General features: G+C 58.9%; 5 protein-coding genes across 9 annotated transcripts; 4 read left to right on the top strand and 1 right to left on the bottom strand.

Moving 5' to 3' along the window:
- Positions 1-211: 211 nt before the first annotated feature.
- On the bottom strand, positions 212-6,626 carry LOC116507214 (zona pellucida sperm-binding protein 4-like). Its single transcript, XM_032215196.1, has 7 exons — positions 6,548-6,626; positions 4,699-4,820; positions 4,319-4,436; positions 1,634-1,821; positions 1,061-1,161; positions 548-675; positions 212-444 (listed from the first exon to the last, which is right to left on the bottom strand). The coding sequence occupies exons 1-7, from the start codon at positions 6,624-6,626 to the stop codon at positions 212-214; spliced, it is 969 nt and encodes a 322-aa protein (XP_032071087.1).
- A 161-nt stretch (positions 6,627-6,787) lies between these two features.
- On the top strand, positions 6,788-31,524 carry MAP1S (microtubule associated protein 1S). Its single transcript, XM_032208487.1, has 7 exons — positions 6,788-7,001; positions 19,998-20,099; positions 23,794-23,876; positions 24,475-24,615; positions 25,433-28,619; positions 29,035-29,249; positions 30,050-31,524. The coding sequence occupies exons 1-7, from the start codon at positions 6,803-6,805 to the stop codon at positions 30,203-30,205; spliced, it is 4,083 nt and encodes a 1,360-aa protein (XP_032064378.1). The 5' UTR covers positions 6,788-6,802; the 3' UTR covers positions 30,206-31,524.
- Positions 31,525-32,789: 1,265 nt separating this feature from the next.
- Positions 32,790-59,549, top strand: FCHO1 (FCH and mu domain containing endocytic adaptor 1). The gene is made up of 29 exons (XM_032208478.1): positions 32,790-32,851; positions 37,563-37,605; positions 38,216-38,283; positions 40,134-40,225; positions 43,190-43,264; positions 43,458-43,599; positions 43,819-43,971; positions 44,132-44,236; positions 44,594-44,692; positions 45,056-45,152; positions 45,479-45,526; positions 45,744-45,816; positions 45,903-45,927; positions 46,159-46,213; positions 46,455-46,639; positions 46,773-46,797; positions 47,106-47,180; positions 47,272-47,323; positions 47,789-47,880; positions 51,492-52,106; positions 52,557-52,669; positions 53,019-53,133; positions 53,259-53,370; positions 53,698-53,853; positions 54,024-54,156; positions 54,338-54,537; positions 55,233-55,297; positions 55,402-55,566; positions 59,220-59,549. The coding sequence occupies exons 3-29, from the start codon at positions 38,257-38,259 to the stop codon at positions 59,240-59,242; spliced, it is 3,117 nt and encodes a 1,038-aa protein (XP_032064369.1). The 5' UTR covers positions 32,790-32,851; positions 37,563-37,605; positions 38,216-38,256; the 3' UTR covers positions 59,243-59,549.
- A 1,020-nt stretch (positions 59,550-60,569) lies between these two features.
- On the top strand, positions 60,570-77,757 carry B3GNT3 (UDP-GlcNAc:betaGal beta-1,3-N-acetylglucosaminyltransferase 3). Of its 5 annotated transcripts, none has more exons than XM_032208457.1 (3): positions 60,570-60,856; positions 65,297-65,438; positions 74,840-77,757. In XM_032208457.1, the coding sequence occupies exons 2-3, from the start codon at positions 65,415-65,417 to the stop codon at positions 75,983-75,985; spliced, it is 1,170 nt and encodes a 389-aa protein (XP_032064348.1). In that variant the 5' UTR covers positions 60,570-60,856; positions 65,297-65,414; the 3' UTR covers positions 75,986-77,757. The 5 variants fall into 5 exon arrangements, with proteins under 5 accessions (XP_032064348.1, XP_032064356.1, XP_032064334.1 ...); XM_032208465.1 differs by lacking the exon at positions 60,570-60,856 and adding an exon at positions 65,164-65,185; XM_032208443.1 differs by lacking the exons at positions 60,570-60,856; positions 65,297-65,438 and adding an exon at positions 67,034-67,470.
- Positions 77,758-101,892: 24,135 nt separating this feature from the next.
- SLC5A5 (solute carrier family 5 member 5) lies at positions 101,893-119,927 on the top strand. The gene is made up of 15 exons (XM_032215185.1): positions 101,893-102,270; positions 108,773-108,838; positions 109,217-109,268; positions 109,857-109,924; positions 110,082-110,236; positions 110,884-111,024; positions 112,030-112,159; positions 112,793-112,881; positions 112,972-113,084; positions 114,171-114,241; positions 114,597-114,683; positions 115,134-115,339; positions 117,388-117,491; positions 117,930-118,000; positions 119,238-119,927. The coding sequence occupies exons 1-15, from the start codon at positions 101,893-101,895 to the stop codon at positions 119,433-119,435; spliced, it is 1,929 nt and encodes a 642-aa protein (XP_032071076.1). The 3' UTR covers positions 119,436-119,927.
- The last annotated feature ends 1,969 nt before the right edge of the window (positions 119,928-121,896 follow it).

Genomic DNA, 121,896 nt, shown 5'->3' with positions numbered 1-121,896 from the left:
AAACGGGGAGCTTCCACCCCCTCGGAAAGGTCGCTCTGATCGAGAGACAGCGCCCCCACCCCCGCCTAAAAAAAATAAGTTCAAAGAAATGAAGCGCTGGGCCCCACAGGATCATCGAGGGGGGCTGCACAGCGTTCCTCCTTGGTCAAGCTCTGGCCAGAGACTGGCGGAGGCAGCCAAGCCACCCCTGGGCACCAGGCAAACTTGCTGGTTAAGGCATGTCACCCCCCGCCCCCCAGGCCCAAGTCACAGACCCATTCTGCAGGAGGGGCCACTGTGGTGACCGGAGGGGGCTGGGGCTGGGGGAGGCCCAACACGCGTGGAGGAGCAGGAGCAGTGCCGGATCCCTCCTCCCGAGGAGCCGGACTTCCAGGGGGATGGGCTCTCGCAGCAGCTTCACCACCGGGTAGTCCAGAGGGCCGTAGTAGGAGGAGTAGGTCTCGTCTGCAGAGGGAGGAGGCCCCTGAGGTGGGGCTGCCCCAGAGGGACAGCAGCAGGCAGAGCCCCCCCCCTCCTGGGAGGGCTTGGGGGCTGAACCCCCACATACCTCCAGCGATCCGCATGTCCAGAGTGAGGGGTCCCTGCTGGGCAACGGTGGCCGGGGGAGGAAGAACGGCCACCAGGAGACTCACCGGGAGGGGCTCCTGGGCAGAGTAGCTGCAGCGGATGGTCAGCCTGCAAGAGAGCCGGGGGGGGGGGCTTGTGGCCACTGCTGCCGGGTCCCCTTGAGGGCACCGGTGAATCCGGGAGGAAGAAGGCACCCTTGAGGTCATGAAGGCCACCCCTGCTCAGGGCAGGAAGGGGCCTGGGGGGAATGCAGCAAGCAGAAGCAGCAGGAGGCCCAGAGCCACCAAGCCCCCTGGCTGAAGCCTGGCTCTGCCTTCCGGGGAGGGGGCTGAGAGCCAGCCCAGCTCAAGGCCTCTGGGGGCCGGAGGGCCAGGCAGGCAGGGGCTTCTTCCCCCTCTCTCTTGGGGGGATCTTCCCCCTCTCATCCCAGGGCTGGGATCCTGGCCTTGCTCCTCCCCACCCACAGCCTGCCCAGGGACCCCCCTGCGGCCACCTGAAGAAGTCGCTGTCCCGGGTGATGGAGCCCGAAGAGGCCCGGAGGGTCCGTCTCTCCGCCGAGAGCTGGTTCTCGTAAATCCGGTGGCCTCCGGCCTCCTGGCACAGAAAGCGCTGGCTGAGGGGACCCCTCCCTCCCTTCTTCAGCTCTTCCCTCCCTCCCTTTCTAGCAGGCTCTGCCCTCCCTCCCCGAGCCCCTCTGCTTTTGTCCCCCAATGGGGCCGCTTTCGTCCAGCCCAGAGAATCAGGCAGACGTTTGCAGGGGTGGAAGATGGCTCAGCATTTCTCTCCCACCGGAGCAAAGGGAATTGGGGGAGGGGGTTGCCAATGGAAGTCCTTTAAGCCCCCTCCCTCCTCTTCCCCCTTTGAGCCCGGCCATTTGAACCCTCGGAGAGAACGTGGGCCCCCCGAGGGAGAAGCTGTGGGACTCTGGGGCTCTGGCCCCTTTCGGCCCCTAGGGTGAACTTGGGGACCCCCAGCCAGCCAGCCAGCCAGCCTCTCCCAGCCCCCCCCCAACCTCACAGGGGCGTGGTGGTTGTTGTTGCTGTTGTGTGGCAGCCTCCTCGCTGACCTTGACAATGGTCCCACAGGCAGAAAGTGGGAAGTTGAAGACAACGAAGACTTTATTCCTGGAAAGGGGGCCACAGGGGCCCCCCCGAGGCCTCAGCAAGTGCAGGGAATCCAGGCTCAGGGCCGGCACAGCCGCGTCTCTAGAGACGGCCAGGGAGAAAGAGCCCTCCGGGGTGCAGCGGGCCGTCACTGTGAAGGGGATGAGAGTGGGGATGAGGGGGGGTCTGTTGGGTCAAAGGTCAGGTGCCCCTTTCCTCCCACCCCTGGCCCAGAAAGGCCTCGGGCAGGACAGGCTGCAAGCTCTCCCCCCCCTGCAAGACAGAAGGGGGGGGGGAGGATGGCTATGCAAGGGACCGTCCAGCCAGAGTGGAGGAGGGTCCCTTCCTCCGTTCCCTTCGGGCTCCTGATATGGGTCCTCCCCCCTCGTCCCCCCCTTTCTGCTTCCTGGCACGGCCTCTCTCTTCCCCCCACCCTTTTCCCCATCCCAGGCATTGGGGGGTGGGTGGTAGCAGAAGACGCCCCCCCAGGAGGGTAGCAGCATTCCCACCCCCCAGCCCTCCTCTACCTCCACAAGGACGGCCCCCCTCCTCTCTGCTTCCCCTTGGCCAGCCGCCCTTCCAGGCGTGGCTCAGGGGCCCAGGTAACCCCGGACAGAGGCCCCTTGTCTTGGACCAGCCCTTTGGGGCAGCTGAGCAGAAGGCTCAGCCTAAGTTGCCCAGAAGAGACCTGGGGGTCCCTAAAGGGACTTGGGGGCACAGAAGGGACCGGCTGCCGCTGCTGCCCCTCCAAGGGGGATGGGGGTCCCGGGACGTCCCAGGGGCCACAATGGTGCCCCCCTCCCTCGGCCCCCGCGGTCTGCCGCTGCACCTGTCTTGCCGTAGAAGCAGGGGGTCAGCCTGTCCTGGGGGTCAAAGCAGCAGCCCAGGTGGGAGCACCGTCCGTGGCTGAGCCGCTGGGAGCTGCAGGGCAGCCGGTCCGCCATCTGCACCGCTGAGCACCGCCTGGGGCTGGGGGGATCCAGCACTGGGGGCAGGAGAGAGGGCGGCCATGGGGCATCTCCCCTTCCCCTGCAGGAGCACCAGGAAGATTCCCTCTGCAGAGGCCCAGCTCAGGAGGGGCCCCTGGGGACCCCCCGTCTGGCTGCCTCTTGGCCCAGGAGGGCCGGGGGAGCCCAGAGCCCCCCCCCCCGGCACCCACAGCTGATGGTTGCCGGTGGGCCTTCTGTAGCCTCTGCTCCCCTTTAGGGAGGCTGTGCTGCTTGGGGGGCCCCTCCGAACTTCCCTGGGCAGCTGCAGGGGAAGGGCTCCCGGGGGGGATTCTGCCGGGGGCTCCCCACGTCCCTCCCTGCGAGGGGCTCCCGGGCCTAAAGCCAAAGAGGGACCCTGGTCAAACGGAACATAGAGGAACATGGGGGCTGAGAGGCCCCACAGTGCTGCTGCTCCAGGGACTCCGGGCCAGAAACAGCCACCGGGAGCCTCTTGGGAGCTGCCCCCTTTGGGCCAACTGCCCTCCCTGCAGGCACCCAGAGCCAGCACCCTCACTGCCCTTGGTGGGGGTGGATGTGGGGTTGGCCTGTGGGGCAGCCGTGGGATCTTGGGAGCGGCTGACCCCCCCCCCCGCACCTACCCCCGGGCAGTGCCACTGCTGCCGGCGGCTCCCACCCGGTCCCAGCAGGGGCCACCTTGGCAGTAGCAGCCATCAGAAGCGCCAGGAGTGCAGGGGAAGCCATGCCAGCTGGCATCTGCCTGGCAGGAGGCAGGCAGGGGTCTGGGCCTCCTCCAGTTGCCAGGGTGGGCTTCTCCCACATCAACAGCCCCGCTTTGTGACCTCACCTCCCCCTCCTGGCCTGCAGCAGCTTTGGGCACAAGGGCAGCAGGCAGAAGCCCCTCCCCAGGGCCTATCAGTGGGGGGGGAGGGGGGAAGCCTCTTGTGCCCTTCCACCCAAGAGACCAGGACGGCGCCCCCCTCCCTCCCTCCCTGGCTGCAGGCGGGCAGGTGTCTGGCAGGTATCAGGACAGCCTCAGCAGCCCTTCCCCTCCTCTCTCCCCGAGTGGGGCAGGGGGTCTGGGCACAGGAGGTGGGGTCTTCCTGCTTTGTACTTGGAGGGAAGGGCTGTAAGAGGGCCCCGCCTGGAAGCTGCACAGCCCCACCAGGAGCAGGGAGACCCCAGCCCAACTGTTGTCGCCCTCGAGCAGCCTGGGGGCCTGAAGGTCAGGAGCCCCCCCCCCCCCCCCAGGAAAGTCTGCTGCCTACCTAAATGTGGCCCTGGGCATCTCAGCTCCTTCTGGCAGGGGGCCGTCCGTCCACCTGGCCCAAGGCTTTCCATCTGCAGGATGGTCCGATAGCTCCCATCCTGGTGGGGGAGGAGGAGCCGCTGGTCCCTCCAGCCCAGCCTGCAAGCCCCCCCCCCCCCCAGCCCCATGGCCTTTGGGATCACAGCGCTGGCTGGGGGGAGCCACGGCTGCTTCCTGGGGCCTGCTGCCAATGGGGGGAGGGGGCCACTCTGCCCATCAAGGGTGTTCCAGAGTCCTTTCAGGTCCTGAAACCAATCCTTGGGGGGGGGGCATCTGCTAGGCCCCCCTGAGCATCTCAGACAGAGGGGAAAAGGCAGCCCAGCCCCCCCTGAGTGAGGGGCTCCTGGCTGCTCTCCTTTCCCCCAATTCCTCCCATCTTGAAGAAGCCGGACCTTCTGACCACTCAGGGCTGCCACGGAGGCTCTGAAGGGTCAACCTCTCCAGCCCCTTCCTCAGAGCCACTCTGGCCAGAAGGGAGGGGCTGCAGGACGGCCGGAGCAGAGCTCCTGACTGGGAAAGGGCACAGCCATTAACGGAGTAACAGAGCCAGAGGGAACCTGGAAGGTCTTCTAGGCCAACCCCCTGTTGAAGCAGGAGACCCGAGGCCAGGGGTCTTCAACCCCCAGGCTTCAGCCCCTACCTGGCCGTGAGCCATTCGGAAGCGAGCCATGGAATTGGTGGGCGAGTGTGCGTGCACGAGCAGTGAGCGTGCTCAGTTTGTGCAGCTAGGTGGCCAGGGGAAGCCCTCTCCCACCCCGTGCCCCCCTCTTACCTGCGCCTGGGTGTAGCATCCGCCAAAGGCCGTCTCGACAGCCACGGAGCCCCCTGGCAGAGAGGACACCAAGGTCCCACAGGCGGAGTCGTTCTTCAGCAGACGGGGGGTCCCTGCGGCATCTGCGGGGGGGGGGGGGAAGGGCAGCAGCGTGGCTGAATTGGGGGCCTTGACCCCTCCCATCAGCCCTGCAAGGTGGGCCAGTCCGGGACAGACACCCAGGCGGCGGGGGGGGGGGGGAGCAGCATCCGTTTCCCAACCCCGGGAAACCCTCCCCCTCCCCCCTGCTTAGAAGTGGGGAGAAGACCCCAGGCGTCCTCAGGCCGGCTGAAGGCTCCTCTCCTCTGCCAGGCAAGGCAGGGCCCACCCGGGGCACAAACCCCCTCTGGCCCCAAGAGAGGAGGCTCCGGGTGGCTCAGGGCGGAGCTCGGAGGGTCCCGGGGGGGGGGTGTCTCTCTCTCTCTCTCTCTGGCTGGGTGGCTTTCTTGCAGACGTTTCATTGCCCAAACTAGGTAAGGTCACCAGTCCTGGTGAGGGAGGGGTTTCTTTTCTTCGTTTAGGTAAAGACCCTCCTTACTGGCACGGAAGCTCCCTAGTTTGAGTGATGCAAGAAAACTTCACTTGCTCAGAGAGCCCCAGACCCCCCCTCCCCTCCCCCCTCCCCCCTGCTGTGTGTGTGTGTGTGGGGGGGGCATCTTCATGCAAAACCAAACTTTTAAAAATATCAGCAGAAAAGTTTCAGAATCGGCCAAAGCTGCCAGTTAAGTAGAACATTTAAATTGAGGCCTATTAGCATATTTTTCACCTGTAAAAGAGTCGCATAGAAGGCTTGCGTGGCCGGCCGCTTGGCCAATTGCCTTGAAGGAGCAAAGGGTCCCATTAATGGGGGGGGGGTCACCAGGGTGAGCAGAGTTCCTGGGCAGATGAAACCCGCCTCTCTCCTCCAGCTCTTCCCCTGGAGCCAGGCCCCTCCCCTCCCTGCAGCTGGGAGACGGCTCCCCCACGCTCAGCCCCTCCCCTCATTCCTTGGGCCCCAGTCCGGCCTCGAGGCTCAGCGCCACTGACCAAGAAGCCGGATGACCGAGGAAGCCGCTCTGGGCCTGGGCGTCAGCAGGATCCGCATGCAACCCCCCTGGCAGCTCTGCAAAGCAGCCCCCCAGCAGGCTTCTCCATTGCACAGGCCCACCTGCAGGGCCCAGCCGAAGAGGCCCAGGCCGAAGGCTGCAAGAGCCATCCTAATCATTCAGGGACTGGCAAGTGGCTAGTCCTCAAAGAGGCTTCATAGCCCTGGGCTGGGGGAGGGAGGGCTGGGCTGCAAATCAAGGCTGCAGCCCCCTTGCAGGCAGATGGGGAGGGGCAAGGGGCACCTCCCTTCCCTCCAAGGAGAAGACGGGGAGGGGGGAGCCAGCCTCTTGGGGGGGGGGTAGTTTATCCACCGAAATGGACACAGGGGGTGTGTTTCCTTTCCCATATAAGCCCGGGAAAAAAGCTCTCCGCATCGGCCCTCCTGGGGTTTCTCCCCTGCCTTTGCTCAGGACGGACACTCTGCACATGGCCAGGAACCCCCTTTCTGGGTCTCCAGAGGGCCCTTCCTTTCTAAAACCCCTCCGCTGTTCGGGGGGGGGGCGCTCTGCGCATGCTCAGAGGGAAGGGGCTCCCCAGCCGGGCGGAGGGGGAGAGGCGGGGGTCTCTCCCTGGGGCCACAACCAAACTTTCGCCCAGGGGAGCCAAGGCGGGGCGATCTATTAACCCTCCTGCAGGCCCCACGGGGAAACTCTGCACATGCACAGAGGGCGCCCTTCCCATCCCTCCCCGGGAGGCCGCTGCTGCTCCAGCCTGGAGGAAGTACCGCAGATGCGCGCAGGAAACGGCCAACGCTTCTGCTCTTTTGCGCGGTATCCTCCGGCCCTGCTGGGTCTGGCCGGCATCGGCGCGCTCTCCCTCCCCGGCGCTCCCAGCGGCGGCCTCCCGTGGCCACGCCCAGCCGCGCCTCTCGCCCTCGTTGATTGGCGGTCGGCGGCGCAGGGGGCGGGGCCGGCGCGAGGGCGCTGGCGGGGCCGGCGGGTGGGCGGGGCCAACGGACGCCTCGGAGGCGCCAACCAAGATGGCGGCGGCTGTGGCGGCCGGAGGAGGAGGCGGCTGCGGCGGCGGCGTCCGGGGCAGCCTCTCCATGGGCCCCGTCGCGGCTGCTGCCCCCGCCCCGCCGGCGCCGCCCCCGGAGCGCTTCTCGCTGGTGGTGGTCTTCGGCGCCGGGGGTGGCCGTCCGGGGCTGCGCAGGGCGGTGCTGGCGGCCGTCAGAGCCGGTGAGGGGGCGCCGGAAGTGGGGGGAGGGGCGAGGGGAGGCTTCGGAGTCGGGGCGCCCTTCCTTCCGCCGCCGCCGCCCCCCAAACTCCCCGCGGCGGGAGGGAGGGAGGGGGCAGCAGCGGGACCCCCGGCCTCCTTCCAGGGGAGGGGGCAGAGCGGGTGAGGGGCTCGTGGGGCGGGAGAGGGGGGGGCCCCGGCGGAGAAAGGGCCGAGCGTGGCGCGGGGGGGGGAGGAGGCGGAAGCCCCCCACCTCCCTCCCTCCCGCCCTGGGGGCTGCTTCGCTTGCGGGGGGCTCCGCAGAGGGTCTCTGGGAGAAGGGCGGGCGGGGGTCTTCCTCGCCAGAGCTGCGGAGGGGGGGAAGGGAGGGGGGCTCCGGCGGGGTCACCCGAGGTCACTCCTTCTGCCCCCCCCCCTCCCAGGCGTAGCCCCCAGGAGGGGCCGGAGCTGCAGCGGCGTCTTCGGGGGCAACGGAGGCTGGGAAATGCGGCTTTCCTGGCTCTTTCTCCGCCCAGCTGCTCCGTTTCCTTGGAAGCCTCTTGCGGTCCCCTCGGAGGCCCTGAGGATTGGGGGCCTTCGCGGGTTCAAGTAATAACCAGCAAAGGGCGTCGATTTCCTGAACTTCCCGCCGGGATTTGGGGTCCTTCTTCTCCCTGGTCCTCCCCCCCCGTGGTTTGGCTGGAGGCAGAGACCAGCCGGCCTCTCCGGGGTGGAAGGAGCCCTTTTGAGGGCGCAGAGGAGGGGCCCGGCCGGGGCTTCCTGCTAGGAAGCCAGCTGGAGGCAGAGAATAAAGAGCAGTTGGAGCCGGAGGAAGTTGAGGTCAGAGCCGCCTTTGCCATTCCTGGCCGCACCGCCTGACCTCATTTCTGTGTGACCCGTGGATGTCACAATGCCCGGGTGCCCTGCAGGGGCGGAAGGGAAAGGCTGGAGCTCCCTGGGGGCCTCCAACCATCCCCCTTTCCTACCGGGAGGCCGCAGGGGGTTCTTGGCCACTTGGGGGGCTGGGAAAGCCCTTGCTGCCTCTGTTTTTAAAAAAAAGAAGAGTATGTTTTGGGTGGGAAAAGGCCGGGTGTTGCTCAGGACTTCCGAGCCAGAAGCTCCTCTGGGGAATACAGGGCTGCCCCCCCCCTCCAACTCCAAGCTCTTCTTCGTGTTGGGGGGGGGGGCTGCTTCAGCCCGTGGGGCTCTCCTGGCCATTGGCTGGCTTTCCCCGTTTGGGACAGCCCCACCGGTCCTCCTGCAGTAGCGTTTGGGGAAGAGGGCAGCGCCAGGGCCTCGGCTCTGGTTGGCATGGTGACTTGTCCTTGAAGCGGTGGGTCTGCTTGGACCTTCTCCTGGCCTCCTGCTGGGGCCGCACACGGAAGCCCTTTCCGCCGGGACTCCCAGCCCAGCAGCAGAAAGAGGGTGCCAGCCAAGCAAAAGTAGCGGCGGGTGGTTCTTGGAGGAGGGCCTGGCAACACCTTTCCTTCTGGGATTGTTTTCAAGGCAGCAAATTGCTCCTGATTGCTGCTTTCCTGCCCCGAGGAGAGGGAGGCTCCCCCCCCCCCCAGCTGGGAGGCTGCTTTTGTTTTCCCTCTGCACCTGAGTCACCTTGGCAGGGCTCGAGCAGGCCGGGAGCCAGGGCCGGGTGCGCACCTGTTGGGAACGCGCCTCTTCTGCGGAGGGCATGGGAGCCTTGCTCTCGCCTCTTGCCAGGGAGATGCCGGCGGTTGTGGCTTCGGGTTCTCCTTGGCACTTGGAGGGGCTTTTCCTCTGCTGGAGACACGGGGGAGGGGGGCTTTCTCTCAGCGGAGGAAGAGGAGCGGAAGGCGGGGGACCTCTTTGCTCAGGCTGGACGTTGTGCAAGGCCCTTGCAACCATTGTTCCGAAGGAGAGAAGAGCTGCCGAGGGCAGACAGGGCGGGTGAAGGTGGGTGCATGAAATGGAGGGCTGGGCCAGCGGAAGCCCCCTGTGAAAGGGAAGAATCCGTGGCTGAGGAGCCTGGCATTCCTCTCCCTTGAAAGGCATCGGGAGCCGGGGTGGCTAGAAGGCTGTCGATTTGGGTTCCGGTCCTCAACAGCTGCTCTTTGATCTCCGTCAGGGGCAGCTGCTCAGGCTGCCTTGGCGGCTGGGCCTCTCGCTCTGCCCCTAACCCCAAAGGCCCATCTCTGTCCGGCTGGTCTTAGGCTGGCATCAATCTCTGCGGGAATAAAAAGTGCCTGCTGAAGTGCCTGCTGGATGCCCCAGGGGAGCCCCCTCTCTTTTCCTTCTCTTAAGGCCCTGATCAAGCTCCCTCTAGCTGAGCCAGGGCAGCTTATGGAAGGGAGGGGAGGGCCCCACAGCTGCTGGGACAGGGAGGTCCTCCTAAAGGACTCCTCGGGGGGGGGGGGGCTGCATTGCCCTCCCAAAAGCGGCGGACACGGGGCTCCTTGTGGGAAACGGGCAGCCTTGTTGATGGCAGTTGGAGGCTGACGTTGGGTGGGTGTCTCAGCCACCTCTTGGCCTGTTGTTCTGAATACCTTTGGGCTCACCACCTCCCTGCCCTGGAGCACCACTGTGGGACTGGCCCCGTAGTGGAGGAGCAGGCCCGGAGCCTCTGGACCTCCAGGCACGGGACCCTCTTTGGGCCCGGGAAAGGCCATTGTGGTTTGTGCCCGGGTGCCAGCAGCTGGATCCCTCCGCAGGCTGCCAGGAGCTCAGCAAGAAGAGGGTTCTGCAAGGGAGCATGGGCCATATTCAGCCATCCTTGCCGGAGGAAACAAGGAAGGTGGGACTGCCTTGAAACTCAGGCTAGGAAACAGGAGACGGTGAGTTCTAGTCCCACCTGAGGCACAAGGCTGGCTGGGTGACCTTGGGCCAGATAGTCTCTCTCAGCCCCAGGAAGGAAGCAATGGCAGGGCCCTCCCAAAGTCTTACCAAGAATCCTGCCGGGACTAATTCAGGCAGTTGCCAGGAGACGAGGTGGACTGGAAAGGCCAAAAGGCCCAAGGAGACAAGGACCCACCGTGACAGTCCCAGGGAAGGGAAGGATTCAGGGCCTGGGCCGGTGAAGGTCGATGTGTCCCAGGGCAGCCGGGAGGTCCTCGGATGCTTCTCTCTCCCAGTTTCTGGAGCTCCCGGTGGGTTCCCTGTTCAGCTGGAGAAAGGAGCCTAACCCTGGGCCAGCTCTCCTAAGCCGGGAGAGGCCTTGAGCGGGCATGGTGCCACTTGGAGATACAGAGCTAAGCTGCTCTATTCCTTCTCCTCGGGCTTCTCTTAGGGATTTTCCTCCAAGCCTTTTTCTTTTAGAGCTCCTGATTTGGGTTTATTGCTGAAATCTTCTCACCGTTTCCTTAAAGGAGGTGAAAAGCCGTCCGTCCTCTGGGTCCTTGGGCAACCGTTGCTTCTATCTATTTTCAAGCCTTTTTCCACCTGTTTCCTATACATTCATGCATAACCTGATCAAGAGAAGTAGCAATAGCAATTGCAGTTAGACTTCTATACCGCTTCATAGGGCTTTCAGCCCTCTCTAAGCGGTTTACAGATTTTTAGCATATTGAGTCAGCAAATTGCCCCCACATTCTGGGTCCTCATTTCACCCACCTCGGAAGGATGGAAGGCTGAGTCAACCTTGAGCCGGTGAGATTAGAACAGCTGAACTGCAGATAGCAGTCAGCTGAAGTGGCCTGCAGTGCTGCACCCTAACCACTGCGCCACCTGGGCTCTTGTCAACCTAGCCAGGAAGGGTCAGGTGACAGTGGCGGGTGAAAAGCAGTGGGCCCATCCTCCCCAGCTCCTGTGGGTGGCCCCAAATACACCAGCACAGCAGGCCTCATCATCAAAGAGCTGGGTGGTGCAGTGGTTAGAGTGCAGTACTGCAAGCTACTTCTGTTGACTGCCGGCTGTCTGCACTTTCGTCAGTTCAAATCCCACCAGGCACAAGGTTGACTCGGCCTTCCATCCTTCCGAGGTGGGTGAAATGAGGACCCGGATTGTTGTTGGGGGCAAATATGCTGACTCTGTCAAGCGCTCAGAGAGGGCTGGAAAACACTCTGAAGCGGGATATAAGCGCTATTGCTATCATTCAATTGAAAGGGGACCCCAATATACAACATAGAGAAAGAAGTTGCAAAAACAGCCTGGACCTCCCAGGGGGGGTGGGGGGGTTATTCTCTCAAACCCCCCCCCCCTGTAATCCCTCCAGAGAACAAAAGGCGTAAAAATGGAAGAAGATGAAATGAGGGCTTCATTCGATGTCCCAGCACTCTTTACGTCTCTTGATCCAGACGTAGTGAAAGATGCCACAGCCGCACAACCACACAACAGCCCCCAAGGGCAGCAAGTGCATTGAGGCCGAAGTAATGGCCCCCATGGGCCTCCCGTCCTCTACGTTTCCTGGACAAACGCACCCACAAATCCCAGGGACGGCCCTGTGGTCACCACTCTTGGGAGTCACAGCTGTGACTGCAATGCACCCTCTGGAAACCATAGTGCTCCCTGGCGCACAACCAAAAGCGTGGGGCTGGTGTGTAGACCACACCTTCGTCCTAACAAGAAGGAAGCTAGGAAAGAGCCAGGAAACCGTCAACAAAGGAATAAAATTGACAGGAGGAGAAGGAAGTGAGACGCAGCCTTCCTGGATAGCCTCACCTGTAGAGGGAATAGCGGCACACGAGAAACCCAAGTTTATTAAAAATCAACCATTGTCAAAGTAACAACCAAACTTCCCAGAGCCCAAATGCACCACAGCAACCCGCAACACCACAAAGAGGAAACCGACTGCCTTTGTGACAACACAATGGATACCTACGCAACTGTCTCAGAAAGTGCCTGGCTCCTCTTGTGTAGTCTATTATCAGGCCTCTAGAAAAGGCCTTCATTGTGTCCCAAAGGTTCTGCATGGATGTGTCTTCCTTTTTATTTCCTTTGAAGAAGAAAGCCAATTCTTTTTCCATTTTCTGTACAAAGTCTTTCTCTTTCTATATCGTATTGTTTAATGTCCGTCTAGATCTTGTTCTTTGACCTCTCCGTTTGATTATAATTGAGTTATGATCCACCCAAGTACTTGATTCAATTTCCACTTCTTGTACATCACCAAATAAATCCATTGAGGCCCAAATCATATCTATTCTAGAGAATGAGAAGTTTGTGTTTGAATAGAAAGTATATTGTTTTTTTTGTAGGATTTCTTTCTCTCCAAACATCTTTTAAGTTTATTTCATCCATCATCCCGGAGAAGGACTTCGGGAGTGTTTTTCTATTTGGTTTTATTGTTTTATGTGTTTTATAATCCATGTTCTGATTTGTAATGCCATTAAAATCTCCCATCATACAGATGTTGACATAGTCTAGGTCGCAAATTTTCTTGTGGAGTTTTTTTATAAAATTCATCTTGTTTTTCATTAGGTGCGTAAATTGCAATTAAAAGTATTTTCCTAGTATTATCCATAATTTCCACCATCAAGATTCTTCCGTCTTCATCTGCATAAATTTTTTTTCCACTGGAATTTTGTCTTTAATATAAAAGATCCCTCCTCTTTTCTTGCAGTCCGCCAAAGAGGTAAAAATTTTCCCCCAAGTTTTGGTTGTACTAATACGTGGCCGTATCTTTGTTGAATATGTACTTCTTGTAAGCAAATTATGTCTAATTTTAACTTTTCTAATTTGTGAAATATTTTCCTTCTTTTGATTTTCCATTTATATTAATTGTGAGCAATTTTTTCTCCTTCCATCGTTATGCTTTATATATAGGATTTATGGCTCTAGTTGATCTTGGTGCCCGTCGTTCTCTAATATCTACACCCCCCCATGGCACCTTCTTCAATATCGATCCCACCTACGGCGCCCTCCGTCTTCTCAGTTTCAGTCATGGGTGTATCTAACAGTTGCACCATTAGTAGTTCTTCTCCAGTCTTCTCGGCCTTCCCTCTCAGATGTTCTGTATAGAAGGCTTCTGCTTTTCCAGTTGCATCAATTCTGTACCTTTGTCCTTTCCATAGAAAGATTAAACCTTCCGGTATCAGCCATCTATGGTTAACTCCTATCTTAAGTAAAATTGTAGTCAGGAATTGGTATTTTCTTCTCTCTCACTCTTCTTGGAATTTGCTTTAAGACGACAATCTCCTTGCCTTTGTATTCCAGTTTTCTGTCTCTTGTTTTCTGCAATATTTGTAATTTCAGTGCTTTTTTAGTAAATCTTACATAGACTTCCCTTGGAAGAGCATTTCTCGTTGCATATCTTATATTTACCCGAAATGTCTCGTCTATGCCATCCATCATCTTCTCTCGGGGTATCTCTAACACATCTATCAGGATTTCAGATATTATTTGTGGCAGATTCTCTCCCTTTTCCTCTATTATACTGAGAAGTTTTTTCCCCCCTTTGATGTAGAGGCCACACCAATTTCCCCTTATTTGAAGGCCTTTTCTAGAGGCCTGATAATAGACTACACAAGAATGAGAAAGTTAAAGAAAAGACAAACAGGTGAAGATTTAGAAAACTGGCTGCCTATGTGACAACACAATGGATACCTACGCAACTCAATCAAAAAGCCCCTGGCTACTCAACTCACCCACCCCGCACATTGAACACGAGTGATGCGAAGGATAAGATGGCCATGTGTCGGAAACGGCCAACAGGCAGCTACAACCACATGGCCTCACTGCCACACACACACCAAGCAGCTGAAGGCCCCCCCCCCCAAAGGGCTTCCTCCTGAAGGGAACCAGAAGACCCAGCAGCCCCGGGAGGAAATACAGGAGCCCCACACAGCGTAAAGACTGTAACGGTCACTGCGTGGGACCAATGGGAGGGGTGCGTCCATGGGCACCAGCTGTTTAATCTGGCAACACGTGGACAGACTCGGTCACAGTTTCCACTGGGAAACTCTGAGCGTCTCTAGACCGGGTCTAGGGAGGGACGGCTGGGGCCCCTCACTGCAGGGCAAGAGTTACATTAACCCCAAAGGAACGGTGGAAGAGGAGCATCCAAGAAAGGACGCCAAAGGAGGGACACAATGAAATGGGAATGGCAAGAGTTAAAAAGAATTTTTATTCATTTTAAATAATTAAACAGAATCGTTAAATTATCCTGTAGCAAGTCCTGCGGCAAGTTGTCCTATTCTCTCCAGGACCAGCTAAATAAAAAAAAAAAAAAACGGCCTGGAATTTCTGGAAGCTTGGCATTCAGACAAATCAGAGATAAGTCACGTTTGCAGACCTTTGACAAGAGAAAGTAAAAAAGCTAAGAAGGGAACAAAAAGAGGAGAGCCTGTCCCCTCCCACCTTCAGAGAAGCAGGGATTCCCACCAGGGAAACGATCAAGCAGAAAGCAAGGCCGTAATCCAGGAGCTGTGATTCGCAGGGAGCCAGGTTCTTTCCAAAAGACTGGAACTCCCTTTCCCCTCGGATGGGGAAAGAGGTTTTCCAGGCGCCCGCCTGCCTCTTGCACTTGAGGCTTAAGAGGCAGAAGCTGGGGATGAGAATGGCTGCTGCTTTATACGCTGCCCTGGTTCTCCAGGCGGTTCTTTTGCCTCGGGTTAAGCGCAGAGGACGGGAGAAGCTAAGCGATGAAGGGGCTTGTTTCCCACAATGGATCCCGACAGCCGTGGGGAGAGGCGGGAGGCCGTGTGGTGCAGCAACATCATCATCTTCCTGTTGCTTGCTGCAGCTTTTCAAATGCGCTCTGTGACCTCAATGCAGGCGTCCTTTCCTTCGCTTCCTGGACTAGGAGTTCGGCTTTGGGAGGGTGACGTTACGTTAGCACTCAGACGCCTGGCTCTTCTTTAGCCTCCCCCACGGCCGGGTCCCAGTCATTGGGGACTGGACTGAGCTTAAGCCCAGTCTCCTCTGGGGCCCCCTTTTGCTTGCTGCCTAGGCAGCCCCCCCCCCCCCAGATCCTTGGTAGGCCCCACTTTCTGGGTAGGTGGCTGCTTGGCGGAGATGGGCAGAATTGCAGGCCCTCCTCCTCAGCCCTCCCCCCTCTTTCTGGGAAAGGGCTGCCTGGCGCCCCCAGACTCGGCTGAGCGACCGGGATGTTCTTCTGGGCTTCCGGCTGGGGGCCACGCGGGCTCTTCCTTTGTCCGCCTCCACTGCGTTTGGCCATCCCAGGTCGGTCCCCTGCCGGGATTTGGCCCTGAAGGTGCCACTCGGAGTGGATTCATCCCACCTCCAGTCCGGCAGAGGGCGCTCGGGGGGAGCAGTCCTGTCCGGAAGCAGCCTTGACGGGACTAATACATTTAGAGGCTGCCTGGGGTTGAGGCCTGAAGGGCTGATTCAAGGGCCCATCCTGGGGGAGGAATCGGGTCCTCGGGCCTCCTCACCCCCAAGGCTTGGGGTGCTCAAGGAAGGAGAAAGAGCCTCAGGCACACCAGAGCCCAGTTTTTATTTTTTATCTGATGAATTCACACCCCATCCTTTCATTCTGGCAAGTCCCAGAGGCAGCTGGCCCTCCCAGTGTCCCCGAAACAGCGCTAAGGACGCAGGGAGGGGGGGGCAGCCAGTGGTCATCCTGGCAACCTCCAGGCTCTCCCCCAGGCTTGGCTCGCCTCCGAGGTAGGATCCGCCCCTTCGTCCTGTTCCGCTGGAATGGCCTGGCTGGCCTTGGGGGCTTCTGCTCCGATGGACCCTTGGGGCAGCCCCGTCGGTGTTTCCAGCCGCTGCAGTGCAGAATCGGGTCACGGGTTCTGCAGCACTAAGATTAGTTCCTCCACTGCACACACACACACACACACACACACACCATCAGGCCCCCTGCCTTCCTCCCAGGCCTCCTCAGGCGGGCGGAGGAAGATGCGTGGCCCTGAACGGGCGCCTGTAGAGCTTTGCCTTCCCGATGGCTCTGGATGCCGGGCAGCTTGGCTCTCTCTGGAGCAGCCGCGTCTTACGCTGTGTTACGTGATCAAGTCACACAGGCAGTGGAGGGGCCTGGGGAAACTCCCATCCACCTCCTGGGCCTTTCCATTGCGAAGGAGCCCGCAGCCAGTGGCTCCAGAAAGGGCTGGGGGCTTCCCAGGGTCTGCATTGCAACTGGGGGACGTCGGCTGCCTTTTCTGCTGAGCTCCGGCTTTGGGAGGAGCTGACGGGCGGAGCAGAGCGGCTGGCCCTCCCCCCACTTGCCCCGAGCGTTCGGAGGAGCCTTTGCGGACAGGGTGCGCAGGGTGAGGGGGGGGGGTTTCTTGGGGGCCTAAGCAAGCACTGAGTCCACACGCCCCGCCTGACCTTGCCAGAAATGTTCAAAGACCAGGCGCATGGTTGAAAAGACTCCCTTTGAATTGGAAAATGTAAGTTTAAAAGGCTTTAAAGGGATGTGGAATTCCCCCATTGGAATTAGGAAAAAACATCTGGTTCTCCTTTTTTCTCGCTGTTTTTTTCAAATTGTGAGGGGTGATACTTTTTCTGTTGGGCTGCAGCCCCCCCCCCCCCCCGAAAGACTTTCTGGCCCTTTGCAACGCCTCACAGAGGCAGCAAAGGAACCGAAGACGGGGAGAGGCTGCTGTGTTGGAGCAGGCCTTCTCCCCCGGACGGATGGACGGGAGAAACGCTTCCCTTTTTCTGCTCTGCTTCCTCCGGCCAGGAAGCCCCGGCCAGAAACCAGTTCCTTTTCCTTTGAGAGCCCCCCCTGCCCCCCTCCTCCGTGGTCCATCCGGGCTTTCCTGTCCCCATCTGAGGCTGCTCTGAGAACAGAGCTTGGAACCCGAAATTCTCTGGAATTTTGCCTCTGCACTTCCTCCGTTCAAAAGAGGCCTCAAAAGAGGCAAAAGTGGCAGCCTCAGCAGTATTGCAGGTAGCTACAGCCGAGGGAGATCACAGGCAGCATGGCCCCCCCACTGCCCCCCCCCAGCTTTTAAATCAAGCCCCCCAGCCAGGAGGTGAGGAGCCCCCTTGCTGGGCAGCTGGAGGGATGTCTATGTATGTGGGGATGTGTGTTATTGCTCCTTTGGGTTGAGGGATTTCTGTTTCCTTTATTTACTGAGTGGTTCTTGAGTTGTATTCGGTGGGGGTGGGGTTGGGGGGTGGGGGGCTGCACCAAGGGAGGCTCATTCAGATTCATCGTACACATATCGTGCATTATAAAGGTTTGATTTGATTTCTCTGCTCGTCTTAGAAACCCTGTGCTTTTCATTGCAAGCGACACGGAACAATATCGAGATGGTTTCATCTGGAAGGGACCCCAGAGGCCTTCTAGTCCAACCCAAGGCAGGAGCCTTAGGCCAACGCAGTCGAATGGTTGTCCGCTCCGAGGGCTTCTTGGCACTCTCTGAGCTCGTTTTCTTGCAGACGCTTCATTACCCAAACTAGGTTAACGTCATTGGTTGTCCGGTTGTTTTTGAAAGCCTCCCGGGAGCCCAGGCTGCATTCGCTTCAGTGTGGGGCCTCAGCTCTTGGGTTTGTTCCAGAGCAGCAGATGTCCACATTTGCCCCAAAGTGTGGCTCTAGGGAAGCCCCCAAGGACGCCCTTGTGCAGCAGCTGCCAAGGCCCTTAATTCTGGAGGTCGGAATTTTTCTCCATAGTGAGGGGGGAGGGGTATCCAGAATGGGTTGACCTTGTCCTCTCACGGTTGGATGAGTCAGATAAGCCCTTTGGGCAACGCCCCCTGGCCAGCAGGCCCTCCCAGATTTGACTCATCCCACTCAATGGAAAGGATGCACCACTCTGGACCTCCAGTAATTTACAAAGGACTAAGGAAAATAAACTTGGACCCGGCAAATCCTGCCTCCCTACATCGCACACAGCCTCCTCCTGCAAGGACTGGACTGCCACAAGCCCCCTGGCCACTGAGTGAGACGGAGTCACTCGGGGAGGACCCTTGCCGGGCAGGCAGGAGGAGAGGGCATGCATGCTTCCCAGAGGCAGCCCTTGATGCAGAGGCTTCTCAGGAGCAGAAGGGCTCCTCTGCTCCCACAGGCCCTCCTGCTGCTCCCACCCCTTTCCCTGCTGCCCCCTTTCTCTGTCTTGACGTGCCCAGAGGCCAAGCCAAGAGGGAGCCAAGGCTGGACCCCGGGACCAACCGCAGGGGATGAGAGAAGCTCCCGGGTTTTTTGTGATTCTAAAATGCGGGAAAAGGTCCTCAACTTACAGCCGTTCACCTAGCGACTGTTCTAAGTCACAGCGGCACTGAAGAAATGGACGCTGCTTTTATTAAATTTTATAAAATACTTTATAAAATTGCTCATCCTCTCGTTCTCTAATTTCAAATGTAAGCTTACTCATTTCGGCACATTCCATTATTTTCCGAATAGTTTCCTCCTGTGATGGCACTTTCTCGTTTTTCCAATTTTTGGCCAATACAATTCTAGCAGCTGTTAAAACATTTATGATCAGGTACTTCAAGTCCTTATTGTATGTTTCTGGTATTATTCCCAATATAAAAAGTTCTGGTTTTAAGTCTAGGTGTTTATGTATCATTTTCTCCAACCACATGTGGATTTTAGTCCAATATCGTTTAGCTTCAGTACAAGTCCACCACATGTGGTAGTATGTGCCCGGCGTCTGATGACGTTTCCAACATTTTTCGGATTTGTTCTTAGACATTCTTGAAATTCTTGTTGGGGATAAGTGCCACCTGTAAATCATCTTATACAAGTTCTTTTTATATGCAGTTGACATTGTCATTTTATAGTTTTGAGTCCACAATTTTTGCCATTTCTCAAGGTCAATCCCATGCCCAAAATTCCGCCCCCAAGCTAACATAGTTTCTTTGACTTGTTCTTTCTGGAGTTTCACCTCTAATAGGTAGCCAGAGAGTTTTTAAATTACTTTTTCATCAGTACCTGTTAAGATTTTATCTAACTCAGTCATTTTATCATAAAAACCCTCCTTTTTTCGATCTTCATTGTATCTAGAATGTATTTGCACATATGAATACCAATTAACTTCAATACCTTCCTGTTTCAAATCTTGTATGGATTTGAGTTCTCCCTCTGTATTTAATAATTCAGCATATCTAACTGTTTGTTCCTTTTTGTATATTATTGAATATGAAAAAGCTTCAATGGTTGATATCCAGACTGGAGTTTTTAAATAGTGTAGCCTCTTAACCGTCTCCCAGTTTAATAACAAAGCCTCTCTTATGTGGTGCCTCCTAAAATAACCGTGCGCTTTAGTTCCCTCATACCATAAGAAAGCATCCCACCCCAACAGCAAGTCCTGACCCTCTAAATTGAAAAGCCCTACCATTTCTTAACATTATCCATTCCTTGATCCACGTCAGACTGGCTGCCTGGTAGTATAGCTCCCAGTCAGGTAATCCGAACCCTCCTCTGGATTTAGCATCTTGCAGCTGGCTGCCTTCGTTCGGCCTGAGCAGCCCAGGGCATCTGAGAACCTGCTCTGGTGGCCTTCAGCTGGAGCCTTTGCCGTGTGGTGTCTGGGCCTGGGTTGCACCCAGGTGGGCCTGGATGGGAGCAGCCCCCCGCCCCCCCCCCCTGCTTCAGGGCAGAGCGAATGCCTGGGTGTGGCCTGGAGGTCTCGTAGGGTAGGGGGCGGATTCAGCCTACCATTGGTCTTTACATGGCACGAAGGGCCCAGGGGCTCCCTGAGTTCACGGAGGTCTTTGGGTCCAGAACCTGGGAGAGAGAAGCGGCTGGGCTGGCAGCTGGTTAGGAAACGGGTGTCCAGAAGGCCCAGGGAGAGGCAGCCCAGCAGGAAAGCTTGGAGGGGGAAGAAGGGGCTGGAGGTTGTCGTGGCCCAGAAACACGGCCTGCTCCTTGCTCTGATGTGCTGGGCTTAGAATCCTGCCTGCCTTTGGGCTTCCTCTGATCCCTTCAGCTCACCTCACTTCCCTGGAATTGGGGATGGGGTGGGGGTGGGAAGCCCTCTGCCCACCCAGGCCCCACTGGCCTCCGCCCTCATTTCAGGGGGAACTTTGTGGGGAAGGGGGGCACAGTCTCAGCCAGAGGGGCCCGGGGGGGGCTGCCTTAGGGCTGCAACAATCTCCACCCACCCCCCCTTGGTCCCCAGGTTGGAGCCTCGGGTGGGGAATGATGCTTTATGTGCCGCAGAGGGATTCTTAGGGATCTCTCTGATCTCCCTCCGGCAGGGATCCGTTCTTGGGATATCGACCTGACCGCCTGCAACCTTGACCAGCAGCTCAAGCTCTTCGTCTCCCGCCACTCTGCGACTTTTTCGGCTCTAGTGAAAGGTAAGGAAACGGCTGAGCAGCTTCCTGCCAAGCGGCCTCCGAGATTGCCCTGCCAGAGATGGCCCTGACCAGGGGGTTGAGAACAGGAGAGTTGGAAGGGGCCTTGGAGGTCTTCTAGTCCAACCCCCTGCTCTGGCAGGAGTCCTTACTCCATCCCAGACAAATGACTGCACCGTCGCTTCTTAAAACGTATGAAAAACGGGTATGTCTAATCTGATGAAAAGAAGGACTGGGGGGGGGGGGGATACACTATATTGCCAAAAGTATTTGCTCCCCAACCACATACTCAGACTCAGTTGTGAGCGAATACTCTTATAGCGTATGATAGCAGTGCTCCGATATCTCAAGGGCTGCCCCAAAGAAGAGGAAGTCAAGCTAAGGGAAACTGAAGGCAAAGGAGAAACGGTATTATTTAATATGGGACTTATGGTACAATTGGTTAGATAATAGATGCAAAGATTAGAAAATTAAGGATGAAAAACAGTCAACAAGCCAGAAATAAATACAGGTATAAAGCTACAGTATATGGGAGTCAAGCTATTCTGCAAAGCACCAGAGGGTAGAAGAAGAAGCAATGGGTGGAAACTAATCAAGGAGAGAAGCAACTTAGAACTGAGGAGGAAATTTCCTGACAGTTAGAACAATTAATCAGTGGAACAGAAGTTGCCTCCAGAAGTTGTGAATGCTCCAACACTGGAAGTCTTTAAGAAGATGTTGGATAGCCGTTTGTCTGAAGTGGTTTTCCTGCCTTGCCAGGGGTTGGACTAGAAGCTCTTAAAGGGTCCCTTCCAACTGTGTTATTCTAAGAGCCTCCAGTGATGGGGCACCCACAACTTCTGGAGGGAAGCCATTCCACCAGTTAATGGTTCTCAGTGTCAGGAAACTTCTCCTTAGTTTTAGGCTGATTCTTTCCTTGGTTGGTTCCCATCTGTTGTTTCTTGCCCTGCCCTCTTCTGCCTTGATACTGGCATGGGCAGATGGGGGGAGTGGCACTGGTGCAAGCCGGCTACGGGGCAGGGCTTGAAAACCTGCATTTCTTAAATCCTTTCTTTGTTTTTTCTCTCCCTTTGCTTCTGTTTCTTAAAGTTAGGGTCAACTTTACTTTTGTTCGAGAGCAGAGGGAAACTCCCCAGGGGGCTTTTCAGATCTCTAATATCCTCCATATAGTTAAATAGGGGAATTCCATGAGGAAGCGTGGTTAGTGACCTCGGGCTCCTTTAAAAGACTCGGCCACAACTGGGAGCATGAAGATTCCCTTCATTTCTCCGTCTTCAGATCTGTGGGAAAGCACCGTCTGCTGCCTCCTTGGGAGGAGCTGCCTTTGGGCACATAAGTGGTCGACCCCCTGTCCCCTCGTCACCCAGAGAGGTCCTGCAGGACAGGGCGACTCTCTGGCGGCTCTCTGGCCCTTCGGCGCTTGCTGCGGGCGTCTCCACGCGACTGAAGACGGGTCAGTTGGCCATTCTGCCCCCGGAAGCAACCGATGTCTTTGTAGGGCTGTGCCAGGAACACCCAGGGTGCCTGCCTGCGCTTGTGGCATCTTTCAGCTGGTTCCCCTTGCCTGCCTCTCTCCTGCCCTCCCTCCCTCCCTTCTAGGGGGCAAAGATCCAGTTCCGCCTGGGCCCAACCTGCCCCTCGAGGGGGCTGCGGAGGGGAGGGAGATGGCAAGGGACGGGCTCCCTTCCTCCTCCTGCCCGGGTGTCCTGTGCTGGGGGGGGGGGTCCCATGGGGCAAAGGAAGAACAGCATTCGGTGTTGTGTGCCTCCTGTGCCGCTGTGGCTTGGATGGCGTTGCCTGCTCCTCTTGCGCACCGATTCTTTTTGTGGGTTCTTGTTTATCAAGTTAGCTTTTTGCATTGTTGCTCTGTACCTCTCCCCCCCCCCCCCAAGTTCCGCCTAGGGTGGCCCCCTCTCCCCATCAGCCGATCTCTGAGCACAGGGAGGAGGGCTTCCCACATCAGCTGCCTTCGTTCAGCCCCCCACGTCACCTGGGGGGAGCCCCGGCTCCTCTGCCCTGGGACTGCTTCCTCCCCGGCAGGGGCAACCAATCAGCAGAAAGGGGCCGGGGGGGGGGGGGTCCCATCTGTTCTCCAGACCCTCTTTATTTTGGACAGGAAAGCGGGGTGGGTGGGTGGCGGAAGGGCCCGTGGGCTCTTCTGCCTTGTCTGACCTGGGCCACTTCCTCCCGGAGGCCCAGCACGCTCCCCAGAGACCGGGACCTGGGCAGGGGCAAGCGGGCGGGGGGGGGGGCGACCAGTGTCCCTGGCGTTTTGTCCCTGCCGTTGGCCCCTGGGTTAGTCCCATATGGGGTGACCTTTGGGGCCTCCGGAGGGCCTTCCTTCAGACGCCCCCCCCTCCTCCCGCCCCCCCCCCCATCTCAGATCTCCTCTCTCTGGAGGAGCAGCTGCCTGCCTGGGAGGGAGGGAGGGAGGGAACCTGGGCTACAGCAGAAGGCCCTGGCGGCCCCCGAACGGTTGGGGGGCTCCGGTCCTTGGCTGTAGGGCCGGCAGCTTCTGCTTTCTGTGAATGGTCCCCGGGGGTCAGGCTCCTTTGCCCCTCTTGTGCCAGCAGCAGCCCTTCTCTCTGGCCCACCGTAGCCTGGGCAGAGGGCACAGACTGCAGAACCCTCGGCCCCAGTGATGCCCCCTCGGCTGGGGGGCTGCTTCTCCCTTCAGGCCTCTTGAGACCCTGGCGTTGTCTGGCTTTGGCCTGAAGAAGGGCTTCCTTAACCTCAGCCCCTCCCCACCCCCTCACACCCCCCCAGGCCATGGCTGGCCTTTGCCCCAGAAAGCAAACTTTTCTTTAAGGGAGAACCAAAATGGCTCTGTGGGGGCTTTCGGTCGCTCTCGGGTCAGCTGCTTACATAGAATAGCCACCTGTTCTTCCTGGGACCTCCCTCCCCCTCCCTTCCCCCCCCTCTCCCCCTCCCTCCCTCCCTCCCTCCTTATAATACTCTCTTCTGAGTCTTTTGCTGATCAGCCTCACTGGATAGGCTTGAATTCAAGTAGTGGGAGAATGCTTCACTTTGATAGACGTTTAGCATGTCCTTCTGGGGAACCAATCTGAGTTTTCAGTCTTCCCCTCCTCGGAAAATGCTCTGGATATCAGCCAGAGGCCAAGTGGGGTGTGATGAGCCAAGCAGCCGGAATTGAACTTTTGAAGGAGGCCCTCCCGGCCGTCCCAGAAGGGTTGGGGGCTCAGGGCTGGTTGGGGTTTTGAGCTCCACAGACTCTCAGAGGGACCGGAACCGTGGGGCCCCCAACGTTCAAGGGTTGCATCAGAGGCATCTCCTCCTCCCCTTCTGTGGGGCCGGCCTGCCTAGTGGACACAGCCTGTCCGCCAACCGGCTCCTCTGGCTCACGGGATCCTCTCGGCAGGTCACCCCACCTGAAGTGAGGCTCTCGGCTGCTGGGGTTCAGCGCCTGGGGAGGGAGATTCGGGGGAAGGGCTCGCTTGGGGCAGGTATGAAAGAGCTGGCCTCCTTTCGGGAATTGCAGCTGAGATTTTCCCAGGCCTTCTGGGGTCCTTCCTCACCAGCTGCCCAGGCGGCCTCGCTCCCTCCCAGGAGGGCTCACCCAGCCAAGGACAAATATGCTTTGTGCTGTGGGGAGACTCTCCTGGGCGGGCCGGGCTTCTGCCTGGGGGTCCTCCCCTCCTTTCAAGGCTCATCTCCTCCTCCTCCTCCTCCTCCGCAGGTCAGCGTGCCCTCCACCATCGTGGGGAAGTGCTGGAGACCTTAGTGCTGCTGAACCCTTCGGACAAATCCATCTGTGACGAGGTGAGTCTCCCTGGGGCAGAGCTCAGGCCGGGGGGGGAGGGGGGCGGGAACACCGGACCCACAGCTGCCGCCCCTCTGCGGGGCTCTCTGCCTTGGCAGAGGGTTTGGGACGGAGGCCTGGAAGGAGGCCTGAGCAGTCCAGGAGGGCTCTGTGGCTGCCAAAGGGGAAGCGGGGAAGCTCCCCAGAAGGAGCATTGGGGAGGACCAGCCGCATGGCCTCCCCCCCCCCCTCTCTCGCCTGGCAGAGGGGGAATCATGAGGACGGGGCCCACCCTCCCCCCAGCCCCTCTGGGTGTGAGGAGGAGCCTGGCAACTCCACCCCCCTCCCGGCAAGGCTGGTGACGTTCCCCCCACCACTACGGACAGAGCACTTGCTCACCCCCCTCCCCCCAAATCAGCCCAGACCACAGAATGGGCCGGTGGATGAAGTGGGCAAAGCCAAACCCTGCCGAGGACTCCTGGGGCCTCTTTTGGGTGAGCAGCTGCCAGGAGGAGCCGGGCTGCTGCTGCTGCTCCGGTTGAGGCCTGGTGCTTCAGGGCTATGGGGGGAGGGGGCTTCTCCGCGTGCCCCATTTCCCCTCTTTCTCTCCCTCCGCAGCTCCGCAACCTGATCACCGACCCTTCGCGCCACAAGCTGCTGATCTTTGCGGGGCCCTGCATTGAGGAGACCGGGGAGCTGGTGCTGCAGCTGGGCTCCTTCTCCCTGAGGGACTTCATCCAGGTCTTTGCGGATAAAGAGGTGCGGCCCCGGCCTCACCCGGGCACCGGGCGGGGCAGCCAGCAGGACGAGGAGGGGGGAGGCTGGCTGGTTCCGGAGCAGGATGCCAGGAAGTGGGGCTGGTGGCGGGGCAGGCTCTCCGCTGCTCAGCACCCCTCGGGTGAAAGTGCCAGAGCAAAGCGAAGGGCAGCCGGCCGATGGCACCGGGGGTCCCTGGGGCTGCTAGGGGGCAGAGTCTGAAGCGAGGGCGGGGCTTAGTGGACGTCCCAAAACTCCCAGAAGGATGGGCGTGAGCAACAGCCAAGAGAGCAGAAGTCCCATCCGGAAGTTCAGGTCCCAGCCCTTGTGGAAAGGCTGGGCAGTGCCTGCTGACTGGCTCCCAGAGACTCCCCAGCAGCACAAGGGCAGCTTCCGAACGACCGGGGAAGGGAGGCGTCCAGCTGACCACCCTTAAGGGTCGCCCACTCCCACCTTTGAAAGAACTTGTGGACAAGCTGGGGAGCCATTAGAAACGGGCAAGAGAGAAAACGGGCAAGACTGCTTTAGCCTCGGGAAGGGAAAAGGTGGGTGTATCGGCTCCGCCCTCTTCTCTCCCCAGGCGGCCTGGTGCCGCAAGGTCCCCAAGTGCCTGCCCCAGACCACCGCCCTGTGTCCCAAAGCAGCAGGAGAGAGCCCCCCCCCAAAGTGAATGTAGGGTTGAAGGGGGGAGAACCAGGCTCCATGGGCCCCCTCCCTTTCCCTCCCGTCACCCCTTGTGTGAGGAAGAGGCGCCCCACGGAGTAGGCGGGGGTTTCAACCCCCCTGACTCCCCCCCCCCCTCCTCCTTCTCGTCTTCCAGGTTGGGGAGCTGCTCAGCTCGGCCGACCCCTCGGCCAAGGCCAGCCTGACCGTGATCTGCCCGGACTTTGGGGAGTGGAAGGACCCCCGGCTCAGCCAGCACAACCTCCTGGACTTCATCGACCTGCACTTCAACCCTGGCTGCGTCCTGCCCCCGATGGAGGGCTTGCAGGAGTTCACAGAGTACCTCTCGGAGTCCCTGGAGCCCCCCTCCCCCTTCGACCTCCTGGAGCCCCCCAGCACGGTGGGCTTCCTGAAGCTCTCCAAGCCCTGCTGCTACATCTTCCCTGGGGGGCGAGGCGACTCGGCCTTCTTCGCGGTCAACGGCTTCAACCTCCTGGTGAACGGGGGCTCCAACCCTCGCTCCTCCTTCTGGAAACTGGTGCGCCACCTGGACCGCATCGACTCCGTCCTGGTGACCCACGTGGGGACCGATAGCCTGCCCGGCGTGAACAGCCTGCTCCAGCGGAAGCTGGCCGAGATGGAGGAGGACCCTTCCTCCCGGGGCCCCCAGGGGGACGACTGGGGGAAGAACCTCATCTCCCCAGAGCTGGGGGTGGTCTTCCTCAACGCCTCGGAGAAGCTGAGGGAGATTGAGGGGGATTCCGGCCTCTTGAAGAGCTGCGACGAGGCCAGCCTGACCCTGCGGTACCTGCACAAACTGGGCATCCGGCCCAAGGCGCTTGCCAGGGAAGCCGCCCCCAGGACGGAGCCCACCATCCTCTTCCAGAAGATGGGCGTGGGGCGCCTGGAGATGTACGTGCTGCACCCGGTGAAGGGCAGCCGGGAGCTGGACTTCCTGATGCAGCATTGGAGCGGGAACGGCGCCCCCAAAGGGCTGGAGCTGCCCCTGCAGTGCCTGACCTCCATCTGCGCCCTCCTCGTCTGGCACCCGGTCAGCCCCACGGAGAAGATCGTCCGGGTCTTGTTCCCCGGCTGCACCCCCCAGGCCAGGATCTTGGAGGGGCTGGAGAAGGTCAAGCACTTGGAGTTCCTCAAGCACCCGGTGGTCACCCAGAAGGACGTGGACTCCCCCTCCCCCTCCCAAGCCAAGCACAAGGGGGCCGGGAGTCAGGAGAGCCTCAAGTCCGGCTCTCGGCTCAGCCTGACCGAATCCAAGGAGAAGGAGCCGAAGCCGGCCAGGGACCGGCCCAGGGCGCCCAGCGAGGCCTCCAAGGGCAGCCTGGAGGAGGAGAAGGCCAGGGGGGCCCAGCCGAAGACGGAGCCCTCGGCGGAGAAGAGCAGGCAGGACGCCAGGCCCAAGCAGCCGAAGGAGAAGCCCCCGGGGGCCAGGAAAGAGGGGGGAAAGAAGGTGCTGCCGAAGGAAGAGGCTCCTCGGGAGAAGGAGGGGGCCCGGAAAGAGGGGAGGCTGCCCAGGAGGGAGTCGGCCAAGAGGGAGGAGGCCAGGAAGGAGGGGAAGCCGGAGGAGAAGGCAGCCAAGCCGCCCACCAGAGAGCTGCGGAGGATGCCAAGCGCAGAGATGAAGAGGCCGCCCACCAAAGCGGGCACTTCCAAAAAGACAGTCCCTGCTCCCAGGAAGGAGCCGGAGAGGCCAAGGAGCAAGTTGCTGAAGGAAGCCCCACCCGGGAAGCCCCCCAGCGGCACCAGAGGCGGGGGGCCCTTGGAGGTCTCTAAGCCCCCCTCCTCATCCTCAGAGAAGGACACGCAGGAGAAGCTGCGCGGGGGCCCCCGCCAGGTGGGAATGGCAGGGCAGGGGCCGGGTCAGCCTGTCGCCCCGGCCGAGAGCCAGCTGAGGCCTCCCCCGCTGGGCAGTGTGGACCGCCAAGGGAACGACCCTCGGCCCGCCCAGAACGGCTTGAGCACAGAGGGGGCCCCAGAGAGCCCTCAGACTTTCCGGCATCTGGAAGCTGGCTCGCCTTTGAAGTGGATCGGGCCCCCCTCCCCACTGGTCAAGACTCCCAAGGGGGACCAGAGCATCCACCTGGAACTCTCACCGAGTGACCTTCAGCCCCGGCTCAACCACTGCCCAGACGCGGAGGACGCCGGCGGCAGCTCCGACGAAAAGACCCTGGAGATGATGTCCCCAGCCAGCACGGGGCGCACGCCTTCCCACCACTCCCCCATGGAGGACGTGGCCATGGAGGAGGAGCCCGTGGCCCTCGGCAATCCCTGGAGGCCCGATGGCACCGTCCCTGGCCCCCGAGCCTCGCACGACAACTCCAGCTCTTCCCAAGAGAAGCCCCCCAGCTGCCTCTCCCCGAGCCTCTACCGGGACGACCTCCACGACATCTCCCCCACGCTCACCACCCCCTCGCTGCCCGCCGAAGTGGGCTCCCCCCACTCCACCGAGGTGGACGAGTCGCTCTCGATCTCCTTCGAGCAGCTCCTTCCCCCCGTGAGCGAGTTCCCCCAGGAGGAAGGAGAGGGCATGCAGGCTGGAGGGCTCACCCCAGACCCCGAGCCCGCCTTAGGGAAGAGCGGCATGTCCCTGCCCATCCTCTCCTGCCACCCCCAGCGCCTGGATGGCCGCGTCCTGCCCAGATCCGGCCAGCGGTCGGATTCCCCGCACGACGTGGATGTCTGCCTGGTGTCCCCTTGTGAGTTTGAGCACCCCAAGTCGGACAGGTCGCCATCAGCCAACTTCAGCCCCCGGGACATGTCCAACAGCAGCGACTTCTCCCAGGAGCTGGCCAAGCCCCCCTCGCACAGGAAGGGCCCCCGAGCCCGCCGGCCCCACCCTCTGCTGGAAGAGACCCCGCCGACGTCCTTCAGTGAATCGCTACCCACCCTCTCCGACTCAGATGCCCCGCCTGCCATGGAGGAGTGCCCTTCCCTCACGGCCGATGGCGGGCTGGACTCGGACGATGACCCGGAGAGCCTAGCCCAGGCCCGCGACCCACTCCCGGCCGTCCTGAAAGACCCCTGCCCGCTCCCTGCCCAGCCTGGCATCTGCATGGTGGACCCCGAGAGAGAAGGGGCCACCAAAGCCAAGCGGGCCCCGTCGCGGGGGGCTTCGGCCCCTCCCAAAGCAGATGCACTCAAAGCCGCCGCTTCCAACGCCCGGGTGAAGCCTTCCTCAGCCAGCCTGGGGGAGAGGACCCGGCTGCCGGCCCCCGGCAGAAGCGACCCCCCAAACTCTCGTGCCAGCGGGGACAACCGGCTGGCCTTTGCCCAACGGAATCCAAATGCCCGGCTTCTCCCGGGGGGAGGAAGATCAACCCCGGCAGGTAAGCCTCGCCCCTCCCCACCCAGGCAGGCCCTCCCTGGGTCCGGGCCACGGAGGGCTCGGAGGGCTTCTCTGCCCGGAGCCCCTCTGACAGCCGAGTGGAGCCCTGCCTGAGCTGGCCTCCCCGGCCTTAGGCTCACTCCTGGCTTTGGGCCTGGAGTGGACCCAGCCGCCTTTGGTCCTCCCCACCGGTCAGCTGAGGCCGGCCAGGGCTGGCTGAAGGCGGCTTTGAGGGTCCTCCCGTAGGGGTCCTCCCGTAGGGTCCTCCCTACAGCTGCTCAGAGGGGAGGGGGGGAGGAGGAAGCCAGTGCCGAAGGTCAGGGGGTCCCGGGTGGGGGGTGGGGTCTGTGGCTCAGCCGGGGGCTCTCTGGGGCCTGGACCTTTGCTCCCCCTCCACCTCTCTCCTTCCTCTGCAGGGGCCCGTCCCGGCCTGCCCCGCTGCCCAGTGTACCTGGAGCTGGCCTACCTGCCGGGCTCGGCCAGCGCCCAGAAGGTGGACGAGGATTTCTTCCGCTGCGTCCGCTCCCAGTGCTACGTCATCAGCGGGGAGGACCACCTGAAGGAGAGCGTCCTGCGCGGCATCCTGGACGCCCTGCTCTCGGGGAAGCAGCACTGGGACCACGACACCCAGGTGGGCCCCGGAGGGAGCTCCTCTGCCGCCGGGGGGTGGGGAGGGCCGCCGGCTGAGGGAATCTGTCTAACCACGAGGGTCTGCATCCCTGGTGAGTGCCCCCCCCCGTTTCCCCCAGGGTCCAGCAGGTCCGGTCAGTCCTGGCCGTTTCCCCCTCCTTTGACTCCTTCTGGTGCAAGAGGAAGGAGGCAGCCCTCTCCGTCCCCTGTGGGGCAGTCCTCCGGATACCCTCCCTCTCGATATCCCCAGGCCCTCCACCCCAGTGGCTGTCCTTGGCACCTGCCCCTCCCCCCGCCCCTCTTCCCTCCGACGGGGGCCCTTGGAACAAGCCCGAACTGGCTCCTCCCCTTAAGGGACCTTTGGGGTCCATCTGCTGGTCACCCAAGAGACCCAGGTCCCTCCCCACGTCCAAAGCCAGAGCTCCAGGTTTCCCCCTGTGGGGGAGACTCCAGTGTTTGATCATTGGGATTTAGAAGACAACCCCCCCCCTCAAAACTCCAGGAGACCCTGGTCCCCCAGAAGACCAGGGCATCACCTCCCTTCTCCTGGTCAGAGGGCAGAGAGGAGGGCTGGGGGAGGGGTGAAGTGACCGCCTGGTTCTGAGGCTGATTAGGAGGCAGCCGACCACTTTTCTGCCCAAGCGGAGGAGGAGGAGGAGCAGCCTTGGGAAAGGGGCCGGAGGAGGGGAGGGGGCCCTGCGGGGGGCCCTCGCGGGGGCTCCCGAGCACCCTAAAGGGGAAGGGGGGGCGCAGGGCGAGTGGGGCTGGATTCGAGGCTCTTCCCGTCTGCCCTCTGCACAGGTGACCCTCATCCCGACCTTCGACTCGCTGGTCATGCACGAGTGGTACGCGGAGACGCTGGAGCGCCAGCAGGAGCTGGGCGTGACCGTCCTGGGCAGCAACAGCACCGTGGCCATGCAGGACGAGACCTTCCCCGCCTGCAAAGTGGAGTTCTGAGCAGGACACACACACCCCTCCCCGGACTGGGGCTTCTCGGGGGTGGGGGGGAGGAGGGGGTCCTGGGTGGGCCGGCTCCTTCCAAAGCTCTGCTTCATGCCAAAAGAGCCCCCCCGCCTTCCGGGGGCTTTGGGGGGGGGCACCAGAGGGGCTTTGTGTCTCCCTTTGAAAATTGCAACACTCCCCCCCCCCCCGTTTGTCTGTTTTGTTTGCATGTTGACCACCACAGCTTCTCCCCAGCCCAGGGAGGGAGGTGGGGGGCCAGGAGAGGCCCGGTTGTAGTCGTCCCCCCCCCTCCCCATGGCATGGCTGGGGGGCTGCTTCTCCCCCCCCCCCCCTTGATGTGGGACAAGGAGTCTCCCTGCCTGGAGCAGCCCTTCCTTTGTCTCTGGGAAGAGTCCAGTTGTTCGGGCGGCCGGACAGCACAGGGTCCAGTCAGGGTATCTTGTCCTGGCCCCTCCTGCCCCCCCCCCGCTGCCTCTGCCCCCCCCCCCAGAGACCGGTGGGGTGGCAGGTGATCCTTTCGCCCCCCTCGGGGGAGACACGAGTGCAATTTTAGGGGGCTCCGGCCCTCCTGAAGGGTCTTTGGGTCTGGCTTTTTCCTGGGGGGGGCTGGGAGGGTGTCAAACATTCCCAGCTGACCCCCCCTCCCCCTCCAGACTTCTACCTCTTTATGTTCAAAACCTTGGAGGGTTGGGCAGTTTTCCTGGAGGCTTCAGCCCCTGGCGCCTCCTCTGGGAAGACCCCCCCTCCTTTTAACGTTTGAAGGAAAGTCGGGGGGGGGGGAGCCCCTTGCAATGTGACACTAAATCTTTCGTTTTCTAAGGAAGGAAATGTGGTTTTTTTAATGCGTTTTATATTTTTTTTCTAAAAAATACCCCCCCCCCCTCGAACTGTTACCAAATGGAAGGTTTATAATTTATGGGATGGGCTCCTGTGTGGGAGGGGGGGTGGGCCTCCCCCTTTGATTGTCCCCCCCCTCCATATTCCCTCCTGCCTCCGGGGTCAGCCCTGCCTTTTGTATCCGCATGATGTGTGCCTAGAAGTATTTTGGGGAGGGGGACTGTTTTCACCCCCTTCGTATGGGAGCCTGGCAGAGGAGGGGGGGAAGGGGAGGGCTGGCTGGCTGGCCACTCGGGGGTCCCCCTTCCCCTGGCCTCAGCCGACCTCCTCTCCCAGCTGTGGGGGGCGGGGGGAAGGATGTGGTTGTTGTAGCCATTACAGTTAACCCCGTGATACACAAACGTTACGTGTGTACACACACAAATGCACACTTGTGTTGGACTCTATTAAACCATTAAAAGAAGTATGTAGCTCAACGCCTCTCTCTCTCTCTCTCTCTCTCTCTCTCTCTTGTGCATCTCCATGCCCCGCCAGGGGCTGCCTGGCCCCCTGGAGGGGAGGGAGGTCTGGGCTTGTGGCTCCTGTGTTTGGGGGGGGGGCAGCACCTGCACACAGACCCTCAGCCCCCACTTTGGACCCAGCAAGTGGCTGGGAAATGGTTTTCAATGCGGCCCCCTCACTGAAGGCCTGGCTGGCCGGTTGACGCTGTGGGCCTTTGGGATCCTGCCCGGGGGGGGGGGGGAATCTGGGGAAGGGGCTCCCTGGCCACACTGGGCTCACAGAGCCCCCGGAGATGGAGGGAGGCTGGGGGCCACCTGGGGGAGGGGAACTGGGGGCCTGGCAAGCAGGGAACCCTTGAGGCAGATAAGAGGGGGGGGGCTCCCCTTGAGGAGGAACCCCCCTTTGGGACCTGCAGCTGAGACTGGCCTCTTCCAGGGCTGGGGGGGGGTCACCTCCTCATTCTGACTGGAGGGCTAGTCCTTGCTGGAGACGCTGCCTGGTCCCCGCCTGCGCCCCCTCCCCAAATCAGCTGGCTCCGTTGCCATTGGTTGCACAACGGGGAGGATGGAGGAGACGTGTTGTCATGGCAACTGTCTGGAAAAGATACGGTTTGGGAAGCATCTCTGGTGCGCCGAAGCCGGTGGGACCCCCGGGGGAGGGGGAGGACTAGGAGGTTCCGGAAGGTGAGGGAGCAGCGGGAACGGCGCCCCGGGGGAGGGAGGCGGGCTCAGGGGTGCCCCCCCCTCCACGAACCCCCGACTGCCGCTCTCCCGGGACCCGCCGCCCGGCATCCCGCGGGTGGGGCCATCCAGGGCGGTTGCTGGCGGCAGGCGGCCCTTTCCGTGCAGGGTCTCGGCGGAGGGGGCGGACGCGATGCTCCCGGAGGCCGGAGCAGCCTCGGAAGGGGGTTTCTGGAGGTCCGCCCCGACAGACCCGCCTCGGGGCTTTCCGGAGCCGCGTCCTGAGGGGAAGCCCCGGGCCGGGCAGGCTCCCGGGGGGCGGCGCCCCTTCCCTCCTCTGGGGAGGAGCCGCCGCGAGGGGCGCCCCGTCCGTGCCGGCTCGGCGCCCGCCCCGTCCGCCCTGCGCAGAGGCCGCCCGGGGAAACGCCGGCGCTGCCGCTTTAAACATGCAAATGAGGAGCCGGAGCTCGGCGGCGCCGGCGGCAGCCAATCGGGGCCGAGCCTCCCTTCCGTCCTGTCCCGCGCAAGCCCCGCCCCGCGCCCGCCCCTCCTCGGCGGGGGGGGGGCTCCTCGGGCGGCGGAGGCGGGCGAGGCAGGTGCGCGATGCGAAGGAGCGCGGAAGGTCAGTGCGGCCCCCCCGCGCCCGGCCTCTCCCGGACAGAGCGGGAGGGGGACCCTGCGACCCCCGGCGGTGGGTGGGGGGGGGAAGCAAGGAGGGGGACCCACGCGCGGCGCCTCCCGCCCGCCCGCCTGTTTATTGCGGCGCCAATGCGGGGAGCGGCGGGAGGGGCCGCCAGTCCCGGGGAGGCTGTTTCCAGCGGGGGGGGGGGGGCTCCGCTCTCGGGTTCCTTCCCTGCGCTGCGGAGGGGGTGGATTTGGCGCCCCCGGAGCCTTGGGGGGGGCTGTCACTTTCCCCCCCCGGCGCCGCTTTTCTGCCGGGGGCGCCCGGGACCCCCTGGCCGCCAACCAGCCTCGCCCTGCGGGGGGCGGGGGAGACATCGCGGCCCCCATTCCCGGAGCGGGCGGGGGGGGGCGCGGTGGGCCCGAGCGGCGGGGCTGCGGGGGCTGCAGGTGCCTGGGCGGGCGTTGGGGCGGGGGTGCTCGGCGGGGCGTCCCGGCCCCCTGCGGGAGGCGCCCTTCGGCCTCTGGGGGGGGAGGGGGCTGCCGCGTGTCCAGCCAAAGGTCCGGCCCGAGAGATAAGAGGGGACTTTCGACGCCGGCTCGGCCTGCGGAGGCGCCTGGGGGCCGGGCGGGCAGGGGATCGAGGGGGGCTTGGCTCCTCGGAGGGGCCGGCACGGCGCTTGGCACCCTCAGCTTTGGGGGGCGCTCGGCTTCCTCCCCAGCCCTCAGCCCGGGTTTGGGGCTCGGGCTGTGCGGAGGGTCCCGGGGCTGCCGGCCGGCGGGTCGGGCAGAGAAGGGACCTTCCGGGCTGGCTGGGAGAGGCCGGTGAGAAGCCCCGAGGCCGCCTTGCAGGGGTTTCGTGGGGGGATCTGGGGAAACGGAGGCTTCTTGCGCTGGAAACGGAGTTGTGTGTTGTGGGTGCGTAACGCGCCACATGTTGGAAACAGGCGGGAGGCGGGCAGGCAGGAAGGGCGGGAGCCCCAGGCCGGCCCCACAGGCCCCGCCAGCCGCAGCCCTTCGGCCCCCCCAGGACCCTCAGCAAGAGGGCCGAGAGCAGAGCCTCCGGGTGCTCGGAGACGCTTCCCCACAAAAGCCCTTCCTTTCCTGAAGTCGCCCCCCCTCCCTCCCTCCCTCCTCTGGGGAGCTTTGGGCTGGGCAGGTGGGGGGGGGAGTCTCCACCCCCTCCCATCTGAGAGGAGCACTGCCCCCGCCCCCTCCCTGAATTGCCCCCCCCCCGGGGTCCTGCCTGCCACATTCCTGGAGGGAGGGGCAGGGCAACTCCTGCTTGGCCCCCTGGAGGGAGGGAGGGGGAGGGGGCAGTCCTAGCTTCTGCTTTGGGGCTTTGCTTTCTCCCCGCTGTGTGGAGACTCTGCCCTTCCCCATTGCTGGGGGTGGGGGGGTGGGGTGGAGGGCTGTGCAGGTTGCAAGTGCTGGGCCAGGCCCTTCTCTCCCCCCCCCCCACCCCAGCAGCGAGTCCCAAGCCTCCCTGGAAGGAGCTGCTGCTCAGGGAGTCTGGGGCAGTGGGGGGGGGGAGGGTCCGGCTGCACCCAAGAGCCTCCCTTCAGCTTCCTTCGCCCCCCTCTGCCCACCCCGGCCTCTGCCTGGTGGCAGGAAGAGGTTCCCGCTGCAGCCCCTGAGCTCCCGTGGACAAGGCCCGGCTCAGTCTAGGGAGCATCCAGGTAGGCTGGCCTTCCAGGTTTCCTGGCCCTCCACGGCTGAGGATCCTGAGGCACGGAAGGAGGCCGGGATGCCCCCTTGTTCTGAGCGGGCCCTGGGGCCCCTGAAAGCCCCTCCAGGCCATGGAGATGCAAAACGGCAGCTTTTCAAGTGGGGCCCCCACCCCTTTGAGGTCCTCCGTTTGTCCCGGGAACGGATGGGCCCCTCCTTCCTTCGGCATTCCTGGTGGCCTGAAGTCCGCCCCCCCCCCACCTCCCCTCCAAGGTCTCTGCTGGCAGGAGAGCCGTCCCAGGGGAGAATGAGGATGCCCCAGTGCCAGGCTGTGTCTGGTGCCAGCCCAGAAGGCTGCAGCATTGCCCCGGGGGGGGGAGGGTGACCCAAAGGCCACAGCCGGACCCTCCACCCAATTGGGGGGAGGGGTGTCCGCTTCTTCTTTGTTTGAAGCAGAAAACCCACCAAATCTGGGGAGGAAAGAAAATAATTCCCTTCCAGGTTTAACTCATTAACACTTGTCAGCCTGAAGGCTGCACCCCCTCCCCTCAAGACCCCCCAGGGAAGGGAACCGTCGTCCTTCAACTGCCCCCCTCCCACATGTGATTTCAGGCCACCCATTCGGGGGTCTTGCAGGGATAAAGTCCTGGAGAATCCAAGCCTCCCCCGGAGACCCTGGAGGGGAGGGGGCTGAAGCCCTCTGCCCAAGAGCTACCCCTCCCCCAGAGGTTTCCTCCAGCCTTCCACTGAGCCCCCCAGGACCAAACCCCAGGCGCTGGGCCCTCCCCTCCAGAAGGAGAGAAAGGGGGCTGTGCCCCTGTGGGCATCCAGAGAGCCTGGCATGGCCTCTAGGCCACCATGGGCCTTCTCTGGGCCTTTAGCAGCCTCCTGGAATGAAGGCCTGGAGGGTGTCCTGGAGATCATCTAGTCCACCCCTGTTCAGTGCCCGTCTCTCTGGATTCCTCCTGAGTTCCCAGAAGGTAGGCCTTGGGGCTTGGCAATGCCATCCCGGGTCCCTTTTCTGCCCCCCTCCCTGCCCTATTCCTGAAGCAACGGATGGAGACTCACCCAGGAGAGGAGCCCCCTAGAATTAGGGAGGAAATTGCTGACCCTGAGCGCCATCAGCCAGTGGAAGGCTTCCCCCCTCCCCATCCCCAGGTTGTGGGGCTCCATCCCTGGAGGCTTGGAAGGAGAGGAAGGGGGGATGTTTGTCCGGAATGGCACAGGGCCCCCTTCCCCCTCTCCCGCTCTCTTTTCATGCTTCAGGCGTTGGGCCGGGGGGGGGGGGGAGTTGGGTGCCCAGGAAGAGGGCCTAGGTGTCCCTCGACTTGGCCTCCATCCTCCCCAGAGGGGACTTCTGTGGGGCTGCTGCTCCCAAAGGGCCCTGGGTGCTGCCTGCCTGCCTGCCTGAAAGCAGGAGGGGGGAGGGCTGCTACTGCCTGGACCGCCCCCTCCCTCCCCCCCCCCAGCAGGTCCTGCTTTCGCCTTTGGGAATTTGTGGCGGGGGGGGGCTGCAGTGCAAGGGGGGGGGCTCTCCTGCTTCCTGACCAAAGGAGTCGGGCTCTGGAGCGTCACCCAGCAGCTGCCATGGAAAGCCCCCCCCCCCTGAACTGTCTATCCTCTACATTGATGGGGGAGGGGGGTTTCCGGTGCCAGCGGACCAGCAGCCTCTGCATTGACATTCTTACAAGGGGGCCCTGAACCACCTTTCTGCCCCCCCCCCAGCATCCAATGGGGAGGGGGGTTGAAGCCCAGAGGGGGAGTTTTTAAAAACCAAGGAGTGTAAAAACCAGGAAGCCCAGAGGGGGGGGGGAGCCTGTGGAGTAGAGGCTGAGGATGGATCGATGCAACGGATCCTCTTCCCCGCCCCCCAGGCTTTCCCCCGCTCCCCCTTCCTCAGTCCTGGCATTTGCCCGGTTGCTGTTCATGGCCTCCTGGCCTTTGAGGAAGCTGCCGGCCACCAGCCCTCCGCTGCCATGCCCCCCCACCCCCAGTTGTCCCGGCTAGAGCCAGAGAATGAGCCCCTCCCTGTGGGAGACCTGGGGAGAAAGGGAGGGCTTGGCCCCCAACCCAGAGGGGCCAAAAGGCTGGCCATCCTGTGGCCATCGGGTGCCGCCTGGTGTCCCTTGTGCCCGGCGGTTGTGCCAATCCAGCCCGGGTGAAGTGCCACGTTTGCTCAGGCCGATGGGCAGAGACCCAGCCCAGCATCCGCTCTGATTGACAGATCGATTGGAGGGCTTCTGTGCCCCCCTCCCCCTCCTGGGTGGGGAGGAAAGGAATAGGAGCAGCGAAGGAGAAGCCCCCCAGACGAACAGTGCAGCGACCCCCTCTTGGTGGGGCCCCTGGGTCTCTCTCGGCCAGGGGCCCAAACGGATCCGGCCACTTTGCACCCAGGAAGAAACAGCTGCCAACCCACGCAAAGCCCAAATGCCCCCCCCTTCATCACCAGGGCAGCGGCCAGGAGGGGGGAGGAGGGAGGCGAGGGGGCACCGCTGAGAGGGCAGGGCCCAAGCACAGCTCCCTCTTGGGTCCGATGGAGCCTCTTCTGGGCATGGGGGGGTTCAGGCAGTAGGCCCCCTCCACCATCGCAGAGCAGAGGGGTGGGGGGGCTGCCTGGAAGAGCACCACAATGCCCATGCACCACTACCTCCGGCTTCCAGCTGCTGCTGGAGGGCAGCCCCTCCTGGGAGTTCTAGTTCCGCTTTAGGCATGAAAGTTAGGCCCCTCAATTTTAGTCTACCTCGCAGGGTTGTTGTGAGGAGGAGGCGAAGGAAGGGCTGTTAGAGGTGTCGGCTGCTTTGAGTTATTCATAAACCTTATGAAGATGGGATAAAAAGATCTCAAATAATAATAAAAGTTTTTGAAAGAAAGCAAAGCCCCACCCCTTCCCCACCCAGGGGCTCAGGCGCAGATGGGGGGGGGGTAACCGTGGGGGGGGGGGCATCGGGGCAGCTGCAAAGCCAAAGGAGGAAACTCCTGTCTCAGGAAGTGGCTTTTCAGTCCCTGCCTGCCCCCCCCTTCAAACCTTCCTTCTCCCCTGGCAGGGTCCGGTCAGTTTCCGCCAGCAAGAGCATGACCTAGACACAGGTGAGTAGCCAAAGCCCCTCCCTCGAGGCTGGGGGGGGGGCAGAGGGAGGGGCACAAGGATGCCACCCCCCCATTTGGAGTGGAAAGAACAAGATGGCGTCCCCTGAGATAACTTCCTGCTTTTGCTCCCGCCTGCATTGCCGGGTGGAGGTGCAACCCCAGAAACGGTCCCCCCAGCAGCCGCCTGCTCGGGTGCAGAGGGAGAGCCGTGTGTGTGTGTGTGTGATGCCCAGCCTCTGCCCCCTTTCCTGTGGCAGGAAGTGGGCCGTGGAGCTCCTGTCTTTGGGGCCGGCCCCCTCTGGCTGCTTCAGCCTGGCCCCCAGTGGCAGCAGCCCTGAAGGCAGGGGCCCCTGAGAGAAGGCTGGGGGAGGGCGGGGAGGAGGGGCAGAGCTATGGGGCTGGGATGAGGCAGCCCCCCTGATGCAGAGGGGCCTCTTCTGCAGCGGTCCCCTCCCCCTTCATCAGGGGCCCCTTCCTCATGGGCCCTTCGGGTCAAGGGGGGCAAGAGATCTCCCAGGAGGAATCAGCCGGGTCTTTGCTTGGGGGCCCCAGGAGCCTTTCTGGGCTCTCTCTCGAGACCCCCAGCCTCACCTGAGTCTTCCTCCCCCAGGTTTCCAGGAGCTGAAAGAGCCCGGCTGCCCTGCCCCCACCATGTCTTACTTTGCGGAGCACTTCTGGGTAAGGAGAAGCCCTCGTGTCTTATGGGGGGGGGCTTTTCTGTCCCCCAGCAGCAGCTGGTGCCCCAGGCTGGCAGTGCCAAGGCCTTAGCCAGCCCGGAGGCTCCCCCAAGCATGGCAAAAGGAGGAGCTGGTGAGTCCGTTGGGACTAAGCTCCCCCCCTCCCGGCAGACCCCGGAGGCCTCACGAGGCTCCCCTGCTGCATTTCAGCCAGTGGGGCCCGGCATCTGTGGGGACTGGCACGGAGCCTGGCTGCTGGCCCCTCTGGAAGGGAAAGGGGAGCCCTCGTGGGGGTCTCGTGGTACCACAGCAGGGTGGCCCTACATGCCCTATGGCAGCTGCAGTCCAATCCGGTTGGGGTGGCCTCCAGGCCCAGGGCAGCCCCCATCCCCACCGAGGGAGGTGCCCTCCATTGCCACGTGGGACGCCACGCCAGCTCTCTCCAAAGCGAAAGTGGCACCCAAGGCTGCCTTGGCTCTGAAACTCTCCCCACATCCTGTGTCCCACTGAGCCTTGCTGTGCAGGGCCTCAGGCAAGTTTCTAGTTCTCACTGATGGGAAGAAACCCAGCTTTGAAGAATCACTGTGGCCAAAAAGGGGGCCGGCAGACGGGGGGGGGGGGAGCTGGACCAGCAAAACTGTCCTGGCTGCCCTCAGGGAGGAGGGCTCCCCCTCCTGCTCAGCTCTGCCCGGTTGAAGAAGGACCACTTGGACAGGGCCCGAGGAAAGCCACGGGGCCCGAATTGAGTCCAGGGGGGCTGATCTGCATTCAGAAGGGGCTGAAAGGGAAGCGGGGGGGGGGGCGTTGCTTGCATGCCTTCAGGGGACCCGGCCCTGAGCCCCCCCCCTCCCACTTTGGAGGGGGCTAGCCTCCCTCAGCTGCCCAGCCTCAGCTGGAGAGGTGGGGCAGCTTCCTTCCTCTGCCCCTCCAGGCTTCTGCAGCTGTTTCAGCTGGGTGGGGGACTGGATTCACTGGGGGGAGAGCCCCCCCTTCCCCTCCCCCTTCCAGAGGAGGTCTGTGCTGGGGAGCCTTTCCTATATTTGGAAGGAGAGTTTGGGATTCAGGAAATTCAGTGCTTCTCTCCGGATTTGGAATTCCTCTCCTCTTCCCCAAAGATCCCTTCAGCCCCGATGCCAAGCAAATTCCTTCATCCCATCTTTAAGTGGCCCAAACAGATTCAGTTGTCAGCCCTGGACTTCTTGGGGGTTTGCTGTGCCCACCTCCTGCTCCCACCCACCCGCCCACCCCCGGGGCATCCAGCCCTGGTCTGCTCCAGGTTTTGCTCAGTGGCTGGCACTGGCTGGCACGGGAGGGGCCCTTGGCTCTGGGGCGGGGGGGGCCAAGGCTGCTTGGCGGACGCTGCCCCATGCCAGGTCTCTTGGGCAAGGGACTCTGGATGCGCAGGGCCCTTCTCCAGCCCTGCCCCCCAGCCTCCTTCGGCCGGGGCGTCCTTGGGGAGTGGCTGTTACCAGTGGTGTCCCTCTGGTGGTGGTCCTGGGGGGACATCCACTCAGCCCCCAAATTCTGGAAGAACAGCAGAGCCCCCCCCTCTCAGGCTCCCTCTGGAAATCTCTGGGGAGGGAGAGGGCCCCCCTGGACTCCTCCTTCCACCTGGGCTGGGGAAGAGGGGACTTGTAGTCCAGCCTTGTGCACTGCAGCTACCAGCTGGGCTCTGCCCTCGGTGGGCAGGGGGCCTCCTTCCCTCCCCTGGGCAGCTGCCCCTCTTGCTCGCCTGCAGGCTGGTGGAGAGCTCAGCCCTGGGAGGGGCCAGGGGGGCATCAGGAGAGCTTGGGAAGACCCCTCCCACTGACTCTCTCCTGTCTCCGCCCCCCCCCCCCCGTCCCCCCGCAGGGAGAGAAGAACCAGGGATTCGATGTCCTTTACCACAACATGAAACACGGGCAGATCTCGGCCAAGGAGCTGGCGGACTTTGTGCGGGAGAGGTACGGCAGGCCCCGCCCCTGGGAGGCCCCCCTGGGTTTTGGACTACATCCCCCAGAATGCTAGTGGCCCATTGAGCAGCTGTTCTCCCGGCTTATTGCTTTTCCCTGGAGGATGTAACTGACTGCCACAAGGGTGGGTGGGGGGGTAGTTCCCAGAGAATGTCTCCCTTCCCTGGTTTCCACCCCCTCCAGACCCCAGAAAACCCACCCACCCACCTGCTGAGTCTATTGTGAAGAGCGCCTGGGCTTGCTCTCTGCTCTCTGCTGCCCCCTGGGGGCCCCTGGGAGTTTCCAAGCTTCATACCACTTTATAAAACCCTCGCAAGGCCCCACTTGGAATCCCGCAACCGATTTTGGTCAGCGGACTTCAAAAAAAGGGAGATTGAGAGTTTGGAGAAAGTTCAGAGAAGAGCAACGGAGACTCTCCAAGGCCCGGAGAGTAAAACGGATGAAGAGAGGCTGCAGGATTTGGGTTTGGTCTAGAGAAAAGAATTAGGGGAGACATGATAGCGGGATTCAGGTATTTGGGGGGCTTTCCCAAAGAGGAGGGGGCCGAATTACAAAGCGCCTGAGTGCAGGAGGAGAAACAATGGTTGGAAACTAAGGAAGGAGAGAAGCAGTGAGGACAATTAAGCAGAGGGACAGACGTTGTGGGCGCTTCTTGAAGGGAGGTCCCTCAGGAGGGCCTGGGGCAGCCACTTGTCTAGAATGGGGGAGGAGGGTCTCCTGCTTGGGCAGGGGGCTGGGCTGGAAGGCCACCCAGGGGATTCTATTCTAAACCTCTGGAGACCCAAAGGGGCCTCTTCAAAAGGCAGCCGGACTTTCTTTGCTTCCCATGGGAAAACAGGAATCCCGGCTGGGGGAACCATGATCCAGGGGGGGGCTAAGAACCTCCAAATGCTCCTCTGCTTTTGTGGGGGCTAAATCTGCACTGAAGCCGAACTCAAGGCAAGCTGGCATCGGCCATCCCTGCCTTTCAGGCACTGAGCTCCTGGTAGCCCCCCAAATCCCAGAAGAAACAGGGAACTGAGCTGCTGAGAGACGTTTGGGGTGGGTGAACCCCAGGCCTGCTTTCTCAAGGGGGGGCAGCTTTGGACGTGTGGGGCTGCGTGTTTTTCCAGCCTCCATCCGGGGCTTCAGGGCTCAGCACGGGGGGGGGGGGGGGATGGCAACCAGAGGTGGTGGGAAGGGAAGCCTCTCAGCATGGCCTTTCCTCTTTGGGGCAGTTTCCTTGGTTTAAAGGGAAGTGGGGGGGGGTCTAACCTGGTGGGGCCGCTTACGGGCGTTTCTCCACCTACCGGCCCCATTGGGGTCCAGAATTTCTGTTGCTAAGCAAGGCAGCAGCTGTTCATTACCTGGTTTTACAGTCTCGGTTATTGAGCTGTTGCCATCATTAAGGAAATCGCAGAGTCATTATGTGGCTCCAGCTCCCCCCACTGACTTCGCTGGTCAGACGCCGCTTGGGAAGGTCCCCGGGGGTCATCAACACACACACACACACACACACACACACACACACACACACACACACACTCCCCATGCTGGTTGCCGAGCTCCCACATTAATTGTGTGACCCTCAGAGGACCAGCTGTCAATCACTTCTTTCCATGCAGCTGCATCTTCAGATGATAGTTGAGCGAAGGGCTTTGGGTCAAGAAGGAGCCCGAGGAGGCCTTGGGGGGCTTCTTTCTGGAAGAAGGGGGAAAGGAGCAGCAACATTCCTGGGCTTCTGCCCCCCTGGCTGGAGTCTATAGCTGCAGTTGCCCAACGGGGGGGAAAAAACCCCACCCTGGCCCAGCTGGCAGCCCAAGAAAGGCGGCAGAACTCGCTTCCGGGCCCTGAAGAAAGCCTCCGGGCACGGGGAGGGGGATCCCTGGTGGGCTTTGGAGTGGCCCAGTTAGCTTCCCTGGGCCCCTCGGGAGTGTGACCCATGCCCAAGGGCAGGGGCCCCTCCAGCGACTGGGGGATCTGGGGGCCCATGGGGCTGGGGGCCTCAGAGGGGCCTATCTGGATAGACCCCCCCCCACCTTGCCCAGCCGGTTTCCCCCTCCCCTCCGGAGAGCCTGGCCTTCTTGGGTGCAGAGTTCCTCCTCTTGCCCACCAGAGGGAGCTGTGGCTCTGCTGACCTCATCAGGTCTGACCCAGCCTGGCAGCTCCGGAGCAGATGTTGGTGTCTGGGGACGGCTGGACGTGGGTTCAAGTCTCCTGGGAATTCCTGCCCCTTGCCCACCCCCCAACTGGAGGAAAGCTGCCCTGGAGGTCTCTCTGATGAAATCAGAACAGAGTAACTTTCCTCCCTCGGGATATGGGAGCTGACCAGAGCATGTGCAGAGTGCAAATCAGAGGTGGGTTGCTGCCGGATCAGCCAAACTGGTGGCAGTGGCGGCAGGAGGTTCCGGCCACCCCCTGGATGCTTCTGCGCACGCCCGAACCGGTAGTAAAAAGATTAGCAACCCACCTCTGGTGCAAATCTGCAACCGCCGAGTCTCCAAGTGGGGCAACTCTTAAGACTTGTGGACTTCAACTCCCAGAATTCCCCAGCCGGTGTTTTTCCTCCTTCGAAAGTGGAGGAATGGAAGTCTGCCCTTTTTAATGCGCCTTTCTTTCCTCCTCCGAGTTCAGGGCTGTTTTGGGGCCAAAGGGGCTCCGGCTCCAAAGGCCGAGCTTCAGCTGGGCTCCAAGGGGAACCGGCAGAGATGGGGAGGCTCCGGTGGGGCTGGGCAGCAGAGCAGACAGTGGTGGTGGGTTCAGGTCCTGCGTCCCTAGGCCCCGGCCGACCACCCTCTCTGGGCCAGGCTTTCTGGCAAAGGGGTCGTCTGCATGGATCCCGGAGAGGCCGGTCCAAGGAGGGCCCCGCCCCATCTGCCCGTGAGAGCAGGGAAGCATGGGCTCTGTGGTGCCCAGGAGATGCTCCGGGGACCCAGGGCTGACGGGAGCCGCTTTCTCTCCCTCCCTCCTGCCCAGGGCGGCCGTGGAGGAGGCCTACGCCAAGGCCATGGTCAAGATGTCCAAGATGGCCGGGAACAGCACCCAGCTGGGGTGAGGAGGGCCTGGGGGCTTCTGGGGGGAGGGAGCCGCGCTTGCCACTTCCGTGTCCCCTGGGCAGCCTGCAGGGGGAGGGCCTGGCGGTTGAGCAGGTGGCCCCCAGGGGGCAGGAGGGGGGGCTGAACACCCCTCTGGAGGATGTTGGGGCAGAGATTCAGGCGCTGCCCCTGTGCCCCCCCCCTTACAGGACCTTCGCCCCCCTCTGGGAGGTCTTCCGCATCTCCTCGGACAAGCTGGCCCTGTGCCACGCTGAGCTGGTGAAGAAGCTGCAGGACCTCATCAAGGAGATCGGCCGCTATGGGGAGGAGCAGCTGCGGGCCCATAGAAAGGTGAGCCCCCCCCCCTCCGAGTTCTCCAGGGACCATGGGGGAGGGCACATCCCTTTGCAAGCCTCTCCCCCCCCCTCCATGGGACTGGCCAAGGGATGGGGCCCGGGGCTCTCTGGCCAAATGCGGCCAGGTCCTCTCTGGGGCCCCGGTGGGGGCTGGGTGGGGAAGCGTGACGAAGGGCCCCAGTTCTTCCGCTCCTCCCCTTCCTCCCCCGCTCAGTCGAAGGACGAAGTGGCCGGGACCCTGGAGGCCGTCCAGCAGCTTCAGGGGGCTGCCCAGCACCTGCCCAAGGCCAAGGAGGCCTTCCACAGCCGGTGCCAGGAGCTGGAGAGGCTGCGCAGGGAGGGGGCCAGCCAGAAGGAGATGGACAAGGTGAGGGGGGGCCCCAGTGGGGCCGGGGGCCAAGGGCCACAACAGCCGGCCTGGCTTTGCTTCTCTGCTTCCCTGCCTGGGGAGGGGGGAGGGGGCATGGTCGATGGGGGGGGGGGCTTGCCCTGACTTTGCACCTCCCCCACATCCCCCCCCCCCCAAGGCAGAACTGAAGTCCCGAAAGGCCGTGGAGGCCCTCAGGCGCACTGTGGAAAAGTACAACGTGGCCCGATCTGACTTCGAGCAGAAGATGCTGGACTCGGCCATGGTAAAGGGGGGGGGGCAGAGGGGGAGGGGGCACAGAATGGGCCCAGCTGGGTGGGATTCGCACCAAGGCCCGGCCATGGTAAGGGGGGGATCACCGGTGCCATCTGCCTTGCAAGAGGGGCTTCTCTGGGCCTCCCCCAGTCGCCTCCATTGATGCTGATGAGGAAAGGCCCCGGGGGGGGGGGACAGGGAAGGCTCCAGGCACGGGGGGGGGGCTCTGAAGAGGGGGGGGCAGAGGAGCCGAGCATAGACTTGGTCCGTCCGTCCCCTCCTCCCGTGATGCATGCATGAGGTCACCCTGGGAGGTCTCTACCCCCCTGCCAGACCCACAGCCCCCCTTCTCCTGCCCCCCCCCCAGCGGTTCCAGGAGGTGGAGGAGTCGCACCTGCAGCACCTGAAGTCCCTGGTCGGCTCCTACATCCACTCGGTGGAGGACACCCACGTCCAGATTGGGCAGGTGGGCAGCCGGGGTCACGGGGGGGGGGGGGCGGTTCTGGGCCCTCCAGTGCTCTGCAGACCCCCATCGGGTGGGGGCTCTTGGACTTACAGCCCAAGCCCAAAGAGGGTCCCCATCCCACCCCCCCTCCTGGCTGCTGCCCCTCTTCCTTCTTGCCCTCCAAGTGGCCGCAGGAGGCAGGTAGCCGGGGGGGGGGGGGCTATCCTCATTTGCAGGGGGGGGGTCTTCCCAGAGCGAGGAAACCAGCAGGGGAAGATAGGCTGGGGGGGGGGCAGAGTTGCTGCCTTCTCCCAAGGGCTCCGGATGCGAGAGCCGGCAGTGCTGGGCCTCAGGAGGGTCTCCCTCCCCCCCTCCCCGTCTCAGGTGCAGGAGGAATTCAAGCAGAACATGGAGAACATTGGGGTGGAGACGCTGCTGCGCAACTTTGCAGAGAGCAAGGGCACCGGCCGCCACCCACCAGGTGAGGCCCGGGCAGCCTTTGGGGCCCTGCCGGTTGGGCCCTCGGAGCTCCCGGGGCCCATGCGGAAGAGACGGGTGGAGAGGGAGGGCTGGGGGGACGCTGGGTGGGCAGGCAGGCCTTCCCATCAGCCACCACGCCCGGGAGACCCCCACGGGGAAGGGCCCCCGGGGGCCCCGTCTCTTACACAGAGCGACGGACATGAAGGCATCTGGGGTGGAGGGGCTGCTGGACCACATGCCTTGAAGTAGCTCTTGGGGTGGGGGGGTGACGTGGGGAGGGTCTGCCCCTCTGCCTCACCTCAGGGTTCTCCCCCCCCCCCCCCACAGGGCCCCTGGACCTGGAGGAGCTGAGCATGATGTCCTCCTCGCAGGAAGGCAAGTACGTCTGGCTCGGACTTTGGACCTGGCAGAAGACGGGCATCTGCCCCCCCTCCCCCCTCCCCCTGAATTTCTGGTCCTTGGGCCCCTCCATCCCCCCCTGTGGCTCCGGGGGTGGCTGCCTGTCCCCCAACCAAGCAGCTTTGCCCCTGGCAGGCTCCCCCATTTGTTCTCCTGCCCCTGAAGGCCCCCCTCACTTTGCGTCCCCCCCCAGGGCCCAAGAGGAGCCGCAGCAAAGCCTTCCGCATTCCCGGACTCGGGCGTAAGGAGCGCGGGCGGGACTCCGGGTGAGTATGGCTGCCCCCCCCTCCACCATCAGTCCTGGCTGTCCAGCCCGCCACCCCACTCACCCCTTCTCCCCCTTTCTCCCCAGGGAGTCTCCGGAGGCGGATTCGGGGGTGAGGACGCGCCCTGCAAGGCGGTGCAGCTGAGTGGTGGGCTTGGCCGAGGCGGGGGCTCTGCCCAGACCCCTTTTCCCAGACCCCTTTTCCCAGACCCCTTTTCCCAGACCCCTTTTCCCAAGGGCTTCCTCCCCCCCATGTCTTGGGCTGCCCACCCCTCTCTATGACCTTTGGGGGGTGGCCTGTGTCGCATCCCCCCCCCCACATAGCCATGTTCTCTCTCCGCAGCCCCCCGAGGTGGACGAGGAAGGCTTCACCGTCCGGCCAGAAACGAACCAGAACGATATCCTGGGGGAGAGGGGATCTAGGGAAGGGGGGCTGAGGGTCTGGATGTGGGGCTCGGTCTCAGACCTGAGGGGGGCAGAACCCCAGAAGGCACAGGGGTCTCTGCACAAGTGGGCAGAGAGACCCCCATTTCCTGCCTATCTCGGAGGGGGCCCTGGGGAGGGAAGCCCCCCCCCCGGCCGTTCCCCAAAGACCCCAGTCTCCCCAACCCCAAGGGCCTTTCCTTGACTGGGCTCCACGCGAGCACAGCAGCCGCTTCTGCTCCTCCAGCGACTCGGATTACGACGACGAGGACCCCCCCAAATTCTACATCCGGATCAAGCCCATCCAGCCCCCCGAGCGAGTGGGCAGTGCGGCCACCTCGGCCGCCACTGAGCAGCTGAAGGCCTCAGTGGGCAGCCTCATCCTGCCCCCCTGCGTGGGGGTGAGTGGGGGGGCAGCCGGGGATGCGAGGATGCCCCCCCTTCTCTGCTTATCCTGGAGGAGGGGCCGGAGGACCCCCCCACCCCATTGGCCTTGTGCCCCTTCTGACCCCCCACCCCCCTTCTCTTCTGCAGGGCACCATGAAGAGACACTCCTCCAGTAAGTGCCCCCCTCCACGGCCCCTCCCCCTGGGGGTTGCAGTGGGGCCCCGCCGCAGCAGGTGGGGTGGCTCCACCTGGGCCCTCAAGGGCCACTCTGGGGAGCCTGCAGGAGAGAGCGAGGCCGGGCCCGCCTTGCAGAAGCCGCAGGAGCAGCCGTGGGGCCCGGTGTGGGTGCCAGGGGGCCAAAAGGCCGCCTCCCCCAAGTGAGGAGCTGGGAGCTTCCCTGACCCAAGAGGGGGCTCCTTCTGACCCCCTCCGGACCGACTGACCTGCAGCCCAGACTGGGGGGTCCCTCTCACCTTGCAGGGCACTTGAAAACCTTCCCTTCGGCTGCCGCGCTGCCCACCGACTCTGGGCCGGCCCCGGGCGCAGGAGAGGGAGGTGAGGCCGCAAGAGCAGGGGGGGGGGGCGGGGGGTCCTGGGGAGGGGCCCCCTGCGCCCTCTGACCTTTGTGCTTCTGACCCTTGGGCAGGTGGGAGACCGGGAAGTGCTGCGACCCCCAGCCTGCTGCCCCGGATGAGCAGGTACGCCCGCATCTCAGGTAGCCACCTCTGCGCTGGCACCTGGCCTGGCACCCGGGAGGCTGGCTGTACCCAGGTGGGCCGGCATTGTGCCAGCTGGCTTCTTTGCTTGTTTGCGCTGGGGATTAGGGAGTTTTCATTGCCTTGGAGTGGGGGTGGGGGGCAGGAGGGATCTTATCCGGAGGCGGCTTTGCAGGAGGAGGAAGCCTCCGAGTCAGCCTGACTTCTGGGGGGGGGGGTGAGCGGGGGGGGGAGTGCTGAGGAAGGGAAATAGGGCAGGGTCCCCACTTGGCCCTTGAGGCGTTTCCTCCGGCCCCTTTCCCCAGGGGAGGCAAGAAAGGGAACGCCGGCCCAGCCAAGCCCCCTGGGGAGGGAAGGAGGGAGGGAGGGTCTGCTGAGGCTTTCCAGGAATGATGGGGAGGGGTCTTTTCTCTGACACCCCCCTCATCCCCGCCTTCTCTTTCCCAGCTGTGAGAGCCGAGGGAAGCCGGAGGCCCTTCCAGCCAGCGCCTTGTTTGGGCCCCCACTGGAGTCGGCCTTTGAGAACGAGCCCTTCACGGGTGAGTCCCCCTTTGGAGGGGGGGTCAAGCAGCTGCCCCAGAGCCCCCCAGGGGTCCCCAGCCCTCCAGCCCAGCAGGGGCTTCAGTCACGCGTGGTCTCTCCCCCCCCCGCCCGTTTCCTTCTCCCAGTGCAGCTTCCTTGGCAGCTGTTCCCCACAGAGGCTGATTCAGAATCAGAGAAGAGCTGGGACGGACCCTAGAGGTCTTCTAGTCTAACCCCTTGCTCAGGCAGGAGAGCCTCTACTATTTCAGGCAGGGGACTGTCCAGCTTCTTCTTAAAAACCGCCAGTGCTGGAACATTCACAGCTTCTGGTGGCAGGCTGTTCCGCTGGTGAATTGTCCTCACTGTTAGGAAGTTTGTCCTTAGTTCTAAGTTGCTCCTCTCCTTCATTAGTTTCCATCCATCGCTTCTCCTCCTCCTCCTGCCCTCTGGTGCCTTGGAGGAAACGCCCAGCCCCTCTGCCCCTCTGGGTCAGCCCCTCAGATCTTGGAAGGCTGCCCCCGTGCGCCCCCCCCCCGCCTCCCCTTCCCTCCCAAGGGCTCCTCCTGGCTCCAGCATCGTTTCTGTAATGGGACCAGAACTGGATGCAGGATTCCCGGGGGGTGGGGGTGGGGGTGGGCTTACTCAGGCTTTACAAAGAGGCTTTACGCCAAACTTTCCTCTTCCCCACATCCCTCCCCACGCTGCTTTGCTCCTCTGGAATGGAGAAGGGGAGGGGTGCAGCCCCCTCCCCAGCCGGCTCCCGCTTCTCCCGGCCACCCGAGGGCTCCCTGGCCTGCGTGTGTGTGGGAGGGGGAGTCATCCCCTCCTCCTCCCCGGAACCTTCTGCCACTGGATCTAGCCAAGACAATCGGAGCCTGTTTTCCTTCTGGGGAGGGGCCCATCGGCTCCTCCGGGCGGTTTTTGGCCCTGCGAGGGGGGATAACAGGACCAACCCGTTCTGGCCTCCGATCAGCCGTTTGAGGAAGGACTTTTCTGACAGCAGGAAATGGGGCTTTTGTGCAGGGGAAAGGGTGTGTGCGTGTGTTTGTGTGTGTTCCCTGCGTGTGTCTTGCGTGTGGCTTACGTGGGCAGAGACCCGGCTTGCCTCTGCCAAGTATGCGGATGAAGTTGTGAAAGCCGGGAGGGGCAGGGAGGGGAAACTGCGGCTGTCCAGGGAGGACAAGGAAAGTGGGCTGGGGGCTCTGCCAGCCGGGGGGAGCTGTGCCCGCCTGTCTTCTGAGGTCTGGGAGCGAATGGCAGGCAGGGCCCTCTGGTGGCCCCCGTCCCCCGTGGCTCCGGGAAGAGGAGAGGTCTGGGGTGCCCAGGCCTCTTGCTCCCCTCGCTGGCCTTCCCTGGCATCAGCCGCTGGCTGGGCGTGGTGCCAGCTGCCAGTTCAGCCCTTCAGCCGCGTGGCTCCTGGCCCAGCTGAGCTGCAGGAGGAACCTGCCCCCATGGCCCGGCTCCCCCTGCTTTCCTGGGGTGGCTTCGGATGCTCGGCTGGCCCCCTCCTCTTCTTCCTCAGGCCCTCAATGCCCCCTTCCTTTGCTGATGGCCGGACGGGTGGGGGGGGGGGGAGGCTGTGCCGGCTGAGCCTGGGAAGGGCTGTGGCCCCCGAGGGCCCCTGGGAGCGAGTCCCCTTTCCCAGGCTGGAGAATCCAAGGCTTTTGGGGGAAAGGGGGCAGCTGGCCCCAAGTGGGGGGGCAGCATTTGTGCCAGTGGTTCCTCCCAGCTGCAGCCTCTGCTTCCTGCCCCACGGACCCCCTCCCCTACCCCTTTTCACACCAGCTGGCTGGGCCAGAGAGAGCCAGAAAAGGGGCAGCCCCTCCTGGATCTGGGCAGGGGGACATCGTGGTGCCCAGACTGCCATGCTGGGGGGCAGTTCTGCCCTGGCGCTGGGCAAGGAAGCCGCAGTGGGAGAAGCAGGAGGGGGGTAGATCTCTTTCTAGTTATCTTGACCCATTCCAGTCCGGCTTCAGGCCTGGCTACAGCACAGAAACCGCTTTGGTCGCATTGACCGATGATCTCTGGAGAGCCAGGGATGGAGGCCATGCGTCCATCCTGGTTCTCCTTGACCTCTCGGTGGCTTTCAATACCATCGACCATGGTATCCTTCTGCGACGACTGCGGGAGGTGGGGGTGGGCGGCACTGTTTTGCAGTGGTTCTCCTCCTACCTCTCAGACAGGTCGCAGTCGGTGTCGGTGGGGGGGCAGAGATCGTCCCTGAGGCCCCTAACATATATGGGGTGCCGCAGGGTTCGGTCCTGTCCCCCCTACTTTTCAACATCTACATGAAACCGCTGGGCGAGATCATTCGGCGGCACGGGATAAAATACCCCCAGCATGCGGACGATACACAGCTGTATCTGTCTGCCCCGTGCCAACTCAATGAAGCGGTGGACGTGATGAGCCAGGGCCTTGAAGCTGTTAGGGACTGGATGGGGGTTAACAAGCTTGTTCTCAATCCAGATAAGACCGAGTGGCTGTTGTGCTTCCCTCCCACTAATTTGGCAAGTGTTCCATCTCTCAGGCTGGGGGGTCAAATGATACGCCCCTCAGACAGGGTCCGCAACTTGGGAGTCCTCCTGGACCCACAGCTGACTCTTGAACATCATTTGTCGGCTGTGACCAGGGGGGCATTTGCCCAGGTTCGCCTGGTGCACCAGTTGCGCCCCTACCTGAACCGGGAGGCTCTCACAACAGTCACTCGTGCCCTTGTGACCTCTAGGCTGGAGTACTGCAACGTGCTCTTCATGGGGCTGCCCTTGAAGAGTATTCGGCGACTTCAGCTAGTCCAGAATGCGGCCGCGCGAGCGATTGTGGGTGCACCTCATTTCACCCACATAACATCTAACCTCCGCGAGCTGCACTGGCTACCTGTCGATCTCCGGGTGCGATTCAAGATGCTACTTGTCACCTTCAAAGCCCTTCATGGTAGTGGACCTGGGTACTTGAGAGACCGCCTACTGCCAATTACCTCCATTCGACCAATTAGATCTCACCGATTAGGCCTCCTCCGAGTTCCATCTGCCGGTCAATGTTGACTGGCCACTACGCGGAGGAGAGCCTTCTCGGTGGCAGCTCCGACCCTCTGGAACGATCTCCCCGTGGAGATTCGTACCCTCACCACCCTCCAGATCTTCCGCACAGCCCTTAAAACCTGGCTGTCCCGTCAGGCCTGGGGCTAAAGACCTCAACCCCACCCGAATTGTATGAATGTTGTGCTTTTAATTACTGTCTTATGTGTTAATCTGTTTGTTCTCCCTTCCTTCCAAATTGTGAGCCGCCCTGAGTCCCCCCAGGGAAAAGGGCGGCATATAAATAAATAAACTACTCAATAGTGGCTGGTTCTTCCTCCGGAGCCGGCTGTGGGAGGTGCCCATGCCTGGTGCCCACTGCCGAGACACCCTGGCAAGGGAGCTGTAGGGCTACCAGGGAGCCGGATCGGGGGATTTCGGGGGGATGTCCAATCTAGGGCTTACCCCTTCAGGTGGGGCATGGGGGCCCAGTGGTCACAGCAGCCCCATCAGCCCCTGCTCCCAACACGGCTGCTCCTTGGGCTGCTGGGTGGTCACTGCAGCCCCCGACCCCCTATTAACCCTCTGCTCTCTCTCCTCCTGTCTCCCCACAGCCCCCCGCGCCTACCTGCTGGCCTCCAGCCCCTCCCCCTTCTCCTCCTCCTCCCCCGAGAACGTGGAAGACTCCGGCCTGGACTCCCCCCCACACCTGGCCACGGGGCCCTCCCCGGACCCCCGTCTGTGGAGCTCCCGCCCAGCCACACCCCTCAGCCCCCCCGGCCAAAGGACCCCCAAGGGGGCCATGGTGTTCCGAGGGGACCGCGGGGCCCTTCTGCCCGAGGACAGAGTCAACCCCTGGCTGCCCCAGCCCTCAGCCCCCCAGGATGCCTGCTTCGGGCCAGAGCCAGACTGGGCAGGCTCTGGGGCCTCGTGGCCCCCCGCAGGGGCCCGGGCCTTCTCCACCTGCTCCCCTGACCTCTTCTCCTCGGAGGCCGGCTTGGGGGGCCGGCGGCTCTGGGTGTCCCGGCCTCGGAGCCCGGCAGCCTCGGACGGGGCCCCTCGGACCGGGGAGCGCGACAGCTGTCTCTCCTCCAACTCGGCCTCCTCCTCCTCCTCCTCTCCGGCCCCCCTCAGCAGCGGGGACTCCACCAGCCCCTCCCCCTGGGCCCCCCGGGGCCGCGACCTGGACAGCAGGGGCCCGTCTGCCTCTGACGCCTCGTCTGAGCACGGTGAGTGGGGGGCAGGGGCCCATGGGGCTCCCGGTGGCCGGAGGGGGGGCGGGTTGCAGCAAGAGAGAGACAGAAGGGGGGGTGGGGGTTACGCTTGGCCTCCCCCTGCAGAGCCTGGACCCTCCTCCTGGGGACCCCAAGGCCCTCTCGGGCTTGGCAGTTCCGTCTTGGGGGAGGGGTCTCTCCCCCCACCACCTGGGTCCAGGCCCTGCGCAGAGGGCAAAGCGGAACTCAGCCCCTGTGCTCTGGGTGCAAATCCTGGCATTTGGGGAAAGAGGAACAGCATTCCCGAACAGGATTGGCCGGCGGAACTGCCTTCCACTGGGGGCAGCCCAGAGGACGTTGGCACCGCTGTTTGTGGGGGGGAGGAAGCAGCTTCCACTTTGGGTGCGGAGGGGGCAGCTTCCCGTCTGCTGTGCCCCTTCGGTCACCCCCCCTTTTGACCCACAGCTGCCTTCCCCCCTTCGGCCCCCCACGCTTGGCCCCCCACGGCGGCTCCTGTCCGGCGAACCCTCTCCAAGAGACCCTCGGCCGTGTCGGCCACCAGCCTTGGGGGCGAGACGGTGAGTGTGGCGGCCGGGTGTGCAGGTGGGGTCTCTGGGCGCCCCAGCACAGACACAGCCGGGGATCCAAGAAGGGGCAGCTGTGCCAGTCCTGGGCCGTGGCACCTGCTGCGCCCGCTGAGCCCAAAGGCCCAGCCCTCTGCATGCCCTCCCTGGTGCCAGCAGGGGGCATCTTGGCTGCAGGCCTCCGTTGATGGAGCCCCAGCTGTTACGGGGCTGGGCACCGGGAGCCCCAATGCTGAGGGGCGTCGTCCCGTCCCCCCCGTGAGGTCTGGGGGGCAGAGGAGGAGGAGGAGGAGGAGGGGCGCTCTTGGGGCCCCGTGGCTGACCTCTCTTTCCCCCCCCCCAGCCCCGCTCCTTCAGCCCTGCCCCGCTGTCCGCCCTGACCTCCTCCCAGAGCACTTCCGCCCTGACCGAGCGCAGCCTCTTCATGGCCGCCCAGCAGCAGCCGCCTCCGGCCCTGGGTAGGTCCTCTCCAGCTGGGGGGAGGGGTGTGTGGTGGGACCCCCCCCGGCCGGGCTGGGGGCTGGGAGGCTGCCCGAAGCAGCTGAGGGATTGTGCCTTCCTTCCTCCTTCCCTCCCGTGGCAGGTGTCTCCCGTGGGCCCTCCCCCGTGGTCCTGGGCTCCCAGGGCGCCCTGCCCGTGGCCACGGCCTTCACGGAGTACATCCACGCTTACTTCAAGGGGCAGAACACGGACAGGTACTGGGGGGCGGAGGGGCAGGGGGTGGGGGCTCCGTGGGGTGGGCAGGGGGGCTGTGGGCACCCCTTCCCTGGCCTGGAACGGGTCCCACGTGCCGGAGCAGCCAAGTGTTGAGCTGATGGAGTGACCCACTGAGACCCCCAGTCCTCCCTCCGGCCCCCAATTCCTCCACCTCGCTCGTGGGCCCCTGGGCGAAGGGCCCCTTGTCCTGCCTCGCTCGTGGGCTGCAGCTCCATCAGCCGGCCAAGGCCTCTGCCCCCCTCAGCGGTTGAGGGGGGGGGGTGAAGCCGATGCAGCTCCCCACGGGCCCCTCCCTCTCTCCGCAGCTGCCTCGTCAAGGTGACCGGGGAGCTGACCATGTCCTTCCCGGCGGGCATCATCCGGGTCTTCAGCAGCGCCCTGGCCCCCCCGGTCCTCAGCTTCCGCCTGCTCCACACAGCGCCCATCGAGCAGTTCCTGCCCAACGCCAGCCTCCTCTTCAGGTGCCTGTGGGGAGGAGGGGCCGGCCACCAGGGGAGGGCGATGTGGGAAGCTCCGGAAGCCCCTGGCAGGCGTAGAGGTCGGGGGGGGGCTGGGAAAGCGGGGGGGGGGGGCTGTTGCAACCGGAATCTGGCTGCTCAAATGGAAACGGTCTCTCCTGCCCCCCCCCCAGTGACTCCTCCCAGAGCGACCCCAGCAGCAGGGACTTCTGGCTCAACATGGCCGCCCTGACGGGGCACCTCCAGAAGCAGGCCGAGCAGTCGGGGGCCGCCCCCTATTACAACGTCACCCTGCTCAGATACCAGGTGGGGCTGCTGTGGCCCCCGGGGACCCCCCCCTCCCCCTGGGTCTCTGACGGGGGCCTCCTCTCCTCCCGGCCTTCCCCCTGCCCTGTCCTTGGCCCTCGAGGGGGGAGGGGCGGGGTGTGTGGGGCCCAAACACACCCAGGCTCACCCACACGCCTGCCCCCCCCCTTCCCGCCCGCAGTACTCCCGGCAGGGGCAGGAGTGGGCGCCGCTGCAGCTGTCCGTCAGCTGGGAGTGTGGGCCGGAGGCCACCCGGGTGAGCGTGGACTACCGCTACAATGCCTCCGCCTTGGCCTCGGCCGTGGCGCTCACCAACGTCCAGGTCCTGCTGCCCATCGAGGAGCCTGTGGCCAACGTCCAGCCCCAGCCCAAGGCCTGCTGGTAGGTGGGGCGGGGGGGGCGCGAGGGGAGGGCATGAAGGGTGGGGATTAGGCGGGCGGGGAGGGCGGCACCCGGGTGAGCTGGCACAGGAGGGGCTTCCAGAGGCCCCCAGGGCTTCATGAGCAGCCAGGCTAATCCCCGGGGTCCCCGCCAGAGAACCGCTGCCCCTGGCAACCGAGGAGGAGGCAGGCTGGCACAGCCGGCAGCTGCGGGCATCTCAGGTGGCTGGGCACAGGCCGCCCTTCCCCCTTGGCTAGATCCTGGGCAGGAGCCCTACCAGCGGCTGAAGGGCTGGGCTCCCCTTGCCCACACGGCTGACCTCACAGGATGGGCCTCTTGGCACAGCCACAACCGGCCTCTTACCCCCCCAAGGCTTTTCCTGAAGACGTCCGAGGGGGCCTTTGGGGCAGCCTCCCCCCCACCCCCAGCTTTCCCCCTGGGCCCTGCTGCAGCGGGGGGCTGGGCTTCTGGTGCCCTTGGCCCACCGGCCGGCCACTCCTGCCCCCCGACTGCCCCCTTGGCAGCTGATCCTGTTTCCTGGCTCATTTTGTTCCTCTGCTTCTGCCCCAAGTGGGGGAGGATTTTGACTGATCTGCCCCCCCACAGGAACAACATTGGAACTGGGCATGGGGGGGGGGGGCTCACTCTGCCTCCTGGCCCCCTCCCTGGCCCTAACCCTGTGTCGCCCCCTGCAGGAACCTGGAGGAGAAGCGCCTGCTCTGGAGGCTCCTGGACGTGCCCAGCACCCAGGGCCAGGGAGGTGAGCAGGGTGGGGGGACGGGCACAGGCTGGCCTTCCTCCACAAGGGGCAGGGCGGGAGGGGGGAGCACGCAGCCCTTCACCTTCCTCTCCCCCCACCCTCAGGGTCCGGCCGCCTCCTGGCCAGCTGGGAGCCCTTGGACGGCCCCAGCAGGCCCAGCCCAGTGGCCGCCCAGTTCACCAGTGAGGGCAGCACCGTCTCGGGAGCCGACGTGGAGCTGGTGGGCAGCGGCTACCGGATGTCGCTGGTGAAGAAGAGGTTTGCCACAGGTGAGGGGGCCGGGCTGCCAGCGAGGGTCCCTCTCGCCCAGGGAGGCTCCTGCCGGGCTCCCTCGGTTGGCAGGTGGACATCCTGGGCCTCTTGTGGGGGGGGTTCGGGGGGGATACGACCTCACCTACAACAAACACCGTCCTTCCAGCAGCCCCAACGAGGCTCCGCCCCCGTCTGCCCCACTCGGGTGACCCCGAGGACACGGGGAATCCTCCAAGCGGCCTCAACGGCCCTCTCAGAGGACGCCAATGGCCGGCTTTGCCTGCAAGGAGTATCAGTCCTTCCCTTCCCCTCCCTCCAGTCAGAGCGGAAGAAGCTCCTTGGGTGAGGAGCAAAACCTCTTCAGAGAAAAATCAGAAAGTCTGATTCTCTCCTGAAAAAAAAGCACCTTTGGGGGCATCCCTGCCTGAGAAGCTCCAGAGACCTTTAGAAGAAGAGGGCGGGAAGGGACCTTGGAAGTCATAGCACAGGGACAGCATAGGTGGCACCTTGCTCAACAGCAGTAACTCTGATAGGGATCTTCTTCTAGTGGACAACCGTTTAAATAGGAGCCAGCCGTGGGCAGCAGCTGCCAAAAAAGCCAACACAGTTCTAGGCTGCATCAACAGATAGAATAGAATCAAGATCACGTGAAGGGTTAATGCCACTTTATAAGGCCTTGGTGAGGCCACACGTGGAATACGGCATTCAGTTTTGGTCGCCACGATGTAGAAAAGATGCGGAGACTCTGGAAAGAGTGCAGAGAAGAGCAAGAAAGAGGATTTAGGGGACTGGAGGCTAAAACATATGAAGAACAGTTGCAGGAACTGGGTATGTCTAGTTTAATGAAAAGAAGGACCAGGGGAGACATGATAGCAGTCTTCCGATATCTCAGGGGTTGCCCCAAAGAAGAGGGAGTCAAGCTATTCTCCAGGGCACCTGAGGGCAGAACAAGAAGCAATGGGTGGAAACTAATCAAGGAGAGAAGCAACTTAGAACTGAGGAGGAATTTCCTGACAGTGAGAACCATTAACTAGTAGCACAGAATTTGCCTCCAGAAGTTGCAAATGCCCCAACGCTGGAAGTCTTTAAGAAGATGCTGGAGAGCCATTTGTCTGGAACGCTGTAGGGTTTCCTGCCTAGGCAGGGGGTTGGACTAGAAGACCTCCAAGGTCCCTTCCAGCTCTGCTATTCTATTTATCTCGTCCCATGATGGGGAACCTCTGGCACAGGTGGCACATGGAAGCATATCTGCTGGCGCATGAGTCATCCCCTCGTGTGCGCAGGTGCTGCTGGTCAGCTGATCTTGGGCCGTCCGGAGGGTCAGAAAAGCCTCCGGAGTGGCCAAAAAATGGGGCCAACCAGAAGTTCAGAAGCTCCTGGTGGCTTTGCACAATGAGTGCTGGCACGGAGGCTACGGCATGCGTGCCCTGGCCTTCATGGCACCCGGCAGAAAAGAGGTTAGGCATCCCTGATCTAGTCCAGCCCCCTTCGCTCAGGAGACCCTGTGGCCCATGCCCCCCCCCCCCGGCTCAGCTCCACCACGCTGGCGCCTGGCCCTCCCGCCGGCCAACTGGTTTTCGGGTCGGCCGTGCATGCATGGGGGAGGGGGGGTCACGTGTGCGGGGAGAGGGGGCACGCGGGGGTTGTGCACGCATGCGTGAAGGCCCAGATGCATGCGTGGGGTGGAATGTATGCGTGGGGGGCGTGGTGCACACGGGGTCGCACACACATGGATGGGGGGGCGCAAGTGCATTGCATTATGGGTGGAGGTACAGGGAGCGCGGAGAAGGCTGCCCATCCCTGCCCTGTAGCCTGGGCAGGATTCATCCAGCAGGGGTGAGAAGCCCTTTCAGAGACCCCTTGGGGTCCCTCTCCTTTCCCTCCCTCCAGCACGCAGACGCAGGCCAACTCCTGGCTCTGCACAGGGCCCAGCAGCTGCTTCTCCAGTGGGGGGGGGGCTGCTCCGTGCATCCCCCACTCCTAGCAGGGCTTGGCTCCATGGTGGTCCGGGTGCAGCCTCCCCTCCCCCCTCCAGGAACTCAGGCTTGTTGAATTTGGGGCGGGGGCCGAGGTGTGACCCTTGAGGTGGGGGCTTCCGTGCGGTGCCAGAGCAGAAGGAGCCTCGTCCTTGCAGGGAGAAGTAAACCTTTCGTAAAGCAGGGCTGCTCAGTGTGGACTTCAGCTCCCAGAATTCCCCAGCCGGCCTAGTTCTCAGCGCCTTGCGTGGCTGGCTGGGGGGATTCTGGGAGTTGAAGTCCACGTGTCCTGACGTGTCCCGAGGTTGGGCAGCCCTGCATTGAGGTGAGGAAGGGAAACCCGTAAGAACGGGGGGGGGAGGGGTTGGTTGGTTGATTGGATTGTTTTTCCGTTGATCCGTGGAGTCCGTCACGGCTCCTGCCAACGGCCGGCACAAGCCTCGGCAGGCCTCCTGGCAGAAGGCCAGGCGCCTGCTCCTTCCTAAGGCTGAGAGAGCGGGAGAGGAGCCGAGGTGCCCAGCTGGCGTTGTGCCCTCCCCGTCTCTAGCCTGGAGCCTGAACCGGGCACCCAAGCGGGCTCCCCTGGGTGGCTGCGGTATCCACAACAGCCTCTCGGCTGGGAGCCTGCCAGGCCTCCTCTGGGCCTGGGGGCCTCTCGCCCGGCCCCCTCCCGCCTCCCTGCAGCCCTGCCCAGGCGGGGACGGAGGGGGGAGGGATGCCCCAGGCGGGAGTCCAGGGCCCCCCAAGAGGGGGGAGGGAGGGAGCCCTTTTGGAAGGAGGATTTCCTCCGTGGCAAGAGCTGTGGAAGGTTGGGGCGTCACTGCAGGTAATCCTCGACTTACGACCACACGGGAGGCCAAAATCGCCATGGCTAAGCAAAGCAGTTGTTGAGCAAATTTTGCCCCAATTTACGTCCTTTCTTGCCACAGTCGCCAAGCGAATCACTGCAGTTAAGTTAGTAGTACGGTCATTAAGTGAGTCCGTCTCTCCTCATGGACTTTGCCTGTCAGAAGGTCGCGAAAGGGCGTTGCCTGACCCTCGCCTGCAACCGTCATAAGTGAGAACCAGTTGCCAAGGGTTTGAATTTTGATCACGTGACCATGGGGGGGGCTGCAATGGTCATAAGTGCGAAAACGGTCATAAGTCACTTTTTCCAGTGGCCTCGTAGCTTTGGTCACGAAAGAGGCTGTTGTAAGTCGAGGACTGCCTGTTGTGGGTTTAAAGGTCCTTGAGAGAAACACCGTCCATCGTCCGAAAAGAATAAAACGGAATTAAAATCAGCTTTAAAAGACAGCCTGGCTGGGGACTTTTTCTGAGCTCCCCCCTGGCAGAGTTGGCTTCTCCCCCTTCCCTCCAGTCACCCCCCCTGCCAGCCCCTCCCTGCCCATGGGGGGGGGGGGGCTCTTTGACCTTGGCCCACTTGGACTTTTCAAGGAGGCGCCCAGAGCCGGGCAGAAGCCCTGTGAGGTACCAGCCGGGCAGAGCAGGAGGAGGAGGAGACCCTGCCCGGATGCCCTTGGGCTGCCTCTCCTGCAGTCAAAGACCCCCAGATCCTCGGAGGGGGGAGGGGGGTTCTGCTACAAGCCAGCAGCCTTGGCCGGAGGGGGGGAGGCTGAGTTGGGGGCGGGGACCCCTCCTCTTGAGTCCTGCTTTGACTGTGACCCCCCCCTCTTTTCTCCTTCTCCCCCCACCAGGAATTTATCTCGCCGGCTCCTGAACGTTGGCGGCCCTGGGGGTTTTTCTCTCCGAGTCTCCTGGGAGACAGAAATAATATATTTGTGTGTTTTAAATTATTTTTCGCCTGAATTTTAACTGCTGAGGCCGGGGGGGGGGAGTGCAGGGGGGAGAAGCCTCGCTGGAGGCCTGGAAGGTCGGAAGAGGACGGTGCCCCTTGGACAGCCCGGAAGACGCCCCAGCCAGCCGCTCTCCCTCCCTCCCTCCGTCTCTGGTGGCCGGTGGGCCCCGACCCTCGTGGGAAGCAGCCGAAGGGAAGGGGGGCTTCGGGGGGGGGCAGCCTTGCTCTTTTAATAAAGAGGTTTGTTTTTGTAAGGAAAGCGCGTCCTTTTTAGGTGATTCGCGAGGGCAGGGCGTGGAATGCATTCCGGGGGTGGGGGTGTGCAGGGCAGTTTCTGCAGGGGGGCTCCATGGCAGGCATTCGTGGGGAGCGGTCCTCACACATGTGACCGTCGCAGCATCCCCCACAGTCACCCGATCAAAGCCCGGGGGGGCTGGGTGTCCGACGTGTCCTTAGGATGGGTGCGGCTTCTCGGGGGTCTCCCCTTGTGACGCCCCCTCCCAACAAGCAAAGCCAGGGGGGATCCGCCCAACGACGGCTTTTTTTTCATTGAAAATCTTTGGGGAAAAAAGGCTTTTACAAATGTGCTCCACCCCCCAACCGTCCCCCACGCCCCACCCGACTTCCCAGAACAAACACAAGGTACAAACCTTTAACAAAGACGTTCTAAAATAAACTTAAAGGAAGTATCATATTTCATTTGGGCCTTAACTCCTCTTTTGTTAGGCTAACTATAAACGGATTATACCATTCCTCTCTCCTTCAGTCATAAACTAACGCCCAACGACTGCTTGGTTGATGCACGCGACGGCTGAAGTGCTTCACTTGGCCAAAAAAAAGGCCATAAAACCGGGGACGGCTCACTTAATGTCCACCTTGCTTACGGGTGGAAATGCTGTTCCCAGTTGTGGCTGTTTAATTGAAGGCCCACTCAGGAAAGGGAGATGGGCCTCGTGGCATGGGGGTGCGCTTGGGGGGCCCTGAGCCCACAGACCCTGGGGGTCCTTGGGTGGGAGAGAATCGGAGCAGAAGAAATTGGCGATGGGTCCTCAGTGCTGTCATCCTGCCAGCCTTGACCAGGAAATGCGCAGCTCCCTCCGGCTGAAGGAACCGCAGAGGCCGCCTGGCATCTCCTGATAACGGGCGAGCCTTGGAGCCGAGGGGCCTGTGAGGATGGAAGGGAGATATCCCGGGAGGGAGGGAGGGGCTGGGCCCAGAGAGCAGCGGAGGGCAGTGCCAGGCACCCACCCCGGCCGGGCACCAGGGGAAACGGGAGGAAATCCAAGCCACGTAGGTATGGATCTTCCTTCAGAGCTGCTCCCGTTTTCTCCATTGCTTTCCTAAAGAGGCTCCCCTTTCTCTCGGCCGGGAAGGAGCTTTTCACCCCGAGGAGGAGGGGAGGGGGAGGCCACGGGCCACCCTGGTCCCGAGTGGAGGGACAGCGCCAGCCACGCTTCGGTCCAGCCCAGCACCCGGCAGAGACCAGTTGAGGAGGCCTTGGCCAGGGTGGCCTCCAGCCTTGGTCACCGCCAACAGGTGAGAAACCACGTTAAGTGCAGAGAAGAACCACCGAGAAGATGGGGGGAGGGGTTCCCAAGAGAAGGAAGCCCCCCCCGCCCCCCCCCCGCTGAGCTCTAAGGGGGGAGGCGGTGACACTTGCTACTATTTGATTGGGGAGCAATTAACTTGAAGACCTGGGAGCGATTCGGATGGGGGAATCCAGGCTGGTTCAGGGCTGCCTTTTCCTTACTCAACTGATCAGCCCCCCCTCCCCCCCCCATCACCCCAAAAAGGAAACTCTGGGCAGCCTGAAAAAGATAAGTAGGTAAACGGGAGCCATTCAGATGAAGGGGATTTGAGGCGTCTCTTGCAGGAGGCTCAGCTGCCCCTTCCCCACTCTCCCGAGGGCCAAGTGGGGCCCACTCCCACAAGCATCCTTTCTTGAAGCAATTTCTCACAGGACCCCATTTCTGACGCCCCCCCCCCCCAAGGCTGGGGGTTAAGGAAGGGGGTGTGGCCGCTGCTTACTCTGGCCTTGAACGTGAACGGTGGGGGGTGGGGCTGGCTCTTCCCTGGAACGGCCCCCTTTCCTGGGAAGGAGAGCAAATGTCAACAGCTTCAGAATCTTTGCTCCTTGAAGTCTAAATAAAGGTAGAAGGTCAGCAAAATGGTCCAGAACGGAAGGTGTGGATTGTTAACTCAAGGCGGATTCACTTCCCCCAAAGTCTTAGAAAGGTGCAATACTGCTAAACGGAAGAATTCACTGCTGGGCATCAGCCCACAGAAAGCCCCCCTGGCACAACAGAGGAGAGGAGAGGAGAACCGAAGAGAATGGAGTTGGAAGGGACCTTGGAGGTCTTCTGGTCCAACCCCCTGCCTAGGCAGGAAATCCTACATCGCTTCAGACAAGTGGTTATCCAACATCATCTTAAAAACTTCCAATGTTGGCGCATTTACAACTTCTTTTTTTAATACTTTTTTATTTTTAATTTTCAAAAGAAACAAAACACATCCTTCTTTACATATTGTAGAAAGTATAAAAAAGACTTTTGTGCATCTCTTCCACAGTCAACAAACATAATTCAGATTAACTCAACTATTTTAACTCAGATATTTATACATGTTACCATCATCATACCTCCATTTTCATTTGACTATAATTGTTTAAACGTCCATCATAAAATATGCCAAGATTTAATACATAACCACATACTGGCATTTCATTTACTATTTCTAAAATCCTCCATTAACACTGAATCCTTATGTCCTATTCTAGCTAAACATCTATAATATTTGATAACAAAATTTTCTAATCCTCCTTTCCAAATCACTGTTTATAGTTTACATACAGTTTCCTTATGTTGTACCCATACCTATATATGCCCTGTTATCCTTATCCCTCCTTTATTTAACTATCCTATATCATACATTTTCTCCCTAATAATCAAGACTTTAACTGTATCTAACTTAGCTCTTTTTTATTAACCTTTATATATAATCCAAAAGGATTTCTAATCTTCCTTTCATGGATACCATATTCATATCCAATTATTACTTATCATAACACTACACATTGTATACATTAGTAACATTATCAATTATTTATTTAACTATCTATTGTCACTAAATTTCACTAAGTTTAACTAGTTTTAAATTGTGCTCTTTCATCTATCAACCTGTATCTTTCCAGTAGCAAAATGTAATCATATCTTCTGCCATTTGTGGTGTCAGTCCTCTAATCAGCTCCTTAATCAACTTTGTATGGATTCCTCTTAGCAACTCCTTGCTTATAAAATCTCTCATATACTTTTGATGCCCTTCTTCTTTCCTTAATCAGCTTATCTTTGTCAGTAGTGTTATCAACGCTGTTGCTAATAAACTTTCTCTCTTTAAATCCATAAATTCTTTTGTTTTTTCTTCTTCTGTATCTTGCCATCTGGGGTAGATTTCCCCTCCATTTAGTTCCTCTTTCAGTATTTCACTCTTTCCAATCACCATAATTATCAGCAAATTTAATTTCTTTATATGCATTTTCCTCTTCAATTTTTAGGGTTTTAACCACCACTTTTTCCACTTGATAAACATCCTCAACTTCATCATATTAAAGTTTCTTTCTGCTGTTGAAATTGTATCATTATCTCCAGGTAACAAACGCTACTGATCTAGCTTGGAAGGTTAATAAGGTTAAGCATAGATTCACAATAACGTTTTATTTTCACTTTTCTCTGGTTAAAGATATACTTCAAAGGGATATCTGTATGCTTTTATTCTTATCGCTCTCTATAAACAAGCAGCAAGAGCTATCCTGCCAAGCCAGAATAATCAGTGAGAAAAACAAGAGTTTCGTTTCCAATACACAAACCTTCCAGCCTCCGAGCAACAGTGTTATTATTGCAATGTTCTTTATTTCTTTTTGTATCTTTTTTTGTATTTCAAGTTTTTAAAAAGTCCGATTCTTGAATGAGTTAGAAGAACAACCACAGTAATGAAAGAGGATAATTTTAGTCCATAGGTTACAAATAATAACAAAAGAAAACAAAATAGAAGAAGAAAACTTAGTCCATTCATTTTAAAAGGCTTGCATAAATTCCATCCATAAAGATAGCATTTAAAAAGTAAGATAACCCACTGTCCAAAACCATTCCAAATTTAATTCCGGCGCTTATTTCTTCTGTTCTCCAATTTAAATTATTTTTAAGCTTTTTATAGGCAGTCTCTTTTTAAAACGGTAAAAATTCCTCACCAGCAGGAAACATTTTCTCTTTCCGTATCCTTCCGTTTTGGAGCCGCCCCGACTTCATCAGCCTTGGCTGGATTTCTTGTCGCCGGCTTGAAGAACCTCTCTTGTCTCGATCAGAGACTTTGCAATATCACTGAGATCAGCAAGGTATGCTTCCTGTTCAACGTCTCTGCGGGACAATTTAGGTCCGATTGGACCACCCAGCAGCAAAAGTATAAGCTGTGGTCTCAGAGCATTGAGACCGCATGTCTGTATCGACGCAACATTTGATCCTCTCATGAAGCATTTACAACTTCTGGAGGCAAGTTGTTCTACTGATTAATTGTTCTGTCAGGACTTTTCTCAGTTCAAAATTGCTTCTCTCCTTGATTAGTTTCCACCCACTGCTTCTTGTTCTGCCCTCAGGTGCCTGGGAGAATAGTTTGACTCCCTCTTCTTTGTCGCAACCCCTGAGAGATTGCAACACTGCTATCATGTCTCCCCTGGTCCTTCTTTCTATTAAACTAGACATCCCCAGTTCCTGCAACCGTTCTTCATAGGTTTTAGTCTCCAGTCCCCTCATCCTCTTTGTTGCTCTTCTCTGAAATTCTTTCTAGCATCTCCACATCTTTTCTACATCGTGGCGACCAGAACTGAATGTTGTATTCCAGGTGTGGCCTCACCAAGGCCTTATAAAGTGGCATTAACCCTTCACGTGATCTTGATTCTATTCTATCTGTTGATGCAGCCTAGAACTGTGTTGGCTTTTTTGGCAGCTGCTGCCCACGGCTGGCTCCTATTTAAACGGTTCTCCACTTGGAGAAGATCCCTATCAGAGTTACTGCTGTTGAGCAAGGTGCCACCTATGCTGTACTGTGCTATGACTTCCAAGGTCCCTTCCAGCCCTCTTCTTCTAAATGTCTCTAGAGCTTCTCAGGCAGGGATGCCCCCAAAGGTGCTTTTCTTCAGGAGAGAATCAGACCTCATATGTTTTAGCCTCCAGTCCCCTAATCACCCTGGTTGCTCTTCTCTGCACTCTTTCAAGTGAAAGGACACGCTCATCAAGCCAGGAGAGACACAGCAAGAGCCAGGATGGGGGGCGGGGCAGACAGGTGGGAGACGGACAGGCCCACCACCACCTGAGCCAGGAGACAGATGGGGCAAAAACACCTGAAATGAAGGCGAATCAGCCTGGCCCCCAGGGCAATGTGGCAGGACCCAATCCGGGTGGGTCACCTGGGGCAGAGTTTTGTCTTCCGAGCTTTCGGATTCGTGCTGGATCCCAAAGGCTCAGAAACTGGAAAGAATAACCCTCCAGTCCCAGTGATCCACCCAGATTGGATCCTGCAACAAAGGGATCGTTAATCATCCGACACGGCTGCCTTCAGCCACGCTTCGAGCTGAGAAAATGCTAATCTTCCTGATCAAGAAAATCCAGAATTAGCAGAGTGTTCCCGGAAGTTTGGCATTCGGCCATCCACAGATAGGCAGAGACCCAAAGGCAGAGCCAGAGGGACGGACAGCCCAGAGCGGATCCTGGAGAGTTCAGTCGACACCCAGATAGGCAGGAAACCGCTGGGGAAGAAGCCAGGCTCCACCGGGGAGGCCACCTGCCCCCAAAGCCAGGCTGGCAAGGCAGGCTGCTGGTATCCATGCTCTTTGCCCTCCTTGCCCCCTCCCTTGCCAGGTGAGTCTGGCTCTGCGGTTACCAAAACAGGAGTTTTTTCTTCTTCTTCTTCCCTTGGGGTCTCTCACAGAATAACAGCGTTGGCAGGGACCTTGAGGTCATCTAGTCCAATCCTCTGCTCGAGCAGGAGAGAACCTATCCCACTGCAGACCAGTGCCAGTCCAGTCTCTTCTTCAAAGCCTCCAGGGATGGAGGGCGCACTGTTTCGGAAGGTAAGCCTTTCCGCTGGCTAACTGTTCTCCAGACAGGAGATTTCTCTTTAATCCTAGGCCGTTCCCCTCCTTATTCTGGGCTGGATCTCCCCTCTACACGGCCCACCCAGAGGGTCAAGCTCCCCCTCAGTAGCTTGATGGGGCGAGGCGCAGGGTCTGGGCCACGGCTGAGAGCTGCATTCCTGCCTGGGCTAAGACGGGCTGCCAGCAGCTGTAGCTTTCCCTCCTCGGTGGCTGCCTAGTAGATTTTCAGGGAACATTAGAGGTCATCTAGTCTAGTCATTGCACAAGGCTAGCTCCACTCGGGCCCCTCTAATGGATGGCCCTCCAACCTCTGGGGAAGGAGGCCACATCATGTGGCAGCCTGTTCCCCTGGCTGCCAGCTGGCCCTTTATTATTTCCCCTTCCTTGTGCTTCTCACCTCCTAGCTCTGGCCCTGCCTTCCGGAGTGACAAAGACGGAACCTTTTCAGCCCTCAGTCTGATCCTCTCCCCCAGCCCTCATCTCCATCCTTCACCTGCCATGTGGGGCCTGGACCCACTTCCTTCCACTCCCTGGGCTGCTGCGCCCAGAACTGGAGCCACGCTTGCCATTGGTGCCAAGCAGGCACTTCTCTGGTTTCCTCTTTCTTCCTGAAAGGGGGACGCCCCTCCCTCTCCCGCTTCTCTTCTGTCTTCACCTTCCTGCCTACCCCCATGCACAACCCTCCCCCCATTACCCCCCTCCTTTCACAGAAACATTCCCCACCCACCCCCGCCCTTCCTGGACTTCCAGCGGCTGCATCCCTCTGGCCTCCCTTCCTGCTTGAGCTGGGATTCCCACACACACGTCAGTGCCAGAGCAAAGGCCAAAGGTTAAACCCAGAGGGGGGGGGAGCTTTTGTCAGTCACCCTCCTGACCTCTCAGGGTGAGCAGCCAGAGAATGGAGGATTCTGTCTGCCCGTCAAGGGAGCCTCTTAGTGGACCCATTGCTGAGGTCAAGAGGAACCTCCAGCCAGCAGGGGGTGGACTAGAAGACCTCCCGGGTCCCTTTCAACCCTAGAATGCTGGGATTCTTGCTGGACCCAATCCAGCAACCCTCTTAAGTCCACGTCCTTTCCTCACTTTTCATGGTCACAGGGCGCCACTGCCCAAATCTGTACCTGCTCACCCAATCAACAGCCACCTGTGGTGAGGCTCCAGCAGCTCCTTCCCTCCACCGGTGCTTCTCCCCTTCCCTCAGGTACTTTGCCTCCCCCCCCTCCTCCCTCCACCTGGTCTTCCCTGGCTCTGACGTTCCCAGGCAGAGTCACTGCAGAGTCACCCCTGCACACCCTGCCCTGGGGGCAAAGATGGCACTAAAGGTCGGTGACTTGGCCTCCTTCAAGGGTTGCATCACAACTGAAACCCAGAGACACAACGGAAGTGACAAAATGACCTGAAGGACTGGGGGGGGGGGGAGGCAGGTTGAAAGAGGGGGGGGGCTGGGCAGAGGCTGGGGCTCCTGGGCTGCCCCCTCTGGAGACTGGGGAAGGGCGGCGGGGGGGGGGACACAGCCGGGAAGTCCCTCGGGAGGAGGAGGAGAGCATCTTCGCCAGGAGGCCCCGCAGGAAAGGCTGGTCGGACGGCTGCTGCCACCACCTGAGGGGGACTCTGGGCCGGGAGGGGGACGGCAGAAGGTCTCCGTCCGCGGGGGCCGCTGGAGCTCCCCGACCGGGCCGCCGAACGCTCCTGCCGGAGCCAAAGCCCTCCGACGCCGTCCAAGCCAAGGCCGCCCCGCCCGTTCCGGGGGCCCGCGGGGGAGTAGAGCGCTGCCTGTCCCGCGCGAGCGCCTCCCTGCGGGGCCCCGGCCTGGACGGCGCCCCCGATGCCACCGACGCCGCGCTTGGCCCCGGGCTCCGGGTTGGGGTGGGCGCCTCCGGGGCGGAGCCACCCGAGGGAACCTGCCGGCCCCGCCCTGGCCCCGCCCCGCTTGCCAGGTGGGAGCAGCTGCGGCGCCGGAGGGAGCGGGGAAGCGGGCGCGACGCCCGGCAACCGAGAGCGGCGCCTCCAGGTAAGGCGGCCCCTCCAGCTCCCATCATCCCCCGCCGCAAGAGCCGCGTGCCAGCGGAGCGGAGCGCGGGACCCTCGTCCCGAGGTCGGAGCAGCCGCGGAAGCCCCCTCGAGCCGGCCGGCTGGCTCTATCGGCGGATCGGGCGACCGGGGCTGGTTGCGGGGTGCCGGAATGCCCCCGCCGCCGCCCTTGGTGGCTGGAGGGGAGGGGGCTTTTGCTAGCCAAGGCGAGCTTCCGTAAGGGCGCGGGAAGGAGGGAGGGGGCGGGCCGCGGTTCCCCCAAAGGCGGGGAGGGGGTGGGGAGCTTGGGGCTTCGTTGTTTGTATGTATGCAGACTTCGTGGTTTTCACAAATAGCTCAAGGGGGCAAACGCTCTTTCCGGCTCCTATTTTCTCGCCACAACAACCCTGTGAGGTAGGAAGGTCTGAGAGTATGGACTGAAAACCTGGTGTGTCCCCCCCCCTCTAATTAAGGAGACGGGCTTTATTGGAGCGGGCGTTTGCGCCCCCGTCCCTCCCTCTGGCCATGGTGCTTGATGGGCTTTGGAGTCCAATGACTGGGAGGGTCCGGCTACCCCCCGATGGGACAGAAGGCGGGTCGCTTGCCAGGCAGGACCCCCCCCCCGGCCCGCCTCCTCCCCAGCCTGGCCTCGCCGGCCTTTGAGCCTCGGGAAAAGGGAGTTTGCCTTGTTCGACGTCCCCCGGGGGCGCGGGGGGGGGGAGGCGAACTGTCCTCTGTTTTGTTCTTTGCGGGCGTAGAACAGTTGAAAGGCTCCGGGGGTTTTTTGTTCCAGAGGAAACGGCTGTTGTTGGTCGCCGTACTAAGAAAAAGGAGATTCTGAGCTTTGCACCGCTTCCTCTGGCAGCTTCCGCTGCTTTGCGCGGCACAGTTTCACGCTTATTCCGCTGAGAAGAGAGGGAAAGGGGGGGGGCGGGGGAGCCTGCCCCACTAGCAGTTTCTGAGACTCCGCTGCGCCAGGCAGGCCCCCCCCCTCCTCTCCTCTCCGCTGCCACAAGGCAGGGCGGCCTCTCTTCCCCGGGGCCCCCAGGAGGAGGGTCCCTGCAGCCATCAGCACTTGCCCAGGGGGCATTGCCCGCTTCTGGCAGCAGGGAGGGGGGGGGGAGGGGGGGGCTGGCAAAATGGCCAAGCAGAACCCGGGATGCCTGTCCCTTCCTCTGGGCTGCTGACCAGCTTCCCCTCCTCTTCAAACCCAGAAGTGTTTTAAAAAGCAAATGTGGCGTTTTCTGCCAATAGGAAGCGGCTTCCCCTTGAATCTGTTTGCATCTGAGCAGCTGATTTGGAAAGAAAGGAAGTGAATTAATTGACAAGTTGTGTGTGTGTGTGTGTGTGTGTGTGTGGACTTGCACCTCCACAATCAATAGCTTCAGGCCAAAGGCTGTTGGTTTTGTGGCAGCCCAAAGAGCGGAGAGAGGCAGCCCGATTGGCAAGGTGCCCGTGCCAGGGCCTCCCCCCCCCCCATTGGGTCCAAGAAGGGCGGTGTGGCCCTGTGCTTTAGAACGGGGTTGGGGGTCTTTAAGACGTGTGGACTTCAGCTCCCAGAACCCCCCAGCCAGCTGAAGTCCACAAGTCGTAACTCGGGGAAAGTCGGAAAGCAGAGCTTCAGAAGTGGCTTCCTTTGGGGTGGGGGTGGGGGAACTGTCCCAGAGGCCTCCTCTTCCCCCCCCCCTTGCAGAGGAGTCCTGGCTTCCTCCACAGCCCCCGCAGAGGGTCTTCCGGCCCTTCGGAGGAGTGGAGCAGCGGTGGCAAAGTTGCTTGGCTGGAGACGGTCCTCAGGGGGGGAAAGAGGAAGGGTCCCAGGGGGGTCTCCCTGCTTTGGCTTGCGTCTCTCCCCCCACCCTCCCATTTCAGCAGGAAGCAGATCTTGCCATTCCCAAGATATCCCCCACCCCCTGCTGGGTCTGACCTTCAGAGACCCCCAAAGCTGCAAAGGGCCTGGGAGCCCCCCCCACTCTTCCTTGGGCCATTCCCGGTTGCTGCAGGGGCTGCCTGGGTAAGGGGGCTCTTGCTTTCTACGGGGGGGGGGGCTGAGGGGCAGCTAGGGACTTCCATCCTTGGGGGCTCTGAAGGGGTCCGGGAAGCAGAGGAGAGCCAGGAAACCCCCCAGGAGGCAGCTGTGCTTCAGGGTGCCCGGAGAAGTTGCTCCAACAGTGAGGAAGGAAGCCCCTTCAACACAGGGGCCCCCTGAGGCCATGGAGCCCACCCCCTGCAAAGACTGGGCATCAGCACATTGGCCGAAGGGAGGCATTTGTAGCCCCTCCCTTTTATTTTTGAAGTCTCGGCCTCCATTGCGGTTGGGAGTTGAGGATGTGCGGGGGGGGGTTTCTCTTGTGCGCATGGCTGCCCTCCGATCAGGCTGGAAGCCCATCCGGTGAGGGGAGGGGGGGGGTCAGGAGGGGGGGGTTGAGGTGGAAAGTTTCCTCCGCTCTCTCTGCCTGGGGCTCACTCTGCTGCCTACCTGGCCAGACCGGCTCTGCCAGCGGGCGATGCTGCTCAGAGGAGCCTCTGTGCGTGGAAACTCAGGGTGGGGCTTTCAGCGGAGGGGGGGGGGGTCCTCCAGCTGTCTGATGACGCACCGAGCAAGGCAGCCACAGCATCTGCCCAGGGTGAGGTCAGGGCACCACCCGGGAGACGGAGAGCATGGGGAGCATCTCCTGGCACTGCTGCGGCCGGGCCTGAAAAGGTCACATGCGTCTCCTCCCTGGGGGGGACATGCACACACACACACACACACACACACACACACACACACACGCAGAGTGAGCTGCACCTACCCTCCAGCTCCCTGCCCCTCCTCCTGTTGCTGCTGCTGGTGCCCCTCCCTGGGTTGCTCCAGGCCTCTTTGGCAGCTAAATTGTAAATTAAATTGTAAATTTAATGAATTTATATGCCGCCCAATCCCGAAGGACTCCGGGCGGCTTACAGAATACAGGACTAAAAGATAAAAAGTTAAAAATAATAAAAGAGAAAAAAAAACAGATTAAAAAGCAACACATCATACACTCAATATAGGTGGGGCTGGATCTCATTCGTGAGGTCAACAGCCGCAGGCCTGCCAGAATAGCCAGGTTTTTGTGGCCTTTCGGAAGGCCGAGAGAGTGGGGAGGGTCCGGATCTCAGGGGGTAGATCGTTCCACAGGGCCGGGGCAGCTACAGAGAAGGCTCTTCCCCCGAGGAGCCGCCAGACATTGTGTAGTCGACGGCACTCGGAGAAGGCCCACCCTGTGAGATCTTATTGGCCGTTGGGAGGTATGTGGCAGGAGGCGGTCTCGCAGATATCCGGGTCCCAGGCCATGTAGGGCTTTAAAGGTGATAACCAGCACCTTGAAGCGCGTTCGGAGACCGATAGGAAGCCAGTGCAGCTCGCGGAGGATAGGAGTGACATGGGTGTACCTAGGTACACCCGATATCGCTCGCGCGGCTGCATTCTGGACTAGTTGCAGTCTCCGAACGCTTTTCAGGGGCGGCCCCATGTAGAGCGCATTACAGTAATCAAGCCTTGAGGGCATGAGTGACTGTTGTGAGGGCCTCCCGGTCCAGGTAGGGCCGCAACTGGTGCACCAGGCGAACCTGGGCAAAGGCCCCCCTGGTCACAGCTGACAGATGATGTTCTAGTGTCAGCTGCGAGTCCAGGAGGACACCCAAGTTGCGGACCCTCTCTGAGGGGTGTAAAATTTCACCCCCCAGGCTAAGGGATGCAATATCTGGACTGTCCTTGGGGGGGGGGGCAACATCAATAGCCACTCGGTCTCGTCCGGATTGAGTGCCAGCTTGTTCGTTCCCATCCAGGCCCTGACAGCCGCCAGGCACTGGCACATCACTTCCACCGCTACACTGAGTTGGCACAGGGTGGACAGATACAACTGGGTATCGTCCGGGTATTGTTAGGGCAGGGGGGGGGTGCCTGTTCCTTCTCTTCAGAGGCCCCCCCAGCCTCCTACCTTCCACTGGTGCCTCCTGAAACCCAGGTGCCCCGTCCTCCAGCCCCCTCCCCTCCCCCCTCCCACGTGTGATTTCAGGCCACCCATTTGGGGGTCTTGCAGGGATAAAGTCCTGGAGAATCCAAGCCCCCCCTCCAGAAGGAGAGAAAGGGGGGGGTGCCCCTGCGGGCATCTAGAGAGCCTGGCTTTCTCCTCCTCCTCCAACCTTATGGGGGAAGGCCTGGAGGGTGATCGAGAGATCATCTAGTCCCACCCCCACCCAGGCCCTCTGAATTCCTTTTGACTTCCCAGAAGGCAAACGCAGGCCTTGTGGCTTGGCCGAGCCCTCCTGGGGCCCTCTCTGCCCCCTGCGGATGCCCTCCTGCCCAGGATTCGAGTCTTCCCCTCTGCTGGGAGTCCCCGTCTCCTGAGTGGGGGGGCAGACAAGCCAAGGGGGGTGTGAGCCTCCCTGCCTCCTCTCAGCCATTGGCCTTCTTCCTTCAGCCCCTTCTGGGGGGGGGGGTGCTTACATGTGTGTGTCTGTGTGTGTGTGTAGTCCTCAACTTTTGACCACAACTGAGCCCAAAATTCATGTTGCTAATTGAAACATGTGTTAAGTGAGTTTTGCCCTTTCAACAACCTTTCTTGCCGCTGCCGTTAAATGAATCTCCGCAGTTGTTAAGTTAGCAGCATGGTCGTTAAGTGAATCTGGCTTCCCCATGGACTTTGCTTGTCAGAAGGTTGCAAAAGGGAGTCACGTCACACACACCCAGACCCCAGGCCCTGTGACTGACGTAAACAGGAGTCGGTTCCCAAGCGTCTCGGTTTTGATCGTGTGACCCTCACGGGGGATGCCGCAATGGTCATAAGTGTGAAAAATTGTCATAAGTCACTTTTTTCTATGCTGGTCACTAAGTGAACTGTCCTAAGTCGACTGCCCGTGTACACACACAGACACACACACACACACACACCAGCACACGTCCTTGGCAGACCTTCCTTCTGGGCAGGCTCCCCCAGGAGAGGAGGGGAGGGGAGAGAAGGGGAGCAGAGGGGAGAGAAGGAGAGGAGAAGGAGGGGAGGAGAAAGAAAGGAGGGGAGAGGAGAAGGAGGGGAGGGGAGGGGAGAAGGGGAGGGAAACAGAGGAAGGGGAGGGCAGGAGGGGGGAGGAGAAGCAGGGGAGGAGAGCAGAGGAGGGGGAGGGCAGGAGGTGGGGAGGGGAGGAAGGAAGGGGAGGAGAGGAGGGGAGGGAAACAGGAAGGGGAGGAGAGAAGGGGAGGGGAGGAGAAGGAGGGGAGGGAAGGGGAGGGCCCAGGTTGGGGGAGGGGCTGTTGAGGCCTCTCTGGGGCACCTGTTCCAGCCCACCTGCCAGGCGATGGAGCCCGAAAGGGGGAGCCCAAAGGGGGGGGGGCAGTTCTTGCGGAAGGGCCCGGGTCCAGCCTCCGCATCCTTTGCCTCTGTGGTCCGGTCCAGAGCACCAGCAGCATCTGATCGAGCCTCTCTCCTTGTGAAGGAGGTCAGTCTAGAAGACCTCCAAGGCCCCTCCCAGCTCTGTCCCGACTCTCATTAGCGGCCTGACCAATTTCTTTCACCCCCAGGGGGGTCTGGGACGATGCTGAAGCTGCCCCAGTCTCTCTATCTCTCCCTCTGTCTCTCTCTCTCTCCCTCCTTCCCTCTCTCTCTGTCTCTCCCTCTCTCTGTCTCTCTCTCCCTCTCTCCCTCCCTCTCTGTCTCTCTGTCTCTCTCTCCCTCTCTCCTTCCCTCTCTCTCTGTCTCTCTCTCCCTCTCTCCCTCCCTCTCTGTCTCTCTCTCCCTCCTTCCCTCTCTCTCTGTCTCTCCCTCTCTCTGTCCCTCCCTCTCTCTCTGCCTCCCTCCCTCTGTTTCTGTCTCCCTCCCTCTCTCTCTGTCCCTCCCTCTCTCTGTCTCTCTCTCCCTCTCTCTCTCCCTCTCTCTCTCCCTCCCTCTCTGTTTCTGTCTCCCTCCCTCTCTCTCTTTCCCTTCCTCTCTCTCCCTCCCCCTCTCTCCCTCCCTCTCTCTCTCCCTCTCTCTGTCTCTTTCCCTCTGTCTCTCCCTCCCTCTCTCTCCCTCCCTCTCTCTCTGCCCCCCTCTCTCTGTCTCTCTCTCCTTCTCTCTCTCTCTCCCTCCCTCTCTCTCTGTTTTTTTCTCTCCCTCTCTTTGTCTGTCTCTCTGTCTCTGTTTCTCTCTGTGTGTCTCTTTCTCTCCCTCCCTCTCCCTCCCTCCCTCTTTTCCTCCTCCTCTCTCTCTCTCCCTCAGAAAAAGAGCCAGGGTGCTCCTTATAACAAGCCCCCCCCCCAAGATAGGTTAATGCTCTCATATGCAGGTAATCCCCAACTTATGCCTGAAATTGGAAGCAGAATTTCCGTTGCTGAGTAAGCGGTTGTTAAGTGAATCATGGGGTCCTTAAATGAAGCCAGCCGGGAAGGTCACAGATCACAGGCCCCCTGGGGGAGGCTGTATCCACCGTAAGCGCGGGCTGGTGGCCCAAGTTTTGATCATGTGATTGTCAGGGGGGGAGTGGTCTGATGGACGCAAATACGAGGATCTGTCATAAATCACTTTTTCAATGCTGTTGTAACGTCAAACCGTTGCTAAACGAATTGGTCGTAACCCGAGGGCTGCCTGTATGTTTCTTTTGCTCTAAGCATGAGACGAATCTGACATTTTTCCCCCCAGTGGATTTGAGGGGCTTAAAATTACTTCCATCGGAATAGAGCTGGAAGGGACCTCGGAGGTCATCTAGTCCAACCCGAAGTACTACCTTTTAAGGACTGCATGCCAGCTGCTCTTCCCTTCTCCCCATCTGCTCCCCTCTCTCTGGGCTGCCTCTGCTTCCCCAACGTTGCTCCCATCCCCCAGACAGGTGAGACCCCTAATCCCAGCCAGCCCCTCCCCACAGCCCCCTCCCCACGGCCGATTCTGCCCTCTTTCCCTGCCAGGAAACCTCCGGGGAGCAAAAGGCGGAACTGCTGAGGGGACCCCCGGTTTGGGCCGTGGCTTCTGCTGCCCAGGGGAGTCCCAGGAAGGAGGAGGAAGCGGTGCCCACTGGGGTGGCTCCCCCCCTCCTCTCTGGGGCTGCTGTGCCTGGTTCCCCTGGAGGGGGGCAGGGGGGGGGGCGAGATGCCCCGGGTGTGGCTGGGTCCCTCTCTTCTCCTCCCTCCCTCCCTCTCTCTCTGCACAATAGATTCTGTGGGTGGAGGGAATCTGCCAGCTGCCCTCGGCCTCTGCCACCTTCGCTCTCCCAGCAGAGGATGAGAATCCCGCCGGGTGTTTTCAGCTTAAAGGCAGCTTAACTGCAGGGAGGGGGGGACTTTTCCTCTTCCGACCGTGTCCTGCCGTCTCCGACTCACCGCCGGGTGCTGCAAGGCGCCTGGTGGTGGGTTCAGCCTCCTTCCTCCCCGTCTTCTTTTCCAGATCACGATGCCCCGACGCTGGTGCTATAAAGTGGAAACCCTCCTCCTCAGCCTGGTGGGCTTCAGCTGCCTCCTCTTCCTCCTCCAGTCGCACAGCCGCAGCCCCCTCCTGGAAGAGGCAGGCACCCCGGAGCCTCCCACGGCGCCCCCCACCCCCACGGCCCCCCAGCCGCTTCCCGAGTGCCGGCAGAACGCCTCCGTGGCCAGCCTCCCCGGCTTCGCCGAGCTGCCCGACCACATCAAGGACTTCCTGCGTTTCCGCCACTGCCGGGCCTTCCCGCTGCTGCTGGACCTGCCCGGGAAGTGCGGGCCCCCCGAGGCCTCCCACCAGGTCTTCCTGCTGCTGGCCGTCAAGTCCTCCCCGGCCAACTACGAGCGCCGCGAGGTCATCCGCAAGACCTGGGGCCAGGAGCGCACCTTTGCCGGCGTCCACATCCGGCGCGTCTTCCTCTCCGGCGTGGCAGGCAACCCCCGGGAGGCGCGCAAGCTCAACCAGCTGCTGCGCCTGGAGCATGCAGAGCACGGCGACATCCTGCAGTGGGGCTTCGTGGACACCTTCTTCAACCTCACCCTCAAGCAGCTGCTCTTCCACGCTTGGCTGGAGAGGCGCTGCCCGGCCGTCCGCTTCGTCTTCAACGGGGACGACGACATCTTCGCCAACACCGACAACATGGCCCACTACCTGCTGGGGGTGCCCGGCGCAGGGGACCAGCACCTTTTCGTGGGCCACCTCATCACCAACGTGGGCCCCATCCGGGAGAAGTGGAGCAAGTACTACGTGCCGGAGCAGGTCACCTCCACCAAGTCCTACCCGCCCTACTGCGGGGGCGGGGGGCTGCTGATGTCCGGCTTCACCTGCCACGCCATCTACCAGCAGGCGCTGGGCATTCTGCTCTTCCCCATCGACGACGTCTATCTGGGCATGTGCCTGGAGAAGGCGGGGCTGGCCCCCTCCTCCCACGCGGGCATCCGGATGGTGGGCGTGAGCGTGCCCTCCGCCAAGCTGGACTCCTTCGACCCCTGCTACTACAAGGAGCTGCTCATGGTGCACCGCTTCGTGCCCTACGAGATGCTGCTCATGTGGGAGGCCATCCACCAGCCGGACTTGGTCTGCGGGAAGAAGGCGGAGATTTACCCGAGTTTGTGAGGCGTCGTGAGGAAGGGGCGCTCTGCCTGCCAGGGGAGGGGGCTGCCCGGTCTGGAAGGGCCCAGAGACTCTGCCGCAGAGGGCCGTTACGAGGAGGAGTTTTGACCAGGGGTTTGGCTTGGACCATCCGCCCCACACACCCTCCCTTCCTGCGAAAGGCAAGGGAGGCTTTGGGAGGCTGGCATCGCGCTGGCATGGAGCCAGGGGCCGGCCCTGCCTCACCACTCGCTGGCCACGGGATCCACGCAGGATGGCCGGTTCCTGTTGCCCAAAAGCCATCCTGCAACGACAAAGCCCTCCCCCTTCTGATCCCCTTCTGGAGCGACGGAAGGGACCCCTTCCTGGACGGTGGATGAGGCTGGCCCTGGGGTGGGGGCATGGGTCGGTGTTCCCATGGGGGAGGGGGCATGACCACCTGCTGGGTTCAGGGGGGGGGCCCTCTGCCACCACCCTCTCCTGGGAGACCAGCTGCAGACGGCCGTGAGCATCACAGTCAGACTGATGGGCGCAGATCGTAGTTCCTCCCTCTTCCTCAAGGGAATTATAGCTCAGGCCTGGATTCCTCCGGAGGCAGGCTGGGGGGGGCCACCCAGGCAGACACTGCCCCCCTCCCCCATTCATAACCGAGCAGCAGAGTGGGCAGCCCACAGGGCCCCTCTGAGTGGGGGGGGGGGGTGGCCGGACCCTGCTGGGGACTTTCTCCCCATCTGCTCTCTCCAACCTCCCAGGTGCCAGAATGTCCCTCTGGGGGCAGCTCAGGTGGGGGGGGGGCTCCCCTTGAGAGAACAGGCAAAGGCCCCTCAGCTGAAGGGGGAGGGGAGCCAGTGCCTGACTTACTGGACCAGAGTTGGGGGAGGAGGTGGGGGGGGGGGTCACATGCTGGCACAGGCTCAGCCGCCCCACAGCTGCAGGGCCTCTTCCCCATAGAGCTTCCCCCCCTCCCCTACTCTACCTCCTGGGGTCCCTTGCCTCCTGTGAGGGGCGGGGCACTCTTTCAGGAGCCCCACCCCCTTTTGAGCCAGAAAGGCTGACCCACAGCCGCAGACTCCTGGCCCACCCGCCCACCGAGGGAAAGAAAGCGCAGTGTCGCCTTCATGGACAGCCGGGGGGGGGGAGGGGTCTCCCTGGGTGGGCTGTACGGGGCCCCCACCCCAGAACAAGGGCGGGCCCGGGGCTGCTTTGCTCGGCCAGCCTGGGTGGATTCCTCCCCCAGTGCAGGGTCAGCCCTCTTGACCCTCAGGAGGGGCGACCCTTGAGGCGGGGGCTCCCCTCTTTTGGGGGCTGGGGAAAGGCCTCAAATCGCTTCTTGTGGGCAAAGGGAGGTTGGAAGCAGCAGCTACGGCTCCTTCGGCCTCTTGGCACGGGGGGCGGGGGAAGCGGCCAGTCAAGGGACACTCTGGGCAAGACCCCCTGTGGAGCCGGCCAGTAAGGGGGCTGCTGACCTGGGCCGGCTCTGGGAGCCAGGGAGGCACCCGGGTCTTTCCCTGGTTTGCACACCGTCTCTCTGGCGCTCTCTCGCTCCCGGCCACTTCCCAGAAGTGTGTGGTGTGACCGAAGCGGCTGGCTCCTGTAAGGGTCCGGCTGAAGGGAAGGGCCGGGGCAGCGGTGGCAGGTGGGCCCTGTTGGCCATGGGTCCCTGGCCCCCTCTCGGGAGGCGGCCTTGGCGATCCAGGCGTCAAGGGGAGGTCGGCCCCCCTGGACCCCTTTCTCTGCTTTCCTCGTCTCTTTTATGTCCTCCCGTGTCTTCCATAAAAAGGTCATTGTTTATTTTATGCCCTTTCTGGCTGTGAAATTGAGCGAAGGGGCCAATGGGAGGGGAGGTTTGGCCTTGGGGGTCTGGCAGAGCAGCAGAGACGCAAAGAACCCCACTGTGGATTGGCCCCTCTGGACCTGCGTCCTGGAAAGCGGGTGGGGGCCCCAGATGTTCCCTGGGACGGGCAGACGGGCGAGGCGCAGCCCCAGACCCGGATCCCACTGTTTACGCTGGCGGATTCCCTCTGCGGTGGACTTTGGTCCCCATCCGGGGGAGGGCTGGACATTGCAGAAGGCAACCTTTGAGAACACCTGGGCAGGTAAGCCTGGCAGCTGCTTCAGGCATCTGGAAGATCTTACGTGGCACCCACTTTGGCAGCGTGGCAAGGGCAGAGCAGGCCGTGCGCCTGGGCACTCCTTGGGGCAGGCTTTGGAAGGAGCCTGAAGGGAGAGGTGGAGGCCAAAGGCTTCCGTGCTCGGCCTCCTCCCGAGTAAGAAGGGCCACTGCGTCAAGCGGAGCAACCGGCAACTAGAACGTTTTGCTTCCTTCGTTCCAACTCGAAGGAAGCTGCCTGGGAGAGAAGCAAAATGTTTTCAAAGAAAACCCCAAGGAAGCCCCGTTGCCTTTGGAGAGGAAAAAAACCCCTAGAGGTGAGCAAGAAGTGAGGTGTCTCTGGGCACACAGCCAGCTCTTCCCCAGGGCCTTTATGGAAAGCCCAGAGGGCCAGCACTGGCCAAATGCCACTTGATAGGGAGGCAACTCACAGCATCTTGCAAATCTGAAAGCACAATTCCCCCCCCCCCACACACACCCCTGGGTCTCCTTTACAGCCAGAGAGAGACGGGGAGGGGTCCCTTCTGAGCCCCTTCCTTTGTCCCTTGGGCAGCTGTGGGCAGAGGCCTCCCTTCCCTGATGGCTATCCCTAAGGGCAGTGCCCGTTCCTCTCTCCAGGCTTCCGTCCCATCTGGTCAGATCCACTCCTGCTCCCCCCTGGGAAGAGGGAGCTGCAGGAGGACCAGATCCTCAGCGGTCAGAATGGATGCCGTCGGGGGGGGGGTCTCCTGGGGTGCAGTGGGGGAGCTCCCCCCCACACGCATTTCTATGTCCTGGTATTGCACTGGGAAGGAACCGGAGTCGGTGCAGCAGCGCAAGGGAGGGGCTACATGGGTGGACACAGGGACGTTGAAATCCCCGCGTGGCCCAGGCTGCCCACAGTATCCCCTTTCCCTGTGGAGATCTGCCCACCCTATGGGACCAGAGAGGGTGGGCACACTCCTGGCTCCAGCTCCCAAGCGTTGCCCCCTGATGGGAGCTGGGAAGGCGCATTTTGTGGGGCAACCCCTCTGCCCTCCCCGATTTGGCAGGCCTCTGCTTTTTCAGCCTTCAGTAAGGCCCTAAAGACCCCCCCCTTTTCATTGGGGGGGGGGCGCCCTGAGTTGCCTGGAGATGGAGGGCTATTTCAATGTCTCCACGAAAGAAAGAAAGAAAGAAAGAAAGAAAGAAAGAAAGAAAGAAAGAAAGAAAGAAAGAGGCCTCCCCAAAAGGGACTCCGGATGGTGCACAGCAATAGATAAACCAAACAGTATGAGAGACAACGTGTAAAAATAAACCTCCTTCCCCCCAAAAAGGCTATAAATGCAACCGTAAATTCATGTTTTGTGTTCGGTCTGATAGTAAATTCAGCAATTGGGCTTCCAGGGTCTTGCAAATGACAATAGCGCCCCCTTTTGGACGTGCCTAGCACTACCAAAGGCAGCTCAGCCAGGACCAAAATGGCATTTGTGATGTTGGTTCAACTTAAGACAGGTGGTTTGTGTCTTAATCAAGATACGCCATTCAACTAAGATAGGAGCGTAGCTGGAATCATGAAATGCCCCATTCTCTTGAGCATCTTCCTCATGTGTTAATGCACACATTAACCTCTGGTAAGAACTCCTGGGGGAAGAGGGGGGTGGGGAGGGGGGCGAGGGCTGTCCTGGCTGCAGGGGAGGACGAAGGACCGAGCCAGGCTGGAAACCCCCAGGCTCAGGCGAGCCCCCCTCCTCCAGAGCACCAAGAGCCAAGCCTATGCTTCACCTTTAGGGTAGGGGGCCACCTCTGCCTGCAATCGGTCACCCCCTCCCAGGATGGCAAGGGGGCAAAGTGCAGGAGGCAGCTCTTCATCCAGACCTCAGTTGCCCTGGAAAGGGGGGGGGTGTCCAGATGGTGCAGTGAAGCTGGGCGCCAGAGCCTTCTGTCGGGGCCCTCCTGAGCCCTGACATGATAGCAGCGTCCCCGTGTCTGGGGAAGCCCCCCCCGCGGGGGAGAAGCTCCTATGAGGGGAGCCCGAGGCTCACTTGGGGGAAAAGCGGCCTGGCTAGACGGAGGGCAAGGACCTCTTCACAAGGACCCCCTTGGAGATCCCTGGTTGCCCTTCCCCACTTGGAGCTGATTGCATGGGGGGAAGACGAGGGGGCTGATACCCAGCAAGAGGGAGGCCCCTCCAGGCCCTGCCTGGCTCCTTGCCAGCTGTGCCCAAATTCACCACCCTTAGGTCTTCACCCGCCTGCGCCCACTGCTTTTGAGCCAGGGGCCCTCGGGGGCTCCAGGCTGGCACGGCTGCTGCCATGGACACTTCCCATCTAATCCTGTGTTTCTCAACCTTGGCGACTTTAAGTCCTGCGGACTTCAACTCCCAGAATCCCCCAGCCAGCTTTGCTGGAATTCTGGGAGTTGAAGTCCGCAGGACTTAAAGTCGCCAAGGTTGAGAAACACTGATTCTAATCCTTCAGTGTTTTATTGTGGGGAAAGCTGCCCGGAGTCTCTTGATCAGGTGGGACAGACTGGATGTCATGAAGAAACAAAATATGGGCCAGATCCCGGGATAGATACAAATCAACCCCCTGGCACACACACACACACACCAGGCCTGCCTCCCAGCCCCCAAAGCACCCCCCCCCACATCAGCAGAAAGCCAGTTCCTAATCCCTCCCCATCCCCAGAGGAGACCCAGAAACCTTAAAGAATTCAGAATTCAGGTGTTGCAAACCAGGCACAGGTGGGGAGGGGGGGCTCTGCAGGGTCCCGTCTGGCTGGTGACTCAGTTGTAGGAGAGGCCACTCAAGGGGGGGGGGATGAGGAGGGCCTGGAAGGGGGTGGGGGGTTGCAGAGACAAGGGCCGCCTTGTGGGACCAGTCAAGAAGGCCGGCCAGGTCTCTGATTACAGATAACAGAGTTGGAAGGGACCTTGGCGGTCATCTAGTCCAGTGGTCACCAACTGGTGGTCCACAGAAAAATTATTGGCCTTTTTATATTCAGGATTCAGGAGTTTATTTGTATGCCGCCCTTTTCCCTGGGGGGACTCAGGGCGGCTCACATCCGGAAGGGAAATATTGCACTAAATACTATTTATCTTTTTTTTAAAATCATATTAGTGGCCTGCAGGATTTAAGATTATGAATTTAGTGGTCCCTGAGGTCCAAAAGGTTGGTGACCCCTGATCTAGTCCAATCCCCCCCCCCCGAGCAGGAGACCCCACACCGTTTCTGACAGCCGAGTCTCTTCTTGGAAGCCTCCGGGGACGAAGCTCCCCCAACTTCCGAAGGGAGCTTCTCTTCCATGGGCTGGTGGCTCTCCCTGTCAGGAAATCCCTGATCCTTGATCAGTTTCCATCCATTCTTCTTTGTCTGGCCTTCCACCTCCAGTACACGCTGCCTAAACATGACTAAATAAATATACAAACAAACAAATGCAAAAATTCCGCCTATATATTATATTACCTGACGTGGAGAAACAACGCGGCATCATACGTGGCACCTGGGGAGAGAGAGAAAGGGATCTTGTGAGTTTGCCAGGATCTCCAGAGGTTCCTTTGGCAGGAACTGGGCAGGACGGGCTGTGGGCTCAGCCTTCACCTATGGACGTATAAGGACACCACCACCACACACACACACACACACACCCGAAGGAAAAGGCCGGCCTGTGGCGGAGTTGAACAGGTGGCAAAAGGAGTGGTGTAAAGGGGAAGTTAGTCATAATGTTTGCAGCTGGTTTGCGTCCCTCCAAGAAAGGGACTCAGTTACTCCCTGTTAAATCCGGGAGTTTCCTGGAGAAGCATTTAAACCAGTGTTTCTCAACCTTGGCCGCTTGAAGATGTCCGGACTTCAACTCCCAGAATTCCCCAGCCAGCGAATGCTGGCTGGGGAATTCTGAGAGTTGAAGTCCAGACATCTTCAAGCGGCCAAGGTTGAGAAACACTGGTTTAAACTGAATAAGAGGGACAGAGATAATAGATTCAGACCATTTCTGCCCCCGGCAATCTGAAACGGATCAGGCTGTCAGCACTTCTACCACAAATATTTGTACCGAACCACGGTTTGCTCTAACCAAACAGGGGGTAAGGAAGTCGGGGAGCTTAAGACACAAGGCAGATTAGGCGGAACGCAAACAAGGGATCAGTCGGTCACAAAGGGCTCGGGTGCCTGTACATCAGCACGCAAAGTACGAGGAACAAACTTGAAATCCAAGTAGATGATACGATACCGTGGCCATTACGGAAACTGGGTGGAATGAAGCTAGAAGAACTTACACTGTTTTAAAAAAAAAATCCTGGACCCAATAAAAGAGGAGGTGGAGTCGCGGTATATATAAGAAATATTTCCACAAAAATACAGCAGAACGATGAGGAAAACCATCTTGCATGGAATAGGAGAATAGAAAAGGGAGAAAAATATTGCCATAAGGCATTTTTTGGCTCGCGTGCCATAAGGGGGGGAGCGCAGGGGGGTCGTGCATGGGCGTGCTGCACCCATAATGCAACGCATGACCCCCCCAGTTGCATGCCCGCATGAGAGGCGCGACCCCCCCATTTTTGCATGCTTTTTTCACCCTCCCCTGCCCCCCCCCCAAGGCCCTCCGGAGGCTTCCAGTTTGCCTATAGGGCCGTTTTTTTGTGCTCGGGAGGCTTCAGGAAAGCTGAAGACCCTTGGAGGGCCTCCAAGGGGGGTGGGGGAGGGTCTTTTCACCCTCCCCAGGCCCCTATAAAACCTCTGGAGCCTGGGAGGGCGAAAAATGGCTTTAAAAAAGGCTATCTATTGATTTTATATGCAACTGAAAGCAGTGACACACAAATGTTTGTGACCAAACAACATGCTAAATAGAGAGGTAACTGACGATATGTTTTATGTTATATCTATGTTTTTGTTTGTTTTAAAATAAAACAAAACTTTTTATTAAAAAAAAGGCTGAACTCAGCTGGCCAGCGCACGCATGGACACTGGCCAGTTGACAGGGCAACCCCTCGCGTGCCCTGACAAATGGCTCTGCGTGCCATAGGTCCGCCATCCCGGCCATAAGGTAAAGGTTCCCCTCGCACATATTTGCTAGTCGTTCCTGACTCTAGGGGGTGATGGTGCTCATCTCCGTTTCAAAGCCGAAGAGCCACTCTGTTCTACTTGCATTTTTTACGCCCTTTCCAACTGCTAGGTTGGCAGAAGCTGGGACAAGTCACGGGAGCTCACTCCATTATGCAGCGCTAGGGATTTGAACTGCCGACCTTTCTAATCGACAAACTCAGCATCTTAGCCACTGAGCCACCCTGTCCCTACAATTGTTGCCATAGGATTATATTGTAAGCCAACCAACCAAACAGAGGAAATAGATGAACTTTTTGCTAGTCAGTTAACTAAGGTATGTAGGAAAAACACCACAATGGGGGAGAGAAACTTTGCACCGAGCGGAAGATCAAACAGATTCCTGAAAAACCTAGCAGACAAATTTTGTCTCCCAAAAGGTAGAGAAGGGAACTAGAGGGTCAGTCATACTGGACTTAATTGTCAACAACAGACTTAATTCTCTCTGATTCTCTCTAACAAGTGTTGAAGTCACAGGGATTATTTTGGGGGGATGGGACCATGCGATATTGGAATTCAACATGATACGAGCACAAGGAATGGTGGGGGGGTGGAGAGGAAATCAAACTAGAGCCTTGGACTTTAAGATTGGATGAGAATCCATGGATGAGAATCCTCAAGGGGAAAACAACCCAAGAAGCTGTTGCCCCCCCCCGCCTTGAATGGTATGACTGCTGTGTGTTTTTTAAATTATGTATTGTTATGTTCCGTCTTTTTTACTTCTTGTCTGTACCCCCCTCCCCTGATTTGAATTGTGAGCCGCCCTGAGTCCCCTTGGGGAAAAGGGCGGCATATAAATGTAATCAAATCAAATCAATCAAGCCTGGGAAACTTTGGAAAGTGAGATTATAAAAGCCCAGTCTAGCACAATTCCATAACCTCTCTCAAAATAAACCAGCATGGCTGCACAAAGGACTCTCTGATAAACCAAAAGACAAAAAGACAAGTATAAAAAGTGGAAAGAGGAGCACGGAACTAAGGCAGAATATTAGCAAATAACCTGAACCTGCAGGAAAGCTAAGGCTCAAAATGAACTATGGTAAATTATATATATATATATATATATATATATATATATATATATATATATATATATATATATATATATATATATATATATATATATATATATATATATATATATATATATATGATTTTTTACAACCCCTGGTAAGCCCCAATTATGGGAGGAAGCTAACTGCTTCCATCATCTGTCAATCGGCTCGTCACAAGAGACCATCCAGACAGAAACCCAATATTTTTACTGTTGCCTTTGTTACATTTGTGTTTTTTTATTTGTGCTGATAAATAAATAAAGGGAGACTAGTATGGATCTATTTCAAGCTATTTAGCTCTCATCAGCTAGCCATACCCTTGCTGGGATTCGAACCTGGGCTATATTGCCTACTGCCTAGTATGCCTAGTGTGCAATATAGCCCAGGTTCGATTCCCAGCAAGGGTATGGCTAGCTGATGAGAGCTAAATAGCTTGAAATAGATCTATACTAGTCTCCCTTTATTTATTTATCAGCACAAATTAAAAAAACATACATACATACATACATACATACATACATACATATATCAGAAATAACAGCAGAAAGAAAAGCTTCTTTCAACATGTAGAAACTGTGAGGACGATTAACCGGTGGAACAGAGGTTTCCCCCAGAAATTGTAGACGCTCCGTCACAGGAGGTTTTTAAGGATAGACTAGACAGTCACTTATCTGAAATGGTGCAGGTTTTCCTGCTTGAGCAGCGGGTTGGACTAGAAGACCTCCAAGATCCCTTCCAGCTCTCTTCTATTCTAAAGGGAGAAAAGTCAAGGAAACGACCAGTCCATTAATGGGAGAAAATGGCAAGAAGGTGGTGACAAGCACCAAAGAGAAAACGAAATAGCTTAACTCATTTTTTGCATCGGTCTTTACACAAAAGAAAAAAATAAATACTCCACCTTATTTAAAAAAAACCACCATAAAATGTAGATTAGGAGTGCAAAATAAATAAGATAATGGTAAGAGAACACCCAAGAACACCTGAGTTCAAAGAATATTATTTAGTCTGCAAGCTGTAGAGAACCATTTGGTGTTGTGGTTAAAGGCCCTGCATTGGAAACCCAGAGGGGGTGAGTTCCAGTTCTGTCTTGGGCACGAAGCCGGCTGGCTAGTCCTCAGGCCGGCCCTTCTCAGGGGAAATGGCAAAGCGCCATTTCCGAAAAGATTGCTGAGAAACCTTGAAGGAATTCTCCAAAAAGATCCCAGGAATATGCAAATGAACTTCAGGCTGGGAAATAAAAGCCCGGAATGGAGCGGATGGAAGGGAGGCTCCAGAGACAGTCCGGCACCCCCCTTCGCTCAGAGACGCCGGCTGGCTGTGGCTGGGAACCCAGAACCCTCCTCGGCCACCTGGAGCGGAGCTCCTTCTAGCCCAAATGGGCCTTTCAAGGGGTGCGTGGGGAGGGCGCCCCACAGAAGACGGGGCCAGGAACCCCTGAAACAAGGCGGGAATTTAAAGCAGAGGGAAGACCTGGATGGAGACAATCACTCAGGAGGTGATTGTAAGTCTGGGCAGGCTGCCAAAAGATGAGACTAGAGATAACAGCAGGTCCTGAAAACACCCAAGGAATCAGGCTGAAAATATCAGAACTCCGGTTTCCCTGCCGATTGGGGTTGGGGAAGAGAGGAAGGCAGAACTCGGGGCAATCGCTTCAACCAAACCATCCAACTGTAGGAGCTTCAAAGGAACATGGAGTATAGGAAGGCCTGGGGTTTCCTCCCCAGTCTGCTTGCAAGCCAGGAACGCTCAAGCTGGCTCTCGCCTGCGTCTTGCCTTCCTTAATGAAAGAAATTCCGCTTTCTGGCAGCTGGCTTCTGTCTCCATTCCTCCTCAGCGACTGCCTCCCAGCTGGAGAACAAGCTCAGGAAACGTTCTTCCCAGGAGCAGCCCACCCTGCACTAGAGAGCCAAAGGCACGGGGAGTCCTCCCAGTTGGCGGATGTTGAGATCCATTACCAGTTCTGTGTATAGGGCGGCTATATGGCTGTCTGGAAACACAGGCCCAGAGATGGATGCTAACAAAAACATTCTTGTTAGCAATAAAAAGTTTTCCTGTTAATTAGCGTACCACTCTGTACTAGTTTATTTAGCAGGTAGCACCTCAAAGGAATGCCGGAATGCGAGCTGCTAGCTTTCCCCCACTCTCCCTATCTCTTCACTTCCCTCCCTTCTCATCTATCCATCTTCTCCTGTCCAAGGACAAGCAGCCCCCTTTTTCTTATCCTCTTTTGCCCAGAGACGAAGCCTTTTGCCACGCTGCATTATTATTATTATTGGATTATTTAGTCATGTGTCTTTTGATGTAATTTGTACACACCTTCTCTTTGTTTGGAACTAATAAGAAGGGCCCCCCGGGCATCGCTCGGGGCCAGCCAGTGAAGCTCACCCCAAGAGAGATTTGTCTGGTGTCTTTCTTCTCATTCGGCTACAAACATGAGCGGCCCATCAGAAGCGTGTAAAAGCCGCAGGCGGATGGCTCCTGAGCTCCCTGGGGTTGCAAGGAAAGGCCAAGGCTCTCCCATGTTCAGGAGCAGTCTACCTCTGAACTGCTTGGAGATAACTGGCAGGGCAGGAGAGAGGGTGGCTTTCCTGGAGAGAGTCCCACGACTTCAGGGTGGGTGGTATCTTCAAACACATCTGGCTAGTATTTCTCAACCTGGCTTAACTTTAATATGCAAGAATTCCCCAGCTGGAGAATTCTGGGAGTTGAAGTCCACCTATCTTAAAGTTTAAGCCAGGTTGCAAAAGTGGCTCAAGGAAAGCCACCAGGTAGACAGAACTCTACCCCATAGCCAAGAGCCCACCTGCCCTCTCTCTCCCCCCCTGTCTTCAGAAAGATTCTTAGGGGCCCTGGACACCCCTTATCTGCAGGACAAGCCTTGGGGCTCCAGATCAGAATTCCCCACTGAAGACCTCAGGAATCCTGTGCGCACACACACACACACACACACACACACACACCTCTGCCACCTAATACTTGTTTGTGTGTTTCACTACTGTATGATTACTGTCTGCATTGAACTCTGGGGAGGGGGGAGGGGGGAGGGGAGGGGGAATGCTTGGGGTATCTCCCCGAGACGCTGCTTCAAGGTTTGCCCAGCAGGGAGAAGAAGGCAGCTGCATACCAACCTATGCTTGAAGGGACCGTTCTGAAAACATCTGGCTTCAGACAGATGAAGATGTTTAAAGATAAATCAGCTAAATGTTGGAAATGTCACCAGACACCAGGCTAGTACAACCAATAGCAATAGCAGTTAGACTTATATACTGCTTCATAGGGCTTTCAGCCCTCTCTAAGCGGTTTACAGAGTCAGCATCTCTTGCCCCCAACAACAATCCGGGTCCTCATTTTACCCACCTCGGAAGGATGGAAGGCTGAGTCAACCCTGAGCCGGTGAGATTTGAACAGCAGAACTGCAGTCAGCTGAAGTAGCCTGCAGTGCTGCACTTTAACCACTGCGCCACCTCGGCTCTTTTTAGATGTGGACCTGCGCAGAAGCAAAAAATATTGGACTAAAATACATACGCAGAAGGAAGTTACTCATAAAATAATGGAATGTGCTGAAATGAGTAATTTGACAATGGTTAGATAAAAAAACATGGAAATGAAAGATACTAGATCAGTGTTTCTCAACCTTGGCCACTTGAAGATGTCCGGACTTCAACTCCCAGAATTCCCCAGCCAGCATTCGCTGGCTGGGGAATTCTGGGAGTTGAAGTCCGGACATCTTCAAGTGGCCAAGGTTGAGAAACACTGTACTACATAATGTTATTAATACAAGAGTAATAGAACATATTAGAGTAAAGATATATTATTATTGGATAGATTGACGATGATGTAATGAATTATAAATGAACCCAATATTTAGTATATCTCGTTTAAAATGAAGGAATAATAGTGATAGTCAAACAAATGAGGTATAATGATAATAATGTATACAAACATATTCTCTTTTATAACATGGGATTTTATATAAATTGCGAGTGACGGAAAAGATGCACCAAAACCTTGTGGCCAATCGACAGACTGAATGTGATGGAGGATGGTTTTCTGTTTTGTCTCTCGCTTGTCTATGTCTGTCTAAAAATAAAAGCCTTTGAAAATTTAAAAAACAAAAGTTTCCATCCATTGTTCCTGGCCTTCAGGTGCCTTGGCAAATAGTTTGACTCCTTCCTCTCTGAGGACCCACCGGAGACTCTCTGGAGGGCCCCCAGGACTGCAAACCGCACTGGTGCCAGCCTCCCCTTCAGTGGTCAGCTGCCTGAAGCGTGCCCTGCATCTCTGGCCTGGCATGGTGGGCACACTCAGTGCCCGGGTAGCCTTCTGGAAGGAAGGCTTTGATGTAGGCAGGGAGGCTCTCTGCTTGGCTGGCCGGTGTGCAGCACACAACAACAACAGTGGCGTGTGTTGTTTCTTTATCCCCCGATGCTTCCCGCAGGGTTTTCACCCCTGAGTCACAGATTTCCACACAGATGTAGAGATTGTGTACGTGCAACACAACCCTCCCTAACTAACTATGTATTGTTTTTGTGTTGTTGTTAACTGTCTGTATCCCCCTTCCCTTGAGTTGTGAGCCGCCCTGAATCCCTTTAGGAAAAAGGCGGCATACAAATGAAATAAAACTCAAACTCAAACTCCCCTCCTGCTTGTCTTCGGAACAAACCATAAACTTCCAGGATTGTCTTCCAATCGCCAGTTTTGTCCCCGAGGCTTCCAGGAGCACCAGCCACATCCTACCCTGCGCCCTGGGGGGGAAGGCATGGGACAGCCCCCCCCTCCTTAATTCTCCCTGCTGCCCCTCCTGCTTCTTTCCCCACCAGCCCTCCCTTCTCAAAACCCCCAACTTCGTCCCTCCTGAGAAGCATTGCCCGGGGAAGGTGCTCCTCGTCCTCCCTCCCTCCCTCCCCTCCTCTGATCCAAAATGCCTTAAGGAAGGAGGTCTTGGGGAGGCAGCCCCCCCCCTCTCCAGAGGCCCTTCCCACAGCTAGCACAAAGTCCCCAGCTTTCCCCCAAGGAGCCGCCTCTGCAGCCAGCAGCTGGGCCCCGGATCCTGGCGTTCTGCAGCCCCTCCAGCCCTCCCATTTCTTCTAAGGTGAACCCAGCCTCCCTCCCCACCCCTTCCTGGAAACTGACCATCAGGGGCACCCTTGGCATCCCCTCCGATCTGCAGATGGCCGGTTTGGTTCCTCTCAGCCCTCCGTTCCAGCCACTTTCCCTCTTGGGCACCCCCAGGGGATTCCTGGGAGCTCCAGGAAGGCTGTGAGTCACCTCCACGGGAAGCCCCTGGAAGGGACGGTGGAGGGACCGGCTCCTCTCCTCCTCTTCCTCCACAGCTCTTCCTGTCCTGCTCCTCCTTTCCCCAAATCCTTCTGGACGGAGGGGCACAACTGGCTGCGAGTTCACTTTAGTTGCGTAAAATAGCTTTCAAAGTATTTTAATTCTTGCCATTCACAATTCATTCTGTGCCGCCTTCAGCATCCTTTCCTGAATGATTCTCTCCCACTCCCACTCGGTGGGGAGTTGTGGTAGGTCCCCTCCTGCCTTGAGCCAAGCCCCCTCTCCTCCCCCAGGGGTCTCAGGGTGGGCAGACCCTCCATGTCCCCCAGCGTTGCAGGCATGGATCTCCTATCCCAATTAGCCAGAACCCCTGAATCGGACTCTGCCTCCCGACTATCCCTTGGGGAGCCCATCGCCAGGTGTGCAGGCCAGGCTGCAGCTCTGTGGAAGTGGCACTACCCTGGTGGCTGTGGGCATCAAGAAGCAGATGGGACCCCACAAAAGCTCCGGCTTCCTCAGTGGAGACACCGCACAACCGAGGGGCTAAGGAGGCAACCAACCCCCCTCCCTTGAGGACCCACCGCCCCACTGTCAGCTCCACTCCAGTACATAATTAGGAAAGAAAGACTAAGAGACTCCATGGGTTGGAAATCAATAGTACTTTTACTAATTATAAATGGTAAGCGAGCAGTAGCAAAGCAAAGTCTGCTTAATCAGGCGCGAAAGCAATTGATATATAGAATAGTCCGTTCCCCCACCCTTAGGATCATAGCTCCAGTCCAATCATAAGTCCTTCAAGTGTCAGGTGTGAGATAACTTCAAAAAGATAGGCCGATGATGGAATTTCGAGCCCGTTGATGCAGGCGGGAAACACACACGCATGCGCAATCCCAACGTCTGGTACATCCTAGAACATTCCTCCAGCACAGCAATTAACCCCTCCCAAATACCAGCCCCCCCCTTCCCGTTTCATGGCAGCTGAAGCAACAGCAAGGCAGAAGCTGACATCCGGCCGTCCCCCAGAAAAAAAGGCTGTCAGGCCTGGAAGAAAAACAAACAAAACAGACAAACGACAAAACAGAAAAAGAAGAGGGAGGGGAGAAAAATCAAGGCTTGTCGGGATAAGCAGCATAAAATTTCTGTAGCAGGCGGGGAGCACGAACGTGGGATTTATCAACCCATTCCGTGTGGGAGGGGGGAAAGTGCTTCCAAGCCACCAGGTATTGGATGCGATTACGGTGCCTGCGGGAATCAAGAATTTCACGAACTTCAAAATGATGTTCCCCATCAATCAGCAACGGAGCAGGTGGAGGTTCATCTGGGGGGCGTAAGTGGGAAACCCGAACAGGCTTGATAAGGTTGATGTGGAACACCGGGTGGATTCGGTTGAGGTGTTTGGGCAATTGTAAACGAACAGAAACAGGATTGATGACTTTCACAATAGGGAAAGGGCCAACATATTTGGGTCCTAATTTCTTGGACTTCTGCGTAGTGTGCAGGAATTTAGTGGACAAATACACCAAATCCCCAAGGCGGTATTCATAGGGTTGAGTGCGTTTTTTATCGGCCTGCTTTTTATGGGCCTTATGGGCAGCGTCCAAAGTGGAAAGAGTCAGAGGCCAAATGCGACTGAGACGCTCGCTCCAGTCCGCAAGTGAAGGAACCTGTAGTTGGTCAGTAGGCAATTCGGGAATAGGAACAAAATCCTGGCCGTAAACGACCCGAAAAGGGGTGAACCCCGTGCTGGAGTGAACCGAGTTGTTGTAGGCGACCTCAGCATGTGGTAACAAGTCGACCCAATCGTCTTGTTGATAATTGATGAAACAACGTAAATATTGCTCAAGGACGGAATTTGTACGTTCACAGCCGCCATTAGTCTGAGGATGGTAGGCGGAGCTAAGGCCCTGGGCGGACCCAATGCGTTTTAGAAATTCCTTCCAAAAAGTAGATGTGAACTGGACCCCACGATCGGAGATAATACGGTCGGGCACCCCATGCAAACGGTAGATGTGGGAAATGAACAGTTTAGCTAATGCCTTGGCGGAAGGAACTTTGTGACAAGGCACGAAATGAACTTGCTTGGAAAACAAATCAGTGACCACCCAGATAACGGTATGCCCCTGGCTTTCGGGAAGCTCAACAATAAAGTCCATAGAAATCTCCTTTCAAGGGGCAACCGGGCGAGCGACGGACTGGAGTAGTCCCTGCGGTTTCCCCGGCGGTTTTTTGGCGGTAGCGCAAACTGGACAACTGGCCACATAACGTTCAATGTCCTTTTTTAAAGAGGGCCACCAGAATTGTCTCTTTACGAGATGCAAAGTTTTTACGAATCCAAAATGACCCGCCAATTTGGAGTCATGAGCGCGACGAAGGACGACAAGCCTTAGGGATGCGGGGATGTACAATTTAGCACCAATCCACGGTAGATCGTCTCTCATGGTGCACTCGTCCCGATGGTTCAGAAACCAGTCATCTTGAGGAAGAGCTGTTTTAAGGTCAGAAAGTAGATCTTGCGGCACTTCCTTCTGAGCTTGGGTCTGTTGACGTGTGAGTACCGGAGCCGCCAGGAGCGGTTGGACGATACTTAGTTTAGAGCAATTATATTGAGGTAATCTGGACAAAGCATCCGCCATGAAGTTCTTCCCGCCCGGGATATACTTTAGAGTGAAATTGAAACGGTTGAAATATTGGGCCCACCGCAACTGTTTGGGGGAGAGACGACGAGGCGTTCGCAACGCTTCCAAGTTCTTGTGGTCAGTCCAAACCTCAAATGGGTGTTTAGCGCCTTCTAGGAAATGGCGCCAAGTAGAGAGGGCCCAACGGACCGCGAAAGCCTCCTTCTCCCAAACCGCCCAACGCCTCTCCGTGTCAGTGAGTTTACGGGAGGTGTACGCGCAAGGCTGCAAGTTACCTTGGTCGTTGGCTTGCAGCAGAATGGCCCCTACGGCGACATCACTGGCATCAGCCTGGACGACGAAAGGCCGGTTGAGATCAGGATGCTTAAGAACTGGTTCAGCGGCAAAAAGGCGTTTAAGTTTCTCGAATGCCGCCTGGCATTCCATGTTCCAGTCCAAAGGCTTATTAGGTTTAGGCTTCGGGTCGCCTTTCGTCTTGAGCAAATTAGTAATAGGGAGAGCAATCTTAGCAAAAGAGGGAATGAATTGACGGTAGAAATTAGCGAAACCCAAAAATTTTTGCAATTGCTTACGCGTTTTGGGCGCGTCCCATTCAGTGACCGCCTTCACCTTTTCAGGGTCCATTTCAATGCCATCAGGGGAGATGCTATAGCCCAGATAGTCAATTTTAGTTTGGTGAAACTCACACTTAGACAATTTGGCATAAAGGTCAGCGGCACGGAGTTTTTTCAGAACAGTGCGTACCAGAGTGACGTGGTGGTCGTAACTGCGAGTATAAATGAGGATATCGTCCAGGTATACGATAACGCCCTTGTACAGATGATCGTGCAAGATCTCATTAATAAGTTGCATGAAAACAGCAGGAGCCCCTTGTAGGCCAAAAGGCATAACCCGGAACTGGAAGCAACCAAGAGGGCAGTTGAAAGCAGTCTTCCATTCGTCACCCTCCTTAATGCGTACTCTATAGTAAGCTTCTCGCAGGTCCAATTTAGTGAAGATGCGGCCCTTCCCTAGCTGTGCCAACAAGTCTTTCATCAATGGGAGTGGGTAGAGGTTCTGAGTTGATACCGCGTTAAGATTTTTAAAATCACAGCATAAACGAAGAGAACCATCTTTTTTTTCACGAAACAGTACAGGGGCAGCCACTTTGGGTCGAGCCGGTTCAATGAAACCACGTTTCAAATTTTTGTCAATGAAAGAACGCATCTCCTCCATTTCCCTGGGCGACATGGAGTAAATCCGGGGTTTAGGGAGCTTAACCCCGGGTAAAATGTCTATGGAGCAATCAGTAGGCCTGTGGGGGGGTAGAATGTCTGAAGATTGTTCGCTGAAGACCTCCTTAAGATCCAGATATTCTTTCGGAATTTTCTCCTCTCCTGCAATCCTCTCCTGCCCTCTAGCGGCCACTTCAGGAACGTCAGTGATAGGTTGGTCCGGAGAGCCCTCCCCCACTGGAGGCACCTTGGAGCGAACGCGTAAGCGGCCTGTCCGCCAATTTATGTGAGGGTTCCACTTCCGGAGCCATGGGATGCCCAAAATGAGTGGCCTGTCCATGCCAGGTGCGACCACAAAAGAGATTAGTTCCGTATGGGTACCCATTCTCATTTCCAAAGGCTCCGTCAAAAAATGCCCCCCCCCCCCGCAATGGATCCATCTATTTGGCAAAACACAATTGGGGTTTTCAAAGTGCGCAATTTGAGGCCTAATTTTTCCACCATGGCTGGGTTGATCATGGATCGGGAACAGCCTGAATCAGGTAAGGCCAGGAGGGCGGCAGGTTGCCCCTCAGGAGGAACTTTTAACTCAATAGGGATTAGCAGGGGCCCCTTATTTGAACTCACGCAGTGAGGCGATGTGTCGTCATCGGAGTCCTCCGAAGAAGAGGAGTTAGCGTCCGCGTCTCCCTCTAATGGCTGGGCAAAAGGAGGGGGGTTGGAATCCCCAGCGAAAGCCGTTTCCTTCTTCTTCTTCTCAGGGCCTCTGCCAGACTTTTCCTCACGTTTGGGAGGGAGTTGAGCAGAAAGGGGTAATTTAGCACGACATTCGGGAGCGGTGTGCCCTAATTTTCCACAACGAAAGCATGTCAGAGGCCTGGATAGGCCAGAAGGGGGCCCCCTCGCTTCCCCTCGTCGTTTGAAGAGCGATTGAGTGGCTGGGGGGGGAGGGACTTGGCAGCCCTCTCTTTCCGCTTCCTTCTTTCCTCTTTAGCATAACGGAGACGGGTTAAATCGAGTTCAGCGTCCGCTGCATGCTCAAACCACGTGATCAAACGTCTAGGCAGGTTACGATTGATACATTGCTGATAAATGTCTTCATTCAATCCTTCAGCAAATTTGTCCAGTAGGGCGTCCTCCCCCCAACCTCTCATGTATTGTGACAGACACTGAAATTCCTGGATGTATTGGGCGACAGGCCTATCGTCTTGTTCAAAGGTTAGAAACTTCAATTTGCTCCGCTTCTCAGTTAACGGGTCATCAAAACGCTGGCGGAAAGCCTCCATAAAGCGGTTGAAATTCCCCAAGAGGGGAGAGCCAGACATATGCAAAGCAGTTGACCATTTAGCAGCCTCACCATCTAATGACAAAAGAACCATTCTGACCCTCATGATGTCAGTTTCAAAGTCTCGGCCATAAATCTCTATGTAATTAAACACTTGCATAAGAAAAGAGGCCAGGGTAGCAGAATCACCATTGTAACGCACAGGCAAGGGAGGGATTTTTGCCATCCGATGTCTTCGGGGGGGAGGCCCTCCTTGGTCAGCAAAACCTCTAGCCGCAGGGGGTGAAGCAGGCCGAGGGGGAGGGGGAGATGGCGGGCGTGGGTAACGTTGCCAATTTTTCCAGTCTCTTTCCTCCTCCCCCTTTCTTTCCCCTAAGTATGTTTGACCCCAATAATCAGGTAATTCACTCCGCTGGGGTTTTCTCATGGGCCCCTGGTGCTGGCAGATTCTCCATTCTCCTTCATCGCCTCCCCTTCTTTCCCCACAGTACCTTTGGCTCCAATAGTCAGGGAATTCACTCGTCTGTGGTTTTCTCACGGCACCCGGCTCCAGCGCTGGTTGTCGGGGTGGTCGTTGGGAGAGTCCAGCATTCCAGCTTGTCTCTGTCTCTCTTTGTCCCACCGAAGTTGACCATCGGGGTGGGGGGGGAGGTTCAGACTGGCTGGAAATTTGCAGTTGAAATAAATCTTCGTGTAAGGATAGGTCCGGCGGGCTGGGCTCGTGTAAAGAAAGGTCAGGAGGTCCTACTCCACTGGAATCCGCACCTCCAACGGGCCCCTCCTCCTCTCTGATCGGAGAAGACATTATCTCCCTTCTCGGTAGACGTAAATCTCCTGGAAAGGGTTTTTATTTTTTTTTCAGACTTTGCTTCTTGTCAGCTCCACTCCAGTACATAATTAGGAAAGAAAGACTAAGAGACTCCATGGGTTGGAAATCAATAGTACTTTTACTAATTATAAATGGTAAGCGAGCAGTAGCAAAGCAAAGTCTGCTTAATCAGGCGCGAAAGCAATTGATATATAGAATAGTCCGTTCCCCCCCCTTAGGATAATGGCTCCAGTCCAATCATAAGTCCTTCAAGTGTCAGGTGTGAGATAACTTCAAAAAGACAGGCCGAAAGATGGAATGTCGAGGCCGTTGATGCAGGCGGGAAACACAGACGCATGCTCAATCCCAACGTCTGGTACATCCTAGAACATTCCTCCAGCACAGCAATTAACCCCTCCCAAATACCAGCCCCCCCTTCCCGTTTCATGGCAGCTGAAGCAACAGCAAGGCAGAAGCTGACACCCACATTGCTCCCCCACCTCACAGGAATCCTGACCCGACCCCCGACCCCCCCCCCACTGAAAAGGAAGTTGTGGGAGGCTGGGCATTCCCCAAGTGCAGAAGCCCCACTGACTTCACGGGAAAGGGAGGAGGGCGAGGAGGGTCCAAGGACAAGGGAAGGTGGAAGCACTCTGGCCGAAAGAGGACAGGAGGCAGGGATGGCGACTCAGGGATGAGAAAGCCCCAGATCAGGAAACCCACAGGCTTCCCAGAGAGCCATGAGCCTCCCCCCTCCCCCCCACTGCTCTCCCTCCGGGGGTCCTGGACAGAGAAGGAAGCCCAGAGGTGGCCCAGCCGAGGCCTCCCCCGTTCCTGCCTCCTGGGGCCCATGGCAGCCCCCAAGCTGGGAATAAGAGAGTTGGAAGGGACCCTGGAGGTCTTCTAGTCCAACCCGCTGCTCGGGCAGGAGACCCTGTACCACGCCAGACGAATGGCTCTCCGGCCTCTTCTTAAAACCTTCCAAAGGAATGTGCTGAAATGAATAAATGGACATTTGAAATCAGAGAACAAGAGGATGAACAATTTTATAAGATTTGGGACTTGTTTTATCAATGGATACAATTACCATAATCTTGAATTGTAATAATAGAATGCGATAGGAGATATTATACATATTACTTTTATATAGATTTTATAGGTTTATAACAATGGAGCCGATGGACAGAGAATGGAAGCAGTTAGCTTCCTCCCATAATTGGGGCATACCAGGGGTTGTAACTTTAAATATATACCTTTTTCCCTGGCTCAGCTGATAATGGATCAGAGCCTGCGGCTTAGTGGTTAACACATCTGCCTAATATGCAATACAGCCCAGGTTTGAATCCCAGTAAGGGTATGGCTAGCTGATGAGAGCTAAATAGCTTGAAATAGATCTATACTAGTCTCCCTTTATTTATTTATCAGCACAAATAAAACACAAATATAACAAAGGCAACAGTAAAAATATTGGGTTTCTGTCGTGATGGACTCTTGTGACGAGCCGATTGACAGATGATGGAAGCAGTTAGCTTCCTCCCATAATTGGGGCTTACCAGGGGTTGTAAAAAATCTAATAGATACCTTTCACCCTGGCTTCGCTGATAAACGGATAAGAGCCTGTGGCCTAATGGCTAAGATCTCTGCCTAGTATGCCTAGTGTGCAATATAGCCCAGGTTCAAATCCCAGTAAGGGTATGGCTAGCTGATGAGAGCTAAATAGCTTGAAATAGATCTATACTAGTCTCCCTTTATTTATTTATCAGCACAAATACTACATACATACATACATACATACACACACGCACGCACACACACACACATATATGAATGAATTGAATATATAGATTCTATAGTTATAACAAAGTAATGGAATATTGGTATATATATGAATTGAATATTTAGAATATTCTGTTTAAAATGAATAAGTGTAGTTTGAATATATGAGATACAATGATAGAGATGTATTTATATACACTTGATAGATATTTTATGATTTTACATATAATTGAAAGTAATGATACACAAATATAAAATGTTGATGAACCTTTTTTTTCTTTTTATATATACTGCAAGAAATACCAGAATAAGACAGTTGATACCATAAAGATATGTTATTACTAAATAGATTTACAATGATGTAGCAGATAATTAGCATACGTATGTATTTAATATTTAGAATTCTCGTGTTTAAAAGGAGGGAATTGTGAGAGTAAACTGAATATATGATTTACAATGATAATCAATGTATTAACGTATATTGGGTTGAAAACTACTGATTTTATATATAACTGAAAGCGGTGGTGCACAAATGTTTGTGACCAAATGACATGCTAAATAGATATGTAACTGATGAAATTTTTTATGTTATATCTATGTTTTTGCTTGTTTAAAAAAAATAAAAAAAAACTTCCAGGGATAGAGCACCTACAAGGTCTGGTGGCAGGAGGTTCCACTGGTTAATTGTTCTCACTGTAAGGAAATTCCTCCTTATTTTTAGGTTGGTTCTCTCCTTGATTAATCAATTAGAATAGAGTTGGAAGGGACCTTGGAGGTCTTCTAGTCCACCCCTCTGCTCAAACCATCCCAGGCAAATGGCTGCCCAGCCTCTTTTGGGGGGAAAAGGTAGCAGCCTTCCAGTATTTGAGGGGCTTCCACAAAGAAGAAGTGGGGGGGGTCAACCTATTTTGCAAAGCCCCAGAAAGCAGAAGGAGAAGCAACAGGTGGAAGCTGATCAAGGGGAAAAGAAACTGTGGAGAAAGTTCCTAACAGTGAGGACAATTCATATTGGAATTACTTCCCTTCAGAAGTTGTGGGAGGCTTTCAAGACTGGGCTGCCATTTGTCAGAAATGGTTTAGGGTCTCGTGCTTAGATGGGGGAGGGGTTGGACTAGATGACCTCCAAGGTCCCCTCCAGCTCTGTTATTCTGTGTTCTATCTTAAAGCCTAAGGAGGACCCCAAGAGAGAAAGATCCCTTTGGCATTTGCCCCTTGTGAAGGAGGGAGCTTCTCCTTCAGGCTCCCCAACTCCACAGCCAGCTGTCTTTCCTCAGCCCCCCCCCCGCCCTCTTTGCACCGGCCAAAGCCCCTCCCCCTCAGGAAGGAATCACCAGTCAAACATGGGCTCCTGGCCAGGCCCTCTCAGCATTTCCTTGTGGCGTCTTTATCATCCTGACTCAGCAAAGAGCCAGAAGGGACCTCATAGGTCGGGGGGGGTCTCCAGCCTTGGCAACTTTAAGCCTGGCAGACTTCAATTCCCAGAATTCCCCAGCCAGCAAAGCTGGGAGTTGAAGCAAAGCTGGCTGGGGAATTCTGGGAGTTGAAGTCCACCAGGCTTAAAGTTGCCAAGGCTGGAGACCCCTGTCATCGGCTGAGTGCAGGGTCCAGTGAAGCCCTTTGCACCAATGGCCTTCCAGCCTCTCTTAGAAGACCTCTGGGGAGGGGGGACCAAGCTCCTTCACAGCAGGCCCATTCCTGGGGGGGGGGGGACAGCTCTGATCTCAGCAGTTTGAGCAGTGTGTGTCTGTGTGTGTGTCTGTGTGTGTGTGTGTGTTCCTGCCTTCTTCAGCCTGCAACATTCTGGAGTTGCCCTGCTGTCATGGATGGGGAGCCAAGAGCACCCTGCTTTCTGGGGTCCTCTGCCCACCCCACCCCTGTGCAGGTTCCTTGGGTGCTCTCCCTGAATGGGTGGGTGGGTGGGGGGTGTTCAGGGACGCTGGTCACAACATATGGACAGATTTAACCATAGTTTCAGTTGGGGGAATGTGACCACCGGGGCCAAGGGATGCCAGGGACTTTCCAGAAGCCTGGTGACAAATCAGCCATCGAGGGACACATAGAGGTCAACAACATCTGCAGACTCTGCAAAAGAGACCATCGACCGAGAGAGGAAGGGCCCAGCCCCCCCCCCAAGCACTCAGCACCCAGATCGGCAGAGATTAACTCCCATCAAGGAAACTGAGGAAGAGCCATCAGCAAGCAAGCCAATCAAAGGATCTGCAGGGCAGCCCCCTCAAGAGACAGGCAGGACCCCAGAATATAAACTGACAGCAAACCCCACCCCTTACCAGCACGGATGATGTTGCCTAGTTGGGTCATGAAACGTCAGCAAGAGCTCAGAGAGCCCCAAGGACCCCCCCCCCCGCAATTCAACCCTGAGCTACAAATATTCTCCATTATTGGTAGAAGATTGCTAGTCCTTTTCCAACGCCAAGAACTCCAGAAATCAAAAACCAAGATGATTAGGAGGCTAAACATACAAAGCTGGAGGCTGAAACATACGCTGGACGGTTGCAGGAACCGGGCATGGCTGGTCCAGTGAAGAGAAGGACCAAGGGAGGCAGGAGAGCAGCCTTCCGATACTTGAGGGGCCAGAGAGGAGTTAGGGGGTCAAGCTGTTCTCCAAGGCCCCCCAAAGGCCAGAGAAGGAACAATGGATGGAAACTGACCAAGGAGAGATTCAACCTGGAAATAAGGAGGGATTTCCTGGCAGGGAGAACCATCAACCCATGGAAGAGAAGTTGCCTTCGGAAGTTGTCGGAGCTTCATCCCTGGGAGCGACTGGACAGCTATCAGTCAGAAATGGTGTAGGCTTTGGGAGGGGGGGTTGGACTAGATGACCTACAAGGTCCCTTCCGACTCTGTTAATCTGTTAAATATTCTCTTTCATGATGGAAAAATTAAAATAATAATTTAAAAAAAATCTGTCAACTCTTCTCCAACCCCCCTTTTTTCTTTCCTCTCCTTTCTTCCCCCTCCCCCACTGCACACTGCGACTGTCCTAAATATGAATCTGTTGCCAAGCGGCTGAAATTTTATCACGTGACCATGGGCAATCTGCAATGGTCGTAAGTGTAAGTCACTTTTTCAGTGCCCTTATAACTTTGAACGATCACTAAACAGATGGTTGTAAGTCGAGAACTATCTGTATTATAAAAAATACATTTCCCTTCTTCAAACACCCCCCACCCTTGCTCCACAGGGGTCCCCCAATCAGCTCCTTCGGACTTCTGCCCCTCCTCCACCCCAAAAGGCCTCAGGATCTCCGCCCTTCTATGGTTCAGGCAGCCCCCAAAGACCCCCCCCAAGAAAGCTTGACCTCTTCGGCCAAAGCCCCCCCCCATTCTTCTTCCAGCCTGTCCACGTCGCGGAACTCCGGGACGCCCCGTCCTTGATCCAGGCGGGCGTCACTGACCGGGACCACAAAGCCCCTCTGGCCGATGGCAGCTGCGGGACCGGAATGGCTCTCGGGGCGACTGGGGCGGAGCACACGCGGGAGCCCAGCGCTGCCCTCCGGCGGGGCTCCCCTTGTGGGCTCGGTGACTATTCGCCACGGCCAACTCCCCGCAAGGCAAGTGGCGGCGGGACCAGAGGGAGAACCTCCAAGAAACGGTGGGAAGGAAGGAAGGGAGGGGGGGAGAGGGACGGAAGGGAAGGGAAGGAAGGGCGAAAGGGAAAACGAGTTTTATTTCGGTTAAACCGTCAAATAGAAGCGTTAAATGTGTCCCACCGCCAGTTGCCCGTAGTAAGTTGTCCGTGTGAGGCCGGGCCTCCCACCTACCCCCCGCCCGCCCGCCCGCCCGTCCCGGCGCCTCCCTCCGGGCCGACGGCCAAGCGCTTCTTAAGGCGCCGCCGAGTGCGGGACGCCCGCAGCCTCCGATCCGGCGCCCCGCTCTCCTCCGCTTGGGAAGCCGCGCGGCTCCGGACGCAGCGCTCGCCTTCCGCCCTCGGGAGGCTCCGGAGTCGGGAAGGGAAGCGTCCACCGCCTCCTGCTCGCTTCCCCGGCGCGCTCTGCCCGTTCTCCGGCTCCCTTCTCGCCTCCTCCGCTTCAGGTGATCCTCCTGGAGATCTTGTCTTCAACGGATTCAATGGAAATCCGCTGCGCAGATCAACGGGGCAGCTGCTGGGATCCTCCGCCGGTTGCTTCCACGATTTTATTCTCCTGGCTGTTTGTCCACCCGACCGTCTCTCGTCTTTATTAACTACCTAGGATCTGTCTGTCTGTCTGTCTGTCTGGTCTCTATTAACTACGTGGGTTGGTCTGTCTGTGTCTCATCCATCTTTCACCCATTGGTCTCATCTCCAGGACGGTCTCTATTCCCCCTCCTTCCCTCTGAATGTCCACTTCCTTCTGCTGACTCCTCCGTCGGCCTTTCTTGTCCGGCCCCAATTCTGGGATTTTTCCCCCCTGTGGAGGCTTCCTCCTCCTCCTCCTCCTCCTCCTCCCTGCCCAAAACTCAGCTCCTTTCACAAGTTTGGCCATTCGGAAGGGAAAACTCCCGTCAAACCCTCTGCCCCGTTTCTCCCTCTGCCTTAACGGAGGAGGAGAAGGACCGTCTTCCTCCCGGGGGCTGCTCAGAGCTGGGCTGAATTCTGGCACACACACCCCACACACTTTATCCCGCTTTCTCCCTCCAGGCGAGGCTGCCTTCTCTGGCCCGCCGCTGCCCACCCACCGCCCGCCCGCAGGGAGAGGAAGAGGAGGGGAGCGGGATGGAGGCCACCGCCGCAGGTGAGCTGGCCGCCTTCCAGAAGGAGCTGCGGACCTTCAGCCTCTGGGACTACGGCGTCTTCGGCCTGATGCTGCTGGTCTCCACGGGCATCGGGCTCTTCCACGCACTGTCCAGGGGCGGCCAGAAGACCCCCGAGGACTTCTTCACGGGAAGCCGGGCCATGTCGGCCCTGCCGGTGGGCCTCTCCCTCTCGGCCAGCTTCATGTCGGCCATCCAGGTGCTGGGCGTCCCGGCCGAGACCTACCGCTACGGCATGAAGTTCCTCTGGATGTGCCTGGGGCAGATGCTCAACTCCCTGCTCACCGCCTACCTCTTCCTGCCCGTCTTCTACCGCCTGGGGCTCACCAGCACCTACGAGGTAGGGCGCGGGGTGGGGTGGGGTGGGGGAGGTCCAGCAGGGAATGGTTGGGGGGCTGGGGGGGGGGGTCAAATCCGGCGCCCATCTCTGAATATCTATTTATTTATTAAATTTATTTTGCACTCCTCTGGCCACTTACAATCTGATAAGATACTGCAAAAGAGATGAAAACAGTAAAGCATTAAAATCAACAAAGAAATAGGAGAGAGAGAGAGAGGGAGGGAGGGAGGGAGGGAGGGAGGGAGGGAGGGAGAGAGAGACTGGAGGGGAGGGTCTTCCAATTTGGCCACCCTCTCCCAGCCCCGTCCCCATTTCGGACCCCAGGCCAGTTTCCCTTCCTCTTGTGGAGGGGGATTTTTGTGAAGTCAGCTGGATGCTGACCCCCTTAAATTGAAACCCCATGTCCTCCCCCTCCCTTTGGATTCAGGCTTCCCTTTCTTTGGGGTGACCCATTCCTTCTGGGTCCTGGCACCCCAGACAGCCCGTTCTCTTCCCAGCCTGGTTCCCTTTGTCCTTCTCTCCTCCTGGGCAGAGGGACCCAGCCAGACTGCCTCTGGGTGGGGGCCCCTTCCGCCCTTCTTTCCCTGGGCCCCCAGGCTGTCCAACCCCCCCCCAATGGAGCCTAAACAGAGAAAAGCTTCCAGCATCACTGATTTATTCAGCTTAACCTGTTCATCTTTCTAGAACAGTGTTTCTCAACCTTGGCAACTTGAAGATGTCCGGACTTCAACTCCCAGAATTCTGGCTGGGGAATTCTGGGAGTTGAAGTCCGGACATCTTCAAGTTGCCAAGGTTGAGAAACACTGCTCTAGAGAGCTCACAGCAAAGATGACAAGGTGCCAATTAATACACACACTCACACACACTCTCTTACCAAAGCCTCAGAGCCAGAAAATCCTCTGACTGAAGCTCTGACTTCCACCCAGGCCGGCTGGCATCTGAGCCCAGAAAAAGGGGGCGCTGCTGCAGAGAATGCTGGGTTGCCCCCCCCCCCGGCTGGGTCTCCATACAGGGGCGGGGGGGGGGCTTGGGGAAGCTTTTGTGGAAGGGGGAAGGTCTTCTGGACCTGGCTCACCTGGGGGGGGGGCTTCTTCCCATTGGAAGGAAATCACCTTCTGGGGCTGGTTTGTCAGCAGAGCAACCCAAGGATGGCATTGCCAGGAACTGGGCAGGGACCCTGGGCTCCATAGAGAGCAACCACCCAGATTTCCTGCAGAAGGGGAGGATGGTGGGCTAGGAGGCGCTGCTTCTTGGGATGGGGTTGGGAGGGGAGGCATCAATGCGCTGGAATGGCCCCCCCTGCCCGGGCCAGGCAGCCCCCTCCTCCCTCCCTGCTGGGGTTCAGGAAAATGCTGGATTGTTTCTCCTGGCTTCATCCTTCTCCCCTTTCTTGCGTTGTTGTTCCTGCTTGTTGGTTTTGCTGCTCTCCTCTGGGTTGTGATGTTATTGTTTATTGCCAATCACAACTGTGGATGTTTTCCCTTTTTTGTATTGTTTGTCGGCCAGTTTAAAAAGTAACAACAACAAGGCAGGAAATCCACCCAGCCAACCCTTTTGTCCCTCCAGGAGGGCCTTGGCCAGTCAGAGACCCCGGCAGAAAAGCTCTGGGACCAGGGAGGGGGTCTCGGGGCAGGGAGGGGGAATCTGCCCCAGAGTGGAGGGGGGGTTGTGCCATCTTCAGCCAGGGGGCTCTGAGAGCAACTGCCCAGAGTAACAGAAGCTCTATGAGTTGGGACTGGAGCAGAACAAAAACCCCACCACCACCCCCATAAATACAGGGGGTTTTCTCCCCCTACCAGGAGCTGTGCACGGTGCCAGCTGTGCAGAGTTAGCTGCAAAGGATTGGATGCCCCCCGTGGGAAGGCAATGGGGTCCCCCCTTGGTCCCCATCTCTCCTGCAGCCTAAAGCCAGGGGACCTCCTGGGCTTGGGGGAGGAGGAGCTGAGGGGCAGGAGAAACGGGGGTCGGGAGGCAGCTGTTCTTCGCAGGTGTTTGTGGGCTTGTGCTGATCCCTGCAGAAAAGGTGCCACTTTGAGGTTAACCACAATGACGAATGGCCTCACTGGGCAAGGCCTCCTCCTCCTCCCACACTTTCCTGGAAAGGTCCCAAGCCCCCCCCCCCCCCGGCCCCACCCCAGGGTTTCTGAAGAAATCGCTCTGGTCCCAAAGGGGCAAATATGGGTGAAGCCAAAGCCACACTAAAGGCAGCTTCCATTCAGAGGAAGAGATTTCGCAGCCAAGTGTGCACAGGTGTCGCTCACAGCCGACCACAGGTGAGGCTAAAAGTCAGGAGGGTGAGGACGAGGGGAACTTCCTGGGGCGTCACTCTCGCTGGGGGGGGGGAGGTGGAGCTGGCTTATTATTTCTCTTTATCTTCTTTATATTTATTTATTTCCCACCTTTATTATTTTGTCCAAATAACTCAGGTCAGTTGACCCCGCCCACCTTCCTCCCCAGGGAGCCCACGGCTGCTGCTCACGATCCCCTCTTCCCCCCCCCCCCCAGGTTGCCTATTTTGCCTTTGTCTTGCTTTGAAATTGTTTTTGGAAACTTGGAAGATCAACACTAGGATAAATATTGAACTGGGGGGGGCGGACAGTAAAGGGCCCCCCTCCCCAGAAGTGTGATGGGACGATTGTGGGGCGATTGGCAGGGCCGGTCAAAAGGGACGGCCTGCAGCCTCCGGGCCGGTATACAGACCCCTCCTCCTCTTTGGGCAGTGGGTGCCCCGCCCTTCTGAAATCCTGGGGCCGGAGTTCATGGTTGGGGAGCTGGGAGGACCCTGGCCTGGAGAGGGGGCTGCCTGCCCATCCCCCAAAGACTGCCGGCCTTTCACCCACTGAAGCTGAGAACCCTGGAAGAGCCCAGATGTCCTTCCAGCTTATCTGCCCTGGGAGAGCCAGCGGATTCCTGGCTCTGAAGGCGGCCTCAGGCCGGCCTGACCCTCCGCCCTCATCCTGGAGCCTTTGTGGGTCTGGAGCAACACAAGGCAACACATGCTTGTCCTTCTTTCTCCGGGAAGTTTAAGTTTGTTTAAGTTTAAGTTTTATTTTATTTATATGCCGCCCTATTCCCTAAAAGGGACTCAGGGCGGCGAACAACTTAAACGGGAAGGGGAAACATACAAGTACAAAATACACATATTAAAATGACCAACAACCACACCTGTCGAGAGGGGAGGGGAGCTCATCAACCCCAGGCCTGCCGACACAGCCAGGTTTTAACGGCTTTTCGGAAAGCAGGGAGAGAGGTGAGGGTCCGGATCTCCGTGGGGAGTTCGTTCCAAAGGGCCGGAGCTGCCACAGAGAAGGCCCTCCCCCGGGTCGTAGCCAGGTGGCATTGGCTGGTAGACGGGACCCGGAGGAGGCCGGCCCTGTGTGATCTGACGGGTCTTTGGGAGGTAATTGGCAGCAGGCGGTCTCTCAGGTACCCAGGTCCAATACCATGAAGGGCTTTATAAGTGATAACTAGCACCTTGAAGCACATCCGGAGACCAATTGGAAGCCAGTGCAGTTCGCGGAGGATAGGTGTAACGTGGGTGTACCGAGGTACACCCACAATCGCTCGTGCGGCCGCGTTCTGGACCAGTTGAAGTCTCCGAATGCTCTTCAAGGGCTGCCCCATGTAGAACGCATTGCAGTAGTCTGATGGCCCGGCTGCTTTTCCTGTAGGAGCCCTGGGCATCTCCTGCCCGTTCAGCCTTTGTGGCCCCTGGCATTGCCCCTTCTGGCCCCACTGCCCCAGGCAGAAAGGGGGACACACACACACACACACACACACACACACACGCACGCACGCAGCAGTAGCAGAGAGGCCCCAGAAATGAGCCCTTTGCAGGAACCGCCTCAGGGCTTGCTTGGGTGGGTGGGTGGGGGGGCAATTCCCCAGGGCTGTTATGGAAGCCCCTGCCTGCCCCTCAAGGGGTTTCCTGCCAGTCTGGGCAGAGGCAGCAAATGGCCTAGCTGGCACTTCTCCTCTCCCTCACTTGCATTTTGGCTTCCATGCAAGAAAGGGGGGTGGAGGGTTGACCAAGGAGCCTGGAGACATTTTGCCCAAGTTGGAGGGTTGTTTTGGGGGGGAGGGAAGAGGGCGCCTGTCTGTCCCTCCCTGACTCCCCCCGTTTTAGCCAAGTGGCCCCCCCTCTGCCTCTTTGGGGCTCACCCACAGGCAATGTCAGCAGCAGGGAGACCATTAATCATAAGGCACCCCAAAAGATGGCCAGAGGTTGGGGGAAATCCTTGAAAGTTTCCCCACCCAGCATGGGGATCTGCAGAAGAGACTTTCTGTAACTTCTGGGGCAGCCTCCCCCCCAAAAAAATTAGCCCTTTTCCTACAGGGAATTTAAAATCCCCCCTCCAAGGTCTCCCCCTGTCCCCCCCCCACAACCCTTCATTGGCTATTTCCCCTCTGCTGCTTCCTCTCTCAGCCCCAGGGGGGTTTGAGCACCCGAAAAAGCTCGCCCCTCGCCCCTCGGGTCATCCAGCCCCATTGTAGCTCTGCTGCTCCCCCAGCACTTGGGCACCTCCCCAGGCGTTGGGAGACTCACTCCCGATTCCAGCCCCAAAGATTTCAGACGGGGAGCTGGAGAGAGCTGCAGAGTGGGGGGGGAGCCCGTCCTGGCAGTGGGAGGGGGGCAAAGGGCTTGGGGTGGGGGAGAACTGATGCTCCTGGGCGAAGGGAGGAAGGACTTTGGCTGCTGCAGTTCCCATTTCCTCAGGCTGCAGAGCAGGGGGTGGGGGTGCTTGTGCCAGGGGGCTGGGAAAGGACGCCCCCTGCCTCTTGAGGCTCCTTGGCTCTTCTTTGGGGCTTGCTTAGCCTCCTTCCAGCTGCCGTCCCCTGTCCCTGGGGGCATCTTCCCTGGACAGACGGACAGACGTGGCTGGAGGCAGGGGGGAGGGGCTCCTCCAAGGGGGCCAGCAGGGATGCAAAAGTCTTCCAGGACTCTCCCCTGCCCCCCCCCCCATGCAGGACGGGGCAAAGTGCCCAGAGGGCTCTCAGCTGGGTACCAGGCGCCACCCCAAAGGCCTCTCCAGCCTCTCAGCCCACTGGAGCAGCACTGAAGGGCTTTCCAGGGGCAGGAGCTCGGGGAGGGGGGGGTAAAGAGAGAGCAACTCTGGAGTCAGACCAGCCTGCCACCCCCACCCTCACCACGGTTTCTGCCTAAATGGCGGCTGCTTCCCAGCAGTCTCCCCCCCTCCCCCACAAAAGCACACTGGCTTCTCCCTGGCTGGGGTGTGGCTGCCCTCCCCAGGCATGGCAGAGAGGGCGAAGCCACCCAGAGAGGGGGGGGCATCTGTAAAAGAGGAAAGCGGGGGGGGGGGGCTCTGATTGCAGAGGCCAGAAGATCCAGGTTTCCTGGCTCCCCTCCTGGGCTTTAAATACGAATCCCCCCACACTTCTGCTGGGGGGGGGGTTGGATGAAGCAGGACCCCAGGGCTCTTGTTGGGGGGGGGGGAGACCTGATTGAGGAAGCGGATCAGCTGAAGCAGCCTCTCTTCAGTGACCGAGAGGCTCTGAGGCTGGATTCTGCCCTGGGGGCTGGAGGGGGGGCGTCTGCAACCCCCTCTGGGATCAGCCGGGCGTTGGGTCTGCATGAGGCTCATCGAGGAGCAAAGATCCTGGGGCAGAGATGATCTCTGGGCAAGGGCTGGAAGGGGGCTGGGGGGGCGCACGGGTAGCCTGCGGGGGGTGCACGGCCTCCTGGCGGCTTTGCTTGACCCCCCCTTCCCCCCTCCCGAGGGCGGAACAGCCCGCCTCGCCCCACGGCTGCCCCTCCCCCGCAGCGCCGGGCCCACGCGTGCCCCGACGGCAGCTCTGCGCCCCCAGGGCTCCGGAAGGGCAGGGCAGGTGGGGGGAGTCCTGGCGGCCGTGGGGCACGCATAACCAAAATACGGGCGGGGGGGGGGACGGGGGAAGGGTCCTGGCTCCGCTTGCCGCCCTCCGTGTCTCGCTCGTCCCCAAGGGGCTTTTTCGAGAAGCGACTGAACTGAAGAAGCGAAAGTTCTTCAAGGGAACCCAGGAAAGTCCCGTTGCCTCTCGACAAAAGCCCCCCTGGGCGAGAGGAGGGTCCTGGCACGGGCCGCCCAGCGCCCCTCTGCCCTTTGGAGGGGAGGGGAGAGTGGTGGATGGAGGCTCCCTGGCGCCCCCCTCCTCCTTGGCACAAATACTGCACAAATCGCTTCCCGGTTAATACACCGCCGGGTGGGGGGGGGGGGGTCCTGGTTTCCATGCCCCTCTTTTGCATGGGCATTTATTCGGGGGAGGGGGGGAGGCTGGTGGAACTGTTGATATTTATCCCAGCAACTTCACTCTGATGCAGAATCCCCTGGCCTGCCCCGTGTTTCGGAGTCCAGTTTGACCAGGAGGCATGGCATGCACACACACATGCACAAGCACACACACACATACACACACACACAGCCCCCCCTTCCTCCTTGGGAGCTTTGGCCTTTGGGAAGACTTCATCTGTAGTAGCTCTCCCTTCCCCCGCTTGCCTTGGCAGTACCTGGAGCTGCGCTTCTCCAAGAAGGTCCGGCTGTGTGGCACAATCCAGTACATCATTGCCACGGTAAGTGCCCAGCATTGTGGCTGGCATTCCCCCCCCCCCCAAATCCCTCCCTGCCCTTGAGAGGGGGGGGGTCCTTCCTTCAGCACTGGCTGAAACGAAGAGAAGAAAGAGCCCCTCACCCACAACGGTCCCCACACGCGGACTATCAGGGGCTCCCCTTGGGTTCCCCCCCCCCCAAGATTCAGGGTCTTCAGGGGGGGGCTTAGGAATGGAAGAAGAGAAAGAATGAGAAGGGCCTCACCTAGCGTGGACTCCCACCACTGGTGCTGCCCTTGTGGACACGCCAGGAGGTGGGTTTCTTCATTTGTTTGTTGAGCACTCCCCCCCCCAAGCCCTTCCCTCTGTTTTAAAACCCTCTCCTCTCCCCTCCCCCCACAGGTGCTGTACACGGGAATCGTCATCTACGCCCCTGCCTTGATCCTCAACCAAGGTGGGTCCCCCCCCCTGCTCCCCACTCGGAACCGGGCTTGGATTCTCACAGCCCCCCCCATCACTCACCTGAAGGGTCCGGCGCTGGCCAGGGCAAGGCCCAGGCTCCCCACATGCTGAGGGGCTTGACACGCATGTGACACGCGTGTGCGTGCTGGTGTAAGGCCCCCGCTTCTTCGGCTTCCCTCTCCAAGGGCAGCTGTGCGAAGGCAGTTCCTGAGCCCAGTGGGGGTGGGGGGGGTGTCATCAGAGGGAGCCTCAACTCCATTAGATCTGATCCGCTTTGGGCCTTCTGGCCATCCCTGGGACTGAGCCCACCTGACTCAGGAAGGGGCCTTGATGCAGGAAAGGGCCTCCATCCTCTTCAGGGACTTCGTCCAGAGGTCGAAAGGGACCAGGTTCCCCTGGCAGATGACCTAGCTCCCAGCCCTGGGCAAGACGGCCAACAGTGCCAGCTGTGCCCCCCTCTGCCCTTATAGGGGAAGCTGTGCCCCCCCAGCCCTCTCCTTGGGAAGAGCCCCCCCTTTCTCTGCTGCAGACGAGGCCAGTGGAGTCGCTGGGAAGATCTCTGATTCCTCTTTCTCCCCAGTGACCGGTCTGGATATTTGGGCCTCACTTCTCTCCACTGGCACCATTTGCACCTTCTACACCACCATCGTGAGTCCAAGGGGGATCCGCCTCTGGCCTTGCACACCCCTCCCTCTGACCCTCCCCCCCAGAGGCTTTGCGGGGGGGGGCGCTCTGGGCTTCTGCCCCAAACCTCAGGGGGTCTCCCCAGAGAAGCTGGCTGAGCCGGACTCCCCCTCTTTCCCAGGGGGGCATGAAAGCGGTCATCTGGACGGACGTCTTCCAGGTCTTCGTCATGCTGTCCGGCTTTGTGGCCATCCTGGTGCAGGGGACGCTGCTGGTGGGGGGGCCGGGCCGGGTCCTCTCCATCGCCTACAACCACTCCAGGGTCAACCTGGCAGAGTAGGTGGAGCTGCCGCCCTTCGGGGGGGGGGAATTGGGGTGGAGGGTGCCTGGCTGCAGGCGGCTCCCCCAGCCCCCCTTTCGAGTCCTCTGCTGGGACGGGAGGGGGGGCTTGGGGTTAGGGTGATGATGGCAGCTGAGCAAATGGGGGTCCCCTGGTTTGGCCTAGCACTGAAACGAGGGAAAAGTGGACCCCAAATGCTGAATGAGTCACTTAGGGGAGGTGGAGAAATGAATGAAGGAATGAAGTGAAGGAATGAATGAGGAATGAGTGAGAATGAGTGAATGTGAGATTATTTTCTTTCTTCCTGAATCTCCCAGAATTAAGGAGATTGGAGGGTTACATTTCAAGGTGGATCCCTTAGATATTTTTTTTTCAATTGGTGGGGGGGAACTATCCCTATTCCCAAACAATGGAAGTCAGACAAATAACTTTGAGTTCCTTTTTAAGAAATCTCAGGCTGCAGCCCCTTCCCCAGGAGCCCCCACCTCCCTCCCTCCCTCCCTCCCTCCCTCCCTCCCTCTCCCTCCGTGTGTGTGTGTGTGTGTATGTGTGTGTCCAAAACTTCATGAGGTCTAGCCACATGTCGCTTGGTAGATGCCCCTGAAGACACCCCTTCCTCCTGACTTCCTCTCTCCCTCTCCAGCTTCAGCCTGGACCCCCACAGCCGGTACACGTTCTGGACCTTCCTCTTCGGAGGGACGCTGCTCTGGCTGTCCATGTACGGGGTCAACCAGGCCCAGGTCCAGCGTTACGTGGCCTGCAAGACGGAGAAGGAAGCGAAGCTGTGAGTTGCTCCAAGGAGCTTCCCTTCCGCCCCATCTCCCTCCTGGGGATCCCTCCGCTCAAAGGCTGGGGGCTTTCAGCCGCTCTCCTGAAACCGGGGGGGGGGGGGGGCTGAGGGGCCCCGGGTGATCTTTTGAGGGTCACCAGCAGCCTCCTGCCAGCCATCACTGGGGCTGCTCCGGAAGCAGCGTGGACGATGGGACGATGGGAAAGCCAAGCACGGTCATCTCCCCACAGCTGCCCACTGGAATGGGGCGAGAGGCTGTGCCAGGGCCAGGGCGGCTTGGCTGGAGGCCATCTCTGCCCAGGGAGAAGGGAGATTGCGGCCCTCCTTATCTTTTCTTCGGCTGCTGTGGTTATCAGCAGAGGGAGGCCGGCCTCACCCAGCAGCCGCTCCCCCCCTCTGAGTGCCCAAAGAGAGGCAGGTGGGCATTCTCTCTTGCGAGACCCCTCAGCCTCCCCCGTCCCAGGGGGGGGGTCCCGGGGCGCTCGGCCTCTGCCCACCAAGGCCTGTTGTCCTTCCAGGCCAGGCTCTCTGGGCCCTGGGCCACCAGGCAGGAGGGGGAGGGGGAAGGGCGGGAGCGGAGGGAGAGCAGCCCCCCCCCCAGCCTTCGGAGGGCAGCTGCCTCCCCCCACCTTCCTCACCCCAGGCAGGCTCTGGGGGGTCCAGTTTCGGCAGGTGGGCAGGCGCTGCTGCCGGGGGAGGGGGCAGCCCAGAACCTGCCACAACTGGGCTGATGGGAGCAGCAGCATCTGTAGGATTGAGGCAGGGGGCACATCCTATGTGGGGGGGGGGCAACGTGGGCAGGGGGAGTGCGATGCCCCCGTCTTCTCCTGCCATCTTGGGGCCAAGCGAGGGCTGTGCCCAGGCACTCCGCCCCCTCCCCCCTGGGTGTGACTGGAGGGCTCCCTCCCTCCTTCCCTCAGGCCCCCTCTGCCCACTGACCGAGGGGGGGCCGTCCCTCCCGCCTGGGCCTAACCTCTCTCCTTGCCCCCCTCCCTCCAGGGCCCTCCTGGTCAACCAAGTGGGGCTCTTCGTCATTGTCTCCTGCGCAGTGGGGTGTGGCGTTGTGATGTTTGCGCTCTACAAAGACTGCGACCCACTCGTGGCCGGATACATTTCGGCGCCTGACCAGGTACGGCCCCTTCATCCGGGGGGGGGGGGGCAGCAGAGCGTGGCAGAGAAGCGGGGGGGGGATTGGGCAGGTGGAGGAAAGGCGAGGAGAGTTAGGTGAACCCCCAAAGGGCAGAGCGGGGCTGCCAGGTGCGTGGGGGGCACCCGGGCAGAGGGTTCCCTTCTTGGGGAGGAGGGGGAGGCCTTGAGGGAGGGGCGTGGGGGGGGCTCAAGAGCAAGTGGATGCCAAGGCCGCTCGTCTCCCTGTGCTGACTTTGCTGCCCCCCCCAAATGAAACAGAGGCAGACTCAGTTGGCACTTAGGCACGAGACCACAAGTGGTGCCAGGGCTGAAGTCCAGAGAGGGTGGGCGACCTCTCCCCCATGGTTGCCAACCCCTGCGTCACCTGGCCATTCACAGACCCCCATCGGATGCCCCTTCCCCCTCTTCCTCCTCCTCCTCCTCCTCCTCCTGCTGCTGCCCCTGTGCAGAGGCCCCTCCCTGAGACACCCCCCTCTCTCCTCTACCCCAAAACTGAACCTCCTGCGCAGGGCAGGGTAGCCCAGAATTCAGCTGGGCTCTCATTCGGCTGGCCGAGGGGGGCTTTGCCATTCTGCCACTCACGGCTGCTCCTCCTCCTCCTCCTCCCTCCCAGTACATGCCCTACCTGGTCCTGGACATCTTCGAGAGCTGCCCGGGGGTCCCCGGCCTCTTCCTGGCCTGTGCTTACAGTGGCACTTTGAGGTCAGTCTCCGGGGTGGAGGGCGGAGGCTTTGCTAGGCCACAGCCTGCCCCCCCCCACTGATGCCCTCTGCCCCCCCTCCTCCTCCACAGCACAGCCTCCACCAGCATCAACGCCATGGCGGCCGTCACCATGGAGGACCTGATCAAGCCGAAGATGCCCACCCTGTCGCCACGGAAACTCGCCCTGGTCTCCAAGGGGCTGTGTGAGTGGCAGGCAGGGGGCCCCATTGAAAGGGGGGGCTTTCCTTTCTCTGGGTGGAAACCCAGGAGTGGGAGGGGTTCAAGCGTCAAGGCCCAGGGAATCCCAGAGAATTTTGGGGAGGGGGCCACCTGGAAACACCCTACTTTGGGGATGGAGCCGAGCACAGTATAACAGAGTGGGAAGGGACCTTGGAGGTCTTCTAGTCCAGCCCCCTGCTCAAACAGGAGACCCTACACCATTTCAAACAAAGGTCTGTCCAGCCTCTTCGTAAAGGCCTCCAGTGTTGGCGCACCCACAAGTTCTGGTGGCAAGGAGTTCCCCTGGCTAATTATTCTCACTCTTAGGAAACTCCTCCTTGCTTCTCTCCTTGGTTAGTTTCCACCCATTGCTTCTTTGGTGCTTTGGGGAATAACTCAATGCCGTCTTCTCTGGGGCAGCCCCTGAGATATTGGAAGGCTGCTGCCCGCCTCCCCTGCCCTTCTCCTCCCTGAAGGCTCCATGCCCGGTTCCTGCCTCCGTCCTTCGTTATGCTTCAGCCTCCAGTCCCCTAAGGGCCTCCCTTGCTCTCCTCTGCCCTCTTTCCAGAGCCTCCCCCTCTTTTTCACCGCGAAGGCTGCTTCCCACGTGGGCCCTACCAAGGCCTCCAGGGTGGCATTGGCGCCTCACCCGCCCTCCGGGTTCTCTCCCGTGCCAGGGAAGACAGGAGCTTCTCAGAGGGGAGATAAGATAATCCCCGTCTGAAGGCAGGAGGAGGGCAGTGGGCCAAAAGCAGAGGCTCCCGGGCATGGGGGTCGGCAGCCACAGGAACCGCCTGCCACATGAGCGGAAGCAGAGGTGGGGGGGGGGGAAGAGGGTCTCCTGGATCCCTATTTAATGTGGGATTCAGGAGATCCCCCCCCCCGGCACTCTGAGATTTGAAAACCCCCAGTGTTTCTGTCTCTTGGAAGGCTCAGACACCCACAACCTGCCTGGAAGTGGGTCCCATGTGTACCCTACGCACACAACACCCCCCTCCATGACCCCCCACCCCCCCCAGGCTTCCTCTGCTTCCGGTTAAGGTCTGTGCGTGTCTGCTGTTTCCTTCTAGCCTTAATTTACGGCACTGCCTGCATCACCGTGGCAGCTCTTTCGTCCTTGCTTGGAGGGGGGGTGCTGCAGGTATGCAACTCCAAAAAGCCAGACACCCCCCCCCCCGAGAAGACCCTCTGTGGGCCTCGCACTGCCTCCCTCCTCCCCTCCCCATTTGCCCCCCCCCCGGCTCTCGGGACCGGACCCCTCCCCATGATGGCTGTTCCTTTTGGAGACCCCCCCCCCCGTAACCTTTTGGTGAATGGACTGGACAAGCGGCCGGAGGGGGTACGGCCCCCCTCTCACTCCCACGAGACCCCTCCTCCCTATGACTGCCCCAGTGCCCATCCCGTGTGTCCTGGGGAGGGGCCGCGGTTGTCAGGTGGGCTAATTCAGTGCCCCCCCCTCACACACACCCCCTTTGCCTCCTGTGCTTCTCCGGCAGGGCTCCTTCACGGTCATGGGGGTGGTCAGTGGGCCCCTCCTGGGCGCCTTCATCCTGGGAATGTTCTTCCCCACCTGCAACACCTGGGTGAGTCCCACGGGTGTGTGTGTGTGTGTGTGTGTGTGTTGGCCCAGCTTCTGGCCATCAATGGGCAGCACCAATGGGGGGAGGGGCAAGGACAGGATCCAGACCTGGGGGGGGGAGGTCAGTGCTCTGGAGGGTGGGGGACTAGCCGTCTTCCAGGTGAGGCTCCTGGGCTTGCTGGGGGGAGAAAAGGGAGGGTCCATTTTGACATCTGGGAAGCTATTGGGGGGGGGGAATAAGGAGCAAGTGGAGGAGGGGGGGAGGCCAACCTGGCTTCCTGCCTCTGCTTTCCTGGGCTTGGACGAAGCCGCTTCTGTGAGTCTGGCTGCAGAAACAGTTGTGGGAATGCGTCCGTCCCCCCCCCTCCTGCCCAGCCTTTAGCCCCTTCCCCCCTCCGGCCCCCCCCCCCCTCAGGGGCAAAGCAGGATCTGACCTCTTTCTCTTCCCTTCCAGGGGGTTTTCTCCGGCCTCGGCGTCGGCTTCCTCCTCTCCTTTTGGGTCGCTGTGGGGGGCACCCTCTACCCCCCCAGTGCCAGCACCATGGGCGTCCTGCCCTCCTACGCAGATCTCTGCCCCCTCTACAACGTCTCCCAGGGGGCCAACAGCACCCTGCTCTACGGGCCGCTGCCCCCCCAGACACCCCTGGAGCAGCCAGAGAGGTCAGCAGGGCGACCCTCCAGAGTCCGCTCCCCCCCCCGGTTCCCCTTTTGGGGTTTTCTCCTCACGCGCAAAGCCGGACTGGCACCCTCTGCGGGCCTCCTCCTACCCTGCCCCTCCCTTCCAGCCCCTCCACCCCTTTCCAACCCCTGGGGGAGAGCAATCCCCAGCCTGGTTTCCATTTGCTGTAAGGAATAAAAATAGGGGTTTTTTTGTGTGCCAGAGCAAAGCAGGATAACAGAAGAAGAAGGGTTGGAAGGGACCTTGGAGATCTTCTAGTCCAGCTCCCTGCTCAAGCAGGAGCCCCTATATACCATTTCTGAGAAACGGATGTCCGGTCTCTTCTTAAAAAACCCCAGTAATGCAGCACCCACAACCTCTAGTGGCAAGTCATTCCACTGGTTAATTTTTCTTACTAGTTTCTCCTTAGTTCCAGGTTGCTCCTCTCCTCCATGAGTTTCCACCCGTTGCTTCTTGTCCTGCCCTCAGGGGCTTTGGAGAATACGTTGAGCCCCCCCCCCCTCTGGGGCAGCCCCTCAAATATTGGAACCCTGCTATCATGTCACCCCTAGATCTTCATGTCATTAAACTAGCCACGCCCAGTTCCTGCAACTGTTCTTCATATGTTTTAGCACCCAAATCCCTCATCTGCACTCTGGGAATCTAGTCTCCACATCTGTTTTTAAAATAATTAGATCAGTGTTTCTCAACCTTGGCAACCTGAAGATGTCTGGACTTCAACTCCCAGAATTCCCCAGCCAGCATTTGCTGGCTGGGGAATTCTGGGAATTGAAGTCCAGACATCTTCAAGTTGCCAAGGTTGAGAAACACTGAAATAGATAGATAGATAGATAGATAGATAGATAGATAGATAGATAGATAGATAGATAGATAGATAGACAGACAGACAGACAGACAGACAGACAGACAGACAGACAGACAGACAGACAGATAGCAATAGCAGTTAGACTTATATACCGCTTCATAGGGCTTTCAGCCCTCTCTAAGCGGTTTACAGAGTCAGCATATCGCCCCCCAACAACAATCCGGGTCCTCATTTCACCCAGATAGATAGATAGATAGATAGACGATAGATAGATAGATAGATAGATAGATAGATAGATAGATAGATAGATAGATAGATAGATAGATAGATAGATAGATATAGCGAGAGGGAGAGATAGATATAGAGAGAGGGAGGGAGGGAGAGATAGATAGAGATAGATAGATAGATAGATAGATAGATAGATAGATAGATGATAGATAGAGATAGAATGGATAGATAGATAGATAGATAGATAGATAGATAGATAGATAGATAATAGATAGATAGCAATAGCAGTTAGACTTATATACCGCTTCATAGGGCTTTCAGCCCTCTCTAAGCGGTTTACAGAGTCAGCATATTGCCCCCACAGTCTGGGTCCTCATTTCACCCAGATAGATAGTTAGATAGATATAGAGAGAGGGAGGGAGGGAGAGATAGATATAGATAGATATAGATAGATAGATAGAATAGATAGAATAGATAGATAGATAGATAGATAGATAGATAGATAGATAGATATAGATAGATAAATAGATAGATAGATAGATAGATAGATAGATAGATAGATAGATAGATAGATAGATAGATAGATAGATAGCAATAGCAGTTAGACTTATATATCACTTCATAGGGCTTTCAGCCCTCTCTAAGCGGTTTACAGAGTCGGCATATCGCCCCCACCGTCTGGGTCCTCATTTCACCCACCTCGGAAGGATGGAAGGCTGAGTCAACCCTGAGCCGGTGAGATTTGAACAGCCGAACTGCAGAACTGCAGTCAGCTGAAATAGCCTGCAGTGCTGCATTTAACCACTGCGCCACCTCGGCTCTTCTCCAAAGAGATACAGGGGAGGGAGGGAGACAGAGCCTACCAAGGGCCGAGGGGAAGGAGAAGCTTGCCAGGGGGAGCCCGGCTGGGCAGGGGAGGGGGTGGCAGTGCTGAGGTTCATGGCTGGGGGGCTCCAGCCACTCCCAAGGCAGCTGACCAAGGGGCATCCCTTGCAGGCCGGCCATTGCAGACGACTTCTATGCCATCTCCTACCTCTACTACGGGGCCCTGGGCACCCTCAGCACGGTGGCTGCTGGGCTCTTGACCAGCTGCCTGAAAGGTAAGCAGGCGGGCAGGGCGGCCCGGCGAGGGCCCCTCTGGTGGGGACGGGGCACCCTTTCAAGGACCCTCCGAGGGGAGCAGAAGAGCCGGAGAGAGGCTGCTGCAGCGGTGTTTCCAGGCAGGGGGGTGGGTGTAGATGATCTCTCGGACCCCTTCCAGCCTTAGGTTTTATGAGGAAGAGGTGGGGAGCTTCAGTGGCCGGGCGTCCTTGGCCCGCAGTTCCCGTCCGCTTGAGTGAAAAGGGGTGTCCGGAGCACACTCTCCCATGCTCAGCCGCACGAGGGGACCCAGGCCCTCTTTGACACCCCTGGAAAGCCCCTGGGAGCAGCCTCTGCCTGCCAGGAGGGCCCTGGGCCTGGGGGCCAGAAGGGGCCTCCCCATGCCCTGGAACAGCTGGGCTGGTGGGGCTTCCTGACTTCCCCGGGGTTCCTTTCAGGCTCTGCTGGCGAGGGGAGCAAGCGCCCAGCGGTGCTGTGGTGGGATGTCATGAAGAGGCCGCTGGAGACGGTAGGGAGGAGGGCCAGGGGGCTGGGGCTGAGCAAGGGGGGGGGAACGAAGCCCACCTCTGCCCTGGGAGTTGGAGGATCCATCATTCCTCCAATAAGGCCCCTGGGAGCGCAGGAGCCGCCTTCCTCGGGCTCTCTGGGGACCCCCAAAGGAGGTTGGCCTTCCTGGCTTTGACAAGGTCCCGGGAAGAGCTTGCTTCCCTCGGAGGTGGGCAAGAACGGGGCTGCCCCCATCGCTCCAGGGACCGTCCTTCTGCGTTTCTGCAGGGGGGGGGGGAGGCTGGGAAATCAATCAAGGGGGAGATTGACAGCTCAGGGCTGGACGAGGGGCTCCTGGGTGCTCTCTCCACCTGGCAGTTTTCTTGCAGACATTTCACGGCCCAACGAGGCAACATCATCAGTGCTAGTGGGAGGAAGGGTTTTCCCTCAGTTGGTGTCCTCTGTGTCTCGCCCTCTCCGTATCTTGCAGGTTCTTCCCTTGGGCTGTTTACTGTCGGGGTTTTTTGCAGTCCCCCGGGCTGGGATATTGTTTACTTCTTGATTGCTGCCCTGATGTTAATCCCGGAGCTAATCTATACCCGTCTGGGTCCTGATGGCTGGTGGGGAAGAGTTTCGATCTCTTTGTTCCCTTTTCGGCTTGTTGAGTGTCTCTTTTGCACAGGATGCAGGTCTCCCTTATGGGTCCCATTGGTGGCCAATTTGTCAGAGCGCCAGGCTTCCGGAAACCCCCTGGGGTTTTTGGACTCGGCTGGTCTAGGATGGTCCCAGTTTCCCAGCTGAAACTCTATAGCAATAGCAGTTATAGTAGTTAGACTTATATACCACTTCATAGGGCTTTCAGCCCTCTCTAAGCGGTTTACAGAATCAGCTAATTGCCCCCAACAACAATCCGGGTCCTCATTTTACCCACCTCGGAAGGATGGAAGGCTGAGTCAACCCTGAGCCGGTGAGATTTGAACAGCCGAACTGCAGAACTGCAGTCAGCTGAAGTGGCCTGCAGTGCTGCACCCTAACCACTGCGCCACCTGGGCTCTCTGGTTGTTCTGAAAGGGAAGAGTCTCCCACCCGTCTTCTGAGGGCTGGGGAAGCGGCCCAGGGTCTTAGCCCAGACACGGAGGCCGTTTCCTTCGCCCCCCAAAGCTGCTCTTGGCTTCCGGGCCAGTGGAAGGACGGTCGGCCTCACTCGGGTGGGGGAGGCCCCAGGGCTGACTCCCCCTCTTCTCCTGTCCCCCCCACAGACCCCCAAGGAGGACACTGCTGGTCCGCAGAAGGAGGCGCTGGACTCGGCCTCCCTGGCTCTTGGCTTCGGGGGGGAGGAGAAGAGCCTGCTGGCCGCGGGGGAGGCGGCCCTGCCCAGGGGCTCCGCAGAGTCTGTCTGCACCTGCCAGGCTCTGGACCAGGGCTGCTTCCACCTCCTCCGAGAGACCTGCGTCTAGGGCCGGAGGGCGGCGGGGGAGCCGAAGGACATCAGACTCCCCAAGGGATGAAGGCAAAGACCCTCCCCAAGTGGACGGACACATTCCTCACCTGGGGGCCGTTTCTCCCCTGCGTCTGCCTTACGCCAGCCGCTCCTGAGGGCCCCGTGCCAAGTAGACAGGGGTGTGTCATTGTGCAAAACACACCCACAGCCAAGATGGGGGGGGCTCCTCTACCCGGACAATACTTCTCTGCATTGGAAAACGGAACCCCCCCCCCCCCCCCCACCGGCTCTTTCCAAGTCCATAGTCTACCCTTTTCTGAAAAATAGCAAGTGGTGGAGAAATGCCGAGACCCCCTTCGTGGCCGGTTTCTGGGCTTCCCCAGGGAAGGCTGGGAACCGTAGTTTGGAGACGTGGTAGGTGGTCCTTGGGGGTTCTCCCAGATGACTCCTGCCAATCTCCCACCCAGCTCAGCTTCAGGAAGGGAGGAAGGAGGTGCAGAAAAGAGCAGTCAAACCATGTCAGGGGCTGCTGTTCTTTCCCCAGGACCCTCCCCAAGTGTAGAGGTCAGAGGTCAGGCCAAAGGGGACCCTACCTCAGAAGCCTCAGAGATAAGAGGCTGCCTGAAGAATTGCCACAGCCACCAATGGCGGGAGGGGGGTCTTTTATGGAGGGAGGGGATTTTTCACAATGACCCCAGGGTCTCCAGCCCAACCTCTGCCGGACGCTTGGCTCTCCCAGGAGCCTGGAAGAGGCCCCTGAGGGCCCATAAGCAGGGGTCTGGGGGTGTCCGCCCTCTTCCATCCTCTTTCCCCTTCAAGGCTCTTTGGGGTCCCTGGCCCCAATCTTTTTGAGAGCCATGCGAGCTACCGGCCCTCACCCCTCTCCTGGCAGGGACTCCCACAGTTCACTTGGGTACCCAAAGCACGGGAGGGGCTGGATCCAAGGCAGGGTCTCACTTTAAAAGGGGGGCAGCCCCAGTGTGGGGCCTGGAGGGCTTTGTGTCACCTGCCTGGTGGCGGAAGGGTCTTCTCTGGACCCCTGACCGCCTTTCAAGGGGATGCTTCCACCTCCCTGGTTTATCTTGGATCCTGGTCTGGAATCTGAAAACTTTCCTGCTTTCCCTTTCAGAGTTTTGGCTGGGTAGCATCCCCCCCTTCCTCCCCCCGGCTGCCCCCAGCCCCAAACTGCAGCGGTCGAATGTAGGCCAGTCAGAGAGACACAAACCCTCCCCTAAGATGCAGAGGGGTGAGGTGGGGTGCTGTGAGGAAACTCATCCAAAGTACTTTTACCGGAATCCACCTACTTTGCAGAAAAGGAAAGTGTGATGTTTAAAGTAATATTTGGTAAAAATGGCTTCAGAAGATGGCTACAAAACCCAAACTTGGCAAGCTCCATCAGCCAGGGGTCCTCCTGCCAATCTCCCCCCCCCAATAAACCAGCCTCCTCTTTACCAGCCCCCTCAACGCTCCTTCCTGGCATTGGGGGAGCTTGGAGGGTGGGGGGAAGCGCCAGTAGGAAGTGCAATAAATTACAGGCATGTTTTTTAAAACAAGTTTGATCGTCCTGTGGTTTTTTTCCCTGCAGTCGGTGTGTGGTTGCCCAGGTGTGTCCTCAGGCACTTGTTCCTTGCAAATGGGCACATTTGGTCCTTGGGGGGCCTTGGATATTTGTGCCCCTCCAGATCGGGTGGGGCAGATCTGTGTCCTGTTTCTCACAGCTCCTTTGGCCAGGCAGAATATCCCCAGATGAATTATTGGGGACATCTGAACCCCTAAAAGCTGAGCTCGATTGCCTCCTCCTGGAGATCTCCTGATGGAGAGCCTAGCACAGTGTTTCTCAACCTTGGTCACTTGAAGATGTCTGGATTCGCTGGCTGGGGAATTCTGGGAGTTGAAGTCCAGACATCTTCAAGTGGCCAAGGTTGAGAAACACTGGCCTAGCAGGAGAATGGGAGGTCTTGATTTTCCCCCTCTCCAACCTGCAAAAGCAGGAAAATGATAAATGTTGGCCTATTGGATCTCCTGGTGGTCTCCCATCCTTTATGCAGGCAGCTTGGATTCCGCACGTATTGCGGGCTTCGAAGCCAAAGACGCCATCTTTGTACAGGTTGTTGCCCTTACAACGGCAAGGGTGGAGCAGACTAGCGGGCAACCAAGCCGTTACCATGGCAGCGGGTCCTCGTACAATAGCGAGGATTGGCGGCCAGGTGGAAGGAGCCCTACGTCATCCACTTGGGCTCGCCCATCGTCAGGGACAGGACTTCGCAGCGAGAGATGCGCAAGCGCAGAGAAATCCCGTGTCGGACCACCACCATTTTGGTTTTGGGCAGCCCTTTTGTTCCTCTCACTCCCGATCTAACTCAACGCTGAAAAAGCCTTCCCAGGCAGGGGCGCGGCCGTCTTGTTTCCTCCTCCCTACTTTCCACGCGGAGAGTTAGGAAAGCGCGAGAGAGGGGAACGGCGGCCAGGCGAGAGAG

Source organism: Thamnophis elegans, chromosome 1 (assembly GCF_009769535.1).
Source record: "Thamnophis elegans isolate rThaEle1 chromosome 1, rThaEle1.pri, whole genome shotgun sequence".
Taxonomy (NCBI): Eukaryota; Metazoa; Chordata; class Lepidosauria; order Squamata; family Colubridae; genus Thamnophis; species Thamnophis elegans.
This window is presented reverse-complemented; position numbering and strand designations above follow the sequence as displayed.

Bases quoted from the DNA above. Each gene is read 5' to 3' on its own strand.
- MAP1S (XM_032208487.1), top strand. From the start codon at position 6,803: ATGGCGGCGGCTGTGGCGGCCGGAGGAGGAGGCGGCTGCGGCGGCGGC. The intron at 20,100-23,793 runs GTAAGGAAACGG...CCTCCTCCGCAG, and splicing joins TTTTTCGGCTCTAGTGAAAG to GTCAGCGTGCCCTCCACCAT. The intron at 28,620-29,034 runs GTAAGCCTCGCC...CTTCCTCTGCAG, and splicing joins AGGAAGATCAACCCCGGCAG to GGGCCCGTCCCGGCCTGCCC.
- LOC116507214 (XM_032215196.1), bottom strand. From the start codon at position 6,626: ATGCCGGCCAGACCCAGCAGGGCCGGAGGATACCGCGCAAAAGAGCAG. The intron at 4,821-6,547 runs GTACTTCCTCCA...CCCCCCCCGCAG, and splicing joins GTTTCCTGCGCGCATCTGCG to ATGCCGCAGGGACCCCCCGT. The intron at 1,822-4,318 runs GTCCGGCTTCTT...TCCCCTTCACAG, and splicing joins CAGCCCTGAGTGGTCAGAAG to TGACGGCCCGCTGCACCCCG.
- FCHO1 (XM_032208478.1), top strand. From the start codon at position 38,257: ATGTCTTACTTTGCGGAGCACTTCTGG. The intron at 53,371-53,697 runs GTACTGGGGGGC...CTCTCTCCGCAG, and splicing joins AAGGGGCAGAACACGGACAG to CTGCCTCGTCAAGGTGACCG. The intron at 54,538-55,232 runs GTAGGTGGGGCG...CGCCCCCTGCAG, and splicing joins CCCCAGCCCAAGGCCTGCTG to GAACCTGGAGGAGAAGCGCC.
- B3GNT3 (XM_032208443.1), top strand. From the start codon at position 67,285: ATGCCACCGACGCCGCGCTTGGCCCCGGGCTCCGGGTTGGGGTGGGCG. The intron at 67,471-74,839 runs GTAAGGCGGCCC...CTTCTTTTCCAG, and splicing joins ACCGAGAGCGGCGCCTCCAG to ATCACGATGCCCCGACGCTG.
- SLC5A5 (XM_032215185.1), top strand. From the start codon at position 101,893: ATGGAGGCCACCGCCGCAGGTGAGCTGGCCGCCTTCCAGAAGGAGCTG. The intron at 111,025-112,029 runs GTGAGTTGCTCC...CCCTCCCTCCAG, and splicing joins ACGGAGAAGGAAGCGAAGCT to GGCCCTCCTGGTCAACCAAG. The intron at 118,001-119,237 runs GTAGGGAGGAGG...TCCCCCCCACAG, and splicing joins TGAAGAGGCCGCTGGAGACG to ACCCCCAAGGAGGACACTGC.